The following is a 144,179-nucleotide window of genomic DNA, read 5'->3' on the forward strand; positions in this document are numbered from 1 at the left end:
TCATTTCTTTGTTGTTTGCTCCATCGATATTCCTTGAGTTCTTTTCTTTCTGTTGTTTTGGGTATTTCGAAACCATTTTTGATACTTAACATGATGTCAAAATTCGTCGTGAAGAAGAACTCCATTTTACGTTTCCAAAACTCGAACTCATGCTCAAATGTTGGTGGATAGATGCTTGGTCTGGCCATCGTCTTGTTGCTTTAGTTGGTGGTTAGTCCTTCTGAGGCGTTCTGGCTCTGATATCAGTTGTTGGTGCAGCAGGGTCGGCAAGAGGGGATGAATTACCTGTAAAATAAAAATTAACCTTTCCTGGTCTCTCAACTTGAATTAATAGCACAATTATAACAAAATAAATTAAACAACTAAAAATAGAAGAAGCCAAGAAATTAACTTGGTTATAACCTAGATAGTTGTTAATCCAAGGAAGCGAAGAGTATTAGTAGATCTCCTTTATTTCAAGCAGAGAAACCTCTTACAAACGCTGACAGCTCAAAAAATAGACTAGGAAAGATTGCAAGAGTTGTAGTTATAGTTGTGTTTTATTTCCTAGCTCTAGGGATATTTTTATAGCTCCTGGAAAATTTTATCCAAGGGTGGAAGGTGCTTTCAAGAGGGTTCAAGGCGCCTTCAATTGATTAAGTTTTATCCGTGCGAAGATAAAACTTTATCTTCGATAATGGTTATCGGAAGGCGCTTTCAAGGGTTGGAAGGTGTCTTCGCACTGTTTATTGAATACGCCTTCAATACTGTTCACAGAAGGTCCCTTCAAAGTCTTTGCGGGTGCCTTTAGCACTGTTCATTCGGAAATGATTAACTTCCCTTGTTAACCATTTTTCACTTTGTTCGCTTGGGTGATGCTCCAGCCATCTAGAGTTGAGCTCACCCAAACCCAATTCCAGCCTTCTTCTCGAGCAGACTTCCTCCCCGGCTTCTCGTCCCTCAGACGTCGCACACATCCTTCTCGTCCACCAATGTACTCTTCCGTAGCACCTCGTCCTTCGGATGCACCAAGCCCGTCGACTCTCTTCCCATGTCATCCTTCTCGCTAGCTGCATCTTCCACTCGACTTCTTGTGTTCCTAAGCTCCTGCACACTTAGACACAAGGATTAAATACAACAGGACCTAACTGAACTTGGTTAACCACATCAAAACTACTCCAGGTTACTTATAGGACACACGCGGCACTTCCGAGGGATGACAAGATTGAGAGGAAGACTACTCGAGGAGAAGACCAGAGTTAGGTTCGAGTGAGATCAACTCTGGAAGATCGAAGTATAACCCAAGCGATCGGAGAAGAAGCCAGTGATTGGAGAAGGCGTCAAATAGCCAGCACCTGGCTGACTGGTCTAGGCACCTAGAGCATCTAGTCTGGGTGCTCAGATGATCCACTCTCGGACCATCTAATCCAAGCGCTCGGACTACCAAGGTGCAAAACAAGCACCTCATCGTAGTGGATCACTTTTCAGATCCACGTCAACAACGGTCCAGGCGTCCTAACATGAAAAAAATTCTATCTTTCAGCTATTGTGTGGAGAGAGAGTTTACCTCGCTGGAGGCGCTCGGATCACCATCCAGGTGCCCGTAGCCCGCCACGTTAGTAACGGATAAACTTAACCAGAGCTCTATAAATAGAGCTCTGGTTCACTTAATTTAGATAGAACACTTTCTGTACTTCAAATTTCTTACTCTTTCTTTTATAGTTGTACTTTTAACGCTTGTATGAGGCTTCTCTGCCTTCGAGAATTTGTTCATAGAAGGAGATAGTAATGAGCTTAAATTGTCTTGGAGTAGCAATCTTCTGATTGCAAATCAAGTAAACTCGGTTGTCTCTTACCTTCCTTTTATTTCGTTTTAATTTATTTAAGTGTTTGTCTAATTCCTGTTGAAAGAATGAGAAGGGTATTTTTATAATTTTAAGTAATTCACCCTCTCTTGTTGGCCACATAGGACCAACAATTGGTATGAGAACAAGGACGCTTCAGAAGAACTAACCATCGATCGAAGCACACAAGAAATGGTTAGACCAAGCATATACCCGCCTAAGCTCGAGGGGGAGTTCGTGACATGGAAAAAGAAAATAAAGGTATTTTTAAAATAGTTTTTAATTTATTATTAATAATTAAATATAGTTTTGTAGCACATAAAGATCAACAAGGAGCCGATAAAAAAGAATACCTATGAACAAAAAAAGAGCAAGCCAACTTCGTGTCAAACGACAAAGTAGAATTCCATATGCTAAGCATTCTACAATCACAAGAGGTCAACTGGATTGAAGTCTACGAGTCAGCCAAACAGCTCTAGAAGAAATTCCTGGAGATGCACGAAGGGACCTCAGAGGACAAACTTGTAAAGCTAGATCTGCTCCGGAACCAACTCAGCAATCTCAAAATGAAAGAAGGTGAAACAGTCGCACATTTACACTCAAGGATCAAGGAGTTAATCACCAGACTCATGAATCTCGGAGAAATGGTAATAAATTGAGATTCATTAAGGTACACTTTAAATATATTTTCGAGAACATTCAAGTGGACATCAATAGTTGACTCCCTTTACATCTCTAAGGACCTCGAGGTGAGTGCATTAGAAAATCTATTTTCTACTTTTAAACTTCATAAATTGAGATATGCAGGCTTAAAAAATAAAGAAGAAAATACACCTCAAAATCTAGCATTGAAAGCCAACCAGAAAGGTGAACCAGATTCAAACACATCACTCGATGAAGATGAAGCTGCATTTATGGTAAGAAAGTTTAGTAAATTCCTTAAGTTTAACAAGTTTAACAAGTCGCAGGCTAAGAAATTTTTTCGAAGCAAACAATAGGTGTGGTGCTATAACTGTTAACAAGAAGGGCACATCAAAGACAACTGCCCAAAATTGAAGGAGAAAGACAAGAATAAAAGACCAACCTGAACAAAACACAAGAATCCAAAAGCGGAGTGGGACGAATCTATTGGGATATGTTCGATGCGGTGAGTGCTAAAACACGTTTTGTAAACATGCGCAGTGAAAAATAAAACAATAATAATTCCTAAATTATTACATCACACGCACCACACAAATACAAGGATACAACATGCCAAACATGATCGCATAATTAAATTTTTACGGAAAGTAAATTTACGCTAGGTGTACCTTACGGATGACCTGTAATGAGAAGGGCATCAATTGTAGCGATGTTGTCGAATCTCGCCTCTATTCGTATCCACACCAAGCTCCTCAACACAACTCCTTGAGTACAAGTCTCTCCTTCGGAAGTTACTAGCCATGAGCGAAGAAGAGAGATCAAGAGGAAGAGAAGCACACAAGGAAGAGATTTTTCTTCCTTGTGGTGGTCACGACAACAAGGGGAAGGGCTTCCCCTTGTTAGCAGCGACAAAGAGAGAGGGGAGAGGGAGAGGAGAAGAGAAATTGGGTTAAGGTTTTCCAAAAATCTTACAAGCCAATTAATGATCTCATGTGTATAATCTTCTCTCAACCATATCAATATATAGCTCTCATTAATGAATTGGATTAGAAAGCCCAAATTCAACCCATTATCCCTTAACCAAAAATTAGTCCATTAATCCCTTGGTTTGGTTCACAACTAAACTAAGTTGGTTCATGACTAATTCATTATTAAACTAAATATGATCCAACTCTTCCATAAGAAGTGTGACCCATCCGTGCTTCTATTGTGACAAATATTTCTATATTTATTTTATGTATCATCCAACCAAACATTTATCTCTTGATCTAAGAATCTTATTCTTTAACTTGTTTTACGTCTTTTAGAGACTCGTTAGTGCATGTGACCCAATAGGTTCTTGGTTTATCTTGGTCGTCCATAATTAACTACTTAATTATAAAACAATCATGAGTGACACCTAGTAGTACATCATGATCTCTAATTAGTTGAAAAATTATAGTTGATCTTAGAATTAATTCTAAACCCTTCAGCAGCTACAGTGAGTCGTGTATCGTTCCTTTCACTCGTCTTATACCCACTTAGTTCAGGACATGGTCTATGTGTCTTGTCCCCACTAGGTTGACTACGTCACATCTAGCCCAAGTAATACTTTCTCGTTCTACGGATTTAAATTACTCATACATATGTACAAGAGTCACGCACTCTTAACATGTGATGCTTTAGCAAAAGACTTTGAGTAATAATCCTAATGAGTGGTCATAGGGTATACGTCTCCTCGCAAGTAGTGATGAATCCTCTGTGGACTATCCAAACACCTTCGGGTACTTCAACTTATACCTAATCATCCCGGGTCTACAACTCAATGAGATTCTTGCTTAAGATGTCAAAGTATAAGTCTTCATGACCAAGATGACTTGTATACCTCAAGTTGAAGCAAACTTGCACTGTGCTACAGAACTTCACAGACATATCTATATATATGTAGATAACCATATGAAGTCTTTGTTAGAGTGTATACTAAAAGTCTAGCTTTTTGTATAAACATTTATTTTGAAATAAGAATCATTGGTCAAATGTCTACATTTATGCTAAGTGTAGTTGTCCATTTAATTTATATTGTAGATAACATAGTGTGAGGAGACACACAGAAGATCATGTTATCAGTTCCTTATAAATTATAAATAGTAGGTCACAACCAAGATGGAATGGGGCAAACCACTGGAGTGGTTGTAGTGTAATTTGGTATTAGTTTATCTTGACTATAAAATTACACTAGTATACTATGAGTATATTGAGCAGGACCATTTGAGGTAGTTTCTTTTTATACTGACTATATAAAAGAACAAAACATCTATTATTATGCAAGTGCATACTCTTAATCATAATATAATAACAAGCACGTATACTTAATATTTATTTCTTTAATTTATCAAAGGGTGTGATTTAGTTCGTTAAATCAATAGGCCCGATAAGTTGGGAAAATGATATTATTTATATGGTGTGTTGTTGATTATAGAATGAAACTGTGTCCTAGTAATCTAGGTTGATGATGTCCCCTTGAGGAGCTCATAAGGATTGTCATGTAAACCCTATAGGTGGACTTAGTCCGACATGACAATAAGGTTGAGTGGTACTACTCTTGGAACTAAGGTATTAGTTAAGTGAGTTGTTAGTAACTCGTTTAATTAGTGGGCATTCGATATCTTAAACACAGGGAGACTAACTGTCACGCCCCAGAGGAGTCCCTGTCCGAGAAAATTTCGGCAGCATCTCCCCTGTACGGTGGACAATCTGAAACTTTTCTACATCTCACAAATACCTCAGCCACAGGCGGCTGGAATAATAACAACAAAATAAAACATCACCACGCAGTTATATATAATCAAACAAAGTAGTAATACTCTGACTCAAAAACCACCCTACTCAACTACACTCGTAAAGCTCAAAACCGACGAACTCACCTCTTCTGCCGTCCAGGCAGGCACGTAGTAAAAATACACATCGAATAAAAATCCATCATCATCACAAAAATCCATACAACAACCAAGTATCCAAACAAACCAAGTCCACACATAATCAATAAATGCAAAACAAAACTAAACGATATATAAACCATCGAGGTCTGCAGAGATCTAGCACTACGTGCTGTGGGAACTAGCGACTGGAACTCCCTCCTGACAGCATCAACCTGAAAATATCAACAATGGAGGCGGGGTGAGTCCAACACTCAGCAGGTACAATTGATATGCAAAGTAAAGAAATAACACCTAGCACTAATCATGTGTACAGTCTCCTGATAAAAATAAAGATAAATGCAAACCGAAGAAGACAGGAGAGAATCTGTACTAACCAGGACCCGGTATAAGGACAAACAGTCCGAAAGGTATAGAAGACATGTATGCATGTCAAACATAGGTATCCAAACAATATGCAGCATATAAATGCAACAATCACAATCACAAACAATAAATGCATCATGCATATGATGCCAATGTCATGGTCACCCCTGACGTCAGTCAGCCAACTCACAACAAAAGTGGGACCGAGTGGGTAGGGCTGTGACAACCGTGCACTCAGCAACACTACTCCTGATGAGTGATCGAGTGGACGGGATGCTATCGGAGTACATACGTACTCCTACCCCAAATCATAAATGGGGGAGCGCAATGCTCTCATCTCCCGGTACGCTATGACGGGGAGGAATCTCTAACGTGCTACACGCTGCGTCACACTACCCCTGAGCGGATCAACGGAGCACCGGAAGAGTCAAACTGACGTGCTACCACGCTGTATCACGCTACCCATGAGCGTCACAACGGAGCACCGAACAGTGATGAAAACTGGCAAAGTGCTCGTCAATAATGGAGCAATCTATCGCACAGCATGCGATCATGCAAATGGTGCATGTCACTAAGCATGGTAATATACTAAACCAACCTCTGGACATATAACAATGGGCACCATAGTGAATAAATCATATCAAGATATACTGATCAATAAGGTATCAAACCTAGGTCCTAAACATGTGAAACATGGTTATATCACTACCCATGAGCATGATAGATCAGGTACAAGATCAATACGAGATGCAAACAAACAATCAATCAAGCAGGTAACATGTATTGGGCAGTGATTAACCGAAACAAATAGGAAACACAATTAATGCAACATATTATTTTCATTACTAAGCATATCAAAGACAATAAGTCAAAAGTACCCGCCTCCAATCGAAATGGTCCAATCCGACAATCGAGATACTCGTCTCGAATCAAAGTCCTGTAATAAACCATATAGTTTAGCTAAATTTAATTATAAGCAAAATAGCTAAACCAAATTATTTTTCTCCAGGAACCCTAATTAAATAGTTAATCATAGTTAACTATCCCTAATCCAAAGCTTAGGGTTTCATTCCTAACTTAACCACAAGTCAACCAAACTACACATGAACCACCAACTATATAATGAATCAAACATATCCAAACAAACTCAATTAAGTATCTTACCCAATTTAAATCTGCACAACTCTAAAGCTTCTGTCAACTGCACAACTGAAGATCGCCGCTAGCAACAAAATAAATTGCTGGATCAAGGAAACCACAGCAAATCCCATTAGAATTCTTTCCCACTGTCCAATTAAGATGAGGACATCATAAAATCAGCAACACCTAATTTTCCTTACCCAACTCGTAGTCGTGCTTGTTGATCCACACCAGAACTGTGGCTACCAGTACAAATGGGTTGCTGCTGGAACAAATCGAACAAACCAAAACAGCAATTAATCCAAATTCTTGAACTCACAGAATTTCCAACCAAACTAAATCTCACCGTGGATTTGATCAAGGCAGAGAGCACTAGGGCAGCGGCGTCGGTAGGCACAGAGGTGGTGGCAACTGGCGTTAGGGCAGAAACAATCTCGGTCGACAGCAGCGGCTCGAGTTCTAGGGCAAAGGAGCAAAGGGCGCAGCCCGCGCGGAGGAGAGGACCAGGATGTGGCTCAGTCGGCGGTGGCTCTGTGCAGAACTCGGCGTGGAGAAGGCCGGCGTCGCGAGAGATGAGGGGAAAAAGGAGAGTTCGGCTCTGATGTGAGGTGATCGGAGATAGGGTGCCGAGAAGGGGAAAAACCGGCAGTGGCTTGAGCGTTGCCGGCGCGTTTCCTGATCTCAGTGGCGGAGAGGGCTCGCAATCCAAGCTAGGGCAGGGCAATCAACCGGCCGCCGGCGCTGGGGTTCCTGGCGGTTAGGGCACAGGTGGTTCGGCGGCTCGGCGCAAGGAGGAAGAGAGATCGCCGAGCAAAGGGAAAGGCTAGGGCATGCGGGAAGAATAAGAGGAAAAGAAAAAGAATAAGAAAAGAAAAAGGAAAAGAAAAATAAAACTTTTCCTCATTAAAACAGGGTAGTCTAAACAGGCTTTTCCGGACCCCGTTTTTATCCCCGTGAACTTATCCGTACGAGCTCCGAAAAATTTCCGAAAAATTTCCAAAAATTCCAGAAAATTCCCTTATTAATATTCGCCTATTTTCCGATATTTTACATTCTCCCCCACTAATAAAAATTTGGTCCCCAAATTTCGTTATTTACCATCAGCAAGTATTAATAATAGACAGAAAGTATAAATGCTGAATGGTAAATAAATCACATACCTCAAGTGAAAAGATGGGGATATCGAGCTCGGATCGTATCCTCGAGCTCCCAAGTTACCTCCTTATCCGAATGATGCTGCCATCCGACTTTAACCAGCCGGATAGTCTTGTTCCGCAACTGACGCTCCTTCCGGTCCAAAATCCCTACCGAAATCTCCTCATATGTGATGTCAGGCTGAACTAGAACTGGAATATCTGCCAACACATGCGTCGGGTCAGGCACGTATCTCCGCAGCATAGATACGTGAAATACATCGTAAACGCCTGACAGGGACGGTGGTAGTGTCAGTCGATAAGCTACCGCTCCGATCCTCTCCAAGATCTCGAAAGGGCCAATGTACCGCGGAGCTAGCTTACCTCTGAGGCCAAATCTCTTCACCCCTTTCGTGGGTGAAACTCGCAGAAATACATGGTCGCCAACAGAGAACTCTAGTGGTCTGCGTCTCCGATCAGCGTAACTCTTCTGGCGATCCTGCGCCTCTGACATCCTCCGTCTGATAGTACGGACCAACTATGCATCCTGCTGAACTCTATGAGGTCCCAACAGCTGGGCCTCTCCAACCTCATCCCAGAGGACGGGTGTCCGACAAGGTCTACCATACAACGCCTCAAACGGTGCCATCTGGATAGCCGAATGAAAGCTGTTGTTGTAGGCAAACTCTACCAACGGCAGATGGTCCTCCCAACTGCCTCCAAAATCCATAACACATGACCTCAGCAGGTCCTCTAATGTCTGAATGGTCCGCTCTAACGGTCCATCTGTCTACGGATGGAAAGTTGTACTGAAACAGAGCTGCGTGCCCAAGGTCTGCTGCAGTCTCTGTCAAAAACAAGACATGAACCGGGGTCTCTATCCGAAATAATAGTCAAAGGGATACCATGAAATCTGATGATCTCCCGGCAATACAGATCTGCCAATCGATCCAGGGAATTAGTCTTCCGGATCGCTAAGAAGTGTGCAGATTTGGTTACTCGATCAACGATAACCCAAATCGCGTCATAGCCTCGTCGTGTCCTCAGCAATCCCACCACAAAGTCCATAGTAATATGTTCCCATTTCCACTCAGGAATAGGAATCTGCCGAAGTAAGCCGGCAGGTCTCTGGTGCTCGGCCTTCATTCGCTGACAGACAAGACATCCAGCTACAAAATCCGCGATGTCTTCTTTCATGTCGTCCTTCATGTCGTTCCACCAATAGAAACATCTCAAATCTTGGTACATACGGGTACCGCCTGGGTGGACAGCAAATCATGAGCGATGAGCCTCCGGAAGTAACTCCTATAGGACCGGATGAGACTGAAGCACGCAAAATCTGCCTCGGTAGTGTATAACACTCTCCTCGTCTCGTGTGAACTCGGTCTGCTGCCCGGAAGCTATCTGGCTCTAAATAAACTACACATACTGATCAGCAGCCTATGGCTCTCGTATCCCTGTCCTGATCAACGACTGAGCACCCATGGTACCAAAGTACCCTACTCTATCTGTCCTTACCCCTTAAGGACCAAATCGGAGGAACCTTAAATCAAGTCTGTGACCACAACTCGGTGGCAAACTAAAGTCCCTCCGGACTTCCTGCTAAGCGCATCGGCAACCACATTAGCTCTCCCCGGGTGATAGCTAATGGTACAATCATAATCCTTCAGGAACTCCATCCATCTCCTCCGTCAGAGATTAAGTTCCTTCCAAGTAAACAGATATTTGAGACTCTTATGGTCAGTGAGAATCTCAAATGTAATGCCCTATAACTAATATCGCCAAATCTTCATGGCAAAAATAATGACGACTTGCTCCACATCATGTACAGGGTAATTCTTCTCATGTTCCTTCAATCGACGAGAAGCATAGAAAACTACCATATCGTGCTGCATCATAACAGCGCTCAACCCTGAATAGATGCGTCGATGTAGAGGACATATCCGTCCTCTCCAGAAGGTAACACCAAAATCGGAGCCGACATTAGTCTCCGCTTCAACTCCTAGAAGCTGGTCTTGTCATCCTTAGTCCAAGTGAACTTCACGCCTTTCCAGGTCAGACGTGTCAGTGACATAGCTATCCAAGAGAAACCCTCAATGTATCTCCGGAAATATCGAGCCAAACAAAGGAAGTTGCGAGCCTCTTCTATAGACTCTGTCTACTCCCAACGGTAACAACCTCGATCTCCTGTGGAACCACGGTATACTCCTACTGATGCCCGTGTGTCTCAAACATCTCACAGAAGACAACCAAAATACGCACTACTGATCTTCACATCTAGACGTTTCCATCGAAGCATCTCTAGAACTATACAAAGATGAAGTGCGTAACTCACCATGGACCCGAAATAGATCACAACACCGTCAACAAAGACAATGGAAACCGATCCAAACATCATGGGAATACCAAAATCATCAAGTCTCTGAAAACCTCTAAGGCTTCCCAAACCCTAATGGTAAAATCATGACACATAATGTCCATATCACAGACATTTCTAACCATAAGATCTCTGACAATAAGTCTGAAATATGATCACCAACGATATAGATCATCTAAGCATAGATCCTCCAGTGTGAGAGCAACGCTCCATCACAGGAAATACCACATATGTGGGAGCAACGCTCTACCACAAGAAATCCTCAATATGTAGGAGTATCACTCCACTACACATAATCTATAACATGTATCTGCAATAGATATGGGAGCAATGCTCCGCTACAAGCAATCCGAAATATGTATATGTGGGAACTCCGCTCCACCACAAACGATCCATAAGTGTCCAAGGCACCTAACTATCCAACTAGAGACTGCACGAGATCACTCAACCACATATCACTGTGGGCAGCCTAAGGTATAAACAACCTAGTAAACAAATCAAACTCATCCTTAAATCTATCAACATCGTAGTGAATCACACACTGATAAGAATATAGGTTGACAGGGTAATCCAACAAATGACATAATGCAGACACTCTACATCCTGCATTCAACATAAGTAGAATCATGCTGCTACCAACAATACACCTGACACGCTTGCTCACACAACATATGTGTGATCGACATAATCCTCCCATTTGTACACACCAAACACACTCATAGCACAGGTATAAATCAGTGTGATACCTCCAACAATACCTACCAAACCCATGTGCATATATCAACATAGGTATAATTGACAATACACCTCAAACAACCTCACATGGCATATATACACCTATGCCAAGAGTATAATCAACGTAATACTTCCAACAAAACCTAATAGACACAAGTGTATCCACAAATCAAATATAATCAATAAAATACCTCGAATATTACACCGAACACATCTGCACATATCACAACTCAAATTAAATCAATAAGATACATCCAATAAAACACTCAAACATATGTGCACATTCCACAACATAGTTTTTTTAATTGACAAATACCTCCAATAAACAATCAGACATGTATGTCTAACCACTCGAGTATAATCTACTAGAAACCCACAATAATCATATGTATAAAGGTATACGACCCAAAAGATAAAGTCAGAATTCAAGAACATCAAGACACTCTCTTTTTTTTTTTTTTTTTATCCTCAAAAATATCAACCCACATAATATCAGATGAATAAGTCTCTACTCCCCATGAGAGCAAATTAATATTCCAAACATCAAATCATTATTTATCCACATAGTCCAATATCAGAGGAAGCAAATATCAATTTTATCATCCTGTGTTAAATAACCACAACTAACCAGATTTATTAAAATTCATAGGTACACTTAACCGTAAACTCTCTAGCACCCGATTTATAATCTGATCACCAACTATAATCATCCAACCTGTGAATATCATATATGACACTCACTATGTCACCATCAACGACAAGCCAAATAATAGATCATCAAAATAATTATCCACTAATAGATCATCCAAACAAATATCTAGTAATAAATCATCAGACAACCACATAACATTTACTCTCATAAACCATTAGAAATCAACATATCACAATATCTGATCTCCCAATATCCCTCAACCTCAAATCATTCTCAACAATGATCAAACATGATAACTCTCCAATGACCAATTTTCATCGTATCGGATACCCTAATATCCAAAAGATACGAGTATAAAAACTCTACTGGCTAAGTCCACAGGAATATATAGGTATCATCCATTACCCAGCTAACAATAGCAGAGGCTGATATGTGCCTCCATCTCCTAATAGTAGTAACAGCAGCTAAAACTACTTATGGTATGATGGAAAAAAAATCATCAGAGACTATAATCCTTGATCTCTCTTAAGGTCAAATATGCTCAATGGCTAACCTATCACACGTAATGTGTGTTACAACAACCAGACAAGTACTAAAGATAAAGTGCTAATACATGTCATAACTATCATAAAATAAACATCATACCTATATGCCGTCCGGAGATGTTCCGTCGCTGTCCAGTCCCCAACTTCTGACCTCAAAATTCCGAATGAGAAAATCGTCGGAAATCCAAATAAATCCGAAACGGAAATCCGAATATAACCACAACAGAAATCCGTATAAATCCAGAATAAATGCCCAGTTTGACTCGCAAACCTGGCTAACCAAATACCCAGAATACCAACAACAGGTATCCGATAAATCTCCAGAACACCAAAAGCAGGTATCCATAACCTGCTCTGATACCAATAAATTGGTATCAGATAAATCTCGAAAATCCAAAATACAAAAATCCAACAAGTATCGCCAAACTTGACGCTCTGATACCAAGTAAATAAATTGGTATCAGGTTATCCCAAACATCAAAAATATGAAAACAAAAGATCGTATAACTGTGCTCTGATACCACTAAATTGGTATCAGAATAAATCTCGAAAATTCAAAACACAAAGCAAGTATCGTATACCTGCTCTGATACCACTAAATTGTCACGCCCCAGAGGAGTCCCTGTCCGAGAAAATTTCGGCAGCATCTCCCCTGTACGGTGGACAATCTGAAATTTTTCTACATCTCACAAATACCTCAGCCACAGGCGGCTGGAATAATAACAACAAAATAAAACATCACCACGCAGTTATATATAATCAAACAAAGTAGTAATACTCTGACTCAAAAACCACCCTACTTAACTACACTCGTAAAGCTCAAAACCGACGAACTCACCTCTTCTGCCGTAAAAAAACACATCGAATAAAAATCCATCATCATCACAAAAATCCATACAACAACCAAGTATCCAAACAAACCAAGTCCACACATAATCAATAAATGCAAAACAAAACTAAACGATATATAAACCATCGAGGTCTGCAGAGATCTAGCACTACGTGCTGTGGGAACTAGCGACTGGAACTCCCTCCTGACAGCATCAACCTGAAAATATCAACAATGGAGGCGGGGTGAGTCCAACACTCAGCAGGTACAATTTATATGCAAAGTAAAGAAATAACACCTAGCACTAATCATGCGTCTGATAAAAATAAAGGTAAATGCAAACCGAAGAAGACAGGAGAGAATCTGTACTAACCAGGACCCGGTATAAGGACAAACAGTCCGAAAGGTATAGAAGACCTGTATGCATATCAAACATAGGTATCCAAACAATATGCAGCATATAAATGCAACAATCACAATCACAAACAATAAATGCATCATGCATATGATGCCAATGTCATGGTCACCCCTGACGTCAGTCAGCCAACTCACAACAAAAGTGGGACCGAGTGGGTAGGGCTGTGACAACCGTGCACTCAGCAACACTACTCCTGATGAGTGATCGAGTGGACGGGATGCTGTCGGAGTACATACGTACTCCTACCTCAAATCATAAATGGGGGAGCGCAATGCTCTCATCTCCCGGTACGCTATGACGGGGAGGAATCTCTAACGTGCTACACGCTGCATCACACTACCCCTGAGCGGATCAACGGAGCACCGGAAGAGTCAAACTGACGTGCTACCACGCTGTGTCACGCTACCCATGAGCGTCACAACGGAGCACCGAACAGTGATGAAAACTGGCAAAGTGCTCGTCAATAATGGAGCAATCTATCGCACAGCATGCGATCATGCAAATGGTGCATGTCACTAAGCATGGTAATATACTAAACCAACCTCTGGACATATAACAATGGGCACCATAGTGAATAAATCATATCAAGATATACTGATCAATAAGGTATCAAACCTAGGTCCTAAACATGTGAAACATGGTTATATCACTACCCATGAGCATGATAGATCAGGTACAAGATCAATACGAGATGCAAACAAACAATCAATCAAACAGGTAACATGTATTGGGCAGTGATTAACCGAAACAAATAGGAAACACAATTAATGCAACATATTATTTTCATTACTAAGCATATCAAAGACAATAAGTCAAAAGTACCCGCCTCCAATCGAAATGGTCCAATCCGACAATCGAGATACTCGTCTCGAATCAAAGTCCTGTAATAAACCATATAGTTTAGCTAAATTTAATTATAAGCAAAATAGCTAAACCAAATTATTTTTCTCCAGGAACCCTAATTAAATAGTTAATCATAGTTAACTATCCCTAATCCAAATCTTAGGGTTTCATTCCTAACTTAACCACAAGTCAACCAAACTACACATGAACCACCAACTATATAATGAATCAAACATATCCAAACAAACTCAATTAAGTATCTTACCCAATTTAAATCTGCACAACTCTAAAGCTTCTGTCAACTGCACAACTGAAGATCGACTTGTCGCCGCTAGCAACAAAATAAATTGCTGGATCAAGGAAACCACAGCAAATCCCATTAGAATTCTTTCCCACTGTCCAATTAAGATGAGGACATCATAAAATCAGCAACACCTAATTTTCCTTACCCAACTCGTAGTCGTGCTTGTTGATCCACACCAGAACTGTGGCTACCAGTACAAATGGGTTGCTGCTGGAACAAAGCGAACAAACCAAAACAGCAATTAATCCAAATTCTTGAACTCACAGAATTTCCAACCAAACTAAATCTCACCGTGGATTTGATCAAGGCAGAGAGCACTAGGGCAGCGGCGTCGGTAGGCACAGAGGTGGTGGCAACTGGCGTTAGGGCAGAAACAATCTCGGTCGACAGCAGCGGCTCGAGTTCTAGGGCAAAGGAGCAAAGGGCGCAGCCCGCGCGGAGGAGAGGACCAGGATGTGGCTCAGTCGGCGGTGGCTCTGTGCAGAACTCGGCGTGGAGAAGGCCGGCGTCGCGAGAGATGAGGGGAAAAAGGAGAGTTCGGCTCTGATGTGAGGTGATCGGAGATAGGGTGCCGAGAAGGGGAAAAATCGGCAGTGGCTTGAGCGTTGCCGGCGCGTTTCCTGATCTCAGTGGCGGAGAGGGCTCGCAATCCAAGCTAGGGCAGGGCAATCAACCGGCCGCCGGCGCTGGGGTTCCTGGCGGTTAGGGCACAGGTGGTTCGGCGGCTCGGCGCAAGGAGGAAGAGAGATCGCCGAGCAAAGGGAAAGGCTAGGGCATGCGGGAAGAATAAGAGGAAAAGAAAAAGAATAAGAAAAGAAAAAGGAAAAGAAAAATAAAACTTTTCCTCATTAAAACATGGTAGTCTAAACAGGCTTTTCCGGACCCCATTTTTATCCCCGTGAACTTATCCGTACGAGCTCCGAAAAATTCCCGAAAAATTTCCAAAAATTCCAGAAAATTCCCTTATTAATATTCGCCTATTTTCCGGTATTTTACACTAACACACTCATGATAAGAAGGAGCCCATATTATAATATGGGATTGGTGCGGTAGTGCAATAATAACTCTTTAGTGGAATGAGATATTATTGATGAACTTGAGTTGGGTGTTTGAGGTGAACATGGGAAGTTCAAGCTCATCGGGAAACCAAAACAAATTCCTCCTCTTGGTCCCTATTGTAGCCTCTTATTTATAAAGTCTTATATCCACTTAAAGTCAAGCCTCTTACCCATCTTATGGTGGCTGGCTAAGCCAAGCTTGAAGCCCAAGCTAGGGTCGGCAAAGCCAAGAATTGGAGCCATGTTATATGGTCGGCTAAGCTTGGAGCCCAAGCTAGGTGGCCGGCCACATCACATTAAAAGGGTATTTTAATTTTTAAAATCTTTCCTTTTGTGAAAGCCATGGTTTTAAAAGAGAGTTTTAAATTTTAAAATCTTTCCTTTTATAGTTTTCTACAAAGGATTAAGAGAAAGGTTTGATATCTTTCCTTATTTGTAGTTAAAAGAAATATTTTAATTTTTGATAAAAAATTTCTTTTTTTAACCATCCACATGTTTTTAAAGAGAGATTTTTAATTTATAAATTTTCCTTTTATAACCAACAAGGGATTTAAAAGAGAAATTTTTTATTAAAAATTTTTTACCGAAAATAAATAAGGAAGTTTTAATTTTATGTTTAAAACTTTCCTTGTTTGGAGCACAAGTAGATGGCCGGCCATGACAAGGTTTAAAGGAAGTTTTAATTTTTTATTTTAAAACTTTCCTTTTTAGTCATTGGCAAGGAAAATAAAGAAGCTTTAATTATGTTTAAAACTTTCCTTTTTTTCCAAGACCAAGGATTATAAAAGAGATGGAGGGGTGCCTCATGACACAACACATCTTCTATTCCTCTCTTCCAATCCTTGGTGGGTGGCCCTTTCCTTCTCTCTTCTCCTTTTGTTTTCTCTCTTGATGGTCGGCGGCATCTTGTGTGGAGATCTCTTGGTGGTTGGTTGCTTGAAAGAGAAGAAGAAGAGAATGAAGCTCTCTTGTTTAGCATCCCTTGGAGGTTAGTTGGTGGCCGGATCTTGGAAGCCTTGGAAGAAGCTTGAGTGGATTTCATCTTGGAAGATCGTCACCACACGACGTCCAAGAGAAGGAGAGGAATACAATAGAAGATCAAGAGGTCTATAAGGTACAAAAGGTATAATTAGTTATTAGTTTCCGCATCATGACTAGTTCATCTTTTGTATAAATCTTGAAACTCCAAACACAAGAGGTTATCAATTTTAAGTTATCGATTTTATTGTTCGATTTCATGCTTCGATATTGTGTTTCTATTGAGGTCTCTATAGTTAAACCTAGTTTACTGTAAGAAATTAAATATCCAATTTCTTTGAAAGACTTTGTCTAGGAAGTGGTGGATGATCTCATACCCAAGAAGGTCTAGTGTCTCGCCATGTTTAACCTGGAAGTCGATCTTTAAAATAGATATTTGATAACTTCTGTAATATGATTTAACTTAGGAATATCACATCGGTTAAACTTGGAGTAAAAATGTTAATTTTTGTTTCCAATCCAAATTTAACTTCTGAAGGACAATTTGGATTAATAATGTTAAGCATCATTTGCAATCCAAATTTAACTTCAATAGAGCACATGGGTAGATACGATAGTTCTATGTTTGTACAAATTTTTGTACAGGGGAACTAGGATGGTAATCAGAGTAGCAAACAACAGTCTTATAGCGAGTCACTCTAATGAACTAGTTACTATAACTAGCATCCACATTTAACTCTCAACATTCCAATGTCTTAAGCTAGTGAGAAAATAGCTACTTGGTCGAACCAAGGAGTATAACTCGTGCTAGTCTTACAGAATTGATGATGTCCGAATGCATCAATTCGACGATTAGGGAAATTTCAATATATTCATAATTACACATGTAGAGATAACCACTAGTTGTGATCCAATCATAAATTCTCTCATGCTATAAATTATATTACAAACATTCAGTAAATGAGTTTAAGACAATTAAACATATAATATGCACTCAAATAGTGAATCTATACTTATCAAATAAATAGAAAAAAAATCGTAAGGTGATTGCCTTAAGACATCCCTCAAATTCTAATAGAATCGTCGTCATCAGAGTCAGAAATTGAAGCTTACTCCAGACTTGCACTTACTGCAAGCCACCAAGAAGGAAATGACGAAACAAGCTCATCCAAGATGAGCATTGAGAGCATCAATGAAGCAAGAGCTACTTCAAAAGAAAGCAACGAAGAATGGGGAGCATTGAACAATGAAACCGACACGATAAGTAAGGTATGTACTCTACCACCTGATCAGTTGTATAAAGTTGTCAAACTACTCTCTAGAAGTTCTTGTAAAATAGAAATAAAAAATCCACAACTAGAAAAGGAGAAATTAGAATTAAAAATTATTTTAGCAAAATCATGTCCGCTAGAAGAATTGGATAAACTCAAAAATAAAAATTTAAAAGAACAAATAGAATTATTGAAAAAGAATGATGCAGACTTAAACTCAAGTTCTTTTCAAAATTTAAAATTTAGAAATCATTGTAGGCTTATTTGGTATTTAAATACCATAAGGGTTAAATTATAAAAGTATTACGAAAATTTATTTTTAGAAAATATCTTGTTAATCCAGTAGATAGGAACCTATATTAGTTCCAAAATCATGTCTAGTTTAAATTCCTTTTTTTTAATTAATATTCTAGATTGGAACTATTTTATTCAAAAAAATATTTTTTACAAACTTACTGTTAGTATTTTTTGTTCAAAATCTTTATAGTCATAAGACAGTAAATCCTCTGTTGGAATAAATAATTTTAAAATTTCTGACTGTCAATTAATTTTCTATAAATTTTTTATAAAAATACTAATTTTTAATATTAAAATTTTTCAAAAAAGTTAATCTTCAAAAACTTAATATTTTTTTACCGATATACTTTCTGTTTTACATACCTATAAAAAGTTTAAAAAAATTATATGCTCAAAAACTATTTTTTAATTATTTTCCTTTGAAAATATATCTTTTTGCGTAAAATAATTAATTTTCACTAATATTAATGTCATTGTTGTTTGAAAACTTTATCTCGATATTGGATAAGTATGTTAAATAGTGATAAAAATTTTTAGAATTTTTTAAATATTAAAAATAATTTTAAAATTATTTCTTCAAAAATTAGTTTTTAAATTGTAAAAATATATATTTTCGAAAAATAATTTCCACAATTTTTCTAAAAGTTATCCACTATTTATGTAACCTTTATAAATTTTTCCCAATTTTTTTTATGATTATCCCTATTTTTAATATAATCAAAATGGAAGAAATAAAATTAAGTCTAGGGGAGGAATAATTTTTTCCAATTTATTGAATTACATTGCATATTTATTAATTGCATTTGCATACTTATTGATTTTATTGTTTTGGTTTAATCCTAACTTAACTTGAATTGATCCGCATCAAAAATAAGGAGATTATAAGTACCCTGGGATTTTGATGTGATTAACCAATTCAAGTTAGACTCTATGCATTTAATGTCTTACGTATGAGTATGCAGGGACTTAGGAACACAAAAAGTCGAGCAGAAGACTTAGTGGATGAGAATGATGGCACAGGAATTGAGTCAGCGAGCTCGGTGAATCCAAGGGACGAGAAGTTACGGAAGAGTATACTGGTGAAGTGAGAATGATGCATGTGACACTTCCAAGGGACGAAAAGCAGGAATGGAAGACAGCTCGAGGAGAAGATCAGAATTGGGCTCGGGTGAACTCAACTCTAGAAGGCCAGAGCATCACCCAAGTGACTAAAGAAGGCGCCAGATAGTCAACACCTAGCTGACTGGTCTGGGCGCTCAGACCATCCGAGCGCCCAGATCGTCCAGGCACCCAGACCACCAGGGCACCGAACAAGCGCCTCATCGCAGTGGATCACTTTTCGGGTCCATGTCAGCAACGGTCCAGGTGCCCAGACATGAAAAAATTCTATCTTCTAGCCGTTGCAAAGTCGTTGCGTGGAGATAAAGTTTGCCTCACTGGAGGTGCCCAAAGCTCGCCACGTCAGCAACAAACTTAACCAGAGCACTACAAATAGAGCTCTGTTTCACTTAGTTTACATACAATACTTTCTGTACTTCAAATTACTTACTCTATCTTTCATAGTTGTACTTTCAACACTTGTACAAGACTTCTCCGCCTCCGAGGATTTACTCATAGAAGGAGATAGTAGTGTGCTTAAATTTTCTTGGAGTAGCAATCTTCTGATTGCAAACCAAGTAAACCTGGTTGTCTCGTACCTTCCTTTTATTTTGTTTTAATTTATTTAAGTGTTTATCTAATTCCAATTGAAAGAACGAGAAGGGCATTTTTATAATTTTAGGCAATTCACCCCCTCTTGTCGGCTGCACGGAACCAACAGAATCACTAGTCAAAAGTGCAAGACGATTATGTCTAAATATAAAGTCTAGATCCATACAGCTTAATAAATCCTTAATATGGTCTTTTCAATCCAAAGTTTGTGCTAGTAAGCATAGAAATGTTATTCAAATTGACAGATATTGCGAGTGTTACATAAACAAAATCAAAGAACACAACTCAATTTAACTACACAAAGCATGTATCTTTTAGTTGTATAGTAACATAAATGCAACAATCAAACATGTAATTTTATGGGCATTCAATGAAATACCTAGTGCAATATTACATTAAGTTTTAAAACTAAAATACAATTTGCTAGCGGTACTATCTAAATAACTCATAATTACTTTCATCTGCCACACAACGTGCTTCCTTTGGGTTGAAACACCATGCACATGATTCCCTTATGTATGAGTTTCCTTAATATGGTCTTTTCAATCCAAAGTTTGTGCTAGTAAGCACAGAAGTGTTATTCAAATTGACAGATATTGCGAGTGTTACATAAACAAAATCAAAGAACACAACTCAATTTAACTACACAAAGCATGTATGTTTTAGTTGTATAGTAACATAAATGCAACAATCAAACATGTAATTTTATGGGCATTCAATGAAATACCTAGTGCAATATTACATTAAGTTTTAAAACTAAAATACAATTTGCTAGCAGTACTATCTAAATAACTCATAATTACTTTTATCTGCCACACAACGTGCTTCCTTTGGGTTGAAACACCATGCACATGATTCCCCTATGTATGAGTTTCCTTAGCTAGTCTATATTTTCTAGCATCACGTACAACACTTCTAATCAACCACACTTCTATACGCATGACATAGAAGCGAAACTTGATTTGTGAGTTTTCTTAAACATACATCCAGCATAAAGAATGACTTTTCTTTGGTCCAACCATCTTTAGTATAAATATACATCCATCTACACAAATACCTCAAGTCTCCCTAATAGTTCTCATTTTGGTGATAATATTGGTTCTACACAAATACCTCAAGCCTCTCTAATACAAGAAAAAAACTATTGAAAACACTGTTAATTAGCTTATCAATCGATTGATATTAGTTATCAATCAACTAATATTGTTCACGGTTGATTCCCACATTCATCAAGTCTTGGATACATCAGTCAATTGCTAGTGAACGATAGTCAACTAGTCAACAATAGTCAAACTCATCACTTGAGTCAGAAAGCTTCTATGCTCGAGCTCACCCACACTAGTCGACTGAACCTTATGACAGTTCAACTAATGGAATTAATCAAACTGCACAATCGAACTAGAAACATTCTTTGGATGAATTGATGAACACCATTCGATTAAACCATATGGAAGTTCGATTGACTCCAGTCAAGTTGGATGTATTCTATAAGCAATCTTATGAATGGTAGTTGACTGGTCCTTATGATAGTTAATTGATAACATCGGTCGAACTGTTCAGTCAAGCTGAAACCATTTTGTATGTAACCTCATGAGTATGAGTTGACTGATAGCGTCGATCGAACTGTCTAGTTGGGCTAAAAGTGTTCTGTGAGCGAATTCCAACATCGTAGTCGACTAGGAGTCCTTACCAATCGACTGTTAGTTACAAGATTCATTGAAACCATATGATGCATCGTAGAATCTAGCCTATGTTAGTTAACTTATATGAGAAGTTAATCCTAAATTTTGATACCAATTGAAAGCAATAGTGATACATCAACACGAAACCATATGATGCATCGTAGAATCTAGCTATCATCATCTCTAAGGCAACATTAGAAAACCGAATGCAATGACAAGCGAAGGATGACCTAAATCCATCGCATGAGCTATTATTCCTTGTCACCAGATGAATTCTTGTGAGCACAACGGATGACCTACTGCAGGGATCGAGCAATAACCAGAGTTCCTTATCTCAATGGGAAAGAGAAGAGAAGAAGAAAAAGCTCAATGATTTCAGCAAGATGTAAATGCTTAAATTGAAATCAGTCTTCTCCTTTTATATCCAAGGCTCATCCTGCAATTGCTGTCTACTGAAAGATCTCATAACCAGTTAACAACTCATTAATGTTAACGAATCAGATTATTGGATCTATATAATCAATCCACATCTGATAATCTAAACTCCCCTTCATGCTTAAAGCATTAAATCACTTAATTGGGATTTATTTTTTACTAGCAAAATAGGTGTGTATGTTGAAATTTCATATTAGCTCATCAAAAGGAGGAGACTTAATCCTTCACTCCACCTTCAAGTATTCCCTCCCTTGTCCCTCCTTGCTCATTTGAGTTCACAATGTGTTGTCTTTATCGTACCTCCAATTAATCTCAAACAAGGCTCTGTGGAGGATGAGTAAATTGGAAACCACATAGAATTGGGAGATTGCACATGGAATTTTGAGTGTCGGCTTACATCATGTGATGGACATGGAAAAATGAGATGTTGTCAATGAGATTGCACCTTCCATTAATGGTAAACTCAATTAGTTATGGGGTGATCGGTCTGGTCTTAATGAATTTTTTTACTGGTCATCAGGTAAATCGGAAAGTACTCGCAATGAGCGATCCAGAAGCCTAGTATCTTTTGATTGCATTCTACATTTGCACCTTCCATTAATGACTCTTTGAAATTGTCTATGTAACATCACTCATTCAGTCATAAGTATCAATCCACTGTTCCATGATCAATCGATTTCTTAATAAGTTTATGAATATAAACATTTTATGCATTTGCTCCTGGACCTAAGTCGACTGTCTAATTAACTCAACTATCAATATAATTAATCATATTTTACATGAAGAAGAGTGTCACTCAATCTAACTTGGATTGTGTTGTTTTAATAGAGTCAATTCTCAACGGATATAAAATACTTAGATGTCTAACTTCCCTTGTGCAAAGGATCATTATACTAGGATAAAATATTTTCTATAATTTACCTGTCTATATCTAATTAAGGGGCTAATGATCTTGAACCGCTATCACCTTTTGCTCCAAACTAACTTGGATTGTCTACCCAATTCAAAAAGTTTGATAGGTGTACGTGTGGATCAATAGTTTGAAACCATAGAATTAAGCAGAACAAAATGAGAGATGGTCTATCATCATCTTAAGCCAATATTGGTTATATGTCTTGATGTTATGTCATTCAACTTGGTTGTACCAATGAACACAAGAGTAGGAACTAGCTGAGAAGTCTCTAGACTCCACCACCTCGATAATAATAATAACCCCTTGCTTAAGGCAAAAAGGCCCCTTACAAGATTCATGGATATTATCCAATGTAAGGATTTTACAATGAAACATACAAATGAATAATGTAACAATTCAGGAATGATCATGATATACGACAACGAAGATATATCAACCCAATCAACACAAAGCATACACATCATAGCCACACAATCACCACAAAATCATCATAAAAATCCAAAACCTTTGGACAGTGAAATCATAGCAAGACTCCACGATAACTAAACTAAAACAGGAGAACAGTACGAACTTTAGAGTTTCCCCCAAAGCCATGGACGTCCAAGCTCAATGAATATTCATTCCCAAAAGGTGGGATTTCGGAAAATACTGATCACCAACCAACATTCAAACCTGCACTCCCCTCTCGTATCTCACAGCCTTCTCCTTGAAAGGAGGACGGACCTGCAGACCCCGTAATTGACTAGATTTTCAGTGGCGCACTGTAAGACACAAAGAAGACAGAGCAAGCACGAAGGAGAGAAGAAAACTAAAGATACATGCACCTCAGCCAGGGTGGAAGAGGATTAAGCAAAAGCGGATGGAGATAGCATCTGTCTATTATAATTTAATCAAAGAATGCCCTGATCTGTACGTTTATAAGCATGGGAATAGGAATAGGAATAGGAATAGGAATAGGAATCAACTCTCAACCTGTACTCTCTTGTGCGGCAGTTAATGAGCCCCAGATTTGTGGTAGAGGGCAGTGCTAGCCGATGCAAGAAATGCCATGTCGAGCCATGGGCAAGGATGATGCAGAGACATTTTGTTGGCCCATATCTAGCCTTTCTTCCTCACAGAGTAAGAGCACCATGTGGCGTTTTGGGAGAATGCGGAATCCCACCCAACAAGCGTGAACAGGGATCAGTGGTGAAGTACACTGCAGCGCACATCAGCAAGTGTTCAATAATATAACTGGAAGCAGGCGAATCATGGAGTAGTTGGGAGAAAGCATCCTCTATAGGAATAGAAAACCACTAAGCAGAGCAGAGAGAAGAGCGCTAGCACCATCCTCCCACAAAATTAAAGGAGTATTACAAGATCAGCTAGAACTGCAATAACAGATAGGCAAACGCGAGGACGATGACCCTGTGGTGTTTCTCCTCGTTCAGCCGCAGGTAGCAATGCAACAGTTCCTCGAGGCGAGGCCAATCGCGGAGTCCGTGCGCCGCCACCATCTCCTCCATCGACGTGCGGAAGTCACGATAGGGGTCCCGCGAGGCGATGGCGATGGTCGTGCAGCCGTTGCAAAAGGAGCAGCCCCGCGAGTAGTCGCCGTTGGCAGCTTTCAGCTTGGCCTCCTCCATTATGGAGTTCGTGGTGAGCGGGGAGAAGAAGAAGCGTTTGGAACTTACCTTTCCTAGAGAGAAGCTTTCGATGTCGTCGACGGCTCTGATGGTCCTCGAGGAGGAGGAAGAAGAGGAGGAGTAGGAAGAGGGCATGGTCAGATAACTTTGGTCGACGAGGGAAGGGTTGGATGAGGTGGTGGGAGAGTCGTTGCCGTGGAGGTGGAAGAAGGTAGGAGCTGTGGGCTTAACGTCGGTGATGGCTCCATGGAGGGACTTGAGCGAAGACTTCAACCTTTCCATGAGCTGGAGTCACCCCAGGATGCACAGAGGAGGGCACAGGCAGGTGGGTCTGGGGGCAGGTGGAAACAGTGCAGATATATTCAATCATGGAAACAGTGTAAATATATTTGACAAATCAATTTTAAATGGTTAGATTAATGGGTAAAATGAGAATATCTCATTCTTTTGATAGAATCAAGTATTCTATGAGAATTATCATAGCAAGAAAGAAAAAAAAATGATGAATCATGAAATTTTTTATTTAAAAAAAATCTCTATAAATATGTAATAGTCGGTGATTAAATCAAATCATGAGTACTTTAATGATAATGACACTTTTTTAAGATATGGACATACGATCTCGGGGATAATATATAACAGTTCAATGATAGTAAAAATTAAAATTCATCATCCCAGTAATTTTATTTAGTCGGTCTTACAGATAACTCGAAAAATTATAATTGACTAATTCAAAGAAAATTCCTTTTCTTAATTTTATTAAAATTTAAACCCTAATTCTATTATAATAATAATAATAATAATAATAATAATAATTTTGTCTCGGGCTAACAAGACGATCATATCCCGAGAAAATCAGAAATAGAAACAAAAGAAAAGGCACACGAGGTGTATTTTATTTTTGCCTACTAAACAATTCGTTTTTTTTTTCTTTTGTTGGAAGGGTTTAATAGGTTCAATCCTATGCTTCCCGGACTAAAAGGACGAGGCAGAGCAAATGGCAAATGCTGCTCTGACAGATGACAGCAGATGCATATCTTTCTCTCAGGCCTATTCACTCATACCCTCCCCTCCCATATCACTCTGTATCTCCTCATTTATACAAAATTGTTACTGAATCATGATAAGGGTCAACACATGTTAAGGATGCCATGAGCGATGACTTGCCACTGCCATTTACCATGTCGCACACTGTTTGCCTGCAGGGATTGATTGTGTGCAGGATCATGATTAAAGATTGTCTTGATTACAGAAGCACACCGGCTGCCCTGAACCAACAAAGATCTTTGGGCACGCATTGCCCTTGGATAGCTGCAAAAACATCTGTGCTTGTTTGATTTAATGACAAGCGAGATAGATGTGTACGAACTTTTTTTTTCCCATAAAAGTTACAACAACAGATACAATTTCAAAAAAAGAATCAAAATCAAAATCAAAATCTTTTGACTCTAGATTTTCTATATGTTCAAATTGGGACAGACAGGATCCTTGTGTTGGGAGACACAAGCCATTGGCCATCAGTGGTAACAGCCAAGGAGGAAGTATATTAATGGCATATTGGTAGATCTTGAAAAAGGTAAAAGTTTAAAAGATTGAAAATTGCTATCGCATATGAATCACAAAGAATTCAAACAATTCTATATATAAGATGCTGACAAAATTGTAAAATAATAATAAACCGAGGAAGCCGAATAAAGTTGTAAATCTGAACCTGAATCGAGGTTCGAAGTCATGATCTTAAAGTTGACAATCAACTAGATATAAAAAAAAGTGTTTGGAGTTTGATCTTCCACCGGGATTAGGACGAGGACTCTCGTATTTCATTTCTAGATAGAATGAAAAGGAGAGTGAAGATAAGGATCACAATCCGTTTTAGAATTCGAATCCTTTATATCATTCAAATCTGTTATCAGTCCATTAATACTAATAATAATAACATTAATTAATTTTTACAAATGTAATATCTATATTCGATAAACTAAATTCATATTTAACACCAGTAGGGATTCTTTGATCCGTAAATTATAGACCAGGAGATGATCCCTTGCATGAGGACCCTTGATTTGGATAGACTCCACTTTTAAATAGGTAGGGTCCATCCAAATCAAGGGTCTAAAAATGTGGATCATCCTCTGGTCCGCAATTAATTGAGCACAAATTTCTTGGACCACTTTTTTGTGGTCCAGGGGATGGGTCACTCGTATTTGTGGTTGGATCACGGTCGACCGTGATCCGACCGCAAATGGTTGTGATCCCTTCCTGGGTGCATCGTCCCCACCAGGTTATAGTTTTTATTCGGAGTGGGCGGCCGAAGGCCACCCGAAGGCCTCCGGTGGTGGATAAGTGGCCAGGTTACTGGGCGTCGAGCGAAGGTGTCCTCCTACCGGCCTCCAACCGCCCGCTTCGAACAAAAACTATAACCTGATGGGGACGGTGAATCCAGGAAGGGATCGCAATCATTTGCGGTCGGATAAATTCATCGCCAAGTTTGCAACAAAAACAATATTCGTCGCAAATTGCTACAAAATTGGAGACGAATTCAGCTACAAAATTGGCAACGAATTAAAATTTTGTCACCAAATTTGTTGCAAAAATAAAAATAATATTAGTCACAAAATTGTCATTGACGGAACAACTCCTGCGATGAATAATATTTTTATTACAGAATTTGTAACGAATTTGATGATTAAAAAATATTTAAAAATTTGTGATATGCAACAAATTAATTTTCATCTTAAATTTACAACAAATTAGGCGACAAAAATAATAAAAAAAATTATGATCTGCAATAAATTAATTTTCATCCCAAATTTTGTTCCAGAATCTGAGACGAATTCACCCATTCGTCCCAGATTCTGGGACAAATATGTGGATTTGTCCCAGAATTAGGACGAATTTTGGGACGAAAAATAATTTATCGCAAAATTATTGATACACAGTAAATTATGATAATTTAGCGATAAATTTTGTTTTTTCACCAAATTCATCCCTAAATCTCAAAAATTCCACCAGAATCAATTTGTTTCTGCAATTTTCAATCCAATACATATAAACTTGTGTACAACAAAATTAAATATCATATCATAAACATTCAACCCATCCTAATTAACATTATCACATTCTATTTAGCATATATACATATCTATTAATATTTGAAATCAATTTTACAGTAATACAAATTCAAAGTTCTCAAAAAGTTATATACAAGAACTTTCTTCTTCAAGAGTCCAAGAACTTATACAAGTCCAATAGTTCAAAAAGTAATACAAATCCAACATCTCCTAAAAGTTATACAAGTTTTTTTAAAAAAAAATAAACAATACATGTATGAACTCATCTTCTTTTTCTACAAAGTGTCTTCCCTATCAAATCTTTTTTTCTTGTATAAAAATGTACAAACAAAACAGATCATTTCTAATAAGAAATATAATTAGTTAAATTATAAAGTTAGAGTGATATTAGAGGTTGCCAATCGGCTTGAATATTAATATGTATGTCTTGCTACTTACAAATAATGTAGCACGATGAATTTGAATGCATGTGTCACCAATCTATTATTTTTTCTGCCCTTATGGTTCATATGCAAAAATGAAACATTAATTGTTTTAATTGATAACTACTATATTAAGAATTAAAGGAATCATTTTTTTTCTCTAAGTAATGTTTTTAGCAGGCTTTGAACCCAGGAGTGTTTTCAAACAATAATTCTACTCTGCAATCCTTGCCAACCACCACTATGCTTGCAAGTCCTGCAATTCAACACCTTCCTCTGCACCTTCCTCTCCACTAGCTACAAGTATCCTAAATATGTTACAACCTATTTAATTTCACCACATTCAATTGTAACTACAAGTATTTTCAATATGATACAACATATTTTACCACATCAAATTATAACTACAAGTATCCTAAATATGATACAACCTATTTCACTACATCAAATTGTAACTATAAGTATCTTAAATTGAATACAACCTATTTCACTACATCAAACTGTAGCTACAAAAATCCTATTAGGTTTCAATCTGACATGTAGAGAATGGGGTGCCTTCTTAAAATTCTTATCACATGAAAAGGTCTCAAATGATGAAAACACAAATAGTCAAGATCAATTAGTTGATACTAGACTTGCATTTAGTGCTCATGGTTACTTTGTTGCTAGTAAAACTCTAATCATAATTAGCATTCTAGCTAATAATGTAGTAGTTGCAAATTTCAACAAGTTTATAAAAAGAATGATACCCTTATTTAACTCTTCCATTAACTCTTCAAAAGAAACTAATAGGAAAAATAAATAAATAAAATTACAAGTACAACATGTTCAACTAAGGGTGTGTTATTTAATACTTATTTTTTCTCTGACATAGATTTTTGGCTCACTAACCCTGCTAAAAACAAAACAACAATATTAATTAAAATAAAAAATTGAAAGGTTCACAATCCATGGATTAATGGTTAAAAACACTAATTATAAGACAAATAACATTTATACGTAATTAATATCATGATGAACCATCACCACCATCATCATGGTCGTCATTGTCATCATCACTGTCATCAGGAGAAATTTGACTTAGAGCAGCAGCTGAAGATGTCGCATGATCAAGTTTTATTGTCGGTGCAACTCTCTCATTTCTTGATCCCTTTGTGCCCTTTCTTCATCTCTTTACAATAATATTCCCTCCAAATTGCTAACCTCTTCAATCAAGGTATCTACTTGGGCCCTTAGTACCGGTGTGGAAGAAGATGTACCAGCTATTCTTTGGGTTCTGCTCAAGGAACACGTCTCTAATATCCTTCCCCCTTTTGGTCCTCTACTAGCCTCCAGCCATAAACTAAAATGATTGCTAATAGAGGAATCAAACCCTTGAATATCAGCACCAGCTTGTGACTATGTCTAGGCTAGCTCGAGCTCATCATATTTTTCCTATTTTTTAAAATGCATATGATATTAATTAGATATAATAGAAATACATATAATATTAAGAGAGAGGAGATACTTAACTAATAAAATCTAAATTATACATTAAGATGAAATAAATAAAAATCCCAACCTTTACTATTTTTGCTCTAGCCCCGTTCCAAGTCTTATCTTTTTTTGTAAAAATCCGGGTGAAAATATCTATGAAAGCGGACACCTTCCCCATATCCCTAGTCTAAAAGAAAATGGTTACAAATAATGAAATAATTTGATATAGATAAAAATCTATTGAGAAAGTTAAAAAATTATCAATCACCATCTATGCTTATCTATATTAATGGAGCTTCCCGCATATATCGCAGCGGAGTCACTAGAATTATAAGATTGATTCATTCAATTCAAGTTACTCCTTTGCTTACTCTCCTCCGTTACCCAAAAGTTGATGATTCTCTCCCAATTTTCATTGGTAATGAAGTTTGGCCCCCCCCCCCCCCCCCCCCCAACTCTTGACATGATTCAGTACATGCCTAATGTGGTCGTCATATTTTTTTTAAATATTCTTTTGGTTTCCATTTCATCAGTGGGGTCCCAATTATTTAACCGCTGAAATGGAGAAAAATAATTAATTATATATTCGCTTTAAATTTGAATATAAACTCAGGCAAATATACCTTGAACTCACTCCATCATAGTTCTTTTATGGTCAGTAGAGTGCTTGAATATGTCGTTGATTCTCCTCCCAATGATTATTCATGATTCTATTGATTTCAAACCTGTATAGGATTTTCAAACCTGTATTAAATTACAAACAAACAATGTTAAATAATTAAGATATATAAAAAATAAAATAATTTATAGTATTTACGAATCTCCGATGGGGACTACAAAAGCTCTATCATTTCTAAACTCAGCAAATGAGTTTCTTGCTGAGTCAAGAAAATCTGTGGGAATTGGCAATGGTATCAGCAAACGCGAATGTGAAGGCGCTAGAGAAGGTGCATGAGATGGTCTTGCCTAATCAGGGGGTGACATAGGTACATTGGCAAGTGATGAATCTATCTGATCCTGTGATCTCCATCTACGTCCACCTTGTCAAAACATATACTGAAAATTCCAATATAGGATAAAGTAAATTTGATGTTTTGATGCATAAAAAAGAACATTAAAAAACTTACCATATTTACGTAAAGCTTAGAGAATAAGGGAGGAAAAAAAAAAGAAATGTCACCTTTAATGACCTGTAGGAACAAATAAGCTAACAAAACTTACCCATCATCAAAAATCAAAGTCCTCATTGTCATCCTCATCCTCCTCCTCCTCCTTCCCCTCATCATCATCATCATCATCAATTTCACTTATATCCATATTTATCACTACACCGCTGAGATCTCATAAAGTTGGAATAATATATTTCTCAGTCTAAACGGTGTTCGTAACTTCCCCTTGTTGATATGCAATAATAGTTGAATTGCATGAAATAAGTTTCTATACGTTCTTACTCTTCTCCTGATCATAAAAATATCCTCATCCATAATTTTAACCTAATATATTAAGTGTGGTAATTTTTAATCCAAATTTGACCTAATTCATGTTAAAAAATCACCATATAAAATATATTAAGTCCAAATTATAGATGAGGATATTTTTATGGTTGGAAGAAAAGTATGAACAGATAGAAACTTATTTCATAAAATTCTGATATTTTTAGGTTCATATTTAGGCTTCCATTTTTTTATTTTTCTTTTTTTTTATTTTTCAAATTTTGGAGCGAATCCTGGATTCGTCCCAAAATTCAAAACTTAAAAAAATAAAAAAATGAATCGTAAGCCCTAAATATCGACCTAGAGATGTCAGAATTTTATGAAACAAGTATCTATGCGTTCGTACTTTTCTCCTGATCATAAAAATGTCATCATCCATAATTTTGACCTAATAAATAAATTGAGTGTTGTGATTTTTTAACACGAATTTGACCTAATTCGTGTTAAAAAATCACCACATGAAATGTATTTGGTCAAAATTATAAATGAGGATATTTTTATAATCAAGAGAAAAGTACAAATATATAGAAATTTATTTTATTAAATTCTAATATCTCTAAGTCCATATTTAAGGCTTCCGATTCTTTTTTATATTATTTTTATTATTTTTTTAATTCTAAGATGAATCTTGGATTCGTCCCAGATTTGGGGATGAATCTAGGATTCATCCCAGATTTAGGGATGAATCCTGGATTCGTCCCAGATTTGGGGACGAATCCTAGATTTGTTTCAGATTTGGTTTCATTAAAATATTAAGTTTCTACGACTAATTTTAAATTTGTCGCAAAATAAACAACGAATTATTAGTTTATAGCAGAATTTTCAACGAATCTAATTTTCGTTGCAAAAATGCCAATGAATATTTTATTTATCGTAGAATTTGAAACGAAAAATAAATTTTGTCGTCAAACTGCAACGAAATTTGCGATGAAATTTTATTTGTTGTTAATTCTGGGATAAAATTATTTAGTTGCAAAGTTCGTTACTATTTTAGGATGAATTTTTGCTTTGTTGCTAAATTTATTGTCAATTTGGGACGAAAATTATTTGTCCCTAAATTTAGTCTCTAATCCATTGGTTTTTTTTGTAGTGAAATTATTTTATTAGATTTGTGCAAGTAAATGGGAGAGGGATGGATATGTCATTATCTCTCGTTCCCCTTGCTTCGTCCCTTTTGATAAAGTCATATATTATAAAATAATATTTAAATGAATAAATAAAATTCAACAATGGAGTTCCTGTGACAATAAGACCAAATCATTCGCCCCCAATGCTCCCACCGCATCCGACCCAAGGTCATTACGAGGGAGGTAAATCATAACATCCAGAGCGAGTATATGACAGATGGGGTGAGTTACATAGGGACCGGAGATTTACGTCCTGACTACGATACAGTAGTTAGATTTTTCAAGTGGTTAATTAGAATAACATTCCGAGACAGTGGTTAAATTTTTCAAGTGATTAATTAGAATACGTCTTGAGAGTAATAATTCTTTACTCTTAAATTCTAAACATAAAATTCTAAATGGCATAACCGTAAAAAAAAATAAAAAATAAAAAAAATTCCTTATGTAGACGAAGTCTGCAGAATAACGTCTCGAGAGTATTAATGGGCTATTGATATGATGAATAAAATAGGGCCTTCCAAATTAGGGTTGAAGTTAAGAAGACTAGCTGTGTTTCAAACGTGCGAGATCTGCAGCTTAAGGTCCGCGGCATATTAATGGCTTTTATATATATATATATATATATACCTGAGGATCAGGTAAAATCAAGGTTTAACAATTTGCTGCCAATGCCATCATAAAATACGCTGCTAAGGAAACGGGCGCAGCAAAGGGCCATCTTGTGCGCTTCCTCCATGGGCATGTCCTTCGGCACGGCGCGTACAGTTCCCGAGGCTTGATTTACCGTTTAGCTCGGTTGGCAGTACTAGCCGTATGCATGCTCTCGCTTCCACCACACTTGGCCGTAGCCTGAGGGCCTGAAAGGCCTGAACGCCTGACTGACGCCTTTGCGCGCACAGTACCGAACAGCATAGCACAGCCCAACACAGGGCAAGAGCAGTAGTCCAAAATCTGCTGCTGCTTTGGCTCCTGCTGCGCTTGCGGCCAAGCGATCCAACCTGGAGCTGCAGAGGCAGCCAGCGGGCATGAAAGGCTCATTTGGGACATGGGAGTGAGCAGTCGATCCCATGGCCGTGACTAACTAGCTTTGGAACAATGATGAGGCCAGAGACTGACTACTGCACGTGAATTTTCTGATCCCTGGCTCAGTTGCGCTGGTACGGCAGCCCTACCTAGCTAATATTGATCAACGCTGCGATAGCTAGCTATCAATACGCCTCATGTACGCTACTGTTCACTTTGCTTCCTTGGATTTCCCTATCTAGCTACGTACGAGAGCTCCATGGTAGAGCTAACCGGGAACTTTCAAATCTCACTAGTGTTTAAATTATTATATATCAAACACTAGCTTATAGTTTGTATTTGCTTATATGTGATGATCAAAGATATATGTCATTGCAACCTTGAATGGTAGAGATTTTTTTTTATTTTTTTTTTTAAATTGTTAGTAAAATATAATAATTTACTAAAGAAAAGACTTATAGTAATAAAATATATAAAACTATTAATTAATAGACTTAATTATAATAATTTACTCGTGGATATTTACTTTAATGTTAAAGTATTAGTAAAATAATATATATTAATTGAAAATTAAATAACAAAAGGTGAAGCATATGGTATCATTCTATATATCCATTAAGCCAACCAATATGCTTGTAATCTATTTGAAAGTTTCTTGTTTTCAAATAATTTTATTCGAGAACAAGTCTTGATCCCTTTTTTTTATGGATAAGGAGATAGACTATTTATAATTGTAGTCGGATCGTGACTGTGATCCGATTGTAATTGGTTGGGATCTCTTTCTAAGTTCATCTTCCCCTCCAGGTTATAGTTTTATTCAGAGAAAACGGTCGAAGGCCGCCGGGAGGCCACTCCCCGCTCGGTGTCTAATAACCTAACCACTTGTCCATCATCGGTGGCCTCCAGTCGTCCTCTTCGAACTAAACTATAATTTTGAGGGGACGATGAATCCAAAAAAAAATCATAATCAATTATAATTAGATTGCGGCCATAATCTGATCACAATTATGAATAACCTCTCTCCTGATATATAAAACAAAAATCAAGAAATCTGCTCTCGTTTTATCCTATTGAAATCAATATTTAAAAAGGACGAGTATATTTCACAAAGTGGATTATATTGGTATTTGATTTTTGATTTATTGATTGGATTTTAAGAAAAAAAAAAAAGAAAAAGGCCACAATTTGATTGCCTAACCTTCTATTTTGGCCTTATCCCACTTGAAATTAAATGTTTTAAAATGGGCTTCTTAGCTTTCGATTTTGTAATTTAGCCACTTTTTCTATATAAAAAATATATGTATCCAAACACAACCGTATGTAATTGGTAATTACTAAAATGCGCACATATAATAATGTTTTATTAAAAATATCTGGCTTTGCTATAGGGCCAGAATTTTCATTAGAATAACTTTTTAGACTAAAACAGTATGAATCTTCTATTTAGGATATTTGAAGGCATGTAATGGCAAAAGTCTTTAATTTTGCACATGCAGACTTATTTGTAAATTAATTTGTACTTTAAAAATTAAAATAAATAAATAAAATTGGTTTATCAAATACGTAGTTTATCATCGTATTTTTCATCAAAATGAACTCATTTAGGGATCAAAGTTCTATATAAGGTATTTATAGCCCCTGAGAAGTAAGAGGTGGAAGGATCATTCTAGACAATAAGGATTCAAATTTCATCATGACATATTACACTAAAGAATTTGAAGATCATCCACTATATTTTTTGATTTACCTTGGTGCCTGTGCCTATGAGAAATTTCCTTGGGGTCTGTTACCTTTATATATAAAAGGTATCTGTAAGTTTACATGGTTAAAAAAAATGTGAAGGTGCAAGCTAATTTGCAGTTTTCACTTTGAAAATAAAAAAGAAATGGGTAACTCATGGCTGAAATTTCCATCAAAATTAATATTTTTAAATTAAAAATATCAATATATGTTTAAAAGCTCACAATAATCAAAATTTTTTATTTTGAAGGCACAACAAAATGATTATCAAATCAGCTCGCACATTAAAAATATTGATAAAAATAAATGCAAACTGATTACAAATTGCCTTGCAGTTTCATTCTTTTTATCGAAATAGAGTACTGTTATTAGTTCTATTTAGAGTTCCTATATGACAATGATAGTCAAATTTTTAATAGTTTGAACCTTTTCTAGGTTATTTTAGGCACAAATGGATTCGCTAAACAATTTACATTTTAAAAATAATTGATTTAGACATTGTGAGCTTTGACACTTCAAGTAAAACATACCAAATTGTCTTACATGCTATTTTATCATTTTTAAAATACAAACTTGCAAATTAGTCTACACATCCCAAAGTTAAAACCTTTAATTATTATAAATTTTTAGATAGCCTAAGTGGAATATCAATATTTTTATGTTTTAAAAAAAAATCTAATCATAAACTATTTTATAAAATAAGTTGCACAAGAATATTTTAGAAGGAGAAATGCTTTTGGGTATATATATATATAGCAAAGGAGTACCATGCTAAATTGCCAAAACTATAACTTCTTAGCAGCCCCAATATTAATTTCTTCACATAGAAGGATTAGTAGCTGATTTTTTCGTCGTCATAGCTTGTCAAAAATTCGAGTTAGCAGATGCTTTGAAACCTAAAACATTGAGCAAAGCTAGGCTCTATGTCGTTCAATCATCTAAATCAATGAAGCAACCTGTAGCCATATATGCCATGTTATTTTTCTATTAAGATATTAGCATTAAATGTGATCATGAACACCATTTCATCCTGTAAATCAAATGCACAGTTAATAAGAGCTGACTAGAAAAAGCAACATTAATTGTGAGGAAAATACCCTACCTTCTAGGTTAGAGCATACCAAATGTTCCACATTCACTTTATAAATGTTTGATCAATGTTAGTCCTGTCTGCTTAACAAGACAGAAAAAACTCCTCTATTTCCTGCAACAAAGCAAATCCATAAACATTGTCTACAAAATCCAACATATTTTATCACCAAGAATTACAAATCCATTAAACCAATCAACATTGCACCTTAAAGAGTAATATACAAAACAATTAACAAACCCTACCTAAAGTTGGTGCATAGCATTTCCTACCACATTAGCATTCTAAACCTATGGTCACTAGTTGAGTAGTGCATACATCTTCTCGATGCTGTTAAACCAGCATCATGCACAAGCTTCTCTTCCTTCACTTGAATTTACAATGTTAATCTCAGCCGTCTCTTTAGAAGATCTTAATTGAAATACAGGATGGCCACAAAGCTTTCTTACTCTCCTAAAACTCATTCTATCTTCTAAAATTTGTATGTCTCCTTCCAGGAACTGGCCGTCTTCTTTAGCATCTAAATCACAAGAAGCTGGTGATGTTTTCTTAGAAATAAACTCATGCTCGTTGATTTCACAATTATTCTTAAATATACAGAAGCTATCGTTCTCTCTACCCAGAGTGTGTTCAGAAGTTAACTGGGATTTTTCTATAACACCTTCATCACAGGCATAGTACTCCGGAGTTTCCTCACCAGTGCACAGAGAATAGCTTTTTGAAGGATTGGAGCCTTCGTAGGATTTTGCTTCGTCATTGTCATTAGGAGACTCAGAGCAGGAATCAAGTTCCCTGACAACAAAAGCAGCCGCTTCTCTTTCTCGCAGTGCCTTTGTGATCAATGTTTTAAGGAAGTTCATAACTTGGACAGCATGTATTAATGCAGTCAAGGGATCAGCCATCTGAAAGAAGACGAGATTGATCAGAAGGATACCATGAGATCTAACAATGTATCATATTGCTAACCTGAGTCATGTTGGGAGCAAAAACCATTGCAATGTTTCGAGTATTCATCTTATTGTAATGCTCATGCTCAACAACATCTGCCATCAAATTAATTGCCCAATCGAGTAATGCTGCTTCAGTTGCTGGTAGCATCCTTACAAGTTCAGAGCATTCCTCTTCAGTGTTGCAATGCATCACCTGATCTGGTGTCAAAGAGTCAAGTACTCCCTTTGGTAATTCCCTGAACCATGCCTATAGCAGCAAGCAGCAAATTTAATGTTTGTGATAACCTATGAAGCTTAAGTATTTTGCTGAAGGAAAAGAAATTAAACAGTCAAATAATTTTTACAAATAGTAAATCCAAGAAACAATGAAGAAAAACAGCCTCCCAAGCAAGAAGAAAGAAAACATCAGAGGGTGTTCAGGCCACAAGTCCTTCCTCATAAACACAAATTCAATAAAGATGTAGAGTCATTGAGCTTCCAACTATAAACCTCGTCAGTGAAATGATTGCTCAAGGATTGACAGATTGAATAAGAAATTAGCAAGCCCATGATATAGGGCTAACTCCGTCTAGAAGTCCAATCATACAAAGCAGTTTGATGACATTATGCAACTTAAGGTATTTCTACAAGAAAAATAACTTAAGGAAAAAAAAATAAAGATCCTTACCAACTGAAGATGCATCAAAATAACTGACTCTGGAATCAGATAGACACAGGTTGGAAGATATGAGTACCTTTATTAGTCCTGCAAGACAATGCAAGTCAACTCCATCTGGCACAGTTCCTCTGTTCAGTTGGTCTCTGACAAACACTTCTTGGCTATTATCTGCATTAATCCTGAATATTCCTTCCACCTTTAAGCAGATAAAAACAAATGTCATATATGCTAATGCTTTATCACTATTGTAAAAAAAAACTCCACATGAATGAACAAACCTTTAGACCTTCTTGTAAATACAAATGCCTTTGCATTGCAAGCAGAATTGTAGGCACACTATTTCCTCTTCTATCGTAAGAACAGTGCATAGATTCAGCAGAAACTCCAAATACATTTGCACTAAAACAGAATTTGTGTGAGGTCACCAATGGATCATGAATATTGCAATTTACTACTAATGCAAAAAAAAAAAAAAATAGAGAGAATTGCATAATTTTGTATGGAACCCCAATTGTAGTTGTTCTATGGGGAAAAAATGACACAATTACCAACTCTACTACTGCTCCAAAGCAGAAAGTGTGTGTAATGTAGAACTGAAATGTGATCTGATCTTAATAATTCAAATAACAAAATAGATACCATATCATAGACTTCCGTTATATAACAGAATGGTCAATATGGTTTTTCAAGAAATAAGCAACATTATTTCAACTCAACTACTATTCAGACATCTCCTAATATATCGGTAATCCTGAAAATGATAACTCAAACAAACAGAGTTAATGACCATATATCAAAAAATGAGCAACATTATAAGCTTGTTTCAAGCCACCAAATTATAGTGTGATTCCACAAATAAGTCAACAACCATTTTCCCCCTTGTTTTAGGGAACCTTGAATACTTTATGAAAGGATTGAATGGAAAATATTAAGAAATTCAATTATGCCAGACAAATATGTCCAGTAATGCCAATGTAAATTCGATAAATACAGAATCAAACATTTGCTTGAAGACTCAATTGTTACCTCAATAATAAATGAAAAAAAAAAATCAAACCACACAAATCAAGCATCCAAAGGAAAACAAAAACAAATGCAAGGTCACACTTGTAGCTATTTCCTATACCTCAGAATTATTTAATTTATGGGGTAAAAAGAAAAATATTACATATTATTACTAACGTGATCAAATCTTAAACAAGAAAATTAGACCAGTTCTAAAGAAAAATCCATTGAGTTATTCATCAATTAAAATTCCTTATTACTGATCTAATCAGCCAACATGCAAACTACACTTTGGAGATGAACAGAGATGTCAGGAGCAAATCTAGGGAAATATTTAATTAATTTGAAATTTTTATCTATGTACTCACTTTTCAGAACCTTTTAGGCAATAAATTATAGTTAGGATATTTTGTTATGAACTTATGAATGATTAAATCATTTATTTGATGTATTGATAATTAAATTTTTTATATTTCTCCTTTATTTAGAATTAATTTCAACTAATTTGGAAATTGCTAAGATTTACTTAGTATAAATTTGCAAATTGAAAAATTAATAATTATCAATTATGGTGATTTCAATAATTAATTTCGCCATGGTTTACTTGATATAGGTTATAGTTTACAATGCATTTACAACTTATTTTCTTGTAATATTTCAATGTTGACTTCATGAGAAAACTAATTTAACAAACCAAAAGGAGGGCATCATCATCATAAAGATCCAAACAGTTTCCTTCCCATCTCCCCTTTGCATGTATATTTTCTTTGATTATTGTTGCATTTTTTACTATCATGCCTTCAAAGGTCTAGATAAATCATGTCAATGTATGTGTGTTAATCCGTTGCCAATGTTAAATTATGTCAATTCTTTGTAATTAAATGAACAATTATCCCAATTTTATATTCAAATGAATTGAGTGATTACATAGTTCTAACAGAGATCCTAAGATTGGTACAGATAACCTTAATTACAATCAATCTTTTACTACGAACTGCCGGCAAAGATCTTACATCAAATTTACACTCACGCCTACACTATTCAAAAAGTTTCGTTGTTAAATATGGATTTTTTATCATATTTAAATTTTTTGCATCTTAAATTATTTTTTAAAATTTTTAGATGACAAAATAAGTTGAACTGAACCTTTTGAGCATTGAGTTGAAGTTGGGTTGGATGTGGATGGAACCTATTGGGTAGGCATGGTAATTAGGGTCATATGAGTTCAAATGAGTTCAAATCGGGATTAATTTGGATTTTTTTTTTGTCAATTCAGGGTCAAATCAAACCAAATTTATATGATGACAGTCGGTTTAGTTGCATTAGAGATTGAGATGACTTAGTGGAATTTTTAAGGAATTTGGAGGTATATAATCACTTTCCACTCTCTCCTCCCATGTGTCCTCACCAGAGCATTCACATCAGCTTCACTATAAATATCTCTAAAATTTGAGATAAACCATCTACTTTATTAAATTTAGACGATCATTTCTCCCTACACACTACATCAACTACCCTAAAATTTTCATTATCTTTATTTTTTTTATTATTTTCTTCTCTCTCTTCCACTTTTTTTTATTTTTTCTCTCTCCCTATGTAATATCTACTTTTCATTATCCAATCCATTCCCTTTATTTTTTTCTCTCTCATATTAAATGATATTTTAATGTTTAGGGAATGGATTTCATTCCCTAAATTTAGAGAAGTACTATTTATGAAATCTATATTTAGGGAATGGATAAGGTAGCTCATGCAAAGGGTTTTTTTATGTAAAATATAAAATTTAAGATAAATTTTGTGTTTAGGGAAGCTGATGTAGATGCTCTAAGACCCTATTCGCCCAACACCCTATCTGCTACCCTCTCCTTCCTAATCTCTCCTCTCCCTCTTCATGGACCATGGCTGCCACACCTTCCTCGTCGTCAATGCCAGTAGCTAATCACCTCTTCTCCTTTGATAGCTTCTCTCCCTCACTCTTTCTCATTCCCCTCCTCTCACTTTGCATGTGTGCCATGTGTAGGTTCCACCATTTGTCTCCAAAGCATCCACCACAAAAAATGCAGGTCATTGCCACTCTCCCAAGTTAAAATTGAGTTTGATTTAGTTTAGTTATATGCTTGGATTCACTTAATCTAGAGTTTTAGAAGTTATTTATATTCAATTAATAATTCAAAAGTGATCTCGTTTACTTAGATACTTGATACTTTGGACTTGGGTCTAGGGTTTTAGAATTATTTATATACAAGATTAACAATTTAGAATTGGTCTGGTTTACTTGTATACTTGGGACTTGGTCTAGGGTTTTTAGAGATATTCACATTCAAGGTTAATAATTTAGAATTAGTCTGGTTTACTTGTATACTTGGGACTTGGTCTAGGGTTTTTAGAGATATTCACATTCAAGGTTAATAATTTAGAATTAGTCTGGTTTACTTGTATACTTGGGACTTGGTCTAGGGTTTTTAGAGATATTCACATTCAAGGTTAATAATTTAGAATTAGTCTGGTTTACTTGTATATTTGGGACTTGGTCTAGAGTTTTAGAAATTATTTATATACAAGGTTGACAATTTAGAAATGGTCTACATACTTGTATATTTTGGGACTTGATTTAGGGTTCTAGAGACGATTTATATACAAAAGAGTTTACCTTCCTTATTATTTTTCTTAGTTGCCAACCTTTGCTAAGATTTAACCCTAGCCGACATTATCTCCTCCATGGTGTGATCACTGAAATTCCTAGTGAGTTCTTCTCTCCTATATATCTAAGGCAGAATTTGTCTCCATTTCTCTATTAGATAATTTTAATTTAGAAAGTATTGTCTCGATAATTAAGATTATCATTGAGAATTGAAGCACGTCTACACTTGTATATTGACTTATCAGCATATGATAGATGCATTAAACGGGTGGTCAATGTCGTTTCAGAAGCTCTTCTTTAAAGTGCATAAATATATCCTTTAATTTCTTTACATATTTCTTTGTGAATAGGTAGATTTATAAAATAGATTATGTAGTATGCTTGTATAACTGTTTTTGAAAAAGAGATTAAAATAATTTTAAAAATAGAGAAATGAGTTTTAAAATAATTAAACCATTAGGGGGATAAATATTTAATATTCTTTTGTGTTCACACAGGTTTCACATAGGGATTAACATGGAAAGGGTTGTTTTAAACTTAAAATAAATATTGTAATTTAATCTTCAGTTGATAGTTGTCATTTGATCTACCTAATCTTTATGTTTTTTGTAACTTAGATATTAATACTCATATCTTTATGTTATGTAGCTTATACTCAGAGACCACATATTAATATGAAAAAACTTAAGTGTAACTCATTTTAAAAGTTGAATTAGTTAGTCATTCAAACTAACTCATTTTAAATGTCAACTAACCAATAAATAAAATAGTCATAGTAAAAAGAATTAAAGTATAATATTAAAGACTTTAGACACATAAAGGAAATTCTAAAAGTGAACTCTGACTCTAACCTGTATCTGATACAAGACCCCATAAGAGAATGTGAGGGATCACACACGGTCAATATTCATTTGTGCAAGAGTGCTATATTGTTGTATACCGCCAGTAACACATACATCATACGACATTATTATACTATGAAGATACTGATTTCAATTATTTCCTTTTTAGTGAAATTGAAAAAATACTAAAAAGTGAAAAAAAATGTGATCTTAGCTTTATACTAGAGTACTTGATCGCCAATAGGAGGATATGGTAGCAAGGTCACACATGGTCAATATTTATTTCCGTGAGGATATTATATTGCTATATGCCATCGGTGTGAGATTTTAGACTATATGTCAAATGACATTATTACACTATGGAGATAGTGATTCCAATTATTTACTTTATAGTGGATTTAAAAATTATAGATATATTATTAATGATGGATTCATTAGTAGAAATATTATAAAAATGATAGACAAAAAAATCTTAAATTGTGATTCACTCGAATTTTTATCTTTTAATCAAGATTAAATTCATACACCTCTTTCCTATATACCCACTTAGTATTTTTGTGCTCACATCCTGAATTTGTTTAGCCTCTAGGTTATATTTTTTGAGATTTGTGCATAGTATCAGAGGAGTGTCTTCAAAAAGTATGCATTTAGTTAATTTAGTTATCTATTTGTGTACATTCTTGATATGCCGTTCAAGCACAACAAGTGAAGCTAGCTTCATTAGGGCGGCAAACAAGCCAAGCCAAGCCAAATTTTATGATGTTCAAGCTTGTTTGACAAGGTAACCAAGTCCAGCCAAGTTGAGACTAAAATGAATCAAGTTGTTAAAATAATTGTTCAAGCTTGGCTTGGTTTCTTTTTATGAGTTTGAGCTTGATTCGTTTAGATGTTATCGAGTTCTCAATTTAAGCTTGTTTGATTGTTTGAAGCGTTTACATTTTAAGCTTGTTTGGTTGGTTATTGAGCTTGATAATACAAACTTGTTTGTTCATTTTGAAACTTTCTTTGTTTATTTAACATGTCAATAAGAGTTTTATTAATGAACATGATTCACAAATATTGTTCATGAATGTTGTTCACAAACGTTGTTCACGAACGCTATTCACGAACATTGTTCATGAACATTAACGAGTTGAATACATATGTGTTCAAGCTTGTTTGTTTAGTTTAATAAGTTGTTCAAGCTTGTTCATTTAATTGATCTTGTGTGTATTGAACAAACATAAACATGTTCTTACCAAACCAAAGATCAAACTTGTTCACAAGTTCATTTATGGCCCTAAACTTCATAGCATGCCTAGTGTTGAAACAGATAGGGATAGAAAGAATAAAGAGAAAAGTAAAAAGAAGACAATTGCTTCTTTAATCATTGTTGTAGGCTAACAAGTCTATTTGTACAGATTGTTAAAGTACTATATGGAAAATACTATGATAAATAAGGTAATAACAAATATGAAAATAAGAATAAATATAGTTGAGATTGTAGTCCAAATATGGTAAGTCAACAGTAAGCTGAAATCAAGCTCTGATTCTTATATGGACTGTCATCTTTATCCTCATTACCAACTTTATCCTTGTTACCTAGCTTATGCGGTGTGTGGCATAGAACTTGGGACCCTTTCTTGCTTGTCCATCAGAAATTTACTAGCCAAAATTTATGTTGCTAGTTTAGGAGCAGCTTTAGCATGGGATTTGATTGGAATTTCCATCATATAAATTAAAATCAAGCCTCTTCAAGTTTTATTAGAGGTTAGGATCGTTATCTTTGTTGTGTGGGCCTTTCTACATCAAATAGAGATGCTATTGTGGTAGCTTAGGGAGTGAACCCCTTTAAGGATTTGTGCTTTCCTAATGTTTGTAGTCTATTAGTGTTCCTCCTCTTGTTTTTAACTATTTGTTTTGGTTATTATATCCATTGGCTCATATGGTATTTCCTTTGTGCATATATTATGAGTATTTTCCTATGTTTATTTCTTTCTTAAACTAATGTCACATGTATGCATATTTTTCCTATTTTATTAATTGCTTAACTCTCATGGTACACAATTAACATTATTAATACTTATTTATTATATCTTTATTATTGATTAAATAGAATGTCACATAATATGCTTAGTTTGCTAAGCAAACAGATAAAATGGATACTTAAATAGGACCTAGGCTAGTTCAATGGCTAGCAACCACAAGCATCATACTCAATCGATCATTAGTGAATGCTACCTGTTGGGAATAGTAGTCATACCCATGTTGAACATTTAGAGTGTACCTTTCCATTGCTTCAAAATGAAAGGGATAGCCCATAGGTCCACTATGCTCAATCTTGATTAAAATTATAAAGCTAACTAAACAAATATAACGTGACACATCATACAAACATATCACTTATTGCATAATTTGCTATATTAGCCTCTTTAGTAACTATCTTTTTGCTAGCCTTTTTCTTATCATATCTTGGCCATTTTGATCCTTCTGTCTTTGCATCCAGCTTTACTTAAAAATTGATTAGAAAATTGAAATCTATTTTTCAAATAGATATTTATAAATATTTAATTTTCTAAAACTAATTTTGGATGAATGAGAAATTAATTATTAAAGTGAGATCAAATAAAAGCCTATTATGGAAAAAATGGAGGTGAAGGGAAATGAATAGTTGCACATTGGAAAGGTAAGCATATTGAACCTTCTTCCTTAAATAGTGTTTTGTGTTGTTAGAGTTTAATTGGTTCAACTCTACCCAAGCGTGGATCTAATGGCAACGGGGGTTCATAGCATTGAACGAGCCCACACCCACACATGATGCATTGGGTGCACTTTGCACTTCACACTTTTGCATAGTCGCAAGGAACTTGAGGAGCCTTTCTTTATATATAATTGAAATCAAGATGACTCGGTGTGATTTAGTTACATGGCGCGGTCCGCACATTATGATCTTCAATGGGACACGATCTGGATGGTAGAATTCAAAATAAACGGATTAGGTTCGCCCATATGAGAAGATATGAGTGCACATTGTGATCCTTTAGATGGGACGCGATCTAGGTCATGGATTCAAAATGGACGAAATATATATGATTGATCCAAAGACTTAGTCGTGAAAAAACCGCTCCAACTCTTACAAAGTAAAAAAGGCCCCTTAGGCCCCTTAGTAAATAGAATTATTTAATTCAAAGTATAAGCATTCATACTCATCCTCTTTTGCATTCTGAGAGTTTGAAAAACATCTTTGTTCAAAGTTCTCATGATTTATAGTGCTACTAGACGGTAGTCATATTCCATGAGCACATTGTGCAAGCAAATTTGTCTTAAAGAAGATAGAGTTTCACTCTAGCCCCGAGTTTGTCTACATTATCTTGTATTGTCATTTAGCCTGCACTTAGATTACACATCATCAGGTCCAACAAGACTTCAACGTCATGAAAATTTATCATATGGATCTTTAGACACCTTGTTTTATTTTTTGCATATCATGTTTATTAGGGACCAAATTGTAAATACATATTTATAATATTTGTGTTGATTAATAACATATATAACTAGAGGGAGGCTACCTATGTAAATAACCTAATTTTTTTAACAACATGATATCAAAGTCATCTTGGTTCTCTCCACATAATCTTACCTAATTTTCTAAAGAACTAGAAACAACAACCCATTATAGCCAAGTCAAATTGACCAATAAGCTAAACTAGACTCTATTCAAGTTTGTTCATTTGTCTTCCTAAGCTTATTCAAACTTATAAAAATCCTTGTTAAACTCAAGCCAAGCTCAAGCCTCTTATCAAGCTCAAATGGAGATATTATTGTCATAAATTTATTCATGAATTTTCACAAGTTTGTCCAATAACATTTATAAACCAAACTCACTATTGTCCAAACTTATTTGTTTAATTTTTTTTTTGCAAAGTATGGATCTTTAGACTCTTGCATTGTTGGATCAATGGCTCACCCGAGGTGGCCGACTCCGAGGGCACCGCGATCAGCACCATTGATAGTCGCTCAGGATGGAGTTCGGCTGTAGCGACCACACTATCACTAGCAGTCGTTTGGCTGCCTCCCGCCTTACTGGCTGCCACATGGCTTCCTTCGGCTTCGCTAGTCGGATCGTTGGATTGGTTGACCAGTAGTAAGCCACGACTTTTTAGCTCGGCAACGCCTTGGGCGTTAATTGCCGCATCCGTGAGCCTGCTTTTGCCGCTCATCCGTGCCCTCAACATGATTTGAGCTGCAAGAAAGGAGGAGAAATCAATTAGAATTAAAGATGGGGAGAAGACAGAGCATACCTAGGGTGAGGGGCAGCTGCGTTCGGATCGGACTCAATCCGAACACATATAAAACACTCTCCAATAACAGCCGGTGTATGTGGTATTTTTGGTCGGCAGACTGGAGGTTGTTTGGAGGTAGTCCGATCGACCTGGATATCTTTCGAGCAATGGAGCCTTCATCACTTCCATCGGCCAGTCGGTCGAAAAGTCGGGCCGAGCGAGAAAACAAACAAAAAAATAATGTTCCTTCCAATGCTTATTGGAGAACGACATTTTATCAAAAAAGACAACATTCACTCGAGCTTGGAACAGAGAGGTTCCCAGCTCGAACAACTTAGAATAATAAAAGTAGTGTAACACCCGAGGTACTAAAGGGATGTTATGCAGACAGAATAGCACGACCACCCTGCACAGCAACCTAAAGAAGTTGGGCACTAATTAATGTAGGGAAATGTGGAAATATTTACACACGGCGGAGAAGAAAGGATGAACGGGAAAGTGAAGGTCGATGGTCCTTCAAGAAGGGCAAAAAAGTCGTTGGGAGGCAAATGGGGCCGGTCATAGGCTAAGGGGATGGCAATTTGATAATCGAGAGGGGGACAATAGTGTTGGTCCCTTGGCGGCCGGCTAGAGGAGGTGAATAGCCTGCACAAAAATAAAAGAACTTTTCTCGTCTTTTCAAGCTAAATTAAGAAACACTTGCATAAAAAGAATCTCAATTAAAAAAAGAAAGTAAAGACAGAAGCACACAAGTAATTACTTAGTTTGCAATCAGACGATTGCTAATCCAAAGTAGTTAAAGTTCACTACTAATGTCTTTCAGACGGAGAATCCTCTTACAGCATTAAACGCACTCAATTACAAAGCTAAACTCAAGGTCGAACGTTACAAGTGTTCTATGTATTTTTCAGTGTTGTTTAGCTTCTGGGAGCAGGGTTGTATTTATAGTTCTAATCGGGGTGCCTGGAAGGGTCTAGGCGCCTCGGCATAGATAGAATTTTATCCACAACACACCGAATCGCGACAGTGCCCGTTTCGATAATATTTCTATTCCGGGCACCCGGAGGGGTTCCACTCGGACTGTGAGGCGCTCTAGAGGCGCCTAGTTGATCCGGGCGCTTGGACCAAGTCAACCAGCAGGTTGACTTTTCGATCCGATTCTCGCTCCAGTTCTGCTCGTTTGGGTGATTTCGACCATCCGGAATAGAGCTCACCCGAACCCATCTTCCGACTTTCTCGAACAATCCTTCCACTCCAGCTTCTCGTCCCTCGGAACTGCCGTGCGCTTCCTTTTCGTCCGCCAGCGTACTCCGCTCGTTTGGGTGATTTCGGCCATCCAGAATAGGACTCACCAGAATCCATTTTTCGGTCTTCTCGAGCAATCTTCCACTCCGGCTTCTCGTCCCTCGGAAACACCGCGCGCCTCCTTCACCTCCGCTAGCGTACTCTTCCGCAGCACCTCATCCCTCAAACGCACCGAGTCCATCGACCCTCTCCCGTGTCATCCTTCTCGTTAGCTGCGTCTTTCGCTCGACCTCCTGTGCTCCTAAGTTCCTACACACTTAGACACAGAACATTAAAATATAACAGGACCTAACTTGACTGATCACATCAAAACTACCACGAGGAACTTACGATCTCCCCTTTTCTAATGTGAGTAAATCCAAGTTAGGGTAAACCAAAAGACAGCTTAAATTGAAAATATGTTTTGCAAAAAAAAAATTATAAAAATTAACCCTCCCCCTAGACTTTGTTAGGACCTTCGGACGCGGCTAGAGAGAGGGGGGGTGAATAGCCGACTTCTCGTTTCTTTCTACAATTTGAGTTAGCGCAGCGGAAATAAAAAGTAGAAACGAAAAGGAGAATATCAAACCTCAAACGCGACGATATAACGAGGTTCGGAGATGATACTCCTACTCCTCGGCGTGTCCGTAAGGTGGACGAATCCTATCAATCCGTCGGTGGATGAAACCCCGGAAAACAGGCTAATAAAAACTCCTTCTGGGTGGAGAAACCTCGCCACAATCTCTCTTGCAACAGCAAGATCAGAGTACAAGAAATACAGCAAGAAGCCAAGAACAATATGAATGTAAAAACACTGGTTTGCTTGCCTTCTCGTCGACTGTTGATAAAGCAGCAACTTCACGGATGCCAACCACAGCAGCAACTGATCAGTTGGAGACACAGCCGAGGGAAGCTCACACGAAGCTTCAGCAGTGGAGAGCTCAACAAAGCTCAGATCGCAGGAGCAAGAAGAAGTCCACTATATTGTTTTGCTGTAGAGGCCCTCCACCTCGTTATATAACTTGAACCTACGAAGAAGACAGAAATCTAGCCGTTGTGTCTCAACGGCTAGGCCTGGACCGATCAGGCTCCACCCTGATCGGTCCAGGATGGCTCTGATCAGTCATGGGACCGATCAGGCCCTAGGCTGATCGGTCCCCAGACCGATCCCAACTGATCGGTCTGTGGACCGATCAGGCCATAGGTGGATCGGTCCCTCCTATTCCTTCTCCCAATCTGTTTGGTTACTGATCGGTCACCAGACCGATCAGATGACCCACAGTGAGAATCAGTGTATCACTGGATCGGTCAGCAGATACCCATAGTATCATTGGATCGGTCAGCAGACCGATCCAATTTCCCAGCCTTAAACCCTAAAGTCTTCCTGATCTAGAGAACGAGCTACCGAGCCCTCTCTGACCTAGTCCGGAGAACGAGCTACCGAGCCCTCTCCAACTTCGTCCGGTCCAGAGAACGAGCTACCGAGCCCTCTCTGACCTAGTCCAGAGAACGAGCTACCGAGCCCTCTCCGACTCCATCCAGTCCAAAGAACGAGCTACCGAGCCCTCTCTGACCTAGTCCGGAGAACGAGCTACCGAGCCCTCTCCGAACTCCCATACCAAGCTTCCATACTTGGACTTTTCCCCGTGCCCAGCTCCCTGCTTGGACTTTTCCCGTGCCAAGCTCCTGCTTGGATGCCAAGCTCCCTGCTTGGACCTTTCCGTGCCAAGTCTCCATACTTGGACTTTTCCCGTGTCAAGCTCCCTGCTTGGACTTTTCCGTGCCAAGCTCCCTGCTTGGACCTTTCTGTGCCAAGTCTCCATACTTGGACTTTTCCCGAATCAGGTCAACTCAAGTATGGTCAACCAGGTCAACCTTGACAAGTCGGGTCAACCAGGTCAACCTTGACCAAAGATTGCACCCACAATCCCCCAAGTTCCTATTCTTGTCAAACATTAAAATATAACTTCTCTATTCTTGTCAAACATCAAAAAATACCTCGAGTCAGGTCAACTCGAGTCGGGTCACCCAGATCAACCTTGACCTAAGGTTGCACCAACAATCTCCCCCTTTTTGATGTTTGACAAAAATCATAATCAAGTTAGGTTAACCCGATAACCTAACTTAGGTTTTCCAATAGTTCTCCAATGTTCTTCCTTGAACATTCTCTGAACATTCTCCCATTCTCTCCCTTTTTGACAGACATCACATTCTCCGTTTTTGACACACATCAAAAAGGAGTGAATCAAGGTCAAGAGTTTCTTCCTAATGAAAGTCTCATACCTTTCATCGAAACCCTTAATTTCCCCCTTGATACTAAAATCAACAATCAACTTAGTGATAATCACTTATTAAAAAAAACTTTGACGAGCAAAAATTCCCCCTAAAAGTCAACTCCTCCTTGACCATTAGGTAAAACTCCCCCTAAAGTTCAACTCCTCCTTGACCATTGCACCAACAATGTCTTGGAGAGTTTCAACCCTTTAGAAATCTAAAACACCAACTTCCACAGCTGAAATTTCAGACAATCAGTCGACTCTGATCGCTCACCGGACCGATCAGGACTCCACTGGATCGGTCACCAGACCGATCAGACTTCCCTGGATCGGTCCAGTGACCGATCCACACTACTCTGGACCGATCAGGCTCTTCTCTGATCGGTCCACAACTCTCTGATAAGAGTTTTGAATTTTTTTTTTCTCCCGAAATTCAGAAACCCCTAAAAAAATTACAAAAAATTCCAAAAATTGTAAAATTTTGAGGATACATTCCTCATAACATATATTATCATGGAAAAATAGTTTTCTATGAAAATAACTCCCATTTTTTAATCTTGATACAAAGTTCGAAAGACTTTGAAATAGCTCAAGGTTAATCCATCTTTGTATCAACTTGCTCAATGATGAATGCTATCACTAGAAAAGCTTCATCAAGGTTTTTCAAATCAATTTTGAAATGATCTTAAACCATTCAATTTAGGACCACAATCTTAGGGCTAAATGTACATGACTTGTACACAAGTTTTCCCTATGATCCTCAAATTCGAATTAGGCTCATCTAGGTACAAGAACTATGCACCTTGATCCTAACTCATAATCCTAATATCTCACACACATCTAAGGTGTATCAAACACATCCAAGTCAGTTTTGATGTGAGATATGGGTTTAGGTCATCTTAAGCTAAGTTCTCATGCATTTTCTAAACAACAATTTGATCTCCATATCAAATTATGTTTCTATCCTTAAATCAAATTAATTGATCATAAATGCAAGAGATGATGACATGGCATAAAATAATATCATAAGTGGAAACATATGCCAATGTCATGATGTCATGTAATCAAGTATGAAACTTAAATAAGGCATGACATATAACTAACCTAAGCATTATCATGACATTTCAAATGATAATAAAATAAATATGATGTCATGACATGGCATATGACAAACAATGTATGACAAATAACATATAAAGGTATAGAAAATATCTAATTCTAGCCTTAGTTGTCATTTTTTATAATTTTGATTATTTTACCATAAATTCTATATTCCTAAGTGTAATAGACCTAAAATCATATACTAAAGATTTTTAGATCACTATGTGCCAATTAGATTGATCTTAGAAAACTCCTCAAATGTGGTTGGCACATCCTAATCACCTTAGGAATAATTTTTAATTTCATTTTCAAGGCTTGATTACACCTTGAAAATTCCTAAAATGCCACATTTTACCATGAGTAGGTTAACTACCTATCCAAATAAGGTTGGCACACCCTAAACCATCTAGCGTGAAGGAATCACGCTCCTAGGAACCCAATACCTATTTGAGCTCATTGGGTTCACTAAATATTCACTAGGGATGACTTCCCTAGCAATCCTCCTAATGACCCTCCTAGGCTTTAAAGCCTTGGTCATTTGGGACTCATCAAGATCAACTCTAGGAGTGACTCCTCTTGTGACCTTGATGATGGTCTTCTTAGCCCTAGGTCTTGTTCCATAATCGAATGGAACATTATGATAAACGGACTTGACCACTTGAGACTTAGGTTTGTGACCCAAACCTCTCATGTCCTTGGGCTTTGATTTTTGACCCTTAGACCCTAGAGTTGACTTCTCCAAATTCTTAAGAGTCTTTTCTAAAGTGTCAAGTCTTGACCTCAAGACTTGATTTTCCTTCTTTAATTCCTCAAGCTTTAATTTTCCATTTTTCTTTGAGATATTCCTAGGCATATGTCTAGTTGTTTTGGGATTCCTATCTAGGTTTTCCTTAACCTTAGATGAGTTAACTCTAGGGTTGGCATTTCTAGCATTGTCCTTATCTAGGCTAACATGTTTGGCACCTAAGCACATTTATCGGTTTCTATGGTTATCATGCTTATCATTATTGACAATTGCAATAAAACTACTAGCATGTGTCTTATTAGAATTGCAAGAATGTGCCTTAAAGGATACCTTAGGGTTTGCCTTAGCTCCCCCCATAGATGTGCTTGGTCTCTTGTCCTTGTGAGGTTGCCTCCCCCTTGGACATTGACTCCTATAATGCTTGCATTGGAAACACACCACGTGCTCCTTGCCCTTGCGTATCGGGACTCCGGCTTCCTTGACTTTTGGTGCCGGTGGAGTCTTCCTAATCCTCTTTGGATATTTACTTTTGTAATGCCCATATTCCCTACACTCAAAGTATATTATATGTAATTTACTTGAAATTAAGTTGCTTGAGTTACCTAGGGTTGAGGATGGATATAAGCTCTCTCCTTCATCCCTTCCGGAGGTAGAGGCTTCTTCTTCTTGCTCCAATCTTGAAGAAGAACTCTCCTCCTCTTCTTCCTTAGATGTTGAGTAGCCCTCAACTTCTAATTCCATACCTCCATGATGTGAGCTACTTGGCTCACTTGACTCCTCTTCATGACTTGAATTGGAGCTCTCCTCATGGAACTTAGCCAAGTTGTTCCTGACTCCTTGGCATTAGGTAATGAAAATTCAAAGATTTTCGTTACCTCGTCGTTGATTATGGATTGGTGGATTTGTTCCTTCGTCCACTTCTTCTTCTCGAGAGGTTCTCCTTCTTTATCCACCGGAGAAATAAAACCTACTTGTACACAATTCCAATTTACTAGGTTAGTCATAATAAAATACTTCATTCTTACCTTCCAATACGCGAAGTCGTCGCGATCGTAGAAGGGTGGAATCGTGACGTCTTCTCCAAGTTGATCCATTCTCTAGCTCGTGCTCCCCCGGGTGTTAATCCGATGAAGAGCGACCTCGCTCTGATACCACTTGTTCGGACCTTCGGACGCGGCTAGAGAGGGGGGTGTGAATAGCCGACCCCAAATTCTCGTTTCTTTCTACAATTTGAGTTAGCGCAGCGGATATAAAAAGTAGAAACGAAAAGGAGAATATCAAACCTCAAACGCGACGATATAACGAGGTTCGGAGATGATACTCCTACTCCTCAGCGTGTCCGTAAGGTGGACGAATCCTATCAATCCGTCGGTGGATGAGACCCCGGAAAACCGGCTAATAAGAACTCCTTCTGGGTGGAGAAACCTCGTCACAATCTCTCTTACAACAGCAAGATCAGAGTACAAGAAATACAGCAAGAAGCCAAGAACAATATGAATGTAAAAACACTGGTTTGCTTGCCTTCTCGTCGACTGTTGATGAAGCAGCAACTTCACGGATGCCAACCACAGCAGCAACTAATCAGTTGGAGACCCAGCCGAGGGAAGCTCACACGGAGCTTCAGCAGTGGAGAGCTCAACAAAGCTCAGATCGCAGGAGCAAGAAGAAGTCCACTATATTGTTTTGCTGTAGAGGCCCTCCACCTCGTTATATAACTTGAACCTACGAAGAAGACAGAAATCTAGCCGTTGTGTCTCAGCAGGCCTCGACCGATCAGCTAGCTCCACCCGATCGGTCCAGATGGCTCGACGGTCATGTAACCGATCAGCCTTAGTCGATCGGTCCCCAGACGATCCCAACTCTCACGAGAGTTGCCGAGCCTGATCGGTCCGGGGACCGATCAGCCATAGGGATCGGTCCCTCCTATTCCTTCTCCCAACTGTTGTTATCGATCGGTCACCGACCGATCGATGACCCACAGATGAGAATCGCATCACCGATCGGCCGCCAGATACCATAGATCATGGATCGGCCGCCAGACCGATCCATTTCCCACCTTAAACCCAAAGTCTTCCCGATCAGAGAACGAGCCACTGAGCCCTCTCGACCTGGTCCGGAGAACGAGCCACCGAGCCCTCTCCAACTCGTCCGGTCCGTAGAACCAGCCACCGAGCCTCTCTAACCTAGTCCGGAGAACGAGCCACCGAGCCCTCTCGACTCCATCCAGTCCAGAGAACGAGCTACCGAGCCCTCTCTGAGTCCGGAGAACGAGCTACCGAGCCCTCTCTCACCCATCCAGCCGAGAACGAGCTACCGAGCCTCTCGACTCCATCCGGCCGAGAACGAGCTACCGAGCCCTCTCGACTGGTCCGGAGAACGAGCCACCGAGCCCTCTCGACCCAGCCAGAGAACGAGCTACCGAGCCTCTCTCGACCTGGTCCGAGAACGAGCCACCGAGCCCTCTCGACTCCATCCCGGTCGAGAACGAGCCACCGAGCCCTCTCGGCCTAGTCAGAGAACCAGCTACCGAGCCCTCTCCGAACTCCCATGCCAAGCTTCCATACTGGACTTTTCCCGTGCCCACTCCATGCTTGGACTTTTCCCGTGCCAAGCTCCTCAGACTGATAACCTATGGACTTTTCGTCCAAGCTCCCTGCTTGGACTTTTCCATGCCAAGTCTCCATACTTGGACTTTTCCCGTGCCAAGCTCCCTGCTTGGACCTTTCCGTGCCAAGTCTCCATCCTTGGACTTTTCCCGTGCCAAGCTCCCTGCTTGGACTTTTCCGTGCCAAGTCTCCATACTTGGACTTTTCCCGTGCCAAGCTCCCTGCTTGGACCTTTCCGTACCAAGTCTCCATACTTGGACTTTTCCCGAATCAGGTCAACTCAAGTCGGGTCAACCAGGTCAACCTTGACAAGTCGGGTCAACCAGGTCAACCTTGACCAAAGGTTGCACCCACAATCCCCCAAGTTCCTATTCTTGTCAAACATCAAAATATAACTTCTCTATTTTTGTCAAACATCAAAATATACCTCGAGTCAGGTCAACTCGAGTCGGGTCACCCAGATCAACCTTGATCTAAGGTTGCACCAACAGACTTAACCTTCACTTCTCCCCCTTTGATCACATTAAAAGTGGGGTACTTTAAAAAGATTGGTAAATCAGTCTAAAACACAAGTCTAAGGGAAAAAGAATTATTATTCTCCAGAAAAATCAAGAAATTTAAGATTCAAAAATCTGAATTTTTCTAATTTATATACTATCTTTTTAGATTTGAAAACATTCTGAAAATTTTTATAACAATTGTACAATCATATATAAAGCAGATATAAATTTTAAAAAAAAATTATATTATTTTAAGTAAAAATAAATTCTTGTCTACATAAAGACATATTTTTCAAAAAAAATGCTTAAAAATAGTTGTTAACTTTGAAAATCGTGAATTATTTTTTGAGAATGTATTATAGGAAGTAACTTTGCAAAAAAAAAAAAATTTCACAAATTGAATTTTTGAGAAATTTTTAATATTACAAATAGTTGTTTGAATAAATAATTCATATAAAACTTAATAACAGTCAGAAAATTTCAAAATTATTTTCTTAGATTGATAACATAATGACTTTTTACAGAAAAATAAATTTTGCAAAAATTAACTCTAAGACCAACCAACAACAATAACCAAGTCTTTCCCACGTATGAATCCTTATACGTCATTGAGTCTATCTTCTACTATATCATCATCTATATTTAAGTAAATTTTATCTTATTTTATTGTTGCTAACCATGTCTTTTTTGTTCTTCCTCTTCCTCGTGTAATATGCATGTTTATCATAGTTTCACATCACCTAACTGGAGCATTTATTGGTTGTCTAAGTACATGTCCGTACCACATTAAACGTGTCTCTCGGAGTTTTTTCTCAATAGATGCAACTCTGACTTTCTCTCTAATGCTCTCATTTCTTATTTTGTCTATCCTCGTATCTTCACACATCCACCTTAACATCCTCATCTTTGCAACTCTCATCTTCTGCTCATGTACTCGAGTCATAACCCAACATTCAGCTTCATATAACATAGTAGGTCTAACTGCGGTTTTATAACACTTACCTTTAAGTTTAAGAGGTATTTTACGGTCACATAAAATACTCGACGCTCCCCTTCATTTCAACCATCCTGCTTGTATTCTATGTAAGACATCTCTCTCAATCCCTCCATCGTTTTGCAAAAATGATCCTACATCTCCTATCTTAACAATTGTCTCATTACTTCTAATATTCCTATAATTAAATTTCATAAATTCTGTCTTTAATCTACTAAGCTTAAAACCTTTCTCTTCTTAGTATTTCCCACTAGTTTAGCATTTACTCCTTCACGTGTATCAAAATAATATCATCTGCAAACAACATGCACCACGGTACTATGTCTTGAATGTGCGCAGTGAGCTCATTCATAATTAGTGTAAAAAGATAGGGACTTAGAGTCGATCCTTGATGTAACCCTATTTTTATTGGAAATGATTTAGTTACTCCGCCTGAAGTTTTTACTCTGACTATTACATCCTCGTACATATCCTTATTAGCTCTGAGAAATAATTCTAAATCAAAAAGGAGAATTTTAGAAACAAAAATTATAGAAAAATAATACAATGGTAAAAAATATCAAAAATATTTTTTAAATAGAGAATATGATAATCTTTCACAGAAAAATAAAGTTTGAAAAAATAATTCTGCGAAATATTTTTAAATTGAAAAATATAATTTTTGTTAAACAATTCATAAAAGATAATTTAACGATCAGAAAAATTTAAACTTTTTTCTACAGATAAGTGATGGAATTCTCTTCTTCGGAAAAATTAAATTCTAATTAATTTCTAGCAGAAATTTTGCCAAACAATTTATTTGTAAATATTAGACAATTTTAAGAAATTCTAATTAAAAAATAGGGCATGCATAACAATTTAATTTAAACGTGTTTTTGGAATAAAAAATTGATTCCTTCTTATCAGATTAATCAAAAATTTTCTCAGAATATATTTTTGTGATATTCTTCTAATTTAGCTATTTTGAAATCTAAAATGTCAATTAAATCCTCAATCATATTTAAAATTTCTATTATTAGCATGTAGAAAATTTGAACATCAATCATCTTTTTCTAACATTTCAATTTTATCTTTTACTTTTGTATTTTCATCTATTAGTTTTTCAAATTCTTCTTTTTGGCATGCAAGTTCTTTCTTTGACTTTATATACTTTGTTTTCTTTTTATATAATGATTTACTTAGTATTTGCACAATTTTAAATAATTGCTCTGGAGGAAGCTTACTTGACTTACTATATATTCGTCGGTAGATGCTCCCCTTTCATTGCTACTTTCTTTTGCAATGTCTCTCCCTTTATTAATGCTATCGATGCTCATTTTCGAGGTGCTTTCGTCGTCTTCGGGTAGGTACTTGGCAATTAGCGTTGTTCCGGTAATTTCCACGGATCCGGATACTTTTGAAGACTAGTCCATAGCAGAATCAGATTCTTCTTTTGTTGATTGTTCGTAGAGCTCCAAGAACTTTTCCCAAAGTTCTCTTGCACATTGGTAGTTGCCGATTTTGTTTAGTTCTTGAGCAGAAAGAACACTCAGTAGGTGGAACTCGGCCTTACCATTTGCTATGAATTTGTCGCGCTGCTTCTGAGTCCAAAGATGCTCCTCGAGTTCTTGTCCATCTTTACTTTTGAGGACATCAAAATCAAATTTCCTAGAAAGCATCATATCAAAATCAGTTTGAAAAAATACCTCTATTTTTCGTTTTCAGAATGAGAACTCTCCCTCAAACGTTGGCGGGTAGATGCTAGCTCCGGCTATTTCTTGTGCTTCGGTCGGCGGTTAGTTCTTCTGAAGCGATTGGGCTCTAATACCACTTGTTGGTCCCTTGGTGGCCAGCTAGAGGGGGTGAATAGTTTTCTCGTCTTTTCAAGCTAAATTAAGAAACACTTGCATAAAAAGAACCTTAATTAAAGAAAGAAACTAAAGACAAAGGCACACAAATAATTACTTGGTTTGCAATCAAAGGATTGCTAATCCAAGGCAATTAAAGCTCACTATTAATCTCCTTCAGGCGGAAAAACCTCTTAAGCATTGAACATACTCAATTACAAAGCTAAACTCAAGGTCGAATGTTTACAAATGTTCTTCTCTATGTTTTTCGGTGTTGTTTAGCTTCTTGGAACATAACTGTATTTATAGCCCTAATCGAGGCACCTGGAAGGATTCCAAGAGCCTGGACATGGATAAAATATCCACAACGCACTAGATCACGACAGCGTGCGTATCAATAACATTTCTATTCTGGGAACGAGCGCCCAGACTGTGAGGTGCTCTGGAGACGCCCAGTTGATCCAAGCGCCCGGACCAAGTCAACCAGCAGGTTGTCTTTTCAATCCGGGTTCTCGCTCCGGTTCCGCTTGCTTGGGTAATTTCGATCATCCAGAATAGAGCTCACCCGAACCATCTTCCGACCTTCTCGAGCAATCCTTCCGCTCCGGCTTCTCGTCCCTCGAAACTACCGCGTGCTTCCTTCTTGTCTACCAGTGTACTCCGCTCGCTTGGGTGATTTCAGCCATCCGGAATACGGCTCAGAACCCATTTTCCGGCCCTCTCGAGTAATCTTCTGCTCTAACTTCTCGTCCCTCGGAAACGTCGCGCGCCTCCATGTCTGCCAGCGTACTCTTCCGCAGCACCTCGTCCCTCAGACGCACCGAGCCCGTCGACTCTCTCCCGTGCCGCCCTTCTCGCTAGCTGCATCTTTCCCTCAACCTCCTGTGCTCCTAAGTTCCTGCACACTTAAACAGGGCATCAAAATATAACAGGATCTGGCTTGACTTGGTTGATCACATCAAAACTACCACGGGTACTTACAGATAGGTAAGTTTCATTTGATCGATTTCATCGTCGTTGAACTTGTACCCAGTCGAAGTATACCACAACCCGGGGATGGACTCGGGAGGCTGAGGAGACACGGCCATAGAAAACAGAGAGGAAAGAAGATCAAGGACACGACTAGAGAAGGAAAGAGGAAGCTTAGAAATATTGCCGGCAATGACGAGGAAGAAGGGAATCGGCAAAACACGTACACAAAGGAGAGAAGAGAGGCGATAAAGTAGCAAACGATGATGAATAAGGGCTTATAAACCCCAGCGAACGATCGCCCTAAGCCATTCAATCGAGGGTTATAGAAAACGAAGCCAAGATCTGGTCGTGGAATTCGAAACGGGGCTTGTCACATCAACCGTGGATATCCGTCTATCGCATCAAGCGTGCGACAACAAAGATTTGGACACGTGGCGATGGGTGGCAGGGAAGCATTAATGAGGCTTAATTAAAAGGCATGGGCAGCGTGCTCAGTAATAATGACCAGAGATTTGCACAGTCTTCCAGAAATTGAGAGGACGTCAACAACCAATAAAAGGCATTCATCCAAGGAAGCGACGAGAAGTTGAAAAATTGTTAAGTGTCATTGCCAACCATCCCGACAGGCAAAAATCTATGACCAAGTGATAGTCGAGCGATGACTCTAAACCCAAGTCAGTAACTGATAGCCGAGCAGCGGCTCTAAACACATGACGGGAAGCAGCTACACTGCATAATAGCCGAGCGGCGGTTCTAAATCCGAGTAAAGTAGAACGGTGACTATAAATTTTTGGACGGTGGAACGCAAAGGCAAGCGGCGGCTCTAAGCCTAGAATTTCCAATTAGCCATGAAGGTCACCAAAGACACTACTTGTCCAGTCAATCGGACTTAGAACCTCCTTCAACTATACTTGAGGAGAAGGCTTGTGTGATGCGATGATAAAGGGGGCCCATCAAGCGTGGGTCAAGGGCGGAGACAGCCGCTGACGTAGAAGTCAAAAATCAGGGCGGTCAACGCCAGAGAACCAATGGGCTCACCAAAAGTGGGTCGAGTGGAAGTCGACGCTAACTGCCGATCGGGCTTAAAGTATCCGATCAGCCAAGAGACTCAGCGGAGTAGATCGCTCGTCCGACCGAGGTCACTACTGAAAGAACATCAGATGCTCATTACTGTCCAAGGGAGCACTAAGGCAACCAGAACACCTGTCCGTTCGGGCAAGAAACAATCTACTGAACCAAGGTACTATGAAGAAGAGTAGCTGAGATCAACCGGGCGGGGAGTCCCGGCCGAGTGGCTACCCCGCTCGGCCAAACAATGGGACCCCTCCCATATCTCGTAATATCCATCTGGGAGGTAATGCCGCTAACAACAGAGCATGGTCATCAGACAAATTGTACGACGGAAGCTTCTACTGTCATGTAGGGATTTACATGTCCTATTAAGGTATGGTATTAAAGACACTTTTCTGACATGTCTTTTCATAGGACGGTTAGAAAAACGTGCTCATGCCTTGAGGAATGTGCACGTCACTATATAAAGGGGGATCCATGCACCGATGGAGGTATGTAATATGCGTTATTTGTGCTCGTGTTCTCATTGTTCTTTCTACGATTCCAGTAACTGACTTGAGTATCGGAGGGTCAACGTCGGTTATGTTGGAACCCCAAGGTTGTTTTGGTGTGATCAACAAGTTAAGTTAGGTCCTGTGTATTTTTAACCTTGTGTCTAAGTGTGCAGAAGCTTAGGAGCACAGGCAGTCGAGCGAAAGACGCAGCTAGCGAGAAAAACGGCACGCAGTGCGTCCAAGAGACGAGGCGCTGCGGAAGAGTACATCGGCGGACGAGAAGGAAGCGTGCGATGGTTCCGAGGGACGAGAAGCCGGAGCGGAAGACTGCGGATGAGTACGCTGGCGGACGAGAAGGAAGCACGCGGCGATTCCGAGGGACGAGAAGTCGGAGCAGAAGCCTGTTTGAGAAGACCGGAAGTTGGGTTCGGGTGAGCCCTATTCCGGATGGCAGAGATCACCTAAGCGAACGGAAGACTCGGTCTGAGGCGAACGGAGCCGGAGCAGAAGATCCGGGCTGGAAAAAGTCAACGGGGTTGACTTTTCCAGCCGGGGAGCCCGGAACAGACCGAGGCGCCCGGACCCCTCCGGGGCGCCCGAAGTTGACTTTTTGACCAGATCACGTCAATCGCGATCTGAACGTTGAGGAATAAAGTTTTATTCCCCCGGGCGCCCCGACCAAGGCTATAAATACAGCCTTGGTCTAGAAGCTAATCAACAACTCAAGCAATTCATTCTTTCTACACTTGTATGCTTTTTTTGTTGTTAAGTTTCTGTTTTCTGCGCTTCATCGTTGCAAGAGGCTTCTCCGCCTGAAGGAGATACTAGTGCTACTTCTTCCTTGGATTAACAACCTCCCCGGTTATAACCAAGTAAATCTCTGTATGCCTCTTCTTTTCTTTTAATTTACTGCTTATTTATTTTATATGCAAGTGTTAGTTTAAGATAAGTCGAGAAAGGTTTGTGTTTTATTATTTGCAGGCTATTCAACCCCCTTATAGCCGGCCGCCGGGATCCAACAAATGGTATCAGAGCCAAGGCGCTTCAGGAGGACTAACCGCCAATCGAAGCAGAGATAATGGTCAGACCAAGCATCTACCCGCCGAAGTTCGAAGGGGAATTCGCTAGCTGGAAAAAGTGAATGCAGGTATTCTTTAAAACCGATTTCGATTTAATGTTTAATTATGGAATTCAGTTTTACAGCACCGGAAAGTAAGAAGAAACACCACTGGACGAAAAAGGAGCAGGTCAACTACGTGGCAAACGGCAAAGCTGAGTATTATCTACTAACCGTTCTTCCGCCACAAGAAGTCAACCGGATCGGCAACTACGACTCCGCGAAGGAACTTTGGGAGAAGTTCCTTGAGCTGCACGAAGGAACGTCCGAAGCAAAACTCACAAAACAGGATCTACTCCGCAACCAGCTCACCAACCTGCGACTTGGGGAAGACGAGACAGTTGCGCATCTGCACTCAAGGATAAAGGAAATCATCACCGGACTTTCGAATTTCGGAGAGACGGTAAGTAATCGAGATTCGTTAAGGTACGCACTAAATTCCTTTCCTAGAAATTCAAAATGGGTGTCACTAGTAGATGCCTTTTATATTTCAAAAGACTTAGAAAAAATTTCATTAGAAGAATTTTTTTCTACATTTGAAGTGCACGAATCAAGATGTGCAGGTACGAAGGAGCTCAAAAATAACATCGCCCTCAAAGCATCGAGAGACGAACCTGAGTCGGAATCTTCTCTCGACGATGAGGAAATAGTAATGGTGGTAAGACGGTTTAAGAATCTTTTTAAATCTAGGAAATCTAACCATCCGCAAGGGAAAAAGAAAAAGATCATCCGCTGCTACCACTACAACGAAGAAGGGCACGTCAAGGACAACTGCCCCAAGCTAAAGAACAAGGATAAGGATAAAGATAAGAAGTCTGTCCAAAAGCGCAAGACCCTAAAGGCGACGTGGGACGATACGTCGTCCGAATCAGAAGTCGAGGCGTTCTCCGGACTTGCATTAATGGCGAGTCATCAAGACGACAATTGCGATTCAAGCTCTTCCGAAATGAGCATCGAGAGCATCGATGAAGGGGGAGCTACGTCGGAAGAAAGCAGCACTTCAGGGGAGACACGGGCAACGAGATCGACAAGGTAAGTAAGGTACGATCTCTTCCTCCCGATAAACTCTTTAAATTCATTAAATTATTAACAAAATATTGCTGCAAATTAGAAAAAGGAAATAAAAATTTAAAAGTAATATTAGCTAAATCTTACCCTCTAGAAAATTTAGACAAATCAAAATTAGAAAATGAAAAGTTGAAATCAGAAAATAATAATTTGAAAATGCAAATAGATAGTCTAAAAAATCATGCATGTTCAAATAAAACATATTTTAGAAAATACAACAATTTAAATTGGTATTTTCGATATCATAAGGGACAGATTAGAAATATTTCAAAGAAAATGTCCCTAAGAAATTCCTAGTTAATCCAGTAGGTCGGAACCTATATTGAGTTCCTAAGTCTTGTTTAACTTGAATTTTTAAATGGATCTAGAGCTTTCAGTGAGAAAATTGGACATCAAAATTTATTTATGAGGCTTTGTCTAAGGAAATGGTTGTTGCTCCAATAACCAAGAAGATCTAGTGTCTCGCCACGACCTGGAAGCCAAAATATTGAAATAAAAATATTTAATTAACTTTCTAATAAAAGCATTAAGGTGAAAACTTAATAATACTTTAAAAAGTTTTTTAAAACATTTTTTTTATTTTCAAAATTTCTTTTCTTAGAATTTTTTTGCGTAAAACTTTTACATAAAAGTTAAAAGTTGTTCTGAAATTTATGCTTAAAATCTTTACTTAAAAAATTTTCAAAAAATTTTTTTACAAAATTCCTTAAGTCAGAATTTTTTTCTCTTATTTAAAGTTTTACTTAGAAATTTTTTTTATTTTTCCTTAGAAAAATTTTACCAAAAATTTTTTCTTAGAAATTGTTTAACTTAGAATAATTTTTTGCTGAAAATTATTGCAAATTCTCTAACTTAGAATTTTCTAAAGAAAGTTAGAAAATTTTTTTTAACCCTTAAATTTTCTTCGGAACCCCATTTTTTTATGTGATCAAATGGGGAGAAGGAAAGTTATAAGTATAGGGGAAGGTAGACAATTTTCTATCTTTTTGCACTTAATTGCAAATTTAGTTAGTTTATTTTTATGTCTATTTTTACCCTAACTTAACTTGGGTTGCTCACATCAAAAAGGGGGAGATTGTTGCTTCTTCATCATTTTTGGACAAGATCAGGTGTGATTGTGAGTGGCAATGAGAGATTGTTTAAAAGGAGAGAAGCTTGCAAGGGTTGTAGGCAAAGAAAAAAAAATAATTACTTCCAAAAGGTTTTATCAATTCGATCTGAGAGGCTAGCACCTAACAGATAGTGTCGAGTTCGTGATCTAGTGTGAATAGATACCGTGGGATTCTCATTTGTTTGTGATATCGTTCACATTCATCAAGGTTTACGAGGTATCAAAAATCTAATTTATTCATAAATATTCCGCTATGCTCCAATTCTAACACATTACAAAAAGTGTAATCCAATGAAATCAATGCATCATTTATCAATTCTAATGCAAGCAAACTAATTTCTTACGTGGTTATAAAACTCAATATTTGTAGCAAGTGGGTTTTTAAATATTTTGGTGTGTACATAAACAAATAATAAATAAATATGTTTATTTGTCTATTCATATATGTGCTCAATGTTGATGAATAGCAACAAGTTGTGTCGTGGACAAAAGGCACCAACAGAATTATCGTGGCAACAAATGGATCTAGTCTCAAAAAAACCAAAGAAAAATTTGGGTAGTGGGACGTTGACCAAAATGAGTATTTGCAGTTCACAAAAAACATAAATAAAATCTAAATGGTTTTGGTTCAGCTTGAGATCTAAAATCCACCATAAATCTCCTCTCCTGGGATTTCTGTTCACGTTTATAATCTCATAACTCAAATTCATCGGTTCTAACATATTATTAGCTTGTGTTCAATTATCAGCACACCAACAATGAATTCACCCAAATAGTGCAAAAAAAATTTTAAAAAAAAATATTAGAGCTTCACTACATCGAAAAAGTGGCATTCCTTTACACCACATTTACAATTCGTGCTAAGAATAATCAAACCACATTGCAATCCTTTACACCACATTTTGGGTTAAGTGCTAAAAAAATTTTAAAAATATTTATTTGTGTTATATTTTGACACTCGCCTAAATTTTCAATCAAAACTTCTAACACAGACAAGTTATTATTTAGTGGAATGTTAAATTTTCATGCCTGGAGAATGGTTATAAGCATTAAATCGTATTTTTGTGCGAACTTTTGGTTAAAAATATGGTTTTGTATTTCTTTCTCATGTTATAATGGATCTTAATTTAGTATTTTTTTTTAAATATCTATTATGATCATTTGTAGTTTCTTGTTTACAATATACTAAACATTATTTTTATTTTAATACTAAAACTGATAAACTTTGGGGTGAAAGTATTTTAGGACGAGTATGCGAGAATAATTTATAAAAAAAAACTCAAAATTTACCGTGAAACAATAAAAAAATAGAAATAGAAATAGAAATTTTGAAAAATGCAGGGATACCTGGCGCTAGGAACCCTACGGGGAAGATCGGGCTCTAGCTCCACGGGAAGCCCAAGGAAGCCGTCAAATCGGTCGAAGGTAACATGCGCGAGGTGCCGCACTTCAGTGGGCCATCCAATCTCCATGGAGTTGGCGGAGGCACCGGAGCACACCCGGTCCTCCGCCGCGCCGACTCTGCAAATCACCAGCGACTTCCTCAGCGCCGCCAGCAAGGCCGCTATTACCGAGAACGTGCTCTGGTGCTGGTGTCGTTCCTCCCTCCTCTCCCCCTCTTCCTCTACCGAGAACGGTTCCGGCACAATCAAGGGAGAGTAGATGGGGGAAACCACCTCTTCCTCATCTTCTTCTTCTTCTTCCTCCTCCTCCTCCTCCTCCTCCTCGCCTTCCTCTTCCTCAGACGATTGCCGCTCAGACGGGGGCGAGGAGAAACGAATCTGGAAGCGGACCATGGCTGCGGCGGAGCCAATAGGGAGATCCAGAAGCAGTAAGTCCAACGATGGAGTTGGGATGGCAATAGAATGCGGCGATGGCGATGGCGTGGGTGGAGGTAGTGATGAGGAAGTGGGCAAGCTTTTTGTGGGTTGACGGAGACATGTCTTAATAGCCGAATTGATTCGTTGAGATTATTTTTTTTTATTTTGCTTTCGCCGAGGAGGAGGAGAAGAAGTATTCCCATCAGCCATCGTTTTCTTTGTCTAATATTCAAACACGGAATGGATGATGATAGAGAGACTGGACCCACCTTTTTCAATAAGCGGATGATCTACATGACAAGTCATGGTAATGCGCCGTGACTGACTGTCCTTGGGGCAGCATTCGCCACGCGAGATGCGCATGTGCGTCACATGCGCGTGACTTCAACATTCAACATAATTAATAAACAACACATTCGTCAAGAGTTTTTGTTAATGGCGTTCGCCGCGGATGCGACGAGCGAGTTGGACGTCCTTGGGCATAATGGTGACGCGCTTGGCGTGGATGGCGCAGAGGTTGGTGTCCTCGAAGAGGCCGACGAGGTAGGCCTCGGCCGCCTCCTGCAGCGCCAGCACGGCGTGGCTCTGGAACCGCAGGTCCGTCTTGTAGTTCTGCGCGATCTCCCGCACCAGCCGCTGGAACGGCAGCTTCTGGATCAGCAGATCCGTGTTCTTTTGGTACTTACGGATCTCGCGCAGCGCCACGGTCCCCGGCCGGAACCGGTGCGGTCGCTTAACCCTCCCTGCCAGTGGCTGAGACATCCTCGCTACCTACAAACAGAGTAGTGCCGTTGTGTATGATCATAACGTGCGTGCGCATTGGTTAATCAGTGGGAACCACAGTGAGTGAGTAAGTGAGTGAGTGACCTTGGTGGCGAGTTGCTTGCGGGGAGCCTTGCCGCCGGTGGACTTGCGTGCGGTCTGCTTTGTGCGAGCCATTGAATTGGGAACTCGTACTGTTGGTTTCAGAGTCGATCGATAATAATGGAAGGTCGGCGTCGAGAGGACATATATATAGAGAGAGTTCGATCACATGGCCGGTGGGAGGTGGCGGTTACGAACGAACGAACGTGGAGAAAGGCGGTTGTTGGTTACGAGCGAGAGATCGGAGGGTTTAAACTTGCAATCCTTCCGCTCTCCGCTGATGAGCGGAGGAAGACTGATTTCAACTTCGATGCTTCATGCGCGCGAGTGGTTATACATTCAGTTATTCTCATGGCCGTCAGCATGGAGACGCCGTTTTCTTCCCGGCCTGTTGATTAGGATGCTTGTTCACTTACACCTGTCGGTCTCTTGTAATCCAGTTTTGGAGGAGCTTCCGTACGATCAGGTCGGCGTACTCCAAGATAACTAAACCAGAATGGATGCACATTGCATCCACAACGTAGAGACGCATCCTCGCTCTTCCCAAAATACGCCAATGGATAAATCCACTTTCTTAAAATCCAACGTAACTGTGGAACTCATCTAAACTAAACTGATCTAAAAATATTCAGATGTTCATTCGATTTTCACTTGATTATCCAAACACATTACTGATAATCTAGAATAGTTAAACCGAACCAGTCGTATATAACCTAAGTCTTCTCTTGCAGGCAGTAATATAGAAACTAACAGACCTTAACACCTTCAAAGTGAAAGATCAGGAACTTCTATATATCAAATAGCAGCTGATGCGATGAGGGAGAGAACCAATAAAGATAGATTAAAGTAGAAAAAATCGATTGACGTGAAAGCTAAAATTAAAAAAAAAAAAAAAGTCAAAGTCAACCAAGCCACTAGTTATGGCCAAGTGATCGAAATGTCCGAATGAACGAGCAAGATCAAATAGATAACTTGAGGTTAAGAGACAAACAAACAGTACATCCTCTAATCATCATCCTTGTCGAACAAGAAACGTGTCCGTCCGAATAAGAGACAACCCTCCAATAATAAGAAAGTTAAGAGAAGGGAGAGTGCTCAGTGCGGCATAGCCGAGCAGGTGTGTCCCGATCGAGCGCCCATCGCTCGGCCTACAACGGGACTCACTCGTATATCTCCTTGTACTATTTTGAAAGTTTGTGCCACTGACAACTGAGCATGTTCTACAGGTAAATCGTACAGTAAAAATTTTCAGACTGTTACATCAGAGATATACATGTTCTCTTAAGAAAATACGTTAAGGATACTTTTTGACTTATTTTTTCATATGACACTTAGAAAAATGTACATACATTTTAAAATACGTGCACATACACTACAGTGACACTTTAAAAAGAGTTTTTATCTACAAAAAGAAGTATGCATAATTTCATTATTCTACACGTTCTTTTGTCACAGTAATCTTGGTATTCTCTACATCATCAAAAATTAATTTGAACATCGGAGGGTCGATGTCAGGAATCCCTTCCTGACTTGGTACTAGCGTTTTTGTATTGTAAAAACACATAGAGTCTTCATCACGTCAAACTTCCAATCACATCCTCAACTTATCGTCTTCTCCTCTTTTACACATGAACATAATAGCAAAGAAAGTCAACTCTGACAGGTTCTAAAATTCAACAAAAGATTATACTTAAGATGGAACTTGTATCGCTGGTAAGGCCTTTGGTCACTCATACGCAATAAGATTCCAAGGATGGATCTTCTTTTTGTTAAGTAAAAATTTACTTCAAATATTAAAATCTTAAAATTTTGAATTCATATATCAATATCATTTTTAAAAATAATTTATCATGCTTTCAAAAATAAGTTTCGAAGGATGGAATATTAATATTTTTATATCAAAGAATTATGTTAATAAAAAATTAACTGTAAACAAAGTAATAAATTAATTTATGCCCATTCAAGATGTATTTTATAAAATGTATTTTTGATTTTACCACTCCCATTTAGAAAGAATGTATTTTTGATTTTTTTTGATAAAAAATAAAATTAAATTTAGTTACTTATGACAATAAAGTTAAAAATTACGCGGTTTTAACGCGCAAACAAGGCCCTTGGCAGTTGGCTCTTCCCCCTCATGCCTGTCGGTGTCGTCACTCCCGCGAGGACTTGACTTCGACGACGACTTCGTTATACGTAGAAAGGGGGACTCGGTAGCGAAACGATTGCGCCAGGGATTAACGACGCTACGGCCCGGATCGCTCTTCCTTCCAGGCAGGCGATCGAACTGGACGGAGAGAGGTCGGCCATGTTTTCTTCTCTTCTTTTGCTTTTTTTTTAGGTTGAGTTTTGTGATTAGGTTTGTTATTCCATACTTTTGATTCGTTCCGGCATAGAATCGGATAAGGTCATTTGTAGTCTTTGAAACTTAATTCCCCGATCGTCCTCCTTCTCCCTTTCCGAAAATTCAACCGCACCGCATCAGTGGGACGATTTTAATTTAGGGAAAAAGATCCGGTATATAACCTCAAGTTGCGGTAGATGCGATGTCCGGTCCTTGGACTCGTCTTTTGCACTATTTTCCTGTTTTAGGTTATTGTTTTTCCCCCTCCAGTATTACGGAGTAAGGGATAGTTGGGAATTGTCAACCTCTGCGACTTGAACTATGTTCTTCAGCTTGTCAAGTCAAGCTCAAGCATTTCAATTTAGTATTTGTTTCTTAGTATCCCACTACTTAGCTATAGCATGTACAAATATCAGGCCAGAGCTTTATTGGTCACCTCAGCTAACTTTTCTCCCAGGATACATTGTTTATGTACGGGATGTGCTAGCGTGTTCTGAGTGTACATTACGCACACAGGCTAGTTGGACATAAGAATTACCTTTTTTTTGCTGTTGTTTCTTTCTTCTATCTTATAGGCCATTGGATATACTTGAGATGAGGGATGTCATTATTCGTCTAACTTAAGAGAGTGTTTATATATTTACCATACTTAATATTCTAAGAAGGAATTGTATTTGGGATCTAGGTTGTAAATATCCATCTGAAATTGCTTTTGCTACATATTGGATTGTTAATGTCATGATAATTTTAGTTTATTGGGCTGAATGTTGACTTATACTGATGTGTTAAGAAAAGGGTAGAATTTTAAGAGTGGATGCCTGGAAAGACAGTAGCTTTTAGAGTTCACCTTGGAGAGCTTAATCCAAAAAAGAAAAAGACTGCTAAGTTTAGAAAGAAAAGACTTCCTAGTTTGACTGTGACATTGGTGTGATTAAATTTTGCACTAAAATTCAACTAAATAATAGTAAAATTGGCATTTTTATCAGTTAAAAAGAGTGTTCTAGTGAAAAGAATCATTGGTTTAAGCCAAAACTGATTACTTAAACACTTTCCAATTTGCTATGGTCTGGGAGGAGTTACCCCTTCCCAATCAGAACAAGTTTTTAGTTTAAACTTAGTGGTCACGCTACATGAAGTTGTACATTTCATTTTGCTAATGCATTGTTCTTCTAAAGAAAGCAGCTAAAACTTTTCATGGTTCTTGTTCCACTTATTTTCTGCTGCTGTTCCCACTTTCCAGAATAAAATGATGATTTAAATAGTAAGATAGTTTGATAGTTGAAATAGTAAATATAAACTGCAGTCTTTACATTGTTCATATGAACTATTTGCCTTCCATTTTGTTGTTATTATCCTGTCTACCTTTACATTTTGTGTTATTACTTGATCTCTAGTGTGATAATATTTGTATATTCTCATGCAGTTGAGTCATTTTGGATGGAAAAATTAAGTGTTTGTTTGCCACCTGGGTTTGGTTTTCACCCGACAGATGCTGAACTTATATCTCACTATTTGAAGTTGAAAATACTAGGGCACAACTTCGATGAGCTTATACCAGAGGTGGACATATATAAGCATGAGCCATGGGATCTACCTGGTAATTTTGCACCTGTAATTTTGTTATTCATCACATACTAATGTTTTTTGCAATGTACATGATAATGATATGAATTCTTTCTGACAATAACACACAACTCCTGGATCTGCAGGATTTTGAATTAAAATTTTATTTAATTTATAAACATGTATTAAGACTGCAAAATCCATTTCACGTCAACATTAATAATTCACACAAGATCATAATGGATTCTTAAAAACTATTCACCTGTTTGGCATTATTTTATTGCATTATTCTTAGCCACAGATTAAGATCTTGGACTATTTCAATGAACAATTAATATGTATCAGTCCCAGCCTAGTTAGTACATGAAACTTCATCTCCAAGATTGTATGAACTAAAACTTTATTTAATTTATAAACATGCCATAGGACTGCAAGATCTATTTTACATCAAAAAAATTAGAAATTAGAAATTAGAAATTCAACAACATAATAATGAATACTTACAAATTGTTTGACTGTTTGGCATTATCAAACACATTAATATTATCCCTTTCACTTCTCCTTTTGCTTTCTCATTCCTCTTCTCATCTATCCACCCAAATTAGACTCCTAAGTTGTTCACTTAATATGATCAAATAACATTCCAATAATGAAGTCTACTTGATTTAGCTCGAGTGTAGGCTTGCCAATTGGAATGGTTCTTTGGTTAAAGGAATCTCAATGTGGAGGATGAAGATGGATCAACAGCCCACTTCATATGTATTAGAAATAAGTCAGATGAAAAGGGAGTAGTTCATTCAGTTCGGATGAGGTGGTCGAGAACTTTAGATGGCATTTCCTTCATCAAAGTAGTTAAGATGAAAAGAAGAGGTGGGAATTCTTGATAAAGGGAAAAAGTGGACAGCTCTTGGTGATGGGAAGAAGTGGATAATTTCTAGTGAAGGGAAGATGTGATTAATTCATAGTAAAGGGTAGAGGTGGATAATTCCTGATAAAGTGAAAGAGGTGAATAATTCCTAGTAAAAAAGAAGAGGTGGAAAATCTGTAGCAAATGGAAGAGGTGTATAATTTTTGGTCAAGTTGAAGAAGTGTATAATTCTTGATAAAGGGAAGAGGAGTGAATTAGGTTTAGACTGGTTCTAAGCATTAATTCTCTGAATGGGAGTTGATGTTGGAGAAAATGGTGACTTGGGAGCATTATGATCAAACAACCGAGTGACAATTACTTCTCATCTTGGGATTCACCTATTTAGTCTCTCTGAAAGCTTGAAGCTATAGCTGATTGTCCCCTCTCAACTTTGTACTTGGCCCCCTTTTATAGGCCCCAAAGTGAGCACTCAACTATTGAGAGTGCATTTTGCCCTTCATGCTGTGGCATCTTATTGGCCCTTTGAGTTTAACCTTTGATACATGTCAGCTCCTATCGACTACTCCTTAAAATGCCAATAACTGACTACTCAGGATACTTGTCATCATTTCAATAGGTGTTTAATAAGTGGTTAATTGTGTCCACATTAGTTATTCCCCTATTATATTTAGTTTTATTAAGCGATATTTTTTCATCATCTCTCTTGCGTCATCCCCTAGTTAACTCTCTTCTTGCTACTTTATTGTTGTGTAAATAGTGGCATGGTATCTAGAAATCCTCATTTAATTTTCACCGATTCCTTCCTCAATTCTATCCATGGAATTGTTTTATGACTGTTTTAATGAGTCAAACTTGTGAACTTTTCCTTGTTTATGGTTAAGTCAACATTTAAGGAACAAACATTTTTATAATTCACATTTTCCCTTTAATTTATAGTAGGTTGGTGGACCTATGGCCTTTTACTCAGATGTATCCTTTATGACACTAGAAGTCATATACTCATCTTCATTCAACACAGTTGAGTTTACCCACATCAATCCTCTTTTATCTTATTTTTGGAGAAAGTTGTCTTTTTCATCCCAGATTGACGCAAGCGCAAGTTGACGTGCAGAACTAGGCTCGCATGGCGAAATCACAAAGACCAGATCTCATCTTCCTTTCCCTTGTCTTCTCTCCTTCATCTTTCCATCTTAGGTCTTTCTCCTCCTGATTTTTCTCTTTCTACTTATTATCTTTCATTCTTTCCTAACCTTGCAACTAGTGTACCGAATCAGTGCAAGTTACTTGTTCAATTGGTGGCTGAAATATCAAATTTTGTTGCTACTTAGCATGGCTATAGACAACTTTAGAGATAACTAAATCACATAGTGTCGTGTTTAATGAATATTATCTCCTTTTTTGTTTCTTATGTTATATTTTAATTTCCCTGCAGCAAAATGTCGTCTTCGCACCAGGGATAGCAAGTGGCATTTTTTTGCATTAATTGACAGAAAGTACCCTAACAGTTCTCGTACAAACAGGGCGACAGAAGAAGGTTATTGGAAATCCACAGGCAAAGACCGTGACGTGAAGTCCCAAAACCGAGTATTAGGCACCAAAAAAACGTTGGTCTTTCATGAAGGTCGGCCTCCATGTGGAAGACGCACTGATTGGATTATGCATGAATATCATATAGGCAAAAAAGAATATAAGGCTGCTCTCAACTCAAAGGTAAGTCTTTTGCTTTGAATGACGGACTCCATTTGAGTAAAACAATGTTTTCTATCTGAAATCTTCTAATTTAGGCATGTTTCAAGCCTTGCTAGTTTAGACTTGAATAATATGCTAGCATAATCTTATGCAGATTCTTCATAGGAGTGAAAAAAAGAACATAAGCATAAGCATAAGCAAATTTTCTTGTATAAGTTCTTTTCCTGTACATATTCTATCATATACCTTGTGCAATTCCTAATCTGTAGAAAGATTAAATTAAAACCACATAACTATGATGAAAAGCTAGGTCTACTATAGTTGCTCAAATATTGATTTTATGGCATCATGGATTATCATATTGGTTTGGAGGCCTAGATCAATATGTTGCTACCATTAATTTGGGTATAGGGTCTCAGCATTGTAGAACTGTTACATATAGTTTTACAATTCAACCATTTCATTACACTGGGTTGCGATATCTAACATTAAAGTATCTATATTGTAGCCACAATTAGACTACTTAGCCTTTTTATTTCAAATGATTATGAAGTATGAGTTAGTCTTCCTACCTTGACAAGGCATCATATGAGGGAAGATCTTGACAATCTGCATCCGAAATGAGGAGACTACTTGTACCTGTTGTCTGTTTACAACTTATCATGAAAAATTACCCTATTAAAAAAGTAGACTAATGCATATATTGGTATTGTTAATACTCACCTTCACACGTGGGTAGGTGAACTGGATTAGATTGGCCCAAGCCCAACATGTGGACTAACTCAACCTTATACCAACAGGATTTAACCTCAGGAATTCCTACTCTAGTTCGCTGATCATTTATACCAAAAGCTTAGCTTTTGATATTCATCCTCATCATCACCCAACATAGAGTATTTTAGATTCAACTACATTAATCTTATTCTACCATTGAATTCTGTGTGAGTGTATATTACTAACAAGACTCAAATCAATTAAATCACAATTTGTAGCATTAAATAAAGGTTTCTTTTGTCTTCCTTTACCCTCTTACACTTTCAATTCCGATCTATTCAAACTCATCTAATTAGAATATTCAGTTGCCTTTGAACACTTCCATACCAGCAGAACTTTATTTTCCTTATTTTATCATTTATTGGTTACACCTGATTGCTATTAGATAATTAACTATAGATACTAGTCTAGTATCTCCTATGATGTATTTTTGGATTGGTTAATATTTAATCTTTTTACAGGATATTTTTGTTCTTTGTCGTGTTACTAAGAGGAATGGTTGGGAATCTGAAGAAGGTAAAGTCGCCCAAAATGCTGAACCTGTGGTTTTCAAGGAATCGTCTAGTCACTCAACTGACATAGATGATATTGACGCATGGGTTGCAGAGCTCTTTGATCCCAACTTCAGTGGTCCTAGTGAACTAGAGCATGAGGCTGAGGTATAACTCAATCTCTTACAATTAGATATGTGTTTTACTGGGAATTAGCCTGGTGGTCTGTGAACCCTTCATCTTGAAAACATTCTTGGTTTCAAGTTTTTTGTCCTAGCAGTTCTTAGGTTCAGAAACGTAGTCTCACCATGGTCTCAAGAGTATTTAAGAATTTTGTCACTTATTAGTACAAGTCTACATAGGCATCAAATATTGATTTACAAGAATAAGAAATAAATAAAATAAGTTTGCAATTGTCCATTTTGAGTAGTCAGATGAGTTCATGTCAGTTCAATAGCCAACTCTACTTGGAACTGATATTTAATTTCCAGATTCAGTTTTTTTTTTTTCCTTAATGGTACTACTCTGTCAAAAAAGGTCACTATGAATTTCTCTTTCATCTCCTCGCATTTGCATATGTTGCAAAATTCTTTGCTGAATTGTTGGAGTTTCACCATTTTGCTAAGCCACTTCAATTAAATGACTCAATTCTGTCAGGCATCTGAAGTCGAAATGCACATACCCAAGTTATATAAATATATAGTCATGGTTGTATACTTATCTTGAGATTTTTGCAGGGAGATCTTACTTCTGTTCCAACAAAACAGGAGCCACTGGATACTTATCTTGACCCAAATTCTGAAGAAAACGTTGATTTCCTATTAGTAGATGACATCTTTGATATCCTCAGATCTGGCTGCTCTGATAACATAAACCTTGCTGACTCTAAAATTGGAACTGAGAATACTGTCAAACAGGACTCATCACTGCGTGGCGCTACTGCTTCTAACTCATGTGAGAGCCCCAGAATTCAGATTAGACCACGTAATGAAATGATTAGACAACGTAATGAAGACTACTCAGCTGGTGTTCCCTCTGATAGGATTAGGCTTCAGGTTAGCAAGATGCAATCAACGAACACTCAATCAGTCAATCTCACTGTCAAGTATAGCAACAAAGATTATCATCGTGATTTGAGCAGAAGCTATAATAAAGGTTTCGCTGGGCTAAACTGGTTTATCTTCGGTGCTTGCCTTGCTGGATCGATTGCTCTTATAATGTATTTTCTGTTCCCTGACGCTCGGTGGTTCCTCACTAGCTCCTCAAAGCCTCACTTATAGTTAACAGCAAAGTTTGGATTAACTATTTTGAGGGGTGATAGAGATATCTTCAGAATTTGTTCTAAAAGGACTAGTGTGCATTTACTGTTATTGTTTCATGTATAGGATTATAACTTTATCATAGGTGGTCTATCTTATGGCGACTCAGCATGGATCCAGATGTAAATTAGTCATCTTTAAAAAATAATTTTACAGTTTTTTATTTAAGAAATCTCGCGAAGAACATTTTTGCAGTAGCCATGAGGTAACGTTATATTTCCACCTGTCAGTTGTTCGGCATGTAAATCATAAAGACTTGAAAAAATTTTGATCTAAATGATTTCAACAAACGCAAACATCAGAATTTTTTTAAAATAAATAAATAAATTGACAATTTTTATTTATGAATTTATTTTACCAAACAACTATCGGGAAAATAATCTTTTATTTATTATAAAGAGTTGGCATAATTTCAATAAAAAAAATACAATTTATCAGCTCATTTGGTGAAACAACTTGATTAGAACGGTCAAACAAATCGACATATAGTTGGACAAGCTCATGACAGGCTGATCATTTGATAAGGTAGAGTGGATCGTGCTGGTCCGTCATCTTGATGGGTTAGAAAATCTCCAATTGAATGTAACTTAGGACAAGTTGGGGACTCGGTGGGCCAACCCACAAGCCCATCAAAAAATAAAAAAATATATATATATAATTAAAAAATTTAAGTTTGGAATACGGATTAAACGCATCAAATCCACATGTCTATTGAATTTTTCATTTTAATTTTAAGTTTGGGAGAAAAGTTATTTTTTCTCAACCCGTGAGTCAACCCAAATTTGTACTAGGCCGACCGATGCGAGTCACGAGCCAAGAGGGTTGGTTTATCTCAACCTGCCTTATAAATGGGTAAAATTTAAACTTAATCTATTTAAATTATTTGAGGAGATAGAATAATTTGCCTAGTCTAATCGAAATCGGCTCTCAATTTGAATAAGCGTAAGCTTTTTCAAAGCTTACAATAAAGAATTGCCTACTGACCGAAAAGGTAACCAGGGCAATAGTGTAGTAATAAGACACATTTTTTAAAAGAAGTTTTTGATATCTTAAGAGCGAATTCCAATTCCAGTAACTTAAGATATAAATTTTTCTTAATAGATAATTACGTAAGAATATTAGATTATTATCTAAGAATACTAGATTGATAGATCACCTATAACAAATACTTCTTAATTTATCTTAATAATTAATAAAAAATTTCATAAGATCAGACCAATTATTTTAAAATTAATCATCATAAATTGAATAGTTAACTAAATAAATAAAAAAATAGCACAATCTCTTAGGAAATAATCAAGTCTGCAAATCCACCTAATAGTATCATTCGAACGGTAGGAACATTTATTATTATTTTTAGTTAATACTAACTATCCAAATTACTTCTATTAATTTTGAGGTGATTAGTCCAACTCTACATAAATTTTCATGCGAAGGTTATGAAAACAAACAAGCTAAGATACTTCTTGTGGATCATTGCTTAAAAAAAACAACCGAAAGTATACCAAGGATTGTCAAATCAAGTGGGGAGGAAAAACTTAAGCCCTGAGATACGGTGCAATGACAATAGGCTCAAATGGTTTTGGGACTTACCTTAAACCATACTCTGCTGCTAATAATAATAATAATAATAAACACCCAAGGTTCACATCCCAATTAAAACGTAATATAGGTCTCTGAGACTTCACCATCAACTTTCAAAATTAGTTAAACCGAAAGCCCTAATACATGTATTATAAAAAATAATAATAATAAACAAAATACTGTCAAATCAAGTGGGGAGGATAACCCTTCCAAGTCTATGATTCAACAAGTATAAGGAAAATTGGATGATCGATATTCAACGCACCAGTGCCGTTGCGAAGAACAAAAATCTTTTATTCAAGTCAAGCATCGTCATAATTATATGGCGACTCTCATACATTATTCATGCAGCAATTTATAGGGACAATCCAAACAAATGTTAGTCTCGCTCTTTGGCTTTCTATAAAATATGCTAGTCAACATTGCATTGGTTCGATAAACTATCGCAAGGGAATTACTTCTGCAATTGTTTTATGATCATATAAGATGGCTCTTGCAGTAGCTTTAAGATCCCAACAAAAGACAGCCATCATATAGGATTAAAAAAAACCAAAATACTTGCAATATCATACAATAAGAACATGATTATAATGCATGCAAATTCAATAAGATTCTATAAGGTTCATTGAAGTTATTGTTAGATTCTTGCAAGATGTTAAGATTACTAAACTTCTCTATCCTTCAATTTGGTACCCTCTCCTCACTTGATGACGCAGCTCTTAATCTCCCAATCTCATCGAGAGTAATAATTCTTTTGAACTATAGAATAGGGTTTAATTACTGCATCAATCAAGAAGCCAGCAATTAACCAACGTAAAACTAGTTTCTAGCTTGACAGGAAGCTGTTTTAAATAGGATACGGGAAATAAGAATGTCGCATGGAGCTGAATATTTTTAGCTATCGATATTGTAGGTTTGGTGCAATCAGTTTATCAACCACACCCTCTACTGATCCCTAGTTCAGTTTATCAATTAGCACATTGATTTGATCTTCGCGATTGCCTGTATCACCTCCTAGCTTGTATAGCTTTTTGTTGGTCCGAAGACCTCTCTCTGGGCACTTGAGCTTAAATGGCCACAAGAAGTGTGTAACCTCCCTGAAATGTGATCCAACTGTAGCTATCTCATGCACGATGTCTTCAATACAAAGAATACCATACTGACCAAGAGCCTATTCCACAGAAATGCAAGTTAAACGTCAATAATAAATGGAGATAAGGAAAGTGAAGCAATAAAAGTAAAATGAGCAAGTGAATCAAAAAGTACGAGTCGTATGCCATCTATGAAGAAGTAGCACAAAATGAACAGTTGAAACAAATTGTCTAGCTAATATAGCCCTTCAATTAGCACATCAGGTTGAGAAGCCTGGAAGGGTTTAGGTTGAGCACATGTAATGGTGAATCAAACCTTGCCATTTTCAAAAGGTGACAGTTGATTGTGCCATGTCATTTGAATCAATAAAAAACATATAAAAACACAAAAAATAATTTTATTTTTTAAACAATAACTCTATCAGGTGTAAAGTTAACTAACCCCTATATAGAATTAAGTTATGACATAAAGATTATTAAATTAAAAAAATTATCTTCATAAATGGATCAATCCGTGACTGTCAGGTTTTGTATTATTAGTCATGTTTTGGATCAGACTTGATAAACCATGTCTACCATCATGCCTTGATAAACCATGTCTACCATCATGCCGGATCAAACTTGAAGCAAGTGTTAGAGGCGCGAGGCGCACCGAGGTGCAAAGGGCTCCTAGAGCCCAAGGCGCGAGGCGCGCGCCTCTTGAACATGAGGTTGCGCACTCACACTCATATAATATGACAAATATGATAACTATTAATATTCCACACACACAAATATCAAATATGACAAGCAAAACAGCACCATGATAAAATTAATAAAAGTTTCAAACTTTCAAGTTTCAACTTTCTAATCTAAACTAACGAAGTTCATCAAAACAAGTGTAATAAATCAAATTAATCATCAAGCTCAAGATCATCCTCATTGTATTCTTCTTCTTTATCTTCTTCTTCTTCTCTCAGTCTTAGAGATGAGTGTCTCATAGAAGAAAATGTATTTTCCTTCTCGACTTGTTTAGGCCTAGCATGTGAACTAGAGGCCATGGATGCAATGTTTTTCCTCTAGTACAATATTCAAACTCTTCAGCTCTACTAGCCCAGCAACGACATCCCATGTCAAGTCTTCACCTTTAAAAATCAACTTATCTTTTTCATTATCACTTTCTCCATCCATTCTACCCATCAACCATTCATTACTGTCATCAATATTTGTCAAAGAGATAGAGTCAATCTCATCACGGGCATCATACCGAAGTTTTAAGGCACGATTATATTTCACAAATACCAAATCATTTAAGCGCTGCTGAGCTAGCTTATTCCTTTTTTTGTTGTGAATCTACAGAATATCAAAAATCATAATAAGTATAATAAAATAGCAAAGAATATTTTCTATTTATAAAAGTAACATACTAATAGTATTATATATTTATATTGATTACATACCTGCTCAAATACACTCCAATTGCGCTCACAGCTAGAAGCACTACAAGTGAGGCTAAGCACTTTAATAGCAAACTTTTGTAATTCTAGGGTATTTGCTCCGTAGCATTCCCACCATTTTGCTAGAGATAATGCTCTTCTATGTCTAATTGTCACATTCCTCCCAAATAACCTTTCTGCCTTTCGATACATAGAACTAGGTAGTGATTTTATCTTGCTCAGCAGCACTTGAAACCAATCTCTCCATAATTTCAAACAACCCATTCACCACTTCTCCACAGATATTTGAATCTATGTATGAATAAAAATATTCTAGATTCAAATAATGTCCTGCAGCATACAGAGGCTGATGAAGTTGGCATTCCCATCTCTTATCAATGATCTTAAACACTTCCTTGTATTTCTCTTCTTTCTCCTTAAAGGTCTTCATAATTATTGCTTTTGCCCTATCCATAGCCTCATAAATATAGCTCATTGCAGGTTTTCTTTCGCCATCAACCAGTCTCAGAGCATGGACTAAAGGGTCATATATCTTTAAAATATGCACAATACTACTCCAAAATCTACATGTCATGATGATTTTAGCTACTTTCTTCCCCGCCGCTTCTTTTGCCCATTTACTCTCTGTCCAATCCGTTGAAATGAACATTTTTTTTAAATTTTACTTCTATAGGTGCATCCATTCAAAAGTGAGAAAAGCAGCAGCAAATCTGAAACACCCGCCCGACAAAGCTCTTTTTATCTTGTGAATTGTCTCAACATATTTACCATGCCGGGTTGAATATAAATGTAAGCATTCACGCTCATTGCCTTCTTCAATGTTGCTTTAAAATCAGGCAATTTCCCAATATCTTCTAAGATCAAGTTGACGCAGTGAGCGGCACAAGAAATAAATACAAGTGTGGCCTTTTTACTTCTAATAATTTTCCTAAAAAAAAAAGTTAGAAAACTAGATAAGCTTAACATATATAAGAAAAAGCATAATGATAAGAAAGAATTAAATAGATTCTTACCAGCAAGCATATTGTTACTTGCACTATCCGTAACAACTTGAACAACATTTGCTTCTCCTACATGCTCCACAAATCGATCAAGCAATTCTCTCCAGTCTTTGCATAATCAAAAGCATCAACCAATTCGATGAAAACTAAACCTTTAGGAAAATTCACTAAAAATTAATCAATGCCCTCTATCTTTTGTCTATCCACCTATCTGCCATCAAACTACAAACATACTTGGCCCATTCTGTTTCACACGACTTAATGTAATCATTTGTCACACTATCAACAACCTTTTTTAGAAAAAGAACCCGCACCTCATGATAACTAGATCCTTTTAGACCTACATCATATTGGCCAACCAAGTCCAACATCTTTTTGAAGCTTGAATAGTCAACGACATTAAAAGGAATTGCCACATCATACATCCATTCAGTTATGGTCATACAAGCTTTTTCCCTCAATTCTTTCTTGTATGCCTCATTTATCATAGTTTGCCTCTCTTTACCCTTTCTATTTTCAATATTTTTTTGCATATTAGAAGCAAAATACGTATCCATTAGACCCATTTGTCTTGGCCTTTTTTTTTACATATTCACTGATCTAGAACTTGTACTTGTACTTATAGACGGCACAACTTTAGCTCCCAATATCATCCATATCAATATCATCACCAAGAGGGTCTACATCCTCAAAGTCCAATGTTGCAAGTTTAGAAAGATTACTTTTCTTCATCTTTTTCTCCATGAAATTTTTAATTTCTCCATGTACATGAGGCAGACATCTTTTGCAAGTCGTAGTATTTCAAATCCCCCTCAACAAAATGTTTTGCACGATAGATACCCCCTTTTGTAACTTTTTGATAAAAGTTACAAATCAAATCATTTTTGTTATCCGGATTAACTGTTTGAAAATAATTCTATCTCGGATCTTTTGATATATATATTGAAATATCACTTCTACCTTTCATGATAATTGAATAAGAAAATAGTCTGAAAAATCAAAAAGAAAATAAAAAAGTACTTTAATGGAAAAGTACTGTACCAGCAATAGAAAAGTACTGTACCAGGCTACCAGCGATAGAAAAACAGGAAAAAACAAAATGCAAAACAGGACAAAAAAATAAAAAAACAGGAAAAAAAATGAAAAACCGGACAGCAGCAAAACCGGACAGCAGTCGGCAGCAAGAACACAACCTGCAAAAATGAAAAAAAAGGAAAAAAAAAAACAAAACAGGACAGCGGCAAGGACACGAACCAACAACTCAACAAGAAGAAAAAAAAAAGAAAAAGAGGAAGAAAAGAAATACCAGAACAAAGAGAAGAAAAGAAGAAGGTGAAGAAACAAAGAAAATTTGTTCAGTGAAAACAAAGAAGAGAAAAAGAAGAAAAGAAATAAGATAAGAAGAGAAGAAGAAGATTACAGAAGAAAAAGAAGAAGAGAACAGAAAAACAAAAAAAAAATAAAGGAAAAACACAAACATGTGCGACAGCGCGACTCGGTAACTTGGGCGACGGCGCGACAGCAACGACGACGACAAAGGAAATACCTGGGTGACGGCGCGACTCTTCTTCAAATTCAGGTTTCTTCTTCTTGCATTCTTTTCTCCTTCCCTTCTATCCTTTTCTTCTCCGTGCCCAAATTCCAAACTAAATTGGTTTGAAATCTTTTTTTTGGTTATAAATCCAGAAATGGTTCACGTTCACGATCACACCTCAATCGCGCCTCAGTTGAGGTGTGAAGGCGCGCCCACTCGCGTACCTGATGAACAACACCTGCCTCACGTGGGAAAAGGCATTTTTCCCAGCGCCTTGTGCACCTGCAGCCTTAGGCGCGCCTTTAACAACACAGCTTGAAGCACAACTTACCATCAAGACAGCATGAAAACCACCTTTCATCCATGACCATATAAAAGATCTCTTTGTTTACAAACAAATTCTAAAATAAAGTCTTACATAAATCATAAAGTACTATTTTTTCATTATAATTTGATAGCTTCTAAGCAAAAATTTGGTACCTAAACACATTTTAATAACACCCACAATATAATTTAGTAGCATTTACAATAAAATTTTCTAGCATCTGCAAGACACTAGTACAACCAAAAAGATAATTCAACAGCACCTACAATATAACTTACTACTTAAGGTGCAATTTGGTAACACCTAAAATACAATTTAACTAACCTATAATATAATTTTTATCACATATAATATATTCTGATAGCAGCTAAAATATAGTTTGGTAGCACCTGAAATACAATTTAATATCACCTAAACACAGTTTCATAGCACCTTGAGGTTGCAAACACAAAATAGTGCTTTATGACTCAATCACGAATCTGCTTCAGGAATATGCAGATAAAAAGAAAAGCACTCTGTTTCACACGTCAAACCTTGTATGACATCAAGGCATTCTATCAAAAACAACACCAATAAGTCACTAGCTAATCAACCTCTCGTAGGACACCCCAACAAATTTGACTGTATAAATGACAAACAATCAAGAGCTAAACTTCCACTATCATTGAAATTACAGACCAAGAGAATTAAAATGAGTATGGTCATGGTGGCAATCACTCAGCCTTATCATCTCTCTCTCAAGAGCAACCACATCAAGGGCAAAAGAAGGTGTCGTGTATTGTAGCTGATACAAGAGTCCCAAGGATGTTCACAGGTAAGTGTGTAAATGACAAGAAAAAATGCAAAGTATTAAATGCATAAGTTTATTAAATAAATGGACGAAAGTTGTTCATAAGGTGATACAGGAACTTTATTATTTATCAAATAAAAATAACCAGATTTAGTTATTAAATGTATTAATTTGCCACATGGCTAAATCTTAAACTACATAGCTTATAGGAGCAAAAAATATAGATGACCTGAGTTGATTTGACTTACCTTTTTGGCTAAATGTCTAAAAACAAAGCAAATCAGATGGAGATTGTAAAAACATACAGACAGGAATTATGCATGTAAACAAAGCGACTGCTATACTTGGCTGATTGTCAACATAAGACTTTTTTTGGGGGGATAAACAGCAGTAGACTATTTTTAATCGTACAAAATAACTCAAAACCGTCTTCACTTATGATAGAGATTTTTGCAGTTTCAAATAGATTTTCTGAGGAGATTCTTTTTAGATCCTCAAGAGTTAGAACAGTCCCTATAAGACCTACTGACTGAGTGTTTCTTTGAAAAGCTTCATTTATTACCACCATTTATTGCATAATTTTCCTTGTTGAGATATCAGCAAAAGAAACATTGAAGATTCACAAGCATAAATGTCAATTGCACTAATCAGGTTGAAAAGTGAACCAAACTGCCACATTCTGAACTATCATAAAATTCCATTTCTGAAAATATCAGTATGCTTGCAACTTTATGCAGTAATATGTCCATGGTGGGAACATGAACAAGATCAGAGTTTATTGCTGTAGTATCAAAAATTTTAGAACACGTCTTACCTGCTCAATGACATTGTTGTCTGTTAGAGGAGCCCTTTCCTTGTCTACTTTTCCATGGCCTTTTTTGTAGATAAGATCCTTAATACTTTTCAGGTTGGGATAACTACAAAGTTGAAATAAACATCTTAGAAGAAAGAAAATATAATAAGTAAAATTTTGCTTTTCTATGGGATTAAGTGAGAATAAAGGAGCACCATTCTTACCCATAAGTAATGAATGGTTCTACCCTCAATAACATTCTCAAATTTGCTTCATTGGCTTTGAGAAAAACACCATTCAATATCTGTACAAGTCGTAACTTGTTCAGGATTTTCCTTGTTTGTGGATGCATATCCTTTGATCTGAATGCAAGATTGAGTTAGAGCAAAAAAAAAAGGCATGTTTGTGACCATCCACATTGAACAAGATTAAATAAAGAAGATAAAGTAAAATTAGTCATATAACTAACCCATGGATCCGGATAACAAAAAGCAGCTTAGATTTCATGTCTACATTAGGCAACTTCCAAACTTTTAACCTTTGCTTCATCCGAACAAAGTCCAACTCCTGAAATGAAATTATATTAGATAATAAAAAAGAAAAAAGCATTTTCTATGCAGTATGATTAGATTAACTAACTACAAACTAACTTATAAAAAACAGTGTGAAACTATCGCATGCATATGAAATTAACAAGAGCACTCAGAGTGGCAGGTCGAAAAAGGGTATTCAATGCATGCCCTCTCATTAATTCCATGAGTGCTTTATAACAATGTGTAATACCACATGTCTAAACTCCATTGTCCAGAAATGCAATAGTTATTAGAGGCAGAATACCATGGTAAATGGTAGAGAGGATACCAACCAACAAACCAAAATTAAGACGGTAATGACTTGAACAAAACAAATAATCATAAATAGAAATCACCCTCATAGAACATCATGACTACCATTTATAGACATTTCCCTTGATTGATGCCTTCTCTTAAGATTAAATTATTGTTTCTAGAAATTTCCCTCATTGATGTCTTCTTATATAAATTATAACTCAAATCATTTCTTCTCATTCACGTATATTTATTCCTAAACAAATCTTTCTATTTGGCTTATGAACCATTAAAAGGCTTCTAAACAAGCTTTTGTTGTAAAATTATAGATGTTGATTTTTCCAACACATTTAAACGAAAAGGAAAAGATTATACTCACAAGTCACAGGAGTATCAAAGATGGAATGATTAGGTGTGACCAAAATGGAAACAACCACTTAAGACTGGTCTTGTTTAACCAATGCCATTGGGATCATACTACAACCAACAAAGTGGACGATCAAGGATGTTTATTGTTTCAAAAAACAATCAAAATGGCATCCTTTAAGACTACTCTTGTTTAAGCAATGGCATAGGTATCATATCTTCAACCAACAATGCCAACGCATCATTGTGTTTTCAAGAATGATTATTGTTTTAAAAAGCATTTCATGTGCTCACATATGCATTTAATTATGCATATGCAGTGAGTAATATTTCACTCGCATAATCATTTGTACCTGAATTTAAAAGTGGCAGCACTTCTGCATATGCAGCTAGGTGCATTTAGAAGGGGGAAGAACATTGACTGTATATGTCCTATGTAACCCATATATGCAATTGAAGAAGAAATCTTTCTATTCATTAAAACCAATTTAAACAAAGCCAATTAACTTAAAACCTTAAGGTACCCTATATTCTAGCTTGTAGCATAAACACTTGTTTTGCAAGTGATGAATACAAGTAAATGATTGACTATTTACAAGAAAAAGTAGTTCTTGGCATAATGCAAGAAGCTTAAATACAATTTATTTTCTCAATCATCATGTCATTGTAGTAATCAAGTGTGTTTGTCACAACTATTTGAGAACCTCTATTGGGCACTAAGCAAGGCTATATCATTATTAATAATCAAACTGAAATTAATCTAATATCACTTTCATTAAATTTTTTCTTTAGTCACCTGTACCATACACCTTCCACTTTAATTGACTCAACTCTTATAATTAAAAATTTATTGGATGCTTTAAGCTATCCATACCATCTCAACTTATTTAATGTTATTGTTTTATTTAGTGGTGCTGTACATATTCCTACTGGACAATTTTTTTTTTATTCTTTCTAGTAACTATACATATCAAACTTAGCATCTTCATCTTTACTTCATTGAACTGCTTTGATAAAATAACAACCCCGCATCCAAATTAATGGATCATATCAAACTATATAAAATTTTTGTTAATCATGTTGTTAAGTAAATATTATTTTCAAGGTTTAAAATCTTGACCTATGCCGAGGTTTTGATCCCAGACCGGAACAATACGGTTTCGGTATCGTATTGTGTTGTGCCAATACGATTTCGATATTTCTTTATTTATATATAGTAATTATTAAATAGATATATTTATTGTGTATAATTTAAAAATAAGTTGTATATTGATTTTATATAAGTTCTCCATTATTAAACAACTTAATATTGTTAGAAAAATAATTAAATATAATTTTCTTTAAAGAAAATTGATCTATCAATAACTCAAATTAAAATTGATATATCATAATATGTTACCTTACTAATACTAAAAGGCGTGGCATATAGAAACATTGGTTCTTGTAATATTTTGCTTAGGTAACCTTTATAGTTCTCCAATGTCCAGATTAAATAATCATAATTATATAAATTAATATAAAATATTATTTTATAAATAACAATTATATAAATTAACTATTTATTTAATTAATTAATCATTTAAATAATATATATTAAAAATAAAAAAAAATTAGAATATCAATTAAACATTAAAATAGTAAAAAATACAAAATAATTTAAAAAATATCAGAATATAAATTTGATTTATTAGAATTTTTATAAAAAAATTTAAATTTTTTTAGAATTTCTTTAAAAAAATTTAGAATTTTTAAATAAAATTTAAAACATTAAAAACAATTTCAGAATATTATAATTTTTTATTTTAAATATTTTTTTATATTTTATTGGCATGATTTAATTAAGATTTATGAAAGCCTCTTTCAAATATCACTAAATGGGAATTGTTTGATTTATTTAAATTGTAATATTAATTTTGCACAATAATACCCCCGACACACGCCCACCCGCGAAGCCCGCGACGTCCCATGGCCACCTCTGATGGCGCCGGAGGGCGCCACCAGAAGTGTCCTGCGACGCTTTCGGCTCCGCTAGAAGCGACGCGAGCGCGCCTCCGACAACCTGCAGATGCCTTCGACGGCGCCGAAGGCGTCCAATGACACATCCCTGCTACTCGAGGCGCGTGCACGTGACATGCGGGTTTCGCTTCTCCGACAGAACGGTAAAAATCGTCCGTGTCGAGTGGCACAGAACGACATTTCAATCACTGATTATTTTTATCGCTTATTTGATTGCATGCTCATTCAAGAATAGAATATAGAAGGAATAGTTAGTCTTTGATTAGAGTAAGAAATATCTAAGAAGGATGATTAGGGAATCACAATCCATGGGAATTGGTATCACGTGTTCATTTTTGCGACTATATAGGAATATTTATTCCATGGAAATTCTTATAGAATAGTTGACCCTATGAACCAAATGCACCATTAGTGATCACGTAAACATTTATATCTTTTAAGGTCTTGTAGAATTAAGTGTTGTGAACAAAGAAAATCTTAGCACTTTAGATAGCCAAACACTTTCATTATCATTCTTCATTTCCTCTTATGACAAGTGTTATAACTGAATGGCATTTATATTCATTTGCAGTGCATACAAGTTTCCTTCCCAACCCTAACTTAACTGCTTTCTTAATTGCTGAACACAAAACATAAAAGCCGCTAGGGCTGTCGTCACTTTTTAGCTGCTTTTCAGAGGCCAACTGAAAGTAAATTGATGAAAAACTCGATAGTCCATAACTAGGTTTTTTCCTTCAACTACCATAATTTTCTTAGGTTCTCTCTGTCATATTTTCGAGAAGATAAATTTAGAAAGTTCACATTTGTTTTAAAATTGTCAACACTAGACTGAATAAAATTGCATTGACCATCCAAAATGTGAAACTGAAATGTAAGTAAGGTAAGATATTGGAACGAACAACTTCACATGCAAATATAACATCATATGTATAAGGTTAAACAGTTGACCAAGTAGAAATCCATGGAAGACAAAATTTCAGCAGAGTTTTCTAAATGCTTACAATGAACCAGTAATATGCAGACAAACGTCTCCCTTGATAAAGATGTTTTCAAGTAGATGACAAATTGACCAAAGTCAAAGAGATGAGACAAAGGTACAACATCTTAACATACACTATGCCAGTAAATGATATGGATAACTTACTAACCTTGTCTCGGTATTCTTTGACAAATTCCTCAGGCCTCTTAATTGGACCTTTTGATCTCTCTTTCTTACTTCTCTTTTTCTCTGCTAGGAGCTCCCTTCTCTTGATGGCCCAATCCTCACTGGTTTTTCTTTTCTTCAGCACAGTTTCATGAACATAGTTAAGAGGCTGTGGTTCCTCTTCCATGATAGGTTATTCTGCAAGCAATTTCTTCAATGAATTTATTGGAACAAAAATGTTCAATGTATCACAGGAAAACAAGTTGCAAGGCAAAATAAAAAAAAAAAGTGAATACGTCAAGCACGTCAAAGTTGACAACGTCCTTAGCAGACAAAAAAAAACATTTGAAAGAGAGAAACAAAACTAAAACTTAATAAAAAAAGAGGAGGCTCAATATAGTTATGTTACAAGCACAAAACAGCAGAATTTTGAAAGAAAAAAAGAAGATATTCTTTTTCCATATGAAAATTCAATTTGACAACAAAACTGAAAAATAAACTAATCAAAGCTTAGGAATTAAACTAAGTCCCAAAAGGGGAACAAAACTTGTGATTCTTTGAAATAATTTTGGCAAGAATAAGGGATTTGAATGTATTTAAGCAGAGCGACAGAGAAAAATCACATAGTATATAATCTTTACATTTTCATTGACAGTCTTCTATTTCTTATCTATTCATGAGAAATATGGAAAGGACATAGCCATAGGATAGACAAATTTTCTTGTAAAGGAGAAACAATATTGGAATACAATACTTGGTTAGAAATTTTTTGAGCTTGTTTCGATTATATAGAATAGAATAAATTTCTTTCCAGATGAACCCTTCTGCTTCATCTTGGGATGAGTGTGGGGCACGAACTCAAATAGGTGTTGATTGTTTCCTCAAGATGAATTTGAGAAGCCTAAATAGAGGAATTTCGTTAATTAGGTTCAATTTGTTCAGCTTCAGACTCAAGATAGAATCTATACAACAACAACAACAACAACAACTAAGCCTTTTCCCACTAGGTGGGGTCGGCTGTATGAATCCTTTTACGCCATTGAGCCCTATCTCCTATTATATTATCATCTATATTTAAATAAATTTTATCTTGTTTTATTATTGCTAACCAAGTCTTTTTTGGTCGTCCTCTTCCTCGTTTGATATGCATATTTATCATAGTTTCACATCACCTAACTGGAGCATTTATTGGTCGTCTAAGTACATGTCCATACCATCTTAAACGTGTCTCTCGGAGTTTGTCCTCAATAGATGCAACTCCGACTTTCTCTCTAATGCTCTCATTCCTTATTTTGTCCATCTTCGTATGTCCACACATCCACCTTAACATCCTCATCTCTGCAACTCTCATCTTATGCTCATGTGCTCGAGTCATAGCCCAACATTCAGCTCCATATAACATAGCAGATCTAACTGCGGTTTTATAGAACTTACCTTTAAGTTTAAGAGATACTTTACGGTCACATAAAACACCCGACGCTCCCCTCCATTTCACTTATCTTGCTTGTATTCTATGTAAGACATCTCTCTCAATCCCTCCATCATTTTGTAAAAATGATCCTAAATATTTAAATCTCTCGATTCCGGGCAACTCATCCTCTCCTATCTTAACAATTATTTCATTACTTCTAATATTGCTAAACTTAAATTCCATATATTCTGTCTTTAATCTACTAAGCTTAAAACATTTCCCTTCTAGTGTTTCCCTCCAAGATTCAAGCTTAGCATTTATCCTTCACGTATCTCATCTACCAAAATAATATCATCTGCAAACAACATGCAGATGCATGTCTTGAATGTCGATGAGTTAAATCCGCCATAATTAGTGTAAAAGATAGGGACTTAGGGTTGATCCTTGATGTAACCATATCTTTATTGGAAATGCTTCACGAAGTCTTTACTCTGGTCGTTACATCCTCATACATATCCTTAATTAGTTCAATATATGTTACGCTAACACCTCTCTTTTCTAAAATTCTCCATATAATTTCTCTTGGGACTCTATTATAAACTTTTTCTAAGTCAATGAATACCATGTATAGATCTTGTTTTTGCTCCCGATATTTTTCAATTGATGTATAGCTTCTATTGTCGACCTACCAGGCATGAACCCAAATTGATTTTCTGTCACTGTGGTCTCCTTCCTTAATCTTTTTTCTATTACTTTTTCCTAAAGTTTCATAGTATGACTCATTAGTTTAATACCCTTATAGTTTGCACAATTTTGTATGTCTCCCTTGTTCTTATATAAGGGAACTAGAGTGCTTATCCTCCATTGATCAGGCATTCTTTTCGTTTTCAATATTATGTTAAATAATTTTGTAAGTCATTCAATACCTTGTTTCCCTAAGCACTTTCATACCTCTATCGGAATATATCTGGTCCAACGGCTTTTCCATTGTGCATCTCATTTAAAGTTTGAATTCTACGATAAAAATTAAAATTTATATGCTCATTTGACCTAATTAAATTACCTAAGTTAAGTTGGTCACCTAAACCTTCATTAAAAAGTTGATGAAAATACCTCTTCCACCGCTCTTTTATTTCTCCATCATTTACTAATACCCTATTACATTCATCTTTAATACATTTTATTTGGCTAAGATCTCTTGTTTTCATTTCTCTCACTTTAGCTATTCTATAAATGTCTCTTTCCCCTTCTTTTGTATCCAATTTTTGATATAAGCGGTCAAATGTTTCATTTTTTGCTTCATTCACTACTTTCTTAGCTTCTTTCTTGGCTATTGTATATTTTTTTAAGTTTTCCTCGTTCTTACAAATATATAATTCCTTATAAGCTATTCGTTTTTCCTTCACTTTCTCTTGTACTTTCTCATTCCACCACCAAGATTCTTTACTTAGTGGTGCATGTCCCTTTGACTCACCGAGTACACTCTTAGCAACTATTTTCAACTTTGATACCATCTTATCCCATGTTGTATTAGAGTCATCGTATATTTCACCTAATGCTTGTACTTCTACCTTCTCCTTAAATATATTTTATTTCCCATCCTTTAACTTCCACCACTTAATTCTAGGAATTGTATATGATCCGGCGGTTAGAACAGGGGACCCCCATTCTGAGATGCCAATGCCATGCGGGAGTCAAAAGGCCAAGTGGCCGACCGGAGAAGGATGAGCCGACCTCCCGGCCGGCCGACCGGTGAACAGCCCCCGACAGTCAAGTCAGGCAATCAAGCAGTGGAAAGAGCCGAGCGGAAGGAGTAAGAGAAGGTGATACTGCTAATAGACCCTATAATATTGAGGCCAAGGGTGGCCGGACGGACGAGATGTGAGTGTCGTCCGTAGCGTAAGTTGAGGGGCGGACGGACTTCCGTCCGGTCGGCTATCCTCGGCACATGTGGTAGGAGAAGGACAAGAACATCTTATTGTCGATTACATGGCTAGGCCGTACTCAAGTCGACAAGGGTGTTACATTGTCCCGTCGCGCGTCGGTAGGCTTCAGGTATGGGCTACGGACACGTAGGCGCCTCGGTGGGCGTGCAGGAGCTCTTTCACCGCTCTATATAAAGAGCCTCATACTTCGCCGGAGATGTAGCGTTCAAGACCTTTGGAGCCACTTCTTTCATTGCTAGCTTGCACGACTTGGCGTCGGAGGGTCACCGGGAACCCCTTCCGGCGACCTGTCTTGACGAACTAGCGGGGATCTCCATCACGACTGAGGCGCCGCGTGCCAGCGTCGTTGGTTCGAGATTCGGACGGATCAATTGGCGTCGTCGTGCGAACGCTCCCGCGAAACAATGGATGGCGGGCGACCACACGTGGTGATGCTCTCCGTGGAGAAACCCGACGCTCTGACAGAGGCAAGAGTAGCTAGGCTCGTGGAGCAACAGGAGCAGAAGGCTCAAGTAAAGGATAAAGCAGCAGGCCGCCTCCACCTCTGGGGGGCCGAGCGGCCATGGGGACCGACCGGAAGTTTCGCCATCCTCCGGCCTTGATAAATTTCGGCGAGTACATTGTATCCACCTCACTCCACGGGTATTCGAGAGTTGAGAAATCGAGTCGATCTTATGCTGATCGGCGGGTTAGTCTTTTAGATATGGTTTCTTTCGGAATAGAATTCGTAATTTTCGAAAGAAGACCCGTCTCGGTGGCGTATATCATCGAGCCGAAGGCTTGTGATGAAGGCCCCGTTGGTAGGAGGTATAGTATCGAGCCGAGCACTCGATCTGAAGGCCAAGTCGTTCTAGGAGGTATAATATCGAGCCAAACGCTGACGAGGAAGACCCCGTTCGGCCTGATGCTCAGACGGCGCTCAAAGAAGACCGAGCCGTTCGGCCTGAGTATGTTATCAAGGCAGCGCTCGAAGAAGACCCAAGCCGTTCGGTAGGAGTACGTTATCCGAGTGAAAGGTCGCTTAAATGTAAATTTATATACATTTTGGTCGCCTATGTACTTGCAAAAATATCTTCGCCGACCGGCTGTGTTAAAAGTAGCCTTAAAGGCCGTCGAGCTCGGCGTTAAATATCGAGAGCAGGCGTCTATAAACGTCCGAGCGGAAGCCGTCGAGCTCGGCGTTAAATATCGAGAGGCGTACATAAATGTCCGGCGGAGGCGGTCGAGCTCGACTTTAAATATCGAGAGGCAAGGCGCATAAGCGTCCGGCGGAAGACCGTCGAGCTCGGACGTTAAATATCGAGAGCAAGGCCGGAGGTCTATCGTAAGAGCCGCAGACTCGACGTTAAATATCGAGAGACGAGCCAGCGTCTATAAACGTCCGAGCGGAAGACCGTTGAGCTCCGACGTTAAATATCGAGAGACGAGCCGGCGTCTATAAACGTCCGAGCGGATGGCCATCCACGTGATACATTCCGGTGGTAAGAGCCGACCGACGACAGAGCCTATTCTTCAAGGCCAACATACGGCCGAGCGGCTCGCTTAGCAAGAATATATGGAAAACCTCCTGGAGGTAAGGTGCAAAGCAAAAGATAGTTAATAAAAATTAAAGATGTGAGCACGTGAACGGGTGATGGTCGCGCGCCGAACGGCTATGCAGGCGCATGGTGATAAACATTTTCTGAAAACCATCGGCTTGAGTCTGTGTTAGAGTATGAAGCCGAGCGGAGGAGTTTTAAAGAACACTTGAACATGACGAAAGAAATTTCTTGCCAAAACAAAAGTTGCAAGGACGGAAAGATGATCTATTTACGCCCAAACGCTGGGCAAACAAAAGAGGTTACAGCAAAAATAAGTTTTGCCGAACGACGAGGATACAAAAAAGTTGATAGAAAACACTCCTCATGCGTCAAAATCAAAAAGAGCATCGGGAATGGCGCCCATCACGGTAGCCAGATCCTCTGGGGGAATGGTCAGCTCGGCAGGAAGGTGGCCTTTAGTCTTCAAGTAATCCACCGCCGCCTTGATCGCCTCTTCGAAAGTGAGGGAAATCTTGTCGGTAAATTTCTCTCCGAAGTCGTCCGAGCGGACAAATGCCTTCCTCACTTCGTCAGAGCGGGCTGACTCCCCATCCTGATACTCTTTGAGCACGGCTCGGGAAGCATCGTTGGCGGCCTGGAGATCCTTCAAGTCTCCTTCAAATTTGAGCAGATCGGCCGAGCGGCTCTCCTTCTCGGTGGCCAGAAGGGCATCCAGATCCTTGACGCGCTGCTCCAGCCCCCGATTTTCTACCTTCATCAAATCCATGTCATCAATGGCCTTGAGCTTCCGAGCGGTCGCGGTCTTCACTTCCTTGTCCCGCTGCTTAACCAAGGCTTCAAGGCGGGCCACTTCACTCGTCAAGCTAGAGGATTTACCCCGTTCGGCTTCCAGCAATCTTTTAGCCTTCTCCAGAGCGGCCGTCGACTGTCGGCTGTCTCCCGCGGCCTTGAGCTTCTTCAGCTCGTCCTCCAGTTCAGCTAGGCGATTGCTGATGGCAATCTGCTCCACCCAGTTCTGCGAGCAGATACGAGCAAGTTAGAAGCTTGATCCAAAATAACCAACAAAGCAAAAGAACATACCCCGGTCGCCTGTTGTAAATTGCTATCGCCGAGCTGACTAGGAGTCATCATGGCAATTCTAAGCCGAGCATCCTCCCAAGCTTTGGCAAGAGGACCAGTAAGCGTGACTTGCTGCTCGGGGACAATAGGCCGATCAGCGGCCGCCATGTATTCTTCCGACGGGAGGCGCAGGACGGTTTTTATTAATTTCGGGCCGCTCGGATCACCTTTGGAAGCAGCAGCCTTACCGGACGGCTCGCCGGTGGAGGAAGAAGGATGGTCGCCCAACCGCCTAATACGTCGCAGTGTTCTGGGAGGACTGGAGGGCGGCACCTCAGAGGTGGCCCTTGGAGAGCCGAGCGGTGTCGGGTACTCTCGATAGAGACCGTCCCGGATAACACTAGAGCTTCGTAGCCCCGCTCGGATTGCGGTTCATCGGATGGACTTGGTTGAGAGGTTGCCTCCGGCTGTTTGCGCTTCCGAGTTGCCAGAGGAATGTCGTCGGCCGAACGGCCCTCTACCTCGACTTGAGCCGAGGGTTCTATGTCGCCCGTGGTCTCGTCGTGAGAAGCAGGGGCGTCTAAGGCTTCGGGGACAGTTTGGGTCCCCTCACCTTCTTCGCTGGCCGGACCAGCTGAAGCCGAGCCCCGCTCGGCAACCTCCCTATCCTTTACCGCCTCAATATTGGCGGCCTTCAGCTTGAGCTTTTCGGTTGCCTTAGCTCGCCACATGACCTCAGCTGCAGAAGCAAAAAATAATCAGTTAGAACAAAACAAACGGGAAGATAAGGGAACTTACTCATACTGCTTGAAAAACAGTTCCCCACTCGGACTGCTTGGGGTAGTAGAAGTAATGGAAAACTTTGGGGTCTAGGGGAATGCCGTTCAGTTTGAATAGAACTATCACCCCGCTCAGCAGCCTTACGAAATTTGGAACTAGCTGGCCAAGCGGGATGCGGAAGTAGTTGCAGACTTGCAAGAAAAACTTATGGGGTGGAAAGCGTAGCCCGGCCAAAAATTGGTCTCGAGGAAAAAGAATGGTGCCGGGCAGCGGTTTATGAGGCCGATCGGCCGGTGTGGCTAATACTATGTGGTGGTCAGAAGGAATGTCGTAGGTCCGAGCGAGACGCAACGCGTCCTCCTCGTCAAAACGGCTCTCCATGGTCGTGTACCATAGACCAGGAGCGCCGCCGGTCGACTGCGAGGTGCTGGTCATGGCCAAAAGACAAGAATGCGGAAACCAAGAAGGAAGGTTCGAGCAAGGAATGAAAGGAAACCGACTGAATGAAACGATTAACAGAAAGAAGAAAACGTAGGGAGCGAGGAAAAGGGTCTTACGAGCAAAAGGGATGATCGACGGGGGCCTGGGGGTTGCCAAGGAATAGAGGAGCAAGGTCACCGGAGAAGAAAAAGAGCAGAGGGGCGCCGGAGGAGGATGAAGAGAAAAATGCAGCGAAAAAGGAGTCGTGGGCTTTATATTGCCGCCCGAGAGCAGCCTCCACCGTCCGATCCAGGTCGTGAAGAACGAGGCCATCATCCAGCCGTTCATTTCAAACAGCGGCCGTCCCATCAGAAGTGACACCACCGCCATGCGCTGACAAAAGCATGATAGCCACGTGTCAGCAGGATATAGGTCACATTTAATGATCGCCCCTTACCGTGCGCAGCCCACGTGATGGGCAGCAGGGGAGAGGAGGGGGCATGGATTCCAAGAGAACACAAGGCATGGGCAAAGTGTCGCCGGACGAATGGGCATCCCTAAGTCCGGCCGAGCGGATTAATGTATCGGTCGTTACTGTCAGATCGGCAGTCCAGTCAGTCAGACTTCGCCTCCTTCGACTAGACTTGAGGGGGAGGCAAGTGATCCGGCGGTTAGAACAGGGGACCCCCATTCTGAGATGCCAATGCCATGCGGGAGTCAAAAGGCCAAGTCGCCCCGACAGAAGTCGGGGTTCCGACGCTCAATATAACAGTAGCAAAGAGCCGAGCGGAAGGACTAAGAGAAGGTGATATTGCTAAATAGTCCCTACATAGCACCCTACCAAAAATATCCCCAGCATATTGAGGCCAAGGGCTGGCCGGACGGATGAGATGTGAGTGTCGTCCGGCCGGCGCATAAGTTGAGGGCTGGCCAGACGGACTTCCCGTCCGGTCGGCCTGCCGGATGCCTCGGCCTGTGGTAGGTAGAGAAGGACAAGAACATCTTATGACAGCTGTCCAGTTCTATGGCTAGGCCATACTCCAAGTCTGACAACGGAGTGTTCTGTTGTCCCATCGAAGGCATGCGCGGACTGCAGCAGTATGACGTCAGGTAGGCTTTCTGACAGACACATACCGAGGTATGGGCTACGGACACGTAGGCGCCTCGGTGGGCGTGTAGGAGCTCTTTCACCGCTCTATATAAAGAGCCTCATACTTCGCCGGAGGTACGCGTTCAAGACCTTTGGAGCCACTTCTTTCATTGCTAGCTTGCCTGACTTGAGCGTCGGAGGGTCGCTGCCGGGAACCCCTTCCCGGCCCGACTTCTGTGCAGGTTCGCCGGAGCTTCGTACGACTAGCCGGGGATCTCCATCAGCGACTCGGAGAGCGCCACGTGCCCAGCGTTCGTTGGTTCAGCGATTCGGACAGGATCAGTATATATTTTCTTTCTATTGATACTATGTTTGAGGCGTATATCTAATACTACTACCCTATGTTGGGTAGTTAAGCTTTCTCCAGGGATGACTTTGCAATCTTTACAAATCTTTCTATCCTTCTTCCTAACCATAAGAAAATCAATTTGCGATTTATTATTCCCACTTTTGAATGTGACTAAGTGTTTTTCTCTTTTCTTAAAAAACGTATTAGCTAATATAAGGTCATATGCTATCGCAAAATCTAATATAGTTTTCCCTTCCTCATTCCTCGTTCCAAACCCATAACTTCCATGTACTCTCTCATATTCCTCATTTTTCACTCCGACATGCCCATTTAAATCACCTCCTATTAAAATCATTTCATTTGGTGGAATATTTTGTAATATTTCATCTAAGTCCTCCCAAAACCTTAATTTGGTAGCTTCATCTAATCCTACTTGTGGTGCATATACGCTAATTATGTTCATAGTTTCTTTCGCCAATATTATCTTAAGGGATATAATTCTATCCCCTTTTCTAACTACTCCTACAACTTCATCCTTTAACAAATTATCTACAATGATACCCACTCCATTTCTTGCTTTACTCTTTCTAGTGTACCATAACTTAAAACCCGAGTTCTCTACCATCTTTGCCTTCTCGCCTATCCATTTTGTCTCTTGTACACACAAAATACTAATTTTTCTCCTAATCATCATATCTACTACCTCCATTGATTTACCAGTGAGAGTTCCTATATTCCATGTTCCAAATCTTAGATTATTAGTTTTCCTATCATATTTGTTCTTATCTAATCTATGTGAGATAGAATCTATAAGAAATAAAAATCAATAATTTTTTTATGAAATAGAACTATATTTTGCTCAAAATATGATTATGTATGTATGTATGTATTCAATATTGTAATTTTATCTACATCAGTTATTTTCTCTCGTATTATGTTTTGCAAAATATCTTTTAGAATTTGATAAGAAATCTCTCTTGATCCTCTTCAATCATTATCAGAAGACAACTTGGCTTTTCCTGATTATTATCAACCTAGAATTGTGCCCCTATTTAATGTCTCTCTTTCTTCTTATGACAACCTCTGTAAATGTTTACTTTTGTTTTATGCTTTGAAAGGTTTCTACTCATGTTTTCTAGAGGTCAGCTCAACTTCCTATTGCTAGTGTTATTTTTGCCACCTTGGTAAGCATTTACTCTTCTTCTTACTTTTCTCCACCTTTGCTTAACTAATTGATTAGTCAGAATTTTAATCTCATATTCACCGCAACACATTGACAATTTTTTTCTGGTGTTAATTTTGCCACCTTGGTAAGTAAACATTTACTTTCTTACTTTTCTCCACATTTGACTTTCTCATTGATTCCATACATCGTGTGTGGTCTATATAACAGAAACTCAAATGCCCTTTGAGAAACAACAGAGTATCAAGTTCAATCAGAAACGAAAAAAGTACAAGTAGTTTGAACAAATGAAAAAGTAATATCTTAGGACAACACAACATAGTTAGATCGAAAGTTCAATCAGAAACATTGCAGCAAGCAAAAAAAACAAAATAGAAAAAAGAACATTTCAGTAATCAAACAGATTTGAAACAAAGGATGAAAAAAAACTCTCAAGCTTAGAACACAGCAAGGCCACCAAAGAGCTGATAACGCAGAGATTCAACCTGATTCAATCCTCGTATATAATAAGGTAAAATCCGAAGGGTTACTTAGATAGAGTAAAGAAAATGAGTTAGGTACACGATATACCTTGTGGAATGACTGGGAAACAGAAGAGTCGGCAGAAGATGTCAGCAATCAAAGAGGTTTTTAGGTTTTAGGGTTTGAAGAGCAAGGGAGTCAGCGTTAAAGAAGAGAAGATATTGAAGTAATGTCGGATCCATTTGACGTAAAATTATAAAAATAATTTAAATTTTATTTTTCTTGAACTTTACATCTCACTCTAATTACAAGTAAATAAAAAACTAAATTAAACTAAACAAGACAGTTTATTTACTTTTTTGAAACAAAATATAATACATTTAATACTCAAAATTTTATCAAATTTTTCATAAATACGGATACGGTTGCATAGACATGTAAAAGGCATATATTTTAATTTAAACAAAATGACATTTTTAATAATAAGAGTTTGTCAAGTATTACAAAATTTAAAAATAGAGTATGCTTTCAATTCACAGAGCACTAAAAAAGTATTATTTTCTTATTACTCATTTTGAATTTTATATATGAGCAAGTTCAAAGTACCAATCATTATAAAATACAAATATTAATTATAGGGCACTAAAACTAAATATTTTTACTATAACAACTCTAAAGATGACTGGATGTTTAAATTAATAAAAATATAAATAAAATAATAACAATGAATTATGTATCAATTAAATGTGAATACTCATTACATATAATTAATTATGATAACATTGTCCTATGAACTAAACTACAGCTATAACTTACAACTAGAGCTGTCAAACTGACCAATCCATGGTGGGGCGGGCACCCGTCATCCCAGCAAACTAAGAAATCCTCAACCCAACTCAACCCAAGGTGGGTTGCGAGTTAGGCATCACAAAAAAAATATAAAAATACAAACAATCCCTACAATTCATTAATTGAATTTAACCATAATTCATAATCCACGCCAAATAATAGTTAGCAGAACACAAAAAAATCAATCAAACACAAAAAAAATGACAACAGCAGAACAACATAAACTTATTTTTGTGTTTGCACTGGATCTCAATCAAAAAATAAGAACTTGGCCCTTCTAATTTCTAAAGTAATGTTTTTTCAAAGAATACATTGAGCACCAAAAGAGAGAACTGGATGATGAATATTATCACAGAATAAATGCTAAAATATTCTATATTCGTGAGATTATCCGATTGAGGGCTTAGTATATCTTAAGTGACATTTGAAAACACACAATCTAGTTTACATGCTTTATATGAATACAAAATCCTGCATAAAAAAAAGACTGCACAGTTAACACTTAAAATACCAACGGTTTTAATTTCAGAATCAAATACAAAAAATACAACAACAGAACTCTAGATCTCAACCAAAAACGTCAATTGGTCAAACTCTGCAAGCAAACGAGGCAAAAATCCGTGCAACAGTGCAAACCACAAAAATAGAAAAAGGATGGAAAATAAAAAGAAAGGGAGCAAAAAAAAATCTCACCTCAAATAGGAGCTTGGAGAATGGAAATCGAAACTGCCGATGCGGGACTGGTGGGATTCGAGCTTGGAGATCGGGGATTTCCGGACTGTCGGTCTCTCGGGAGAGTTTCTCAGCAGGCAATTCGGAGGCGGTGACGGCGAGGCGGCCGATGGGGTAGGGGTAGGGGTAGGGGTAGGGATAGGGTTTTACACTTTTCGAGAGAGAGAACCGAGAAGGACTAGCTTTTGTTTCACTTTCATCATCGGTTCGGATTTGGGAGTCATCTCAATCGTTGGATCGGGGACGAAGAGTCTTGAGATCTATCCCTTTAGACAGTTAACTTGGCGTTTGATTTTTTCCAAGTAATAGAAATCGAAATGAAAATAGATATCATTAACCCATTGTATTATGGAATAGAAATAAAGATGAATATAGATATCACTTTTAAAAGTAATATTTGATTAGTTACATATTTTCTATTGGAATAAATTAAAAAAAAAATACCTTTAAAGGAAAATAAGAGAAACAAATCAGATGTGAGAGAAAGATGAATGTGAGAGAAAAATATGATAAAAGAGAATGATGAGAGAGAAAGTAGGATGAAAGAGAAAGTGTGATGAGAAAGAATGAAGAGAAAGAAAGTATGATAAGAATAAATGAGAAAAGAGAGTGTGATAAGAGTATGACGAGAGAAGATGAGAGAAAAATATAATATGAGAGAAAATGCGATGGGAGAGGATGAAGAGAGAGAAAATATAATGAGAAAAGAGAGTATGATGAAAGAGATTGAGGAGAGAGAAAGTATGGTAAGAGAGAAAGTATGATGAGAAAGAAAGTGTGATGAGAAAAAAGAGAACAGTGAGTGTAATGAGAGAGATTGAGGAGAGAGAAAGTGTGTTGAGGAAAAAAATAGAAGGAGTGTGACAAGATAAATTGAGCAGAGAAAAAGTGTGATGGGAGCGAAAGTATGATGAGAAAAAAAAAATAAAAGAGAGTATGATGAGAGAGATTGAGAAGAAAAAAAGTATAATAAGAAAAAAAGAAAGAAGAAAGTGCGATGAAAGAGATTGAGAAGAGAGAAAGTATGATGAGAAAGAAAGTGTAATGAGAAAAGAAAAAAGGAAAGAGAGTGTGATAGAATGATGAGAGAGAAAATATAATGAGAGAAGAAGTGATACGAAAGAAAAAATAAATATATATATTTTAATATTTGATATTAAGGGAGAAAATTTTAGTTTTAGGTCAAGGGTATTTTTTTAATAAGGAAATACTTTGATTGATGAAAATAGGGTAATGACTCGTTGAAGGAGAGATACATGAAAATGAGTTATTACCCAATTTCAAAGATTCATTTATTTATTTTCTTATTTCTATTCCTATAATTTAAATATTAATAATGACAATCAATAATTCCTATTTTTATTTTCCACTCTTATTCTTCTAAATCAAAAGCCCAATTTTTTTTTTAGTAGAGTTGTGTTTCTCGATTCTTCTGAACCAAATTAATATTTTTAGTAGTCTCTGGAATCTCAACTCTCGCGGATTGACCATTGAATTCGTCAGATGATGAATTAATAAAAAATATTAATTTAATCCGTTCAAATGGTTGACGGATAAATTTAATTGTCTAATTCTATTTGCAATATTAAATAATTAAATACATCATCCCTACCATGTCGATGCTAATGTAGAATTTACGGTACATTAGACTTCAAAATTTTAAATTAGATGAGTGAAGAGGATGAGTCAAATGGAAATGATCAAAAGATAACCTACGGAAGAGTAGATAGTCAAAGATTGTAACAGTATGAGATTCTGGTGCAGTAAGAAGGATATTTAATTATTATTTAAATATTTATAATTTAATTTTTAATTATGATATATTTATAAGAATTATTTTTTAAAATCGGAACGTAACTAAATAATATTAGACTTCTGAATTATTACTATAAATATTTTTCGATTTATTCTAACATATATGACATATTTTTTAATTTATTCTGACTGACTAATAAATAAATTTATATAGAATTAAATCGATAATCTTAAATTTGATGTTATCTTTCCAAGTAGTCAAAGGGTCTTTTAAGTCGAAGGTAAATGACATTCAAACTTTATTCCATTTTTCTAACCATTAAAAGAAAGTCTAATTTTTTATAGATAAAAATTTTTATATCTAAAAACGAGTAGTAGAATATTCATCCTCAATATTCTATCATGTCTAGAGAATAACTGTCCAATGTTCTATACAATATTCTTATAAGTATCCTTATATTCATCATCTCCAATTTCCTAGTCATCCATTTATAATGAATCATACATGTCAAGTCAAGCGTCTCTCCCTCGTCAAAATTTTGATTCTTCATTATTGTTACTGGAAGAATCTGAACATTAATCTCCTATAAGTAGCATATCTTGTTACATGTGAACTCAGCTTTTGATCTTTCTCTACGATAAGACTATGACGGGAGAAGATCTTCTAGGCTACTTTGTGTGGATCAAAAGATGGTTCATAATTTAATTATGATTAGATTGTGACCGTAATCTGATCTAATCATAATTAATTGTAATTCTCTTGGATTCATCTTCCCATCCAAATTATAATTTAGATTGGAACAGGCGACGGAGGCCATCCGGAGGTCGCCACGGTTCACAACACTGCTAATTGGATTATTACTGACGCGGCTCCAAAGTTTATCTCCGCCCTGGTAGAGGACATCGAGTCTCACCTTGAACCCTCGTCATCTAAACACCCGCAGTCGTCCGGACATTCGGAACCTACTAGGCATGCTTTTGCCTATGGTACGGGCACTTCCAGATTTGACTTTTCTAACTTCCATGTCTCTTTGGATTCCCTTCATGAGAAGCACAGTGCTCAACAACAAATGTTGGAGGATCGCTTCAAGTCGTCAGATGACCAGTTCCAAGAGGACGTAATCATTTCTAGTTCACGAGGAATTTCCAAGGTCAAGTGGCTGAGTTTGTTCAGGATTATCACACTGACCAGGCGAGAATAAGAAAGTTTATGGAGGCCATGGATGTTGGAACCCCGTGGTTATTTTGATGTAATCAACCAGATTAAGTTAGGTCATGTTGTGTTTGATCTTTGTGTCTAAGTGTGCAGGAGCTTAGCACAAGAAGTCGAGCGAAAAACACAGTTAGCGAAAAGGATGACACGGGAAGGGAGCCGACGGACTCGATGCATCCGAGGGACGAGGTGCTGCGGAAGAGTACATCCGTGGACGAGAAAGACGTGCACAACGTTCCGAGGGACGATAAGCCGGAGTGGAAGCCTGTTTGAGGAGAAGGCCGGAAAATGGGTTCAAGTGAGCCCTATCCCGGATGACTACAATCACCCAAGTGATCGGAGCAGTAGAAAAGCAAAAAGAAAGCTGGAAATACTATTGGAGGCGCCTTCAAAAGGAGTTGAAGGTGCCTCCGCGCGCCTCCGCACCTTCACTGTGGAAGGCGATCCCTATAGAAGGCACCTTCTGTTGGACCCCGTGGTAGTTTTGATGTGATCAACCAAGTTGGTTAGGTCCTGCTGTGTTTGATCCCTGTGTCTGAGTGTGCAGGAGCTTAGGAACACAGGAAGTCGAGCGGAAGACGCAGCTAGCGAGAAGGACGACACGGGAAGGGAACCGACGGGCTCGGTGCGTCCGAAGGACGAGAGAGCTGCGGAAGAGTACTCCGGTGGGCGTGAAGAGCGTGCGCGGCGTTCGAGGGACGTTAAGCCGGGACGGAAGGCTGCTCGAGGAGAAGGCCGGGAATTGGGTTCGGGTGAGCCCTATTCCGGTTGGTCGCAATCACCCAAAAGAACAGAGCTTCAGAAGCTAAAGAGGAGAAGAAAAGAAGACAAAAGAGGCTGAAATTACTGTAGCAGAAATTACTGTAGCAGTAACCTTGAAGGCGCCTTAAACACATTGAAGGCGCCTTGAATGATTGTTTAAGGCACCTTGAGCAGTCCAGTTTGACCGTTTGCGCTACGGATAAAGTTTTATCCACAGATCGAGTTGGAGGCGCCTTAAACCTTGTTGGAGGCGCCTTGGACCCTCGAGATAGACTTTCCAGGAGCTATAAAAAGGCCCCTGGAGTTAGGAATTTAACAACAACTGAAGCAATCATTGTGTAGCCATTCCTAGCAATAGTTCTAAGCTTCCAAAGTGTAAAAGGCTTCTCCGCCTTCAGCAAAGGAGATTTTTTTCGAGCTTTTTCATGCCCTGGATTAACAACCTCCTTGGTTGTAACCAAGTTAAATCCTGTTCTACTTAATTTCTATTTCCTTGCTTAGTTTAATTTTATTTCGCCTTTACTTATTTACTATTGCATTAATTGAGTTGAAATCCGAGGAGGGTATTTTATTTTGTGTTTTCAGCAATTCACCCCCCTCTTGCTCGCTGCACCAACAAGTGGTATCGAGCCAAGTTGCCTCGGAAGGACTAACCGCCAATTGAAGCACTACGATCAAAACGATGGTCGGAGCGAACATCCATCCCCCGAGTTCGACGGAGACTTCGCAACATGGAAGCGCAAAATGGAGGTATTTTTTAAAGCAGACTTTGATATTTTAATTACTATGAAATATGGTTTTGCAGCTCCTAAAGACAAAGAAGAAAACACGTGGAGCAAAAGGAGCAAGCGATTTCGCCAATCGGAAAGGTGAGTTCCACCTACTCATTACTGCAGAGGTAAACCGGATCGAAGCTATGACTCATGAAGATCTCGAAAAATTCACGGAGCTTCATGAAGGTACCTCAAGCGAAGCTAGCAAAGCGACATCCTCCGTAACCAGTTGACGAACCTCCGGATGAACCAAGGCGAGAAGGTAGCTAACTCCAAGCGAGAATCAAGGAGCCGATAATGCAACTAACGAACCTTGAGAAGAGGTAACCAACCGGGACTCTATCCAGACTCAATGCCTTCCCAGAACTCCAGAGTGGGCCTCCTTAGTAGATGCATACTACATCTCTAAGGACCTCGAGGTAAGTACGTTAGAACAGTTATTTTCGACTTTTGAACTTCACGAATCTCGAGTTTCAGAGCCAAATGGAGTAGAGAAGACCGGTCAGAACATAGCTCTAAAGGCAAAAGTAATCGGTTCTGACTCCGAAGCCTCGGGCGATGAATCCGAAGCAGCACTACTGGTAAAATGGTTCAATAAGTTTTTTAATTCTAATAAATTTAGACCGCAGAAAAAGAGGCATCAACAAAGAAAAAGGACGGTTCGCTGCTACAACTGCAACGAAGAAGGGCACATCAAGGATGACTGCCCGAAATTAAAGAGAAAGGAGAAAGAAAGGGAAAAATCAAAAAGCAAGAAACCAGAATCCTCCAAGCACAAGAACCTGAAGGCTACTTGGTCAGATTCATCATCCTCCGAGTCAGACATCGAAGAATTCTCGGGACTAGCACTGATGGCCAACCATCAGCTAGAAGAAATGTCTAGCTCAGAAATGAGCATAGATGAAGGGGGAGGAACATCAGAAGGAGAAAGCAATGATGAAGGGGGAGCATCGCAAGATGAGGTAAGTAAGGTACGTGCCCTAAACTCTAAACAGTCTTTTGAGTTTATTAAAGCTTTATCTAAAGAATTAGATCAATTAGAAAAAGAAAATAAAATTTTGAAATCTGAAAATAAAAATCTAAAATTAGAAATTGAGAAATTAAGAAATAGTACATGTTTAAATAGATTTCCAAATTCAAAAATTAAAGTTTATGGAAAATTGAATGGTATATTAGAAACCATCAGGGCCGACTTAGAAGGATACCCAAAAATTATGTACCCCTAAGTATCTGAATAACCTGTAGGTAGGAACCTCTATTGGGTTCCAAAATACGCTTAATTAATTTTTCAAAAATTAAAAGCTTACAGTGAGAAAATTAAATATTGAAATTCTTTATGAAAGCTTTGTCTAAGGAAGTGGTTGTTGCTCCAATAACCAAGAAGGCCTAGTGCCTCGCCACGACCTGGAAACTAAAATATTGAAAAAAAAAATGTTTAATTAACTTTCTGAAAAAGCATTAAACTAGAATTAAATAATGCTTTAAAAGTTCTTAAATCTTTTTAAAATTCTAAAAAGTCAGATTGTGAAAATTCAAAAATTTAAATTTGACTTAGAAATTTTTTTATTGACTTAGAATTTTTTTAAAATTCAAAAATTTGACTTAGAAATTTTTTTTGGAAAAATTCATATTGACTTAGAAAATTTTTTTTTTCAAAAATTTGACTTAGAATTTTTTTGTTTGGAAAAATTCGTTTTTGAATTAGAATTTTTTTTAATTCTATACATTTCACTTAACTTAGGTTATTTTTTTAACCCCATTTTTGCTGTGATCAAAGGGGGAGAGAAAAATACAAGTTTAGGGGGAGTTAGAAAATTTTGAAATTTCTTATTATAAAAGTGTTGCAATTTTACTAATTGCAAAAAATTATGCTTAACTTGTTAGTTTAGTAATTTTTTCTTTAAAATTACTTTTTATGTCTATTTTAACCCTAACTTGAACTTGGGTTGATGCACATCAAAAAGGGGGAGATTGTTGGACCCCGTGGTAGTTTTGATGTGATCAACCAAGTTGGTTAGGTCCTGTTGTGTTTGATCCCTGTGTCTGAGTGTGCAGGAGCTTAGGAACACAGGAAGTCGAGCGGAAGACGCAGCTAGCGAGAAGGACGGCACGAGAAGGGAGCCGACGGGCTCGGTGCGTCCGAAGGACGAGAGAGCTGCGGAAGAGTACTCCGGTGGGCGTGAAGAGCGTGCGCGGCGTTCGAGGGACGTTAAGCCGGGACGGAAGGCTGCTCGAGGAGAAGGCCGAGAATTGGGTTCGGGTGAGCCCTATTCCGGTTGGTCGCAATCACCCAAAAGAACGGAGCTTCGGAAGCTAAAGAGGAGAAGAAAAGAAGACAAAAGAGGCTGAAATTACTGTAGCAGAAATTACTGTAGCAGTAACCTTGAAGGCGCCTTGAACACATTGAAGGCGCCTTGAATGATTGTTTAAGGCGCCTTGAGCAGTCCAGTTTGACCGTTTGCGCTGCGGATAAAGTTTTATCCGCAGATCGAGTTGGAGGCGCCTTAAACCTTGTTGGAGGCGCCTTGGACCCTCGAGATAGACTTTCCAGGAGCTATAAAAAGGCCCCTGGAGCTAGGAATTCAACAACAACTCAAGCAATCATTGTGTAGCCATTCCTAGCAATAGTTCTAAGCTTCCAAAGTGTAAAAGGCTTCTCCGCCTTCAGCAAAGGAGATTTTTTTACTGAGCTTTTTCTTACTGCCCTGGATTAACAACCTCCTTGGTTGTAACCAGGTTAAATCATGTTTTCTACTTAATTTCTATTTCCTTGCTTAGTTTAATTTTATTTCTGCCTTTACTTATTTACTATTGCATTAATTGAGTTGAAATCCGAGGAGGGTATTTTTATTTTGTGTTTTCAGCAATTCACCCCCCTCTTGCCGGCCTCCGCTGCACCAACACCTTCGACTAGACAAATTATGTCGTTAGAAGAGGATAAGGTTTTATCCGTACTTACCTTACTAGAGGCGCCTTCTAGCCTCGGATAAGATTGCTCAAGGGCTATAAAAAGATCCCTGAATCTAGGAAATAATTAACAACTTCTATATTCATTTCCTAAATACTTTCTGAGCTTCTAACGAGTGTAAGAGGCTTCTTCACCTTCAAAGAAGAAGACTTTTAGTATGTTTACTTGCCTTGGATTAACAACCACCTAAGTTGTAATCAAGTAAATCTGTTTGCCTCTTTTATTTTATTAGTTATTCATTTATGTTTATTATAATTGTGAAATTGTTGTTAATTGAAGTCCAAAGTTCAGGAAAGATTTTTTATTTCTTAACAAGCAATTCACCCTTATCTTACTGGCCCCGCTGCGCCAACAAGTGGTATTAGAGCCCAACTATCTCAAAAAGACTAACCACCGACTGAAACACCAAAATGATGATCGCACCGACAATCTACCCGCCAAAATTTGAGAGAAAATTTGCGTCATGGAAGAAACGCATGGAGGTATTTTTTTAAAATCGATTTTGATTTATTGTTAATATTAAAATATGAATTTGTAACATCAAAAGACAAAGAGGAGTATTAATGGACCAAAAATGAGCAAGCAGATTTCGTGGCAAATGAGCGAGCCGAATTCTATCTACTAAGCATGCTACCTTCGTAAGAAGTCAACAGAATCAGCGTCTACGAATCAACAAAGGAACTTTGGGAGAAGTTCCTAGAACTACACAAAGGTATGTCCGAAGCCAAACTCGCAAAACGATATCTACTCCGGAACCAAATCAGCAATCTCCGAATGGAAGAAGGCAAATCAGTTTCTCAATTACACGGAAGAATCAATGAGCTAATCACTAGCCTAACAAACCTTAGAGAAATGGTAACCAATTGGGGCACACTAAGGTATGCTTTAAATGCATTCATGAGAACACCGGAATGGACACCTATAGTAGACTCCTACTATATCTCCAAAGATCTTGAGATAAGTACCTTAGAAAATCTTTTCTCCACTTTCGAATTACATGAATCTTGGTGTGCAAGAAAAGAAAAAGACCGAGTCAGAACATTGCCCTAAAGGTAAGAATGGACGATCCAAACTCCGAATAGTCAATTGATGGAGACAAAGCAGCTCTAATGGTAATAAAATTTAGTAAATACATTAAAGATGTTACAAATACCAAGGGGAAGGGCACATCAAAGATGAATGCCCTAAACTAAAGAAGAAGGAGAAAGACAAGGGCAACAAACCAAAGCACAAGAACTTGAAGGCCACATATGATGAATCATCATCCTTTGAGTTTGAAATCGAGGCTTTCTCCGGACTAGTCCTACTGGTGACCACCAAGAAGAAGATGAAAGCAGCTAAAAAATGAGCATCGATGAAGGGAAAAATCATTAGAAGAAAGTTGTGATGAAGGGGGAACATCAGAATATGAGGTAAGTGATGTATGTGCACTATCTCCCAAAGCAGTCATTTAATTTCATTAAGATTCTTTCCAAGGATTTGGTAAAATTAGAAAAAGATAACATTGATTTAAAAAGACAATTAGATAGTTTAAAACTAGAAAATGATAAATTAAAAATACAAATAAAAAATTTGGAAAAAGGACATGCATGTTTGAAACTAAATAATTTTCAAAACTCAAAAATTAGAAATTATGGTAGGCTAAAATGGTATATTAGAAAACACCAGGGGCAACTTAGAAAAAACCCTAGAAGGTATGCACCCCCTAAATTTTTAATTAATTTAGTAGATAGGAACCTATATTGGGTTCCAAAATCATGCTTAGTCTAAAATTCTTTTAATTTTTAAAAGAGTTAAAATGTCAAAAATGAGATTAAATATTAATTTCTTTAAAAGGCTTTGTCTAAGAAAGTGGTTATTGCTCTAATATCCAAGAAGGTCTAGTGCCTCGCTACAGCTTGGAAGCTGACTATTGAAATAAATATTTAATTGACTAACTATTAAATAATTTACTATTATAATCTTTTAACAAGTTAAAAATTAATCAAATTTTTAGAATTGACAAAATGTTCTTAACTATTTTATTTCTTGTCAAATACAAAGTATGACTTTATGGAAATATTTTTAAGTACCCCAAAAATTAATTTCACAACTTTCTAACTTCTTATGTTATTTTCCTATTCTTTTGATGTGATCAAAGGGGGAGGAATGAGTACAAATTTAGGGTAAGTTAGAATTTTTATTAAGATTTTTATCAATTATTTATCAATAATTTTAAAATTTTAAATTTTGCTAACTCATACTTAATGTACTTAATGTTTCTATAATGTTATTTTTGCAATTTCTTTACAATACTTATTGCAATTTGTTTGATTTTATCCCTAACTTGAGTTTGGGTTGATATACATAAAAAAGGGGGAGATTGTTGAAACCCCGTGGTTGTTTTGATATGATCAATCAGGTTAAGTTAGGTCCTATTGTGTTTGATCTTTGCGTCTAAGTGTGCAGGAGCTTAGCACAAGAAGTCGAGCGAAAGATGCAGCTAGTGAGAATGATAGCAAAAGGAAGGGAGCCGATGGACTCGGTGCATCCGAGGGATGAGATGCTGCGGAAGAGTATGTTGGGGATCTTACGGCCGGCTAGAAGGGGGTTGAATGGACGGCGCCCCTAATTACTCGCTTCCTACGTATTCGTTAGTGCGCAAGCATAAATACAAATACTAATTATGAATACAAAAGCTAATGACAAAGAAAAGAACAAGCAAACCAATGCACGTCGATGTAACGTGGTTCGGAGATGATGCTCCTACTCCACGGCTATCCGTAAGGTGGCCGATCCCGATCCTTCGGTGGATTAGCTCCCGACAAACTCCGGCTATTCAAGCAACTCCTTGTGGGTGGAGAAACCTTACCACAACACCAACCAAGAATACTTGGACACAAGAGACCTTGAGCACTTTAGTGACTGCTAATTAAGCTTTAACCAAGTCTAATTTCGTCACCTTGGTCGGTCATCCCAAGCTCCTTCTTATAAAACTTGGAAGAAATCAGCAAGCTGATTTGCCCGTTACCAGTCGACTGGTCCTTGCACCAGTCGACTGGTGTCAGCCCAACGGCTCTCTACAGTCGACTGCTACAGTGCACCAGTCGATTGCTACAGTACACCAGTCGACTGCTACATTTCACCAGTTGACTGCTACAGTAACTGTTACAGTGTCGTTGACTGCTGCAGTAACTGTTACTGTGTCATTGACTGCTACAGTACCCGTTGACTGCTACAGTACCCCATCAAAATTTTTCCCCGAGTACAATCTCTCATGCACTCGTACCCTCACGACTTACTTAACTCTTCTTTATAGCCTTGACCTCTTGCCTTCAAGCCTACTTTCTGTAGCTCTCGTCCCTCGGATGCATCCAAGCCCGCGGCTCATCCCTTGATGCCATCCTTCGCGTATGCCTCGAAGTCGCTTCCCTCGACCCTTGTCCTTATTGCCATGTCTACGGTCCCTCGGATGCTCCATCCTTCATCGAACCCGAAGTCATCAAGCTGAGTCATATGTATATCCTGCAAACCTGCACACTCACATACATATATCAAATAACAATGGTAAACCTAACTTAAACCCTTTGCCCAAACACCAAAACACATGGTCACATGGACCATTAGGATTGCTCCAACAATCTCTCCCTTTTTGATGTTTGGCAATACGTTTAAGTTAGGGAAAACATTTAGCAAATAAACATGCTAAAAAGAAACAATGGACTTACGTTGCCAAGGTTACACACTTGGACTTACGCCGCCGAATGGACTTACGTTGCCAAGGCTACACACTTAGACTTACACCGCCAAAACAAAATGCAACATGCATTGGAACCTATCTCAAGGCTCCCCCTACACCTGAGCTCCCCAATGAGCTAGGATTTTCCCACAGAAATTTTTAAGAATCTATCACAAGGCTCCCCCTACGCAAAGACATTTAAGGTTTTCCTAACTAAATCTTACTTCTCCCCCTTTGCCTAACATTCAAAAAGCTCTCCAACAATATCCCAATTGTTGAAAATTGTCCTCCAAACTAACCCTAAACTCATATATTTATCCGCTATGGATCCTATACATCTAAACGAGTTGACACGATCAAGAACAACATTGAAAAACAATATCATGTTGGTATCAGTCGACTGCCCCTGAGTGCCAGTCGACTGCCCCCTTCGACAGAACCTTACAGAAGCATTCTGTGGTCAAAATCTACTGTTACCAGTCGACTGGTCTCAGCACCAGTCGACTGCCCTCATAAAAATGAGTTTACAGAGATATTCTGTGCTCAAAAATACTGTTACCAGTCGACTAGTATCTGTGCCAGTCGACTGGTACCATATTTCTGAAAAAATCAATTTTTTCAAACCAACTTCAGAAATGCACCAGAAATTCCCTTGACTTCCAAAAATCTCCAAATTTTGTGGAGAGGTCTATTGCACCCTTGTCTACTTGGGAAAAATATATTACAAAATGTATCTATCACCAATCCTAAGATTGTCACAAAATTCAAAATTAGCTAAATGGTTCAATTGAACCTTGACCTAAAGTCCTAGTTTTGGCTTCCTCTTGATGTATTTGCCCATACCAACCCATAATGCATCCCTAGCATTGGTTTATATGGCATCTATACATCCAAAACCAATTATCATACTATATGACCTCAAATGTCATATTTCTTGCATGAAACACAAACCATGTGTGCCAAATCCCTAGGTTTGAGACTCAAATCCGTCTCCAAACCTTTTGGCACATTTCATGCACTATAAGAAAACAGTAAAATAGCGACGAAATATTAGCGACGAAATAATCATTGTAGCAAAAATAGACTATTAGCGGCAGAACGTAATTTCGTCGCAAATAATAATATTAAAAAAGATAATTTTTTTACAAGGTCATTATATTTGCGATGAAGTTAGCATAGTCGCCGCTAACATTTTAGTATTAACGATGAATTATGTTAATCGCCGTTAATATATAATTATTTCAAGTTGTTAATAAATAAGGATTAGCAACGAATCAGATAATTCGCCGCTAATCTTATTTATTAGCGACAAAATTATAACAATTCGCCGCTAATCCTTATTATTTGCGGCAAAATCACAAATCGTCGCTAATACCTAACCTTATCCCCCGAATCGACATTTCCCCAAATCTGTCGCGATATCTTCTTCTCCTCCGCATCGCGATCCTCTTCTTCTACTCCGCACGTTCTCTTCTCCTCCGTGCTCTCTTCTTCTCCGCCCGCTCGCTGCTGCTTCTCCATGTGCACTCTCTTCTTCTCCTCCGACGCTAGGTTTTAGGGTTTGGCTTTGGGTGCACGATCTCTTCGTCTCCTCCCACGCCACCCTGAATCTTTTTTCCTGCTCCGCTCCGGTGACTTCTGCTCCTGCTCCGGCTCCGGTGACTTCTCGGCCGCCTTCTTTGAGCCCTCTGTAAGATCGAGGCTTTCTCTCAGTGTTTCCACACTTGTAGGTGAGTGCCACTAGATTTTGCTTTTCGTTCTCCCGTTGTTAGACTCGGTGATTCTGATGTTAGGATGTCCCTAGTGGGTGGTTCCTGATGGATTTATTTGTGTTGAGAAAGTTTGGATCGAAAGGTTGAGTTTGGGAGATGCCTTGGTGTTGTTTGGTTTGGGAGATTCTGGATGAGCTTGCCTCTGGCGCCGAATTCGTTGTTTTCCTAAACAAAAAAAAAAATCAAATTTTATCTGAGATCTGTTTTCCTAAACTATTTGCACCACCTTCAAATAGTTGATCCTAGATCTGCATCTGTTACTCATGGGATTCTTGTTTTGTCTATGGCTGCCAGCGCTTGGTGTTCAAGATATATCTATAGCATGTCTTTAACTTTACTCCCTACTACACTGGTGAAAATGGAACCCATAGCATTACAAGATCTTCTTTAGATTCACTGAATGACTAGAGTGACTATGTTCAAAAAAATGTTTGTGAGCTTTTCCTCTAAGATAAAAATTGTTTGCTTCTCTTTTTGATTTTATAATCTAATAATGCATGATTTGAACCTGATTGTTTGGTACAATTGGTAACTGACATTATGACTGCCTAGTAAATATTTTTTGTGTCCTTGCACTTGATATACCTATCCCATTAAAATCAAAGAATCAAATGCAACATTCAAATCTCCTACACCACTAGTGCTTCTGCCATATGATGCATCATTTATACTATATCTCCCATGTGCAGGAGTGTAAACAAAAAAGAAGACGATATTCCAGTTCCACCCCTGATTAAAAGTGCTGCTCTGGGGGGTATGCTTTTTAACAAACTTCCATTAACTCTGAATTTTCAATGTTCTAATGCTACAAGTTATCAAGGTTACTATATGTATCCAACATTAGTAATCATTTTTCTCATTATTAACACGTTTAAAAGCATATATAGTTTTATGCATGGAACTGCATTCAAGTTTTTCGTAATTTTCTTTAGCAGTCATTCCCTATGTGAAACAACTGGTTATAAGCCAAGACTAGCTTCCTCAAAAGACTCGCAAACAATCTGACATTCACAAACTAGTAAATGCATGATTTAACAGGCCTACTATTTGGCAGTGATGCATTTTTAGCCAATACTGCATGTCACTCTATGCTCTCAATTAATATACCATAAAAGCAGTATTTGGTTTTCTTCAGTACATGCAGGTAAATCTCAGACATGTCCCTCAATAAGACTAATTACTAACAGCAACCTCCTTTGGATTCACAGGTGTTTTCCTTGCTATTTCTTCTAATACTCGTTACCAGTTATATGATCTTGTTAGAAGTGTGCTTGTCTTGTTTTTCATTTTTTCGAAATTATCTTGCTCTTAAATTTTGAATCAAAGATAATGAATATCTCTTAAGTACTATCTGATTTGGCTACTTTTACAATGCAATATAAAGCAGCTAAATGTTACATATATAATTCTGCACATTTGTTGTCATTCCTTACTACATTGAGTTTGGTAAATTTACATTCAGTAAATTCACAGTCACAAAACAGTAGAGTAGATGTTCCAATATCTTGGATGTGCAAAGAGAGAATAAAAATAAGAAAAGGTATTTCTAGTGTAGGATAAATGCATTTATTTTTTCATTTAAATACACAGAAAGTTTTAGAAGACAAATTCATGCCAATGAGCCACAAAAATCAAAGACAATTAGTGAAGGAAGCTCAAGTTCTGTGATATTTTGTGCTTTTTCCAAGCAAGAATAATTTAATGCTGAATTCACATTCACAAAAGCCAGAACTTAATTTTAGAAATTCTGAATTGAACCAACAAATGGATATCATGAATAATACCATGGAAAATTCTGCAGTAGAAAACTATTTGATCGACTTTCATACTTAATAATTGATACGAAAGAATGTTGCAGACACGAACTTGCTAATTGTAGTTAGTATAATGATAGTGATATCAAGGATACTTGCTACAATTTTACTCTCTTATCCTATCACATTTTCTGGTAAAGTTGCATTCATGTTCTAATATCATATTGCTCAGACTTGGATACCAGTAGCAAATTTGGAGATACCTGCTCAGACTTGGATACCTGCTCTAGATACACTTAAGTTTTTATCTTTCCAGACAACAAAAGCCTAATATGATTTCCACTACAAGTCCACGCAAGCAAATTCATGATTTCGTTGAGAGTAAATTAACAAGTATATTTTACAGCTTTATTACTTACATGTTGGAGACTTAACGATGCGGGTAATACTTTATGCTTTATTACTTCATGCTTTATTACTTATATTACTTTATTACTTAAGCTTTATTAGTTCATGCTTTATTACTTATATTACTTTATTACTTAAGCTTTATTACTTAATGCTTTATTACTTATATTACTTGAGCTTTATTACTTCATGCTTTATTACTTATATTTTTCACAAATTTCACCCTCATTTTTACAGTGTTCATTGATAGAAAGGAGTAGTGAATGATAATAACAGTTTTTTTCTAGTCACTGTACCGTTGTCACTTTTCGCCATAGATAATAGAAGTTTTCTGGGCAAACACAGTTTCCATACTTATTCCTTGATAACTAGCTTAAATGAGAGATTCACAATTACTATTTATTAAACAGTCATGTGCTATTTTTAAATATGTTGAAACTTGTATTAGGTCCTCGGTACTCGTTTGGGATACATTAGAGGACTTGGAAGTGGGCCAAAGCCAGTTAGGTCCACTTCTTCAGATGCCACCTCCTCAATCAGATCAACTAACACCGCATTACGTGAAAAGCTTGAATCCACTCAAGAAGAGTTAGCAAACACCAAAGTTCAATTAGCAAGCACCCAAGATGAGTTAGCATCAATGAAATCAAGACAAGATAAGTTTAAATAAATTCTTAACTGATTGGCACCTGGAGCATTAGATTCCTTGATCCATGATTCATCTTCGGTTCCACCTCCTCCTACTCATTCTTAGACTTTGATGTTGTGGATTTTTGGATATGAACATTATATTGCGAAGTTTATTTCTTGTAGATTATGATGTTGTAGATTTCTGGATGTGAACTTAATGTTTTGAACTTGTTACTTGTTTTTACTTTATTTGGATTGTTACTTGTGTACTTAATTTGTTGTGTTACTTGATGTTAGACATTGATGTTGAGTACTTGCATCTCTTGTTTGTGAATGTTACTAGATTTGTGAACTTATACTTTGATGAAGTATGAGTTGTTTTTGAGTTTATTTGTGAATTTGTTGTTAGAGTTAGTATTTGTATAAGTTTGTGAATATTATTCTTAGAGTTATGATTATTGTGAATATTGTTGTTAGAGTTGTGATGATTGTATGAGTTTGTAAATGTGTATAATTTTTTTAAAAAAAAAACGAAGGTTAGCAACAAATTTTTTGAAATTTGTCGCTAACAACTCGAACATATCGAACCTTATCGTAAACGTTTGCGACGAAATGAAATGGGTTTAGCGACGAAATAGATTGTTAGCGACGAAGTTAAGAAAATCGTTGCTAATGTTTAGCGACGAAATAGGTCCGAATTCGTCGCTAATAACTAAACATATTGATGTTTACCGTAGCCGTTTGCGACAAAATGAAATGTGTTAGCGACGCATTACGATGACATTAGCGACAAAATAAGGGAAATCGTAGCTAACATGTTTGCGACGAAAAAATTGGATTCGTCGCAAACAAATTTCTTAGCGACGAGTAATATTCATTCGTCACCATAAGATTAGCGTCGATTAAAATTCTTTAGCGACGATTTAATGATGTCGTTAATATATTGGCGACGAAACATAAAACTATCGTCGCTAATAATTGTTTACGACAAGCTTATAACGACGATCCTAGCGACGAAATGTTATCGTCGTAAAGATCGGTTAGCGACGAACATTAATAGGTTAGCGACGAAATAATTCGTAGCTAAATATCAATTTTCTTGTAGTGATGACTCATCTAGAATCCCAAGTGGTACACACTTGAGATTCATTGGCCATGGGTCCCGAATTGACTCTTTGAGCTCCCCCTAGAGCTCTTAACTTTAGTCACCTCCCTAGGTGACTCATCCACAATGGCTAGGCCACATTGGTGCACCTCCGGTGACACTTGGCCTACAAACCTAACTTTCTTAACCTTAGACACCTTGTCCTTGGTTAATTTTTCCTTACCTTTAAATGGATTTCCCTTGTCATTTATTGGTTTCTCCTTGCCATAGTCATATGCAACCCTAGCATAAGACTTTCCATTAGCATTGGAAACCCTAGATCGGTATCCTAGACCCGATCTATCATTGTTAGATCTTTGACTACCCAACACCATACATAAACCCTTAGATCCAACATTGAATCTTTCTAGGGTTTTCTCCAACTTATCAAGCTTTGTCTTCAAAGCTTGATTTTCCCTTTCTAGGTTTCTAAACTTAGAGTCAACATGTCCACCATGAACATTCCTAGATCTACCCTTTCTAGGCATATGTCTCCCCTTCTTGGGATTAATGCCTTGGGTATCCTTAGGTCTACCATTTCTAGAGTTATCATGAATGTGATCCGGCGGTAAGAACAGGGACCCCCCTATGAGGGAAGTCAACGCCACGTGGAAGTCAAAGGGTCAAACGGCCGACCGGAGAAGGGGAGACCGGTCGGCCGAATGGGGTCTCAGCGGAATCAAAAACAACCCGACGGGGAGTCGGGTCTCCGACGCTCATGGGGAACAGGGTCGCCAGGCCGATCGGGAAGCCCACTCGGCCGAGGCAGAAAACAACAATACTGTGAACAGTCAGCAGAGCACCCGACCGGGAATCTCCCGAGCGGACCAGCACATACGACCGGCCGGACGTGAGGAGACTGCCGACCGGCCGAACGCTCGGCATGGGGTAAGAAGAGACAAAAGGACAAGGGAACATCATCTGACAGCGGGTATGTTCAACGACCAGGCCATACGTAGGATTTTATGACAGAGGGTTTCGTTGTCCCATCAGAGATGTGCTCGGACTGTAGTAGTATGGTGTCAGGTAAGCTTTTCTGACAAGCACATACTGAGGTATGGGCTGAGGACACGTATTCGCCTCGGTATGTGTGCGTGAGCCCCTTCACAGCTCTATATAAGGAGCCTTACACTTCGCCGGAGGTACGCATTCTCTGATATTGAGAGCCACTTCTTTGTTGTCCACTTGCCTGACTTGAGCGTCGGAGGGTCGTCGCCGGGAACCCCTTCCCGGCCCGACTTCTTTGCAGGTTCGCCGGAGGTCCGTACGGCCGGTTGTAGATCCACATCAGCAGTTCAGAGAGCGCCACGTGCCCAGCGTCCGTTGATTCAGCGTTCGGACAGGATCAATTTGGCGCCGTCAGTGGGAACACTCCTGCATCCGATCAGAAGCAATGGACGAAGCTGGAAGACAGCACTCGGTGATGCTCTCCACAGAAGAGCTCGACGCTCTGATCGAGACAAGAGCAGCTAAGCTTGTGGAACAACAGAGACAGAAGTAGCAACCCGAGCGGATTGAGCAGCAAGTGACATCAGTATCAAGTGGCCGAGCGGAAGCACCTTAGGCCACGGTTCCATTTCATCAGGCCCTATTCTGCACGCCTCCGGAAGCCATAGCAGTTAATCGTGATCGAGGATCTTCATCAGACGAAGTGCCAATACGAGACAACATAAAAGGCAAAGCCCCCCGAGCGGATGCTTCTCCCAAGCGGATCAATCGGCAATTCTCAGAGGCCATCCTGATGGACTCTCTGCCAAAGCACTATGTGCCCCCGGCGATCGGTGAATACAACGGAATCACCGACTCGGACGATCATTTGGGTAAGTTCGACAACACGGCTACCCTTCATCAATACACAGATGGAGTGAAGTGTCGGGTTTTCCTAACCACCCTCTCGGGATCAGCTCAACGGTGGTTTCGGAGACTGCCGGACGGATCCATCGCAAGTTTCAAAGACTTCCGCACGACCTTCCTCCATCACTTTGCAAGCAGTCGGCGCTATCAGAAGACAAGTGTCAGCCTGTTCGCCATCAAGCAAGAGCCCAGAGAGCCGCTCAGAGCTTATATCCAGCGATTCAACCAGGTGGCCATGGACATTCCAATGGCCACCTCAGAGACAATGATGAACGCATTTACGCAAGGCCTCGTGGACGGTGACTTCTTTCGTTCTCTCATTCGGAAGCCGCCCCGAGATTACGATCATATGTTACACCGGTCCAATGAATACATCAACGTGGAGGAAGCCTAGGCGGCCCGAAGAAAAGAAGTCACAACTGACCGACCAGCACCTGCCGAGCGGAAGCCTGTCACTCGCCAGGAGCCGCCCAGAGGACCGCGGGCCGAAGCAGTCCGCTCTCACCATGCGAGGTCCCATGTCCAAGAGGTAGCTGCCGAGCGGCCCAAACTAAAGAAGAAGGTATGGACCCCTATGTTCTGCTCTTTCCATCGGACCGATACACACAACACAAGAGATTGCCGAAGCCTTCCTTTGATCGCCCACCCCGTGCCCCGGGGTGGCCACCGTCGATCGCCATCATCCGACAGGCGACAGCGACCTCGTGAAGCCGATCAGATGATATCCGACAGGCGATAGAGACAGACTCCAGAGCGGTATCACCCTTAGACGCACGAGAACAATCCCCGGGTGTCCAAGGAACGACCTGGCCGTCCGCTCGGGAAGAAGAAAATAGAAGTAACACTTCCCGAGGCGAAATCAACATTATTGCTGGCGGGCCGACCGGAGGCGACTCCAACAGAGCAAGGAAGGCGAGTGTCAGGCAGCTTCAGATCCATGCGGTCGGCTGCAGCCAAGAACGGGCGAGCGGACCCGAAATCAGTTTCGGACCCAGGGACTTGGAGGGAGTCGAAGTGGCACATGATGACGCTCTCCTCATCAAAGCGATAATAGCTAACTACACCATTCACCGTATTTTCATTGATACAGGAAGCTCGGTCAATATTGTATTAAAAAAGGCTTTCGACCAACTGCAAATTGATCGAGCTGAGCTGCTGCCCATGACAACCCCCCTCTACGGGTTTACGGGTAATGAAGTTCTGCCGGTCGGACAGATCCGGCTGGCCATTTCGCTGGGAGAGGAGCCGCTCAGAAGGACGCAGACTGCAAACTTCGTCGTAGTTGACTCTCCCTCAGCATACAACGTCATTTTGGGGCGACCGGCGCTCAGCGAGTTCCGAGCGGCCGTCTCCACCTTCCACTAGAAAATCAAGTTCCCGGTGGAAGATAAAGTGAGAGAAGTATGAGGAGACCAGCTGGCGGCTCAGCGATGTTACATCGAGATGGTCTGAGCTGAAACTAATTCTGCTCGGAAGACGCCGCGGATCGAGGTGAACGCTATAACCGAAAAACCACCCACTTTGGTTTATGAAGAAAAAGAGGAAGTATAGATTCACCCGATCTGATCGGAGGCCACCACATTCATTGCGGCCAATCTGGAGGCAAGCCAGAAAGAGGAAGCGATCAAATGCCTCCAGAGAAACTGTGATGTCTTCGTTTGGTCGACGCATGAGCTGCCTGGAATTTCGCCAAGTATAGCGCAGCACGAGCTCCACGTCCGACTGGACGCTCGGCCGGTGAAGCAAAGGAAGAGGAACTTCAGCACCGAACAAAATGCCATCACCCGAGCGGAGGTCGAGAGGCTCCTGGAGGCCGACCATATACGCGAGGTCCAGTTTCCAAGCTGGCTGGCGAACGTGGTACTAGTCTCCAAGCGGGGCAACAAGCGGAGAGTGTGCATCGATTTCTGGGATCTCAACAAAGCGTGCCCGAAGGATTTTTATCCTCTGCCCCGGATCGATCAATTGGTGGACTCCACAGTCGACTGCGAGTTGATATGCATGCTCGACGCTTATCAAGGCTACCATCAAGTGCCGTTCGCCCGAGAGGATCAAGAGAAGGTTAGCTTCGTTACAACCGACGGCACATACTGCTACAATATGATGCCATTCGGACTGAAGAACGTGGGGGCAACCTACCAGCGCTTGATGAACAAAGTGTTCAAGGAGCAGATCGGACGAAATTTGGAAGTGTACGTGGATGATATTCTCATCAAGTCCGTCCGAGCGGCCGATCTCTTGAAAGACATGGAGGAGACTTTCCGAACGCTGAGGCAGTATGGAGTTAAGATGAACCCTCAGAAGTGTCTGTTTGGAGCAAAAGGCGGGCGTTTCTTGGGCTACATAGTGATCGAGCGGGGCATCGAGGCAAATCCCAGCAAGGTGAAAGCATTACAAGATATGCCGCCTCCAAGAAATCTGAGGGAAGTACAGCGCTTGACCGGTCGGATAACAGCATTGTCCAGATTCATCTCGAAGACGGCCGACCAGAGTCTCCCGTTTTTCAAAATCTTGCGCAAGGCTACCAAATTCCATTGGGATGAAGAATGCGATTGGGCGTTAGAAGAGCTGAAGACGTACTTGAACTCTCTGCCTGTGTTAGCCAAGCCAGCTGTGGATGAGCCACTCTGTATTTACTTATCTTCAACTGAGCAAGCAGTAGGCTCGGCATTGGTGAGGGCGAGCGGAGAAGAACCTGTGTATTTCTTAAGCCATATTTTAAAAGACGCTGAATCTCGCTACACTGGGCTCGAGAAGCTGGCCTTTGCTTTGGTCCTCGCCGCTCGGAGACTTCGCCCCTATTTCTTGGCACATACAATCATTGTCCGGACGAATAGCCCGTTGGGAAGAGTGCTGTTGAATCCAAAAGCGTCCGGGCGGCTCATCAAATGGACAACGGAGTTAAGCGAATTTGACATTCAGTATCAACCCCGTTCGGCGATAAAGGCGCAGTCCTTGGCAGATTTTATCACAGAAGTGCAAAAGCCAGAGCCCGAAGCTATGTGGAAAATATTTGTGGACGGATCGTCCACTCGACTCGGGAGCGGGATTGGCATGCTATTACTCTCTCCCCAAGAAGAAAGGATGCACTTATCCGTCCGGCTGGATTACAGAGCCACGAATAATGAAGCGGAGTATGAGGCGCTCATAGCCGGCTTGCAGGCCGCCCGGCATGTAGGGGCCGGTCGGGTGACACTCCATTCAGATTCTCAGCTTGCCGCCCAGCAGCTCTCAGACACCTTTGAGATTAACAACACTCAGCTCAAACTCTACGCGGAAGCCTTCGAAAAGCTCAAGGCCAATTTCAGAGAAGTCATTATCCAGAGGATACCCCGAGTGGAAAACCAGGCGGCAGATGAGTTAGCCAAACTCGCAAGTTCAATAACGCCGGTCATCATCCAGCAGCCAATCGAACAAGTATCTTTGGTGGCACACGTCGACCGGATGGAAGGCCTTGCGTTTTCGAGCGATTGGAGGACAACCATCATAGAGTTTCTGCGCTTGGGTGCGACACCTTCAGATCGGGAGGCTGCCCAGCTGTTAAGAAGGAGAGCCGGTCGGTTCACACTTATTGGAGACCAACTCTACAAGAAGGCTTTCTCCCGACCACTGTTGAAGTGTGTCAGCTCGGAGGACGCGACGTACATCCTCCAAGAAGTGCATCAAGGATCGTGTGGAGGGCATCCGGGCGGACGATCGCTGGCTAAGAAGATCCTGCTGGCCGGATACTTCTGGCCAACCCTGCAAGCAGACGCCGCTCGGACCGTCGTGACGTGCCTTTCCTGCCAGAAGTATCACAACTTCTCCCACTGATTGGCGGAGGAAATGAAAGCAACTATTGTATCTTGTCTGTTCGACCAGTGGGGAATGGATATTGTGGGTCCGTTTCCTATGGCGACTGGTCAGCGGAAGTTTCTACTAGTGGCGGTCGATAATTTTTCCAAATGGGTGGAGGCCGAGCCGCTAGCCAAGATCACCGAGCAGATGGTTAAGAAGTTTATCTGGCAGCATATAATCTGTCGGTTCGACATCCCTCGCCGGCTCGTATCTGATAATGGACGACAGTTCGCCGGGAAGCTGCTAGAAGATTGGTGCAAAAGTTATGACATTGAACAACACTTTACTTCCGTGGCATACCCCCAAAGCAACGGCCAAGCGGAAGTAACCAACAGAGAAATCCTTAGAATTATGCGAGCTCGCCTTGACCATATAGGAGGAGGCTGGGTGGACGAGCTGCCGGGCGTCTTATGGGCTATCCGCACGACCCCAAAGGAAGGAACGGGCGTCACGTCATTCCATTTGGTGTATGGCGGTGAAGCGGTGATCTCGGTTGAAGTCGGCGTCGAGTCTGTCCGGATCCAGAATTATGATGATGATAACGCCGAGCGGAGGAACATGGAGTTGGACTTGATCGATGAAGAACAAGCCAAAGCGTCCGTCCGGCTGATGGCGTACCGACAAAGGATGAAGCAGAATTACAACCGGCGTGTGATCCCCAGAGCGTTCCAGGTCGGCGACCTAGTGTGGAAGAAAGTAAAGCTGGTCGGCGACGTCGGCAAGCTGGAGGCTCCTTGGGCGGGCCCCTTCAAAGTCATCGAAAAGCTCCGCTCGGGTGCTTCTTATTTGGAGGATAAAGACGGACGGCGACTAGATCGACCATGGAGCGCGAATCATCTCCAGTCGTATCGAGCTGGGTGAGAGGTGCGCAGATGTAATTTTACATATGTTTTGGTCGCCTATGTCCTTGTAATGCAGGAAGCAAAACGATAAAAGAAGGCAAATAGCTTCGCCGAATGGCAGTGTTAAAATTAGCCTTAAAGTCCGTCGAGCTCCGACGTTAAATATCGAGAGTCGAGCCGGCGACTATAAACCCTCCGAGCGGAAGACCGTCGAGTTCCGACGTTAAATATCGAGAGTCGAGCCGGCGACTATAAACCCTCCGAGCGGAAGACCGCCGAGCTCCGACGTTAAATATCGAGAGTCGAGCCGGCGACTATAAACCCTCCGAATGGAAGACCGTCGAGCTCCGACGTTAAATATCGAGAGTCGAGCCGGCGACTATAAACCCTCCGAGCGGAAGACCGTTGAGCTCCGACGTTAAATAACAAGAGTCGAGCCGGCGACTATAAACCCTCCGAGCGGAAGACCGTCGAGCTCCGACGTTAAATATCGAGAGTCGAGCCGACGACTATAAACCCTCCGAGCGGAAGACCTTCCAGCTCCGACGTTAAATATCGAGAATCGAGCCGGCGACTATAAACGCTCCGGTCAGAAGAAGACAGTAAAGAGGGACTTTGTAAGTCAATTTGGTCGATCGGTCAACTAATCAAAAGTACTTCGTGAATGTCCGGCGGAAATCCCGTTTGCAAAACAGGATATATTCAGCCGAGCGGACTAGCTATCCAAAAGACTTCGTAAAAATCTCTGTCGAACACGAGAAAGGTGGGAGGAAAGGCGAATGACAAGGAGAATTAAGGGAATACGAACAACAATAGTTGGTAATCCGAGTGGCTAGCACACATACTGATTAATAAATGAAAAAGCAAGCGAAAGGATAACATTTAAGACCTTAAGGCTGAGCGCCTGAATTACAAAAAAGTGACCGTTTTTAGCCGAGCGGCCGAATTACATATAAACTTCTATTCTAGATAATCGTAAAGATCCTTCGGGATGTTGTTAAGGAGCGCCACTTGATCTGCGGTCGGGATGAGAGCAGAGTCGGGAAGAAGACCCTTGGACTTCAAATATGTTGTGGTGGCGGTCATAGCAAGGTCAAAGGCAGTGTACATCCGTTCGCAGACTTTCTCTGAAAATTCGGCCGAAAGGATGTAGTTTAGCCTCAAGGCTGCGACTCGGCCAAGCTCAGCCTCTTGATATTCTTTGAAGGCCGCTTGGGAGGCGGCGAGGGACTCCTGTAGAGTTTTCAGTTCGTCCTTATGCTTAATTGCATCGGCCGAGCGGCCCGCCTTCTCCCCATCGAGTTGCTCCATCAACTCCTTTACTTTCTGCTCCAATCCCCGAGCCTCGACATTCTTTTTCTCCAGATTAGAGATAACCGTGTTCTTCCACTCGGTCGCCAGGCTTATCTTGCGATCCAGTGATTTATTCACGCGATCAAGTTCGGCCAGATTGTGAGTCTGGTTGGCCGTCTTCTTTCGTTCGGCCTCCAACAGATCTTGGGTCTTTTTGAGCTCCTTCTGAAGCTCGGCATATGAAGGGCCTTGGGAAGGAGCGCCGCCCGGACCACGCCGCAGCCTTCAATCTCCTCAATTCTTCATCCACCATCGCCAGACGGTTGGAGACAACAATCTCCTCCACCCATCTCTGACAAAAAAGAAAAGAGAAGTTGTTAGTGGCCGATCGGCAAGAATGCATAAAAAACCCGGAAGAAAACGCACTTACCCCAGTAGCCTGCTGCATGTGGCTATTGGCCAAGTTGCTGAGAGGAATCATTGCGACGCGGGCTCGAGCGTCGGCCCACATTTCAGCTAAAGGCCCTTTCATGGTGATCAGGTGCTCGGGCGTTGTCGGCCGATCAACTTCGGGCATTAATTCCTCGGTGGGGAGATGCAAGGAGACCCGGATGGTGCGGTGCCGACCGGGAGTCGTCTGGGCGGACGCCGGGGAAGGATCGGAGGTCGGCGCAGAAAATTGAGATAAAATCGCTGAACGATGAACTTTGTGGGGAGCAGGTGGAAGGGCGCTGATCGGAACGACCTCAAGGGGGTCCGCAGACGCGTCTAGTTGGGAGGGCGTCCGATCGGACGAAATTGCCTCCACCTCTGGCGCTTTGCCTCGAGAAGCGGCGGTGACCCGCTCGGATGGATGGATCGCAGAAGTAGCCGAGCGGAGTGGCGTTTCAGCCCGGCGTCTTTTTTGTCGGAGGGGGCGCTCTTCCTCTTGCGCCGAGCCCTCCTCCCGAGCTGAAGGCTCTCGACTAGCAGTTGCACCAGCCGCTGGCTCTGGGAGAGAAGCCTGAGCGGCCGACTCCCCAGCATTTGTCCCGTTTCCCCCTCATTAGAGCCGACCGGCTGGATGCTGAGCGCTTCCATGTCTTTGGCCGCCGCGGCTTCGAGCGCCGCCGCCTTCATCTTCAAAATTCCAGCCATCACCGACTCCATGACAATGTTCGCTGCAAAGGAAAAAAGAGAAAATTAGTTAGCAATTAAAATGAATTCACAAAGTAAAATTCTTACCGAAGCCGCTCGAAAGGGGGGTCCTGATCGGACTCAGACCAAATATATACATCACCCCTTCAGGCAGGAACTTGTTGATGTCAAACCTCAGACCGGCCAGCATGTTGGCGGCATGAAGATAGTCCGGTCGGGTTTTGAACCTTTTGAGCTCTGGTGAGGTTGGTGGTCCGATCTGCCACTTCGTTAGGAAGGGGGCCCGCTCGGGAAGGCGAATATAAAAGTAAAATTCTTTCCAATGCTTATTGGAAGAGGGTAGTTTATTGAAGAAAACTAAACCGGGCCGAGCCTGGAACATGTAGGTGCCCAGCTCGGACTGTTTAGGGTAGTAGAAATAGTAGAAGACCTCCGGTCGGAGGGGAATGTTATGGATTTTGAATAGGACGACAACGCCGTATAGAAGGCGGAAAGTGTTGGGGACTAGGCTTCCGAGCGGAATGCCGAAAAAGTTGCAAACTTCAACGATGAAGGGATGAATGGGGAGTCGCAGACCGGCAGTGAACTGGTCGCGGAAAACACAAAAGGCTCCGCTCGGCGGTTTGTGTGGCCGAGCAGAGGGAGTGGGTAAGATAATTTCAAGGTCAGAAGGGATGTCAAAACTATTTATCAGAATGTCGGCGTCGCGCCGATCGAAGCGTGACTCCATGGTGGTATACCATGGGTCGAGGGCTTGGTCTTGTGGCTGGGAAGAGCTAGCCATTGTCCGAGCGGATGAAATCAAAAAAGGTGAAGAAAGGTAGAGGATAGGAGAAAGAAGACAATAAACGAAACAATGCCCCGAGGATCGAAACTCGAGAAAGAAATGCAGAGAAAACACAAGAAACAAAGAGAGAAAGAAGGAAAACCTTACAGAAAAGAAGGAGGATCGACAAAGAACGCGGGATCACCGGAAAGGGAGAATCGGAGTCGCCGGAGCACTGAAACACCGAAGCTTCTAGGCACGCGAGAGCAGAAATGCGGCGAAGGCAGAGAAAGCGAAGGCTTTATAAGGATGAGCCCGAGCGGCCTCCACCGTCGGATTCAAGTCGCGAGAACCGAAGCACGCATCGGGCCGTCCATTTCAAATCGTCTCAGTCTCGTCGCCTGCGACGCCGCCGCCGTACGATGACGGCAGCAATGCCACGTGGCATTCCACCACGGGAGAGCATTTAATAAGCGCCTTATCGAGGCACAGAGCGCGTGCTTGGCCTTAATGACGGAGATTAGTGCGAATTCCGAGGAGATCTGAGGGATGGTGGCGTTGACTGAGGCCGTAGTTAGCACCACATCGGCCGAGCGGAGGTTCTTGGATGAGCCGCTCGGCGAAACAATCATCCAGTCAGTCGGACTAATTGCCTCCTTCGACTAGACTTGCAGGGGAGGCAAGTGATCCGGCGGTAAGAACATGGACCCCCCTATAAGGGAAGTCAATGCCACGTGGAAATCAAAGGGTCAAACGGCCGACCGGAGAAGGGGAGACCAGTCGGCCGAATGGGGTCTCAGCAGAATCAAAAACAACCCGACGGGGAGTCGGGTCTCCGATACTCATGGGGAACAGGGTCGCCGGGCCGATCGGGAAGGTCACTCGGCCGAGGCAGAAAACAGTAATACTGTGAATAGTCAGCAGAGCACCCGACCGGGAATCTCCCGAGCGGACCAGCACATACGACCGGCCGGACGTGAGGAGACTGCCGACTGGCCGAACGCTCGGCATGGGGTAAGAAGAGACAAAAGGACAAGGGAACATCATCTAACAGTGGGTATGTTCAACGACCAGGCCATACGCAGGATCTTATGACAGAGGGTTCTGTTGTCCCATCAGAGATGTGCTCGGATTGTAGCAGTATGGTGTCAGGTAAGCTTTTCTGACAAGCACATACTGAGGTATGGGCTGAGGACACGTATTCGCCTCGGTATGTGTGCGTGAGCCCCTTCACAGCTCTATATAAAGAGCCTCACACTTCGCCGGAGGTACGCATTCTCTGATATTGAGAGTCACTTCTTTGTTGTCCACTTGCCTGACTTGAGCGTCGGAGGGTCGTCGCTGGGAACCCCTTCCCTGCCCGACTTCTTTACAGGTTCGCCGGAGGTCCGTACGGCCGGTTGTAGATCCACATCAGCAGTTCGGAGAGCGCCACGTGCCTAGCGTCCGTTGATTCAGCGTTCGGACATGATCAGATACCTTAGGGTTTTGATCTACATTAACCCTACTTCTATCATGATATTTGAAACCAACATTTTGCATGGGCATATAATGTTTAACATTATTCCTATAATGTAAGGAGGAATGAAAATTTGAATTGCATTTCAAATTAGGGTATACCTCCCTTACCCTTGAAGCTCCCCCTTGACTTGAGCTCTTCTTCTTTTTCTTCTCTTTCTCCCATTTCTTCAAATGCGCCAACTTCTTGATTTCTTTCTTCTTTGGGCATTTGGTGTGGTAATGACCCCGCTCAACACACGTGAAGCACACTATGTGATTTTTCTCCTTCTTCTTCCTACAATTCAAATTATATTCAAAATGAATTGAATTGAGTTTAGGATATACCTCTTTCTTACCCATAGGACATCTACTTTTGTAGTGTCCCTTTTCATTATACCCGAAACACACAATGTGATCTTTTGACTTTGCTTCTGTGGAGGTACTCACTAGGTTGACTTCCAAGACTTCTTCTTCACTTGTCTTGGATTCTTCCTCAACCTTTGAGGATGTCTCCTCATCCACACTAATGGATGGTATTTCTTTATCCTTTTCCTCCTTCTCCTCGGAAGTTGAGTGCTCGTCACCTTCCGGTTGCTCCTCCTCTACTTGAGCTTCTTCATTCGTTTCTTTGGATTTTTCTTCTTCTTGTGTAGGCATAAGTTCTTTACCTAGAACTTTCTTTACTTTGCACCACAAATCATGGGTATTCTTGTATTCACCTACATCACTCAATACGTTAAAAGGAAAAATATCTACCAAAATTGATATTACCTTATCGTTTGCCTTTGACCGTGTTGTTTGCTCTTCCGTCCAATGTCGTGGTCGGAGCTTCTTTCCTTTCTTGTCTTTCAGGACTTCAAATGGCTCTTCCACCACCATTATTGTGTCCCAATCCGTCTCGAAGAAGTTCTTCATCTTCACCATCCAAAAGGTGATGTCCCATAAGCTTCCTCCTTCAAACTTTGGTGTATCTATTAAGTCGGTCATCTTTGCTTCCTCGGCGGTTAGTCTGATGGAGAGCGGCCTCGCTCTGATACCACTTGTTGGGGATCTTGCGGCCGGCTAGAAGGGGGGTTGAATGGACGGCGCCCCCAATTACTCGCTTCCTACGTATTCGTTAGTGCGCAAGCAGAAATACAAATACTAATTATGAATACAAAAGCTAATGACAAAGAAAAGAACAAGCAAACCAATGCACGTCGATGTAACGTGGTTCGGAGATGATGCTCCTACTCCACGGCTGTCCGTAAGGTGGACGATCCCGATCCTTCGGTGGATTATCCCCCGGTAAACTCCGGCTATTCAAGCAACTCCTTGTGGGTGGAGAAACCTCACCACAACACCAACAAAGAACACTTGGACACAAGAGACCTTAAGCACTTTGGTGACTACTAATTAGGCTTTAACCAAATCTAATTTTGTCACCTTGGTCGGTCATCCCAAGCTCCTTCTTATAGAGCTTGGAAGAAATCAGCAAGCTGATTTGCCCGTTACCAGTCGACTGGTCCTTACACCAGTCGACTGGTGCCAACCCAACGGCTCTCTACCAGTCGACTGCTACAGTGCACCAGTCGACTGCTACAGTACACCAGTCGACTGCTACATTTCATCAATCGACTGCTACAGTGTTGTTGACTACTAAAGCCCCCCCTTGACTGCTATAGTACCCATTGGGATTTTTCCCCGAGTACAATCTCTCATGCACTTGTACTCTCACGACTCACTTAACTCTTCTTTGCAGCCTTGACCTCTTGCCTTTAAGCTTGCTTTCTTTAGCTCTCGTCCCTCGGATGCATCCAAGCCCGTGGCTCGTCCCTTGATGTCATCTTTCGTGTATGTCTCAAAGTCGCTTCCCTCGGCCCTTGTCCTTGCTGCCTTGTCTACGGTCCCTAGATGCTCCATCATTCACCGGACCCGAAGCCATCAAGCTGAGTCATATGTGTATCCTGCAAACCTGCATACTCACATACACATATCAAATAATAAGGGTAAACTTAACTTAAACCCTTTGCCCAAACACCAAAATACATGGTCACATGGACCATTGAGATTGCTCCAACAGAGTACACCGATGGACGAGAAGGACATTCACGATATTCCAAGGGATAAGAAGCCGGAGCGGGAGCCTGCTTGAAGAGAAGGCCGGAAAATGAGTTCGAGTGAGCCCTATCCCGGATGACCGCGATCACCCAAGTGATTAGAGCAGTAGAAGAGCAAAAAGAAGGTTGGAAATACTGTTGGAGGCACCATCAAAGGGAGTTGAAGGCGCCTCTGCGCGCCTCCGCACCTTCACTGTGGAAGGCGCCTTCCATGGCTGGAAGGCGCCTTCCATGGATGGAAGGCGCCTTTGATAAATAGTACGAAGGTGTATTCCAGCCCTATAGAAGGCGCCTTTGACCAGGTAAATTCTGCCGTTGGATGAGGATAAGGTTTAATTTATACTTACCTTGCTGGAGGCGCCTTCCAGCTTGTTGGAGGCACCTTCCTGCCTCAGATCAGATTGCTCAGGGGCTATAAAAAGACTCCTGGACCTAGGAAATAATTAACAATTTTTGTATTCATTTCCTAAATACTTTATGAGCTTCTAACGAGTGTAAGAGGTTTCTCCACCTTCAACGAAGGAGACTTTTAGTACATTTACTTGCCTTGGATTAACAACCACCTAGGTTGTAATCAAGTAAATCTGTTGGCCTCTTTTATTTTATTAGTTATTCATTTATGTTTATTATAATTATGAAATTACTGTTAATTGAAGTCTAAAGTTCTAGAAAGGTTTTTTTTTATTTCTTAACATGCAATTCACCACCATCTTACCGACCTCGCTATGTCAACACTGGATATAACAAGACATCAGGTAGATACTCTTTACCACTACCATGAGTACCTTGGCCAGACCCTTGGTATGCCTAGTTTCCCTTTCGGCCGATAAGGATGAGGACCTCTCTTTCCCCCACCTCCTCCATCATATTGATTTCATCGGGACGATGAAAAGATTAAGTCTGGGGGTTTACACATTCTGAGTACTTTGCATTTCTTTTCTTTACATCTTCAACACTTTCGTTTGTTATGCTTGTTTTCATTTTTTAGTTCTATGCTGCATCTTTGCTTATTTTCATGTTAACATTTGCCAGTCTTTATTCAATTTGTTTTGATTGTCGCTTCGATTATTTTTTTAATTACTTTGTAGCATGTCGAGAAAATCAATCCTCACATTCCTGCTGACTTATCTATGTTGGAACCCCAGGTTATTTTGGTGTGATTAACAAGTTAAGTTAGGTCCTGTGGTGGTTTAACCCTTGTGTCTAAGTGTGCATGAGCTTAGGAGCACAGGAAGTCGAGCGGAAGATGCGGCTAACGAGAAGGATGGTGCGGGGAGAGAGCCGACGGGCTCGGTGCGTCTGAGGGATGAGGTGCCACAGAAGAATACCCCGGTGGACGAGAAGGAAGCGTGCGCAGTTTCGAGAGACGAGAAGCCGGAGTGGAAGATTGCTCGGGGAGCAAGAGACGCAGCTAGCGAGAAGGTCAGCATGGGAGAGAGCCGACGGGCTCGGTGCATCCGAGGGATGAAGAGCTACGGATGAGTACGCTAGTGGACGAGAAGGAGGCACGTGTCGATTCCGAGGGACGAGAAGCTGGAGCGGAAGCCTGCTCGAGAAGGCCGGAAGTTGGGTTCGGGTGAGCCCTATTCCGGATGGCCGAGATCACCCAAGCAAGCGGAGCCAGAGCAGAAGACCCGGGCCGAGGCGGACTGAACCAGAGCAGAGGGCCCGGAGCGAAAAAAGTCAACAGGAGTTGACTTTAGGGTTCCGGGCGCCCTAATCCATTTCGGACACCCGGAACCCTTTCGGGCGCCCAGATCGAAAAGTTATCAGGATCATGATCAAACCGAGATCCATGCATCGCGGATAAAGTTTTATCCCCTTAGGGCACCCAAAACCCTTCCAGGCGCCCCGACCAAGGCTATAAATACAGTTTTGGTCCAGAAGCTAAACAACAATCCAAGTAGTTTGTATTTCAACACTTGTGGGCTTTCATTAGAGTTAAGCTTCTATTTCTTGTGCGTCAACGTTGTAAGAGGCTTCTCCGCCCAGAGGAGATTTTATTTTAGTACGCTTTTCATCTGCCTTAGATTAATAATCTCCCCGGTTGTAACCAAGTAAATTGTGAGCCTCGTTTTTCTATTCTAGTTTGTTTACTCAGTTTATGCAAGTGTTTCTTTGAAAGCCGAGAAGGGTTGTTTGTTTTTATTTTGCAGGCTATTCAACCCCCCTTCTAGTCGACCCAGCGGTCCAACAAGTGGTATCAGAGCGAGGACGGCTCAAAAGGACTAACCGCCGACTGAAACAACAAAACGATGGCCGGAGCTAACGTCTACCCACCAGCATTCGATGGGGAGTTTGCTTTTTGGAAGCAACAAATGGAGGTATATCTTAACACAGATTTTGATATTTTATTAATAATGAAATTTGGTTATAAAGCACCCAAGACAATGAATGGAGAAGAACTCGAGACACACCTCTGGACCAATAAGCAACGTAACGAGTCTATGGCAAACACTCGGGCTGAATTTCACCTTCTAAGCGTAATACCAGATGAAAATCTCAATAGAGTTGGCGACTACCAAAGTGCAAAAGAACTTTGGGAAAAATTCTTGAAGCTTTACGAAGAACCTTTAGAAGCCGACTCTTCGATGGACACTGAGTCGTCATTAGAAGAATCCAAGACCGAGGAAATTGCCGAAACAGTAATCATAGCTGAAGACCCACCTAAAGACGAAGAAAGTTCATCCGAGATGAACATCAATAAAGGGGGAGTATCTTCGGAAGAAAACAAATCAACAGGGCCGGGGGAGAATCAACAACTAAAAAGGTAAGTAAGGTATGTTCTCGACCTCCTGAAGCACCTTTTAAAATTATGGTGAACTTAGAAAAAGAAGATGCAAAGTCAAAATTAACTTTGAATACATGTTGTTCTAAAATACTTTCTAAATTTACGATGAATTTAGAAAAAGAAAATGCAAAGTCAAAATCAAAATTAACTTTGAATACATGTTGCCTAGAAATTCTTAAAAAATTGAAAGTTGAAAATATTAAATTAAAATTTAAATAAATTTGATAGAAAAAGATATTGCATGCTCAAATATGTTACAAGCACCATAAAGAAATTACAAGTATTATCGAAAAGAAATGCATGTTAGAAATTGTTTAAAAAACTATATATATATATATATCAAAATTTCAAAAATATGTTGATAAACTTTTGAAAAAATTATTTGAAAATCAGAGATTTTTTTAAAAAATTATTGCAAAATTTTTAAAAATCAGAAGTTACCCTTAGATTTTTTTTTTAGAACCCCATTTTTTTTATATGATCAAAGGGGAGAAGAAAAAGTATAAGTCTAGGGGAGGTAGAGATTAAAATTTTTATAATTTTTTTTTTTAGATTGAAATTTTTATAAAATTTTTTATCTTATTACACTTAAATGCAAAATTTTATTACTCTTAATTTTTTTTCTATTTACCCTAACTTAACTTGGGTTGCCCACATCAAAAAGGGGGAGATTGTTGGAACCCCAGGTTGTTTTGGTGTGATCAACAAGTTAAGTTAGGTTCTGTGGTGATTTAACCCTTGTGTTTAAGTGTGCAGGAGCTTAGGAGCACAGGAAGTCTAGCGGAAGACGCAACTAGCGAGAAGGATGGCATGGGGAGAGAGCCGACGGGTTCAGTGCGTCCGAGGTATGAGGTGCCGCGGAAGAGTACCCCGACGGACAGGGGAGTAGCTAGAATTCAAATTTAGGTGGGGCTAACTATCGACAAGATATAACCTCTATTTGCAGACATAGACTTATGTCGCTCATTGACTGACAAGACAGCGACCTCCTCACGTGCGACCGCTAGTGAAGCGGTTGCACATCACCTAGTGAGGCAGTGTCTGCCTCGTGTGCGGTTGCTTCGCGGGTGGTCGCACGTGAATTGGTTGCTGGTCACTTGGCGAGGTAGCGTCCGACTCACGAGCGATCATCGCTCATTGCCTCATCGACCACCACTCGAGCGGCTGATGCTCGTTGGCTCTTGCTCAGTGATGGAATTTTATTTTATTGAATAAGAAATAAAAAATTTAGGTTAACTTTGAATAGTGAATTCCTCGTTTGCTACGGAAAGTAAAAGAGACTGTGCTGCGAGTAAGTTTAGGGTAAAACACATAAAAAAAAGTTAGAATTAATATGTTTATTAACAATGATCCTGTCCGAATGCTGAATCAACGGACGCTGGGCACGTGGCGCTCTCCGGTTGCTGACGTGGGTCTTCGACTGGTTGCACGAACCTCCGGCGAACCAGCACAGAAGTCGGGCCGGGAAGGGGTTCCCAGCGGCGACCCTCCGACGCTCAAGTCAGGCAAGCAAGCAGTGAGGAAAGTGGCTCCAAAGTTGTATTTGGCGTACCTCCGGCGAAGTATGAGGCTCTTTATATAGAGCGGTGAAAGAGCTCCTACACGTCCACCGAGGCGCCTACGTGTCCGTAGCCCATACCTCGGTATGTGTCTGTCAGAAAGCTTACCTGACGTCATACTGCTGCAGTCCACGCATGTCTTCGATGGGACAACAGAACACCTCGTTGTCAGACTTGGAGTATGGCCTAGCCATAGGACTTGACAGCTGTCATAAGATGTTCTTGTCCTTCTCTACCTACCACAGGCCGGGGCGTCCGGCCGGCCGGCCGGACGGGGAGTCCGTCCGGCCAGCCCTCAACTTATGCGCCGGCCGGATGACACTCACATCACGTCGGTCCGGCCAGCCCTTAGCCTCAATATGCTGGGGATATTTTTGGTAGGGTGCTATGTAGGGACTGTTTGGCAGTATATCACCTTCTCTTAGGCCTTCCGCTCGACTCTTTGCTACTGTTATATTGAGCGTCAGAACCCCGACTTCTATCGGGGCGACTTTTGCCATCGTCTGTTCACCGGTCGGCCGGCCGGGAGGTCGGCTCATCCTTCTCCGGTCGGCCACCTGGCCTTTTGACTCCCGCGTGGCATTGGCATCTCAGAATGAGGGTCCCCTATTCTAACCGCCGGATCAAACAAAAATATATTTATAATGACTTTTATAAAATTTATCATTCTAATTTGATATTTTAAAACATTATTTTTGAATTTGATATTTTAAAATTTGTCAGCCCATAAGAATGACCAATTAATGAATTTATATAGGGCTGATGCATAAAAAATCAAAATTATTCATGATGTTTTTTAGAAAGGAGGTGGGGCTGGAGCCCACCCTAGCCCAAGGGTGGCTCCGCCCCTGCCGACGGACGAAAAGGAAGCATGCACTGGTTCCGAGGGACAAGAAGCCGGAGCGAAAAATTACTCGGGGAGCAAGAGACGCAATTAGCGAGAAGGTCAACACATGAGAGAGTCGACCGGCTCGGTGCGTCCAAGGGATGAAGAGCTGCGGATGAGTATGCTAGTGGACGAGAAGGAAGCACGCGTCGATTCTGAGGGACGAGAAGCCGGAGCGGAAGCCTGCTCGAGAAAACCGGAAGTTGGGTTCGGGTGAGCCCTATTCCGGATGGCCGAGATCACCCAAACAAGCAGAGCTGGAGCAGAAGACCCGGACCGAGGCGGACTGAACTGGAGTAGAGGGCCCGGAGTGAAAAAGTCAACAGGAGTTAACTTTGGGGTTTCGGGCGTCCGGATCCATTCCGGGCGCCCGAAACAGTTCGAGGCGCCCGGATTGAAAAGTTATCAGGATCTCGGTCAAACCAAGATCCATGCATTGAGGATAAAGTTTTATCCCCCTAAGGGCACCCGGAATCCTTCTAGGCGCCCCGACCAAGGCTATAAATACAGTCTTGGTCCATAAGCTTAACAACAATCCAAGTAGTTTGTATTTCAACACTTGTGGGCTTTCATTTAGAGTTAAGCTTCTATTTCTTGTGCGTCAACGTTGTAAGAGGCTTCTCCGCCCAGAGGAGATTTTCTTTTAGTACACTTTTCATCTACCTTGGATTAACAACCTCCCCGGTTGTAACCAAGTAAATTGTGAGCCTCGTTTTTCTGTTCTAGTTTGTTTACTCTATTTATGCAAGTGTTTCTTTGAAAGCTGAGAAGGGTTGTTTGTTTTTATTTTGCCGGCTATTCAACCCCCCTTCTAGCCGGCCCAGCGGTCCAACTGTTTAATAGCAAAATGGTTAGCACGTTCATTTCTTCATTTATGTGTTGTGGAAATAGTGCTAATATATTTAGTATACCTCTTTTCTCTATTTTTAGTAGCAGGAAATGAGCTAAGTATTCTATGGAGATAAGTTTGAGTTTGGGCCTAATATTAAGGATCTGACCTCCACTTCACTTAAGATTGGATATTGGATAACTTTGGAATAGTTATGATTCATTTTGTTGGATCGAGTCGCATGTGAGAGGGGGGAGAATCACATGATTTTGAAAATCTTGTTCATTTTGATTTTTCAAATCAAAGTACGAATGCAGCGGAATAAGAGAATAGATCAATAAAAAATAATACAAACACAAGCAGTTTACTTGGTTCGGAGCCTTCGATGACTCCTACTCTAAGACTCAGGTCCTGCGGACCTATTGATGCATAATCTACTAAAAAACTTCTTCCGGTACCTCCGGAAGAGGAGATAGAGTACAAAGAGATCGAAAAAGTGTAACTGACTACACTTTCCATTTGCAAAAATTAAGTACAAAATGACTTTGTTACCGGCACGTAGAGATCGAAATGAGAGTGCATGAGTGTCGATGTCGATCTGTCGACCGTGATCGGAAGTCCTCGAAGTAGTTGTCTGGCACAATAGCTTTACAACAGAGTCGCAGCAAAAAGTCAGAGTATTCTGAACCTCAAATAGACGCGTAGTAGCTCGTATAGTAGTTGTTGGTTGATGCTTGGTCGAGACAGCCTTATAAAGGGCATGGAAGGCGCCTTCCATAGACATTGAAGGCACCTTCAACGTGGTAAATTTGATCCCGACTTTGCTGTGTCTTATCTATGACGGGGTCTAAAATTAATCGATTGGGAGCAATCCAATCGATTGGGATTCGACCGTTGGAGTCGTATTTAGCTGTTGGCGAGCATTTCTCTCAATAGAACTCTCGACTTTCATCTTCGATTCACTGCAACTTCACAGAGCTTCTCCACAGTCACTCCCACGCCAGATCTTGAAGGTTCTTGGAGGTATTTCCAAGTCAAGAGGTGAATCTACAGCAAGAAGAAGAAGCTATGGTTAGAGTTTCTTGTGTAAACCGTGTAAGCTTTCCCTTGTATTTGTTTCTCTTTACTTCTTGTTGTATTTGTTGGGATCTTAGATGACTAGAGGGGGGGGGTGAATAGCTCCTTGTAAAAACTTAAACAAAACTTCTACACAGATAATTGTTAGCACAGCGGAATTAGACAACTAAAGGAAAACAAAAACACAAGCACACTAACACTAGGATTTACGAGGTTCGGGGATAACTTGCCCCTACTCCTCGGCATGTCCGTAAGGTGGACGACTCCTTGATCTTAGGTAGATCGCACCCCGGATAACTTCCGGCTACAAATCCTCCTTCTCGGTGGAGTAACCTCCCCACAACGTCTCAAGAAATATCTAAGTTAAAGCACGAGACTTACAGAAGCTCGGTGGCAAAGGAGAATAAAAATGCTTACAACCACGCGAGGATCAGTAGCAGAACAGAGATCGCAGTTGACCCGAGAGCTCAAGAACTTCGCACCACAGCACAGACTTTTCTTTCAAGCTTTCTCTAGTTGTGTTCTATTCTCTCCTCTCGCTGTTTTTACTGCTTCTCAAACCTGATCTCTGCTGTCACCGATCTGAAAATCATCGCTGCAGCCAATCCTCTTCCTCCTTACCTGGTTCTCCGAACTCACACCAATGATATCACAGTCATCCTTTGGCGTCTTCGAGCTCGAACCAATCCCGAGTCAAGCGGATCGCGGATCACGGCAGATCCGTTGATGCAGAAATGCACCATGCTGAAACCAGAAAGACCATTTGTCGATTCCTCTTATGAACTTAATTTGAAATTAGGCTTGGAATGATACCTGTTAACCTGCAAACTCAAAAGCTAACAACACAGAGGATTATATCACATAAATGAATGAGGTATATCAAAAGCATGAAGGAATCGTCGATACAACGAACAAATCAGAGTGTGTGGATCGGTCACCAGACCGATCACAGTACCATCCCGATCGGTCTGAGGCCATTCTGATCGGTCGTAGGGACCGATCAGATTGAGTGTGGATCGGTCCACCGACCGATCCACCTCTTTTCTTTCTTTGCAGGCTCTTCTCCTGATCGGTCTCCCTGACCGATCAGATTGCACTCAGTGTGCTACTGAGTGTTTTCTGATCGGTCTGCAGACCGATCAGATTTCACTCAGTGTGCTACTGAGTGTCATCTGATCGGTCATCAGACCGATCCATGGAACTCAGTTTCACTGGATCGGTCTGCCGACCGATCTACTAATTTATGTGTCACTGGATCGGTCTACCGACCGATCCAATGTGCCATGGAATGTTGACTTAGGTCCCTCTCTGACCTAATCCGGAGAACGAGCTACCGTGCCCTCTCCGACTCCATCAGGTCCAGAGAACGAGCTACCGAGCCCTCTCTGACCTAGTCAGGTCTAGAGAGCGAGCTACCTAGCCCTCTCTGACCTAGTCAGGAGAACGAGTTACCGAGCCCTCTCCGACTCCATCAGGTCCAGAGAACGAGCTACCGAGCCCTCTCTGACCTAGTCAGGTCCAGAGAGCGAGCTACCTAGCCCTCTCTGACCTAGTCAGGAGAACGAGCTACCGAGCCCTCTCTGACTCCATCAGGTCCAGAGAACGAGCTACCGAGCCCTCTCTGACCTAGTCAGGTCCAGAGAGCGAGCTACCTAGCCCTCTCTGACCTAGTCAGGAGAACGAGCTACCGAGCCCTCTCCGACTCCATCAGGTCCAGAGAACGAGCTACCGAGCCCTCTCTGACCTAGTCAGGTCCAGAGAGCGAGCTACCTAGCCCTCTCTGACCTAGTCAGGAGAACGAGCTACCGAGCCCTCTCCGACTCCGCGTGCCAAGTTTCCAACTTGGACCTTTTCCTTTCACCTGATCACCCTTGATCAGTTCAATTAACATCTGATACAAACTTAAATCAGTGTCAACATCAAAACAACAGCCAGGTCAGACTGTATCAACAATCTCCCCCTTTTTGTTGTTTGACAACACGATTTAAGTTTAGATCAGAGATATTCTTATTTTCATAATTTTAGGGGAATCAAGATCCTCCCCCTAAAATCAAGCTTTCATACATTTCTAAACTTAGGTATCCTCTCCCCCTTTGTCAAACACCGAAAAGGTGCAAATGAGGTGACAAAAACTCAAAAGGCTTCCCCTTAATCCATACTGCCTTCTCTTAATGTACCTAGAGTTCCCTCTAAGGTCACAATATGACAATAAGAAAGACATAAGATACAATCAAATCATGGCATAAGAACAGCATATTAATATGAACTGAAGCATAAGTAAAAGCAAGAAATGGACAAATGAATAGCAAAAATATAAGAGTAACATAAGTATCAGGTCAGACAAAGATATCCATCAAATAGCATACAAAAATACAGACAGACAAGGTGACACACAGACTGTATCAATCAACGTCCTCAACATGAGGAGCATCATCGTCATCTGCAGGAGGCTCGTAACCCTGAGGAGGTATGCTGGAGCCCGAAGGTGGATGACCATAGTAACGCTGCGGAGGTGGGTAGTTGGCCATCCAGCCCAGAAGCAGCTGCTGCGTCACCAGCTACTGACTGCGGAGATCATCATAGTGCTGGTCGATGCGTACGCGCAGTCCATGGAGCTCAGCTGCCAGTAGCTCATCGTGCTGATCGAAACGGCTCTCCAGCTCCGCAATCTGCCACCGCAGGTCAGGGTCGGCCTCACCAGCAACAAGAGGAGGAGGAGGAGCAGCTTGTCGAGGAAGTGCCCGTGGTAGCTCTCCCAGAACTCTCCCATCCTTCCACCGAACCGTCCCATTCTCCCCCAAGATACCGGACTTGGAAAATGCTCGTTTCCCAAGTCTGCAGTCCTGTCTAACCATCTTCACTATCCTACCCTTAGACACATCTATCTGAAGGGTCTCGAGCCAATCTGTAATTATATGCCCATAAGGCATATAAATGGTGGAGCTGCTAGGCTGAGAATAAGAGATGATCGAACAATAGATGCTCGCCATGATATCAAAATCAAGACGGCGACGCAAGCCATAGAGCATCAGGCAGTGGTATGATCGGATCTCTGCCAGAGGTTTGGATGTGATCGGAAGAAGACAATTGGTGACTATCTTAAACAGGATATAGTCAGGAGGAGATAGTCTCAGGGCCGCAAAAGTGGGAAACTCGACATCCAACTCATCCAGTCCATCTGGTCTAGGATGTCCAAAGAAATACTCATAAATGGTATCAAGTGACACATCAAAAGGAGGAGGTAGTGGGTCCGGTAAATCAGGATACAGAGAAAAAGGATCTCCTGAAGACTTCCGACAACCCAGATACTCAAAGAATTCTACAATGGAGAAATCAACAGTCCTTTTGGCAACTCTGGTCCTATAAGCACCAATACCGATCTGCTGAAGATTGTTGTAAAATTCCGAAACTAAGTCATAGTTGATATCCCTCTCTAAGTAGATTAAAGAATCAAGTTTATAGTAGGCTAGGGTCTCGGTTATAGTGGGACAAAACTCATCCATGAATTTTCGATCTACAGATCGACATGGAAGCAGCTTGAAAGTCCTCTGTTGAAAAGCCTGTTCAAATTGTTGGTTCGGAAACCTTGAAGAGGAGGATGGTTGAGGTCGGGAGGGTGCATGGGACTTGGATTTCTCAGCTGGGGACTTAGAAGAACCTTCACCGGCTGCTTTCTTCCTAAATAGATAAAGATTGGGACACGGTCGGGGCAAATGGGAGTCCACGGGAGCCACACAGAGAGAACCGAGACAACACACATAGAGAAACTGTGAAAAGAAGCCAAAATGCTAAGAATGAACAAATCTCGGGAAGAAGGAGAGTTACCTGGGCGCCATTCGAGGTTTTCGGAGAGGATGAAGAGGAGAGTCGGGACTGAGGAGGGGTTCGGCTAGGGTTTCGGCGTGAAATGAGAGAGCGAGGGATGGGGAGAAGTTAAAAGAGGGTCAGAAGATCAGAAGATCGGACGGCTGTCCGATCAGGAGAAATCCTGACCGATCAGAGAATGTCCTGATCGGTCAGGGAATTCCCGGATCGGTCGTTGAGACCGATCAGGGAGCCTCGCGTGCTATATCCTCCTGATCGGTCGTGGAGACCGATCAGGGAACCTCCTGATCGGTCCCTGGACCGATCAGAGGTCGATCAGTAACTGAGCATACGCCCCTGATCGGTCGTAGAGACCGATCAAATATCATCCTGATCGGTCCCTGGACCGATCAGTGTCTGATAGTCAGCGATTTCAGCCTCTGAAATTCTTATCAAAAGCTCTGAAATTTTGGTTTAACAGCTTCCAAGTTCAGAACCTAGAATCCGGAGAGCCCACAGAATATATTCAGTGATGCCAATGAATATTTTCTAATGAGGAGCTCTAATGGTTTGAAATTATTTAGGGCGCGAAACTTTTTCAGACACATCATAACAGATGTGCTGAATAAGTTTACTTTGTTTGCTTGTTTGTTGAAACCATGATTTATAGTGAAACAAGTACTCAGGCTATCGGTTCAAAATATCCCCTTGTTATGAGTAGTTCCAAGTTTGTCAAAATATATTAAAATTTTCAATCAACTTGACCTAAATATATCCTTGCAATGAATAGTTCCAAGTTTGTCAAAATATATTTTTTTTTATTTTTTTTTTCACCAACTTGTCCTAAATTCAAACAGGAAGGTATCAAGCAATGGTATCAATCAACACAACAAGGTTAGAGAATTTCTAGACATAGGTCCAACCAAGATTCCTTGGTTGGAATATATGAGTAAGATTTAGGAACCAATTACACATGAATTGTGTAAAGGTCTTCCCCATACTCAATCTATATCTCTTCAATCTAATTATTCAAGGGATGCATGATACATTTTGAATAATTTAGTTGATCCTAGCATCTCACCCCATTTCTAGCAAACAAAAATATTTTGTTAAACCTTATAGTTTGTGTGAGATGTTCCCAAGTAACCCAAATTATTTTCCCAATTTCTCTTGTCATTTCAATGGTCCTTAGTGATCATGATGTGGTCAAAAGGACTTATTGAGCCAAACACATCCCCAACTCTCTCCTTAAGTGACTAAATTCATTTTCCGGGAGGGGTTTGGTGAAAATGTCGGCTAGGTTTGTCTTTGACTCAACATATGTGAGTGCAATGTCTCCCCTAGCTACGTGATCTCTAATGAAGTGATGACACACTTCAATGTGTTTGGTCCTTGAGTGATGGACTGGATTTTTCGTTAGGTTTATTGTGCTAATGTTGTCACACAACACTTGCACTCCTTTATACGAGAGTCCATAATCTTCTAGAGTGTGAATCATCCACAACAATTGTGATACACTCTCTCCCATGACAATGTATTCAGCCTCGGTCGTGGAGAGAGCAACACAATGTTGCTTCCGACTTGACCAACTGACCAATGATGAACCTAAAAATTGACAACCCCCACTAGTACTTTTCCGATCCAATTTGCATCCAGCATAATCGGAATCGGTATAGCCTATCAAATCAAAAGAATCCGTACGAGGGTACCACAGTCCTACTCTCATTGTGCCTTTGAGATATCTCAGAATTCTCTTAACTGCAGTTAAATGAGATTCCTTGGCACAAACTTGATATCTAGCGCACATACCCACAGCAAAAAGTATGTCCGGTCGACTAGCTGTGAGATATAGAAGACTACCGATCATGCTTCTATATTGCGTTAGATCAACTGGTTTCCCACTCTCATCATTGTCAAGGCGAGTGCTTGTCGCCATTGGAGTGGTTACTTCCTTAGAGTCACTCATTTTGAATTTTTTGAGCATCTCTTGAGTGTATTTCGTCTGATGGACATAAATTCCATCTCGAGTTTGTTTGATTTCAAGTCCAAGGAAGAATGTCAATTCTCCTACTAGACTCATCTCAAACTCACTTTCCATGTGAGAAATAAATTCATTCAAATAGCCCTTGTTATTTGATCCACAAATTATGTCATCGACATACACTTGGGCTACAAAAATGTTTTCACCATCTCTACGCAGAAATAGTGTTGGGTCTATTTGGCCTCTCACAAATCCCTTTTCTAGTAAATATGTTGACAACCTTTCGTACCAAGCTCGTGGTGCTTGCTTAAGCCCATAAAGTGCTTTCTTGAGCTTGTACACGTGGTTTGGAGCTTCGGTATTCACAAATCCCGGTGGTTGTTCAACATAGACTTCTTCTTTAATGAACCCATTTAAGAAGGCAGATTTAACATCCATTTGATAGAGCTTGAAACCTCTATGTGCAGCAAAAGCTAGCATCAAACGAATGGACTCTAATCGGGCCACGGGAGCATAAGTCTCATCATAATCGAGACCTTCAACTTGACTATAGCCCTGGGCTACCAGTCTTGCCTTGTTTCTTACAACTTCTCCCTTTTGATTTAACTTATTTTTGAAGACCCATTTAGTTCCAATAATGGTGGTCTTCTTAGGTCTAGGAACTAAGTCCCACACTTGGCTCCTTTCAAATTGACCTAACTCATCTTGCATAGCTATGATCCAATCAGGATCGCGCAATGCCTCATCAACTAATTTTGGTTCAATCTCTGAAATCAATGCGACTTCATTAGACTCATTTCTAAAGAATGACCTAGTCCTAACCCCTTGGTGGATGTCTCCCACAATTTGGTCTTGGGGATGACTAGTGGCTATCCTAGATTGTCTTGGTGTTGGTGGTGCCTCATGAATG

The 144,179-nt window shown here is 39.6% G+C and overlaps 5 protein-coding genes across 6 annotated transcripts; 1 reads left to right on the top strand and 4 right to left on the bottom strand.

Annotated features, from left to right (window-relative positions):
- Positions 1 to 23,486: 23,486 nt before the first annotated feature.
- Positions 23,487 to 25,021, bottom strand: LOC122012837 (transcription repressor OFP13-like). Its single transcript, XM_042569498.1, has one exon. The coding sequence runs from the start codon at positions 24,971 to 24,973 to the stop codon at positions 24,431 to 24,433; it is 543 nt and encodes a 180-aa protein (XP_042425432.1). The 5' UTR covers positions 24,974 to 25,021; the 3' UTR covers positions 23,487 to 24,430.
- Positions 25,022 to 36,243: 11,222 nt separating this feature from the next.
- LOC122038534 (rho GTPase-activating protein 5-like) lies at positions 36,244 to 65,604 on the bottom strand. Its single transcript, XM_042598328.1, has 5 exons — positions 65,004 to 65,604; positions 38,020 to 38,140; positions 37,818 to 37,937; positions 37,100 to 37,330; positions 36,244 to 37,035 (listed from the first exon to the last, which is right to left on the bottom strand). Exons 1-5 carry the CDS (start codon positions 65,450 to 65,452, stop codon positions 36,478 to 36,480), a joined length of 1,479 nt encoding a protein of 492 aa, XP_042454262.1. The 5' UTR covers positions 65,453 to 65,604; the 3' UTR covers positions 36,244 to 36,477.
- Positions 65,605 to 65,908: 304 nt separating this feature from the next.
- On the bottom strand, positions 65,909 to 66,415 carry LOC122012845 (histone H3.3-like). Its single transcript, XM_042569506.1, has 2 exons — positions 66,344 to 66,415; positions 65,909 to 66,247 (listed from the first exon to the last, which is right to left on the bottom strand). The coding sequence occupies exons 1-2, from the start codon at positions 66,413 to 66,415 to the stop codon at positions 65,909 to 65,911; spliced, it is 411 nt and encodes a 136-aa protein (XP_042425440.1).
- Positions 66,416 to 68,467: 2,052 nt separating this feature from the next.
- On the top strand, positions 68,468 to 75,556 carry LOC122038535 (NAC domain-containing protein 74-like). Of its 2 annotated transcripts, XM_042598330.1 has the most exons (5): positions 68,468 to 68,641; positions 70,108 to 70,281; positions 72,548 to 72,825; positions 74,040 to 74,237; positions 74,807 to 75,556. In XM_042598330.1, exons 2-5 carry the CDS (start codon positions 70,122 to 70,124, stop codon positions 75,347 to 75,349), a joined length of 1,179 nt encoding a protein of 392 aa, XP_042454264.1. In that variant the 5' UTR covers positions 68,468 to 68,641; positions 70,108 to 70,121; the 3' UTR covers positions 75,350 to 75,556. The 2 variants fall into 2 exon arrangements, with proteins under 2 accessions (XP_042454264.1, XP_042454265.1); XM_042598331.1 differs by lacking the exon at positions 68,468 to 68,641 and having other exon boundaries at positions 70,143 to 70,281; positions 72,636 to 72,825.
- Positions 75,557 to 77,573: 2,017 nt separating this feature from the next.
- On the bottom strand, positions 77,574 to 100,272 carry LOC122038536 (60S ribosomal protein L7-2-like). The gene is made up of 6 exons (XM_042598332.1): positions 100,080 to 100,272; positions 88,300 to 88,493; positions 84,412 to 84,509; positions 84,167 to 84,304; positions 83,964 to 84,066; positions 77,574 to 78,143 (listed from the first exon to the last, which is right to left on the bottom strand). Exons 2-6 carry the CDS (start codon positions 88,480 to 88,482, stop codon positions 77,928 to 77,930), a joined length of 738 nt encoding a protein of 245 aa, XP_042454266.1. The 5' UTR covers positions 88,483 to 88,493; positions 100,080 to 100,272; the 3' UTR covers positions 77,574 to 77,927.
- Between the last annotated feature and the right edge of the window lie 43,907 nt (positions 100,273 to 144,179).

This window comes from Zingiber officinale, chromosome 1A (assembly GCF_018446385.1).
Source record: "Zingiber officinale cultivar Zhangliang chromosome 1A, Zo_v1.1, whole genome shotgun sequence".
Taxonomy (NCBI): Eukaryota; Viridiplantae; Streptophyta; class Magnoliopsida; order Zingiberales; family Zingiberaceae; genus Zingiber; species Zingiber officinale.

Bases quoted from the DNA above. Each gene is read 5' to 3' on its own strand.
- LOC122012837 (XM_042569498.1), bottom strand. From the start codon at position 24,973: ATGGAAAGGTTGAAGTCTTCGCTCAAGTCCCTCCATGGAGCCATCACC.
- LOC122038534 (XM_042598328.1), bottom strand. From the start codon at position 65,452: ATGGTCCGCTTCCAGATTCGTTTCTCCTCGCCCCCGTCTGAGCGGCAA. The intron at 38,141-65,003 runs GTATCCCTGCAT...ATTCTGTTTTAG, and splicing joins CGTAGGGTTCCTAGCGCCAG to TGCAAATGTATTTGGAGTTT. The intron at 37,036-37,099 runs GTTAGCAATATG...GTCTTCTTTCAG, and splicing joins TTGCTCCCAACATGACTCAG to ATGGCTGATCCCTTGACTGC.
- LOC122012845 (XM_042569506.1), bottom strand. From the start codon at position 66,415: ATGGCTCGCACAAAGCAGACCGCACGCAAGTCCACCGGCGGCAAGGCT. The intron at 66,248-66,343 runs GTCACTCACTCA...CTCTGTTTGTAG, and splicing joins GCAAGCAACTCGCCACCAAG to GTAGCGAGGATGTCTCAGCC.
- LOC122038535 (XM_042598330.1), top strand. From the start codon at position 70,122: ATGGAAAAATTAAGTGTTTGTTTGCCACCTGGGTTTGGTTTTCACCCG. The intron at 72,826-74,039 runs GTAAGTCTTTTG...ATCTTTTTACAG, and splicing joins AGGCTGCTCTCAACTCAAAG to GATATTTTTGTTCTTTGTCG. The intron at 74,238-74,806 runs GTATAACTCAAT...AGATTTTTGCAG, and splicing joins AACTAGAGCATGAGGCTGAG to GGAGATCTTACTTCTGTTCC.
- LOC122038536 (XM_042598332.1), bottom strand. From the start codon at position 88,482: ATGGAAGAGGAACCACAGCCTCTTAACTATGTTCATGAAACTGTGCTG. The intron at 84,305-84,411 runs GTTAGTTATATG...TCTTGCATTCAG, and splicing joins TTTGTTATCCGGATCCATGG to ATCAAAGGATATGCATCCAC. The intron at 78,144-83,963 runs GTAAGACGTGTT...TCTGTGGAATAG, and splicing joins ACAACAATGTCATTGAGCAG to GCTCTTGGTCAGTATGGTAT.